The 144,179-nt window shown below is 38.9% G+C and overlaps 2 protein-coding genes across 6 annotated transcripts; both read right to left on the reverse strand.

Moving 5' to 3' along the window:
- Positions 1–38,055: 38,055 nt before the first annotated feature.
- nsg2 (neuronal vesicle trafficking associated 2) lies at positions 38,056–74,122 on the reverse strand. Its single transcript, XM_036588808.1, has 5 exons — positions 73,900–74,122; positions 73,339–73,497; positions 68,683–68,802; positions 40,479–40,589; positions 38,056–39,194 (listed from the first exon to the last, which is right to left on the reverse strand). The coding sequence occupies exons 2-5, from the start codon at positions 73,465–73,467 to the stop codon at positions 39,003–39,005; spliced, it is 552 nt and encodes a 183-aa protein (XP_036444701.1). The 5' UTR covers positions 73,468–73,497; positions 73,900–74,122; the 3' UTR covers positions 38,056–39,002.
- A 13,471-nt stretch (positions 74,123–87,593) lies between these two features.
- cpeb4b (cytoplasmic polyadenylation element binding protein 4b) lies at positions 87,594–111,469 on the reverse strand. 5 transcript variants are annotated; one of them, XM_036588531.1, is made up of 11 exons: positions 110,989–111,468; positions 108,894–110,042; positions 99,170–99,260; positions 96,642–96,692; positions 95,244–95,267; positions 93,585–93,755; positions 93,392–93,481; positions 92,993–93,111; positions 92,412–92,526; positions 92,023–92,204; positions 87,594–91,716 (listed from the first exon to the last, which is right to left on the reverse strand). In XM_036588531.1, exons 2-11 carry the CDS (start codon positions 110,001–110,003, stop codon positions 91,489–91,491), a joined length of 2,181 nt encoding a protein of 726 aa, XP_036444424.1. In that variant the 5' UTR covers positions 110,004–110,042; positions 110,989–111,468; the 3' UTR covers positions 87,594–91,488. The 5 variants fall into 5 exon arrangements, with proteins under 5 accessions (XP_036444424.1, XP_036444421.1, XP_036444423.1 ...); XM_036588528.1 differs by having other exon boundaries at positions 91,314–91,716; positions 111,001–111,469; XM_036588530.1 differs by lacking the exon at positions 110,989–111,468 and adding an exon at positions 110,682–110,972 and having other exon boundaries at positions 91,314–91,716.
- Between the last annotated feature and the right edge of the window lie 32,710 nt (positions 111,470–144,179).

A 144,179-nucleotide genomic window follows, 5' to 3' on the forward strand; every position in this document is an offset into this window, starting at 1 on the left:
AAGCAGCTCTCAAACAGCTGTGAGAAGGATTGTGATTCCTCTGTAATTATCTGGATTTCTGCATGAACGACTCCTAAAATGTGATCTGACCTTCACAGTCATTATAATCAAGACAACCCTATTAACAATCAGCACACGCAAAGTTCTACATTGCCTTATCTTTGGAGAACAAAACGTTGAAACAGTCAAGGTCATTGACGGACAAGGTATACGAAGGCCTATGTTTTTTTAACTACTGGAATCTGCTATATTCACAATAACTTTAAAGAAGCAACAGGTAAAATTGAAGCTACAGTTACAAGGTCAAGTACAATAACAGTGGAATGGTTTACTCTTACTTCCTAATGACATACTTACAGATACTAAAGGGAAATTCCACTAGTTTTTCAAAATGTTCTGCATTATTTAAACAAATATAAACCCATTTTATTTACTCTCCATAATAATCATTGACCTGACAAGCATCATCTGAGTTTTACTAAGTAATGTTTATGTTAAAATAGTGGTAAATCTTTAAAAATATGCTTTCTTTGGGAGCTGTTTTGCCTTACATGTACTTTTATAATCTGCGTGTACCACCCTCCCCCATGAATAGATTTTAAAAACACATTTTAGGCAAAAATTTTCTCTGAACTATTCATTTAACAACTTGCAAGGTGAGGCAGCTTCTGATCCTCGACTGTCTATTTGCTGAAAATATCATTTATTTATACATACATTTCTTTCATACATTTGAGCCAATCTGTTCATGTTTTGGACTATTGATAAAATGTATAACCCAGCCTCTTTCAACCTTCAGATATATGCTCAAAACATTCTGCAGTAGACTTTCTTTATAAAACTTGAACACTTAATGATCACAAGCCGTCCATGCCCTGAAGCAGTAAAGCCCTGGTGTATTACAGGCCTTGTGGGCTGACAAGTCTATCTTTTCTACCCACAGGAAAAATGCTTACTTCAACCTGCTGCAAATGAATTGTTTACTTTATTTTTAAACAGAAATTATGGTTGTACTGATCCCAGGTCTCTTTTAGGGAGTTGACTACAAGCTGACACCATGTTAAAGTTCAACTAAGAGAAAGGAGTAAGCAATGTACTGCTGTTCTGCAAACGACTCAATGTACAGCATCTGTCACGATCCAACAGAAGTTTGGGCACATTTTTAAACTGCCAACATGGTTTTCTTAACATCACACTATAGTATCAGCAGTGGTGTCGGCCTGAAGTGCGAGATCAGCCAGATACAGAAAAGGCCAACTGTCTATACTATCAGGGCAACTCCAACAGAAATTAATGGACACAGAATGTTTCTGTTTAAAACAGAAATATTGTAATAACATAAATGTAATAATAATAAATATAATAATCATAGTAATAGATTACAAATTCTATAGTCCCAGCCTGGTATAGAATGTGTCAACTGAAGCTGTTCTTGTTCAGTACACTAACAGCATTGTTGTGGTCATTGATCCTGGAGCTGCTCTGCCATATAGTAAAGCCTATACAACACAATAAATCAGTGGGCAACATTAAAACACTGGAGAGAGAATTGTAAAATTACATAGCAAAGTCTAGAGAGCCCCAGTTATCCAGTCTTTCCAGTTTAGCAGTAACAATGAAGGGAATGACACAGTGGAACATCGATTCATTTTCTTTAGATCAATGTGAAGTAATGGGTTGATTAAAGCAACAATAAAAGCAGCAAAATAAATAAATAAATAAACAAACAAACATTTCATTTTTTTTCTTTGTCCTTTCCACCCCATCATCCCAAGGTTAGTGATATGAGTGAAAACATTTATGATGTACTTACCTTGTCAAAATAGCAAGCTTTATGGTCAGTGTTACAGTTTATCCAACTAGTATGTCTGTATGAAAACTGAGAAAATGCTGACTGATGTGTTATTCACCAACTTGGACTGGACTGTTGAAAGTGGGCCGTAATATACAGGACAGGCATTAGGAAGAAGAGGCATCTGCAAGTGAACCTATTATGTATCAAGACATCTACAGTCTTAAAAGGGGAATTCCACTGCTTTTCCAGTAAAACTGACTGATTAAGAAAATCATTAACATGTAAACAAAGTCATTCCAAGTGGTTCGGTGTGAAATTTACTAGAGAAACTTACAATCAGAAATGTTCACATTGGTGGTGATGGGAACCAGATGTCTGCCTCTAAAAACTTACTTATGGAAAGTTATGACACTAAATGTTTCTGAATATGTTGCCTGGGTCCTGAGCCTGATTTACGATAGTTTTGAGAAGGTTTTGGCTGAAAACATATTTAATCCATTCATTGCTGAGAGGTGCATGCAGGGCACTGGAAGACAAAACAGTCTTCAAAACAGTCTTTTCTGAGATACCAAACATCAACATTCCATATAAAGCTCTGAAGACACATGCAGGTTCACTGGTCATTTTGGATTGTAAATGTAATGACTATGTTTGCTTTATGGCTTTATTAGACACCTGGTTCCTATCATCACCACTTACACCAAACCACTCTGAATGATCTGGTTTATGTTTTAATGATTTAACTGTGATTTTAGTCCCATATGAATGCTCCATGTAAGTCACTATGTTATTTAATGTTTATTAATTCAAGGCAAATTGACTTATTGATAAAAATGCTGTTCTGTGGAAAAGGACTTCCTTAAGCATGGAGGCACTAAAAGGAGTGTTTACTTGTGTTCTCTGTGGCTAATCAATGGTTAGCATAAATGAAATAGAGGCAAAATTTAATGTTTTGACATGTTTTCTGAAGTAAAGGCAGTGTGTAAATTAAGTAGCCGCTCCCATCTCTGTCATGTTGTTCCACGCATATCGGTCACAAACATTATAGGCGTCGCGTGGTAAATTGCCATTTCTCCACTTCCGCAAGAAAAATGAATCCCATCCAAATAGTACTTTAGTCTTAACTTATTCATATCAGCGGCCACAATAAAGGTGGGTGCTTTTGTGGGATGTATTAACAACAGCCATGTTCGAAAAGGTGGGCAGCAGTCTAGGCGCACTGCATTTCTAGACTGCTATGAAAGCATTTCCAATCAGAAGAATCATTTCAATACAGGCAAAAAATGCAGCCTACAATCTGACTATTTAAGACACTACCAGAGTATCCTTCACACTGTTTTGTAATCCATAATCTTTGCGCACATGACCCAAAGAAAGTTCAAGAGCAACGGCAGCAGATGGAGCCACCATATCTGTAGAATTCATGTTCAAATGTAAGTCGTCCATAGAAGCTATGTCACAAAAGCGTGTACATGTTGAAATTAGTTTAATTTGTATATCAGCTTTGATGGATTGATGGATTACCTATAATCTGTCTGTCTTTGGAAGATGGCCTAGCTAAACTTAGCCCTTTGGATAGCTCATACCACCAATCTCATCCACAAACGGCCAGTGTGGTGGCAGGTTTTCATTCCAACCAATCAGGAGCACACCTCATATAGAAATCCAATTCCAAAAAAGTTGGTATAGTATGTGTAAGAAAAACAGAGGTTGAAAATCATGGGCATTCATTTGTGGTTTTCAACCTTTTTCTTTATGCACAGAGAATTCTCTGAATCTTTCAATGATATTATGCACTATTCAGGGTGAAATACCTAAAATCCCTGGCTGACAAACGATATTTTCAAACTGATTTTTGCTGATGCATTTTTGGCAAAGTAGCGACCCTCGACCCATCCTTGCTCATAAAGGACTAGGTATTTCCTGGATGCTCCTTTTCTGCACAAGCGTGATTGTGTCACCTGTTTAAGATGTTTTTCAGAATGTATGTAGAAAGTCCTAAACTTCTCCCATCCCAACTATTTTGGAAAATGTTGCAGCCATCAGTTTTAGAAGAAACGTATATGCATATAGAAACAATGAAGTTGATCAGATGAAACATTACACATCTTGTCTTTGTACTGTTTTTCACTTAAATACAGGTCAAAGCAGATTTATATCAATGCTTTCTGTTTTTATTTGCATTTCACCTACTGACCCAACTCTTTTGGAACTGGGTTTGTTTGAAGACAGAGTCAAACTGGGAGAGCAAGTATCAGAATAAGGTGGAATGATCCCTTTGTGGATAAGATGGGTGACCCTTAGTTAATACTAACACTGCACTGGTACACCATTCTGTTTTGCTTTTAGTATTACAAAAAAAGAATCTTCATAGGACAGTCTTGCTTTTAGAACTCGTTCTAGATAAACTTACAAGTCAGAATTGTTCATAGTGATGGTTATAGGAACCAGATGTCTGAAGCGTTTCTACGCCTCTAACAGCTCCCTCACAGAAAGTTTTTACATGAAATGGGTATGCATGCGCTGCCTGATGCCCGAGACATTGGTTCATGATTTCACGTTTCATGATCTTTTGACCTACAATGTATTTTTTAAAACATTACTAATAATAGAAATACATTCAGGGCAATGGAAGGCAAAATAGTGCCCAAAGAAAACCTATATGTTTTTGGGTTTACCTCTATTTTACCATCATCAACATTACATATGAGAACTCAAAGAAAATGTGGGTTGACTGGCGGTTTTAGGTATAGTGGCTATATTTAAAATGGCTATATTTCTGTTATATACCTCGTGACCTCTGGTTCCCATCACCCCTACTGTAAAGAAACGAGTCTGTAAGTTTCTCTACAAAATCCACCTGAAAAACTTAATTATGCATAAAACCTCTTCAGATACCTGGTTCCTATCACCACCACTGTGAACAATTTAGACTCGATAAGTTTCTCTAGAATGACACAGTGGACACAGTGGAGTTCCCCCTTCAAGGCCATCAATGTAGTCTACAGATCCTCATATTGCCGAAGAGATGCTGAAGGAGCAAAAAGTTATAAAATAGGTCACATGCTGAAGAACAAAGTAAATATATCCAGGAATTAATGCAGGACAACAGACAACCAACCAAAAAGACAGTTCAATCAGTGAAACCTAAACATTCATCAATCACCATTCTGGAATGACGAAAGGAAAAAGAAGCTTCAGGAAAAATCAAGCTTTTTACAAGAGAAGGTGAACAAAACACAGTTGATTCAGTAAAAACATAAAAGAATAAGCTGACAAGCTGATTAGGAACTGCTGACTCATGTCTTGATTGAGCACAAGAGCTGCAGACCAGTGGACTGCAAATTCCAGTACAGTACAGACCACCGGGGTCTTCAGAGGGGGTAATTGCCATTTTAGGTCTAATACTAAGCTTAGATGATTCAAAGCATCAAATTAGCAGTCATGGAGAAAAAACCTGACAAATAAAGCTCCAACTATGGCAGACACTGCATAAATGAGTGTATAATCATGAGGAAAGAGCACTGCATATAGAGACACCTCGCTGTGGATGAGTCTAATTCTAATCATACGAAAGTAACTAGTGTTCCCACGAGAAAGTGCGTTTTCTCACCTCTTTCTCTCACCATGAAAATGTTCTGCAGCTGCATCTCACCTCAGTGACACACACTCACACCTAAGGCTTTTTATATCTCTCTCCCTCTGGTGCAGAAGTCTAGATACAACAAAATGTCTGTGATCTTTAGTGTTTGTTTAATACAACTAATACTGCACAGCACTCTTGTAAAACTTGGTTAAAATCAGTATGTTTATAAATTGGTTGGGGAAAGTGCTAGTGCTTGCTTGTGCTCGATGAGCCCTTACTTCATGGCTTCAGCAGTCAGTGAGCCGTAATAAACTTATCAGATTTCCTGAGGTTCTTCTGTACTGAATATTATACAATGGGCAGTTCTGGGTTGAAGCCAGAACAGACTTATGACCAGGGCTGAAAGGGTTATTTTAAAAATGAATGCTGGTTCAGATTACTGATTACCTTTTACAACTGTAAAACTATAACCTAATCAAAAGGATTACTACATTACAGTATTGTGATCTGATTACTTTCCTTTACATTTGGATTACCTGTCTTTTTAAAGTAAAAAAAAAAAAAGGGAAAAACAATTAAGATGGCTTTAACCTTAAACTTTAACTGCACTGTTTTATGAAGCTAAATGATAGGTTACAGGTCTCTTAATTGTTTGTGCTTTATACCAAAGTCAATACCAAAAGGTCAATCTATAGTCAATCTTCTTTTGAGACCCCTCATTAGAAATAACTATAAACAAAGACCATCCTAAAAACTCTAGCTGACCATCATTTGTGTTCCATTTAATAAAAGGCCTGTACTGGCTCAATAGTATCTTTACACGGTGTGTTGTGTTTAGACTTTGACCATCTGCAGCTGCTATGTGATTTATTGACGGTATCTCACAGATTTCAGCGTTTTCAGAAATGTCCTACGAGGCACTCAGTTCACAGAAGAACTAAGTGGGAGCTGATTGTTTTAGTTATCGAAAACAATCAATGAGCCATTTTAACATTTTTGCACCCACCATTCGAAAATTATTGAAGAACAAAATCGTATATGCAAAAACTTCACTATTCACAAGACCCTTTTAACATTTATACATCTGTTCCACATTATTCTTCTTAAAGTTAACATTCACTCACTTCTACAGAAGTCCGTTTCTGCCACTTAGTCCACACTGGCTGTCCATAATAATGAGAAAGTAAAATATACTTATGAGATACTAACTTATTCTTTTGAGTTTGTAAATAATGACAGTCAGTTGTTATTATGAGATACAAAGTCATAACTATGAGATACTACGTCTTAACTGAAATGTTCTAAATAGCAAATTTTTTTCAGTGGCAGAAATGGCCTTCCATACATTCAAATTCAAAATCCATCTATTCAAACTGTAGAATTTGATACTTTTCTACAGATAAAAGACCACAGCCAAATAAAAGACAGTAAACTGTTGATTTTGAGGGAGCTTCTTCAGATTTCTCTGTTGGCAGCATATATATATATTTACATTTACACACACACACACACACACACACACACACACACACACACATATATACACATATATATTTAATTTACTACCCAACCCTGCCTCTGACCACATAAATGCATTGAACTGTCTATTAAAGTGTAATTTTTATATATTTCTGGATGCTGTAACAAAGGAACTTGTCAACTCAGATTTCTTTACAGTGGTGGTGATAGGAACCAGCAGCTGTGATGTCTGTAACACAAATATAGCCATTATTTTTACTATTCAGAACTACCACTAAACCTACATGTGTCTGAGTTTTTACGTAATGTTGATAATGGTAAAATAGTGATCAAATTCTTTGGGCACTATGACACTCTGCATGTACCTCTCTGCTCTCGATGGATTTTTAAAAAATACAATTTAGGCAGGGTGTCTCAAGCATCAGGCAACTTATTTGTAACCATTTTGTGTAAAAACGTTTCTGAAGTAGCTTTTAGAAACACTTTAGACATCTGGTTCGTCAGGGACGCTTTGAAAGTGGCAGCAATACACACTGTAGACACTGTGTGCAGAAAAGCACACGATCAAAAGTGAAAGAGAAAAGCCTGGTTGTTTTTAAGACAAGAGAGGGCCAAGAAGCTAACAGCAATATAAGAGGTTGAGAACAGAAGTAAATCTTTACTTGTCTCTTCTCATCTATCCCACTATCTCACCTGTTCACTGTTGTAAATAAATGCATCTTTGCCAGCAGGGTTCCCTGGAGAGGTTCACTGGCACTGACGCATCCTTTCACCTCACGAAGCTAATCTTGACCCCAAGTTGCCATTTTTGCTAAAAGGGATGCAGAATACTTATCCTCTAAAATATTTTTACTAGTTTGTACTCTTTTGGTATGAACAAAAGACTTCCATATTTAAATGCAAACAGAGACAATACTGCCAATACTGAGTTCATACAGTAAATGCTTTAAGAAGTGCCCTTAACCCTTAAAATGGTCAGAGCCCAACAGGGGGCCAAATTTTATTACTCACTTCTATAGCCTAAGAATAGTTCAGCCAGTTTGCAATGAAGTCCATTCAGTTCCTGATAATAAGCCTTAGTCTGTAATAAGCCTGGGATTTTAAGAGGTTAAGGAACTAAGTTTAGAGGCATCATCTAGGCCCCCTATTCTTAAACTGGAGTATCTGTACCCCTGGGGTTTCTCTCAGAGAGGTTGGGGATGCCATTACACAAGTACTTCCCTGAGATCAGTGATGCATCTCCTTTTCACTACTGCAATACAGACTCCAGTCAACCATTCCAGTAAACATCTCCTTTACCTTTTATATTTTGTGCTTGATTATATTTGTGTTCTCAGCACTCCCCAAAACAAATACTGTTTCTGCAAAATAAACAACATACTTAACATGCAATTTAACGACCACCTGAATAGTGCTTTCAGTATAAAGAGAGTACTCGAGTACCCATGCACAACCATAATAGTTACCAGTGAAATTCCAATGTTGTGGCTAATTAATAGTATAGCTGACAAACACCACAAAATTACAGCCTCAAAAAACTAATGCTTGCAATATAACTTCTTTGTTTCAACAAAAAACAGAAATCATGAGCTTTACCAAGCTGTAATTTATGGCAAAGCTGCCATTTCCATATGGAAAAATATATATTCCAAATGTATTTATCAAATATATTTTGAAATGTATGAAAATGGCCAAAAAAGATAACTGAATATTTATGAACTGAATAAGTACTGACTTCTGTGTTCTGTATTGTACTTTGTATTAACCATATACATATGCAATAAGACATTCACACTAAATGTATTTCAAATAAACAAGAAATCAAATCATAACTGCATATTTACAGTGTATCAATACCTACAACACTTGCTTTTGCCACGTTGAAGGTCCACTGACTAATAATTAAAATTAAGATACTGGAATACAAATTCGTTTCAAAAGGTATTTCAAACAGTGAAGTTCATTAGACAATATTTGGCTATTTTCATACATTTTCAAATGTATTTTATAAATACACTGACATACATTTATTTTTGTATGGTACATTTCTAGGTATAATATTTCCCTACACATTTTAAAATATATTTGGTTAATATGGCATTATATTATACATTTTAATGTTTGGAATGTATTTCAGCATGGATTGCAATGTTTTTGAAATACATTTCATATATATAAAAATATATGTCCATATATTTTTTTTTTCCATATGGGTTCATTACTTCAGTACTTCAATTAGTACAAACTACTTCTATCCAACGCAAACACACAAAGACACATAACCCTGTAAAGAGCACAAATATTGGACCCCTGAGCAATACAAAAAAAGTGATAAAATTATTTGAGGAGCTGTTTTTTCCATCGTTTTTCAAGCCATTTTCAGATTCCCTACTGCAGGAGTACCAGGCCTTGGACTTCGGGCACTTCTACCACATTTACCACACCTGATTCAACTTCTCAGCTAATAACAAACTCCTACCTAATATGAACTGGGTAAATTCACAGAGCACTAATGCATCTCCAAGTGTAGTAAAAAATCCATTTGAACATCCCTCCAACTCATATTTCCCACTCGGAAAGTCAGTTTCTCAAGAGCACCAACTTGTGCAAGTTACTAATCCATGATTTAATTGCAACATAGCACACATAAAACACAGACTAACTGTATTAAGCTTTTTAAACAGACTTTTGAGTGTCTGTTTCTGCATCATATGCTATTTGTGTATAATATCTTTAAATACATACAGATACTTTGATCATTTTGTCATTTTTGGCACTATATTAATGATGAACTGCAGTAGTCTATATTCACTCAATCTAATAAAGCACTACCTAAAAAGCTCCTTAACTCAAATGTAAACTTTCAAAAATATTTTAAAATGCACACAGCAGCCAAACAAGCACACCGTCATGAACACAGCATAATCTCTTATCTTATTGCATGCTGGATCTAAATATTACCCAACCACATACACTGTTTTGTTGTCTTGTCTAGTATGTATTGTCTTGTATATTTACAGATCTGTTAATTCATTGTCTGGTGTATTTATTGTATATTCTGTCCTCGTTTCACACTGTCGTGTATGTGCACTCTATGTAGTCCTGTGTAATGTACTGCTGTTGCGTGTTGCACCATGTGGCCTGAAGAATGACATTTAGTTTCAATGTATACAACTGGGGTGCCCAGTCCTGGTCCTGAAGATCTACCACCCTGGAGAGGTTAGAGCCAACATACCTGACTCTAACATTCAGGTGCCTCTGAAAGCCTTCATTACCTGGATCAGGTGTGCTAGATTAGGGTAGGAACTAAACTCTACAGGGTGGTAGATCTCCAGGACCAGGACTGGGCACCCGTGTTATACAAGTTATGAAGAGTACTGATATCTTCATGAGAAATGGAGCATGGTGTGTAAAGCAGATTTCAACCTTCATCTTTTAAAGCAGAGGTTCTCAGCCACCAGGCAGTTGGCTGGAGTTTGGCAACTGTCATTTTGTACTTGGCCACAACAAAGCAGCAGGGAGGGAGTGTTGATTTCTCTGAGATACTATCTAGATAGTATTTCATCCTCATACTTGTGTGAGGCTGGGTTTTCAGCTTTGACAGTCACCAAAACAAGGCTTTGTAACAGACTGGACACCAATAACATACTGCGCTCATGGACATAACACCACACAATAACCGATTTTTCTCTGGAGGCAGACCCAGGACCAACATTAGTGGTGCTTAACATAATTGATTGGGCTTAATATTGTACTCTTTACATTTTCCAGAGTCTGTGGTATTGACTCTTTGATTACCATCACTTTAAATTAGAAACAAAGTTGACTCTAATGAGTGAACCATCGCTCTGCCTTCACTAGGTCTTGGAGTGGTTTCGAAATTTTACACTCAGTTTGTTCCAACCATAATAAGCCTGCATTCCCACCCACATTTAGCCCTAAATTTCTCATGCCTGTCCCCAGGCGTTCTTGTTATGAGATTACATTTGGCCCTGTGAGACTAATCTTGTATTACATTCCATTTCTATTGCTTCTGCTATTTTCCACTCTTCTTCAAAAGGCCTAAACCTCAATACTCTCTCTGTCTCAGTCCACCAAATCATACATGGATTTTGTCTTGACCTTACTTGCCTCATTTAGCTAAGATGGCTGACCCCCTAACTCTCTCCCTCCAGCTAAGCAACAGCTTTTGCGTGACAGCAGAACAGCGGGCGAGTCTCTCTCTTTCTGTCACACGCACACACAGATGGCAGATATGCATCACAACGCTGTGGTAGCCTCATGAAGAAGCCTGTCAGCTTCTCAAGCCACATGTTCCTCAGTCACTGCCTGTCAAATTATGCTGCTCACCCACACGAAATGGACATTTATCAGTACTTACATGCTTTTAAGGCCCAGTCTGACTGGAAGATTGAGTGAATCAAATCGAATCTGTCACAGTACTCAAGCAAAGTACTCACTGAAGCTTACCACAGGAAAAAAAGTGTTAGTTTACAGACTAGGCAGAATGTCTATATATGACAGCCTGACAGAAATTATTAGAGAATTTCCCTTTTCTATAAATCTACTAAGTATACACAAGCATTACAGTGAAATGATGTTTACATATACTGTTAATAAGTAACTAATCAGGAACTAAGCAGGGATGAATGAGTAGTGCTACATTAACACTAAGTAACTACTATTAACCACGAAGGACTATTACCGAATTACCCAGTAGATAATAGTCAACTAATGATTAGGGTAGTTCACCTTGTAACTAGACAAAAACTACTGAGAGAATTACTTAGTAACTGTGATTTCTTAGAATAACTGCTCATAAGTTACTGATCAATTCAACATTAATTGCTCAATAGCTGAGTCTGACAGGATTCCTTGTGAGCTATTAACTGATGTAGTATGTTCCAACATTTCTAACAGTATTGAAATACACTACACAGTGTCCAGTCTCAGAAACAGGTGTCGCCAGAGAAGGCGGGGGGTCATCACACCACACTGGACTGGTGTCCCTCTTGTGCTTGTTTTGATCATAACCCTTAAAAATATTTGGAAGTGTAACCAATTTGCACCTCAGCCTACAAATGGGAAAACTGTTAAAATACTTCAGTATTCAGTAGACCAGTCTGCTGATGTCTTATGTTTAGAAAAGAAAACATTTTTTTCTGCAGGAGCATGTGTGCCAGTGTTCTAAATATTACCGAGTGATTATGCAATTACTATCTGTTAGAGGAATGAGGAGATGTCTTCGTTTTGAGTTGAAGACCTTTATAAACAACATTATAAAGTGAAACACATTGTAACTCATTACTAATGAACAAGGAGGTAATGATGATGTTTAGCCATATATTTCCATGAGCCCTCTCTTCAGTTGACCCTGCCATCAAGAGGACTTTAAAGGAGAACTACTGCTCAGAAGAAACAACACTGGCACAAATGCTCCTGCAGAAAAAAATGGTGTGAAGAGACTGGTCTTCTGAGCTCTGTGGAGGTTTAGCAGTTGTCTCATTTGTGGGCAGAAGTGCAAATTGGTTCTCCCTGCCAAATATGAAGATGTGCATTAGTCTTTTGGGGTTCTGATCAAAACAAGCACATGAGGGACACCAGTCCATACAGTGTGGTGTGATGCCCCCCGCCTTCCCTGAGGATACCTATGTCTGTGATTAATCCATTATATTGTATAGACCTCACACTGTGTAGTGTATTTAACTACCGTTAGAAGTGCTGGAATACACCATATCTGTTAGCAGTTCACCAGAAGCCTTGTCAGACTCAGCTATTGACCAATTAATGCTGAATTAATCAGTAATTTATGAGTAGTTATTCTAAAAACCCACAGTTACTATGTGTAACTCAATAGTAGTTTTAGTTAATAATGAACTACTCTAATCATTAGTTCACTATTACCTACTGAGTAATTAACTAGTAGGCCTTAGTAGTTAATAGTAGTTACTTAAGTGAATGCAGCACTACTCATTTGTCCTTGCTTAGTTCCTGATTAGTTACTTATTAACTACAAAACAGTATTGTAAAGTGTTGCCCTAGAAAGAAACTGCTGACTCTTCCCTGAAGACACTTCTCCTTTACATCACCCACTCAGTGATACAAGCATGAAATTACCAATTGACATCTTGTATTCACTCAATTTGAAGGAAAACATGAGAACCCTTGAAAAACACAGCTAAGAGTACCAACCTGGTAAACAGACAAAAAAAACTACAAATCCATCTCCATGGGTCAATCTTGAATTAGGTAATGCCTCTAGAATAATCATGCCTGATTAACAAAAAAATATGTATGTGCTCCAGTCCAGGGGTTCCTGGTCATAGTCATGGTGACCTCACACTCTGCCCATTTAGCTGTATCTCCAAGCCAAGGATGCAGCCAAGGAAGGCTGCATTTCTCAATCTCAGGCTGTCTCGTTTTTGTAGAATCTTTTACATGTGGCCAGGAAACGTTATTCCTAAGAAATCAAAGCTGGTGTATATTTTGAGACCTTCAGTCACGCACAGTCCTTCACGGATAGTGCTAATAACAGTCGAGAGTGGTGGGATGCTGTGGCACCAGAGTTTGTAATAAAATGAATAATGAGAAGTCACCATAGCTGCAGTACAGCAGAAATATATAATAATAGTCATTTTCTTAAATAAAAATCATGGTTCTCTTTTCAGTAGTTAGAACCCAGTTTCCTAAGCAAAGCCACAGTGATATATTTAACTTTTCGACTGCACTTATACAACTATATTTGATTATCGCTAATAACTTCATTAGTGAAAAAATATTTTCTTTGAAAGTCAGACGAGTCTTGGACATTGATCTGTATATCTCTCCTGACAAACATTAATTTGGGTGAGTGAGGTAAGTTGGGTACCCCTGCTATTGACCAACTCTAAATGAAACATCGGTAATCTAAGCTGTAAATACATTAAAGCACTTTACTTGCCCAAATGTATGTTTAGGAGAGATAAATGTGTAGATTAATCATTAGACTTTCAAAGAAAATATTATTTACTTTGATGCTAATATCACTTGAATGATGAGCATCCCCCAATTTCAAACACCATTAGTTACTTCAGGTTTTCCATAACTCATTTTCCTGCTTAAAATCACATATTGTGTTTAAGGTTATCCTCTGTGGGCACCGTTTCTCTGTAAACTTTCCACCTCAGATCGAAGAAATCTAACTGGTAAGACTTTTACACAGAGACACCTATTCATCACAAAATGGAAACAGCGTGTTTTTGTGGTTTTGTCTCTCTTTTAATTCATCTCAGTTAAGTCCTGCTGAAAATAACACTTTTATCGTTGCTTCAAAATTATATGCTTCTTTTTCAATTTAGAAACAAGCTATTCTGATCATCTGCAGAGTGATGAAAAAGTTTAGGTTAATCCACAGCAGAGGTGTGAATGAGTAAAGTATATTCGTCTGTGAAATAATGACTCAAGTAGAACTAAATGTACCTTTCAAAGCCACAGCTCGAGTAGAAGTACTAAAGTATCAGGTCAAGAAGGGGCAATCCTGCCAAAGTGAAAAATGTAACTGTCACTAAATCTGTTGTTGACTTGTCTATTTGTCTCTTATTGCTGTGACACAGTAGTCTCTAGAGTGAGATTTTCTGGTTTTCTAACTAGATAATTCAACTCAATCATTTCTTTAACAAAAGACAACCAATTGAGGATCCAATTATTCAAATGGTCATGTAAAGACCATACTCTGATCTAGAAATCTTCTTCTGAGAGTTTATTGGCCGGGTGCAAAGTAGAAATCCGATTACTGCTGGACTCATGCAGACCCAGAGTTTCCCATTATCTGATTACTCAAGAGCATGTAAACGTGTTGATCGGATTACTGACAAAATCTGATTTTCTGCAGTTATCGGATTATTAAGTGCATGGAAAGGCACTCACTGATCCTAGCTAGTACCACAAATGTTTTTACTAACCTCTAACGGCTATCAGTCCTGATTTGTTAATTGCCCTAGAGACTCCCAAAGGCTCTGTAAGGCATTTGTGTAATGTATGCTACAAAATACAAAATCATACAAGATACACAATCATCACTCTCAAAACGATGAGGACAAGGGATACAATGCTGTGCTACAAAATACTACAAAACATAACCAATAACATTAAATGCTAGTTTCAGGCTGAAATACCCCTTTAAATAGTAATTTAAAAACTGCCACAGAACTTCATCATCTGTCAACAAAGATGTTACAGCCCACCTCTGGACCACCAAACTTAAGCATGTTTGCTCCAGGTCGGAAGTGGCAAACTCCAGTCTTGCAGGGCTGAAGTGATTTTTCTACTCAAATACACCCGATTCAAGTGAGCGTTTAATTGCTAGGTTTAATTGGTGTGTTAAGAGCAGGAAAGTCACCAAACTGTGCTGGACATCGGCCCTTCAGGGCCTGCAGATCACCACCCCTACTCTAAGGATTAGCTTATGTAGGTTACTGTATATGCTAACACTTCTTTTAACCCATAGAGAAATCTGGTATGGTGATATATGGATTTTAATTAAATGACATGTGGATTTCCCTTATATCCAACTTATATTTATCTATATTGACAAGAGTGTTTCCAGACACATTTAAATATGAATTTAAATCAAACAGATAGCACCGTAACAATTACAACTGTACTGGAATGCACTGAACCTTGTATCAGACATATATGTTCGATTCCTATATTATGCATGTTTGTATTCACCCATTTCATCAGAGATTTATGCATGAATATAAACCATATAATACACTGATCCTGTGGGCAGCATCCTGTGACCGCTGATGAAGGACTAGAGGACGACCAACACAAACTGTGCAGCAGCAGATGAGCTATCGTCTCTGACTTTACATCTACAAGGTGGACTGACAAGGTAGGAGTGTCTAATAGAGTGGACAGTGAGTGGACACCGTGTTTAAAAAACTCCAGCAGCACTGCTGCGTTTGATCCACTCGCACCAGCACAACACACACTAACACACCACCACCACGTCAGTGTTACTGCAGGTGGTCATAATGTTATGGCTGATCGATGTATGCATATCGCTGCTGTCAGAGCAAAACCTCATATCTCCATTTTTGTCATTTTTCAGTTTTTGATGTAATTTGAAAATGCCTGTTATCCTTTATATTGTGTGAAGAAATGTCTCAAAATTACTTGGAAAAAAGTCTGGTTACATTGACTTACATTAAAAGTTTTCTTTCTTTTTTTCCTTCTTTTCATTGAGATATGATATTTTGTTCAGATAGCAGAGATATATGCCCATTATTTGATACTTCGATATCTGTACAGAACATATATTTTAAAAAAAATATGCCTGATCATATCTGTCTATATGTTGCCATATATCAGCTTTTTGTATAGGGAATGTGATGTCTAACGATAATGAACATTGCAGAATAAGGTTCAAATCAGTTAGCTAGCTATAGATATTAGATAGCTGATTAAAATATTTTGTGCAAAGATAAATATTATGCACTCACTTACAAGCAGTTTGTTTCATTCGTGTGTCTCAAAGCTCCTGAATCAACACGACACTTTAATGTCCAGTGACTAAAGATTTCCCTGGCTTCGTTATTGTTTATCAAGTTTTCACAATTCCTTTTCTAATGCGCACTGTGGTACACTACAATCACACTCTGATTCTGTTGTAGCTGTTTAGAGCAGAAGTGATTACACTCAACTAGCATTTATTCAAATGTTTGCAGAGGTCAGAGTGAAAAAGGCATATTGAATATTCTGTTCTATAGCCTGCAGGCCTTCAGCATTTGCCTTTCAAAGCGTGTCAGAATTGGACTTCTCAGACATGAGAGGACCATTTGTGACAGTGGTGTCAAATTCAGTTGTTGGTAGGCTCCAACTCTTCTGTTTTCCCATGAAGGCCTTTCTAAATTTGCATGATAACAGTTTTATTTTTGTTTTTTTACCAAAAAATTATGCACCCACCATTACATTCTTCTTTTTAGAATAAACTAATTAAATAAAAGTCACATACTAAGCAACAGTAAACAGTACAACTTCTTTGGGTAATAAACTATTCTGCTTAGCACCTTTGAAATTAGAGCAACATATATGTGCATTTGTGAGATCCTGCTGCTGTGAGGTTCATGTCTTTCAGTGATACACATTAAAGTGATTTGAGTGCTTTGTAGAGGATTTTCAGCTTGCTAAACACAATTGAGTGAGTTACAAAGCTAAGTGCACTTTTTGTGTGCAAAATGCATTTTCCTTCAGTATAGGTGCTCTGGAATTCATATGTGACCAGTTATTCCAGGATAAAAGGGATCAGGTGCATCTGATTGTCATGTATCTGTGGCTACCCCATTTGTGTCCCTGTCCTGATTCGCACTGCATAAGTGCATCATTGTCTTTTATGTACATTGTTGTTTATGCACATGACATCACTGAGTGCTTTTTCTAGCAAATGAGCTGAGCAGATTACCAACCAATTTGCTCTTGGTAGCCGTAATGCTAGTATCCTACTGCTAAACGGACAGAAGATACTTGAAAATTTTCAGAAATTAAGGAAAATTAGCTCCATTCTTTCCCATTCACTGAGGTTTTGCTCATGGGTGCCCTCTATCATTTTGACATCATGTTTTTGATATGGTGGGAGGGATAGGAAGCAGTCATGGTCACCTTAAAGCAGTGGTCTTAAATTACCCAGGGGCTACTGGTCTTCTCAGAGGGGAACTGAAAAAACGCACAAGCAAAAAAAACAGTGTTGCATAATTTTTTTCATGTATAAAATTTTAACTGCATAAAATACAAACTCACTTAAGCGTTGATGTTTACTGACAATTCTTATCACAAAACACAGCAACAACAACAACAACAACTACTACTGCTTCCAATACAACCACGACTACTACTAATAATATGTTTAATAATTGTTTGAGTGATCAACTGAGTTAACTTACATTTAACAGTAGGATTATAAGGGACTCCTATCATGATAGCACTGGCATTCCTGCTGATTGCGAGTGAAATTACTGCATGTGAAGTGTTAAGTTCATTCTGCATTTTTTTAGTGGATTAATTTATTATTTTAATTCATTTTTTATTTCTGGCATGGTTTATCTACCACTATGTCATGAATGAATCCATGAAGGCAGATTTAACTAACAACTGGTCTAAATTACAATAATAGCTAGGTTAGTTATAGCTGAATTACAGTCATGCCTGTTCGATGTGCAGCATTAGGATGAAACTAGCAGGCTAAGGTTTTCTTCTTGGCATTCATTATTAATGTGGTGTGTGCTCATTTTTTGGGCAAAGTAAAATCCTCAATCTATTTTCAAATGTAAAGATGCACTAAATTCAGGCTTAAGTCCCTGCCCTTTTGTCCTGAGACTGTACAAATGCTCTCTTGGGCAGCATGCATAATAATTGTCTTTAATATGAATATTCATCAAGATCTGTTTCAGCAAGACTACGCTAAGCGTCGCTCCAAGAATACAACTCATGGGTCAGCTTGGGTTCCATTAGCTTCACTGTTTATGGGTGCTACCTCTGGTGCTTCACCAGCCACTTCAGTAACTCTGATGTGTCACCAAAGCAGTGGAAATCCAGCTGATAAAACAGCAATAATCTAGCTCCACATTGCATAATGTGGTTATTTAAAGAAAACCAAACCACAAGGGACACCACTAACTTGCTAAACCAAGTTTAAGTTTGTGAGTTCAAACCATGCCTTCAACATGTGGTGGTAGTGTGAAGGAAGACTGATTGAGGGAAGGGAAAGAACTTTGAGAACTTGGGCAGGAGTTGTGGGTGGCTCCTGCCTGTCATTAGAAGGCACTATAACTCATAACTAAGTCAGGATGTGCTTTTATGATTGGTGAAGCAGACGGACATGGGTTGAAAAACACTTGAACCTCTCTAATGTAATCATCATTGTTTTTTTTTGTGCAGACTTGAAAAGCTGGCTTAAGTTGAGGCAACAATCTTTTCTTTGTGGTTTCTGGCAAATCTATGAGAAGCCCAGAGCTGCTCAAAACTGGACACTGCTATCTACAGGCAAAAAAGAGGCACCTATCACTTTTGGCCAGTCCAAGCAACATTAAATGGGTCTCTGATGTGCAAGTTTTTGCATACCAAGACAAAGGTATGGCAGCAGGCACTACATCTTGACATAGCCGCCTGGAGCTATTGAAAATACTGCAAATGCCTGAGCAATCCACATCGTCTATCATGCACACTGCTTAGAGAAGGACAAGTACATCTAAAAAATAGGATCTGTCACACTGATAATGAACAGAAAACACTTAAGTGCAGTACTTGAAAACAGGGCAGGATAAAATGTTTCACAGAGGATAATGAAGCTAACAAGTGTACAAAAGACTTTCATACTGAAATATAACACCAAAAACTTTATAGCCTAGCCAAATTTTTCAAATTTATAATTTATTCTTTATAATTTTTTAACTTCCAATTGATTTGTTAATTCTACACAATTAAAAAAAAACAACACCTTAATGTACTTTAAGATTTTAATTAATTATACTACTATATACTGTTTTTGTTAGTAATTAGGCTCACATGTATATTGAATGAGATTTTTTTACATAACTGGACACGTTCTGTGCCAGTACCAGAAGGCCATCATCGTCTCAGAGATGAACTCACTTTACAATTGGATAAAGGTTTTAAAGTTTTTTTTTTGTTTTTTTCCAGTAGGTGTAGTGCAATAGATCAGTGGTACTGCACTGTCCTGCACAGTTTTAACTATTCCCTTCCCCAGTACACCTGATCCAGCTCATCAGGTAATTATCAAGTCCTTCATGAGCTGGGTCAGGTGAGCTGGAGGCAGAGCTGTGCCGGGGGTCCCCAGGAATGGTATTGAAAACCACTGCAATAGATGACAGTAAAGGGTTAGGCAGAGGTAGTAGGCCTGTCAGAATGTGTGAAGGATCATCAGGTAGCTCTGCTTGTGGGAAAAAAACTGTTCACGAGTCTGGAGGACTTTACTCTGTATCCTTCTTCCAGATGAGAAGGGTGTGGAAAGTTCATGTAAGGGAGAAAGAATGATCCTTCCTGATACCCCAACGTCTTTCTTATCTCTGCTCAGTGTAGATGTCTGTGATGGCAGCGCTTTCAAGCAGCTGTTGGGGGTTGCAAAATATAATGAATTTTGTCTATCGATTATTGTTAACATTGACAAACAATGATTATTGATTAAGCATTGTCAAATGCACGGTTAAACCTGATGAGTTAAGTAAACCCAAATGGTCTGAGGAAACTGATTGCTTTAAACCATTTAAGTTTAAGGAACTAGTGTTACCCACTACACTACACCAACCAAGTTAAACTCAAAGATTGCATTTGAATGTCCAAAATCATCAAATAAGTTGCAAAAATGAATAAATTTGCCTTATAAACATGCAAACAAAAGATCTTACTCAAAATGACCGAGATACTATCTCAACAAATCATTCTGGAGTAAGTTTAAAATGTTCAGTTTTTTTCAGTCCAAATTTCTGTAGTATTTAACATTTTCTCATTAAGATGTGATGTTTAGGCTTTACAGTGTACTAAACATGCAAAGCCTACACCATGTAATACAAAACACATTTTTTCCATCAAATGTTCAGGGGTGTCATGTATACAGTCTGTTTACAGTAAGACCAGCTGCTAAAAAAATTCCCCTTACAAAGAAGCAGACATTGCAGAAATACATGCATTTCAGTGTGCTAACATTGTCAACCTTGGGAATCTTCCTAGTGTTACCTTCCACTAATCAGTGGGCTTGGTATCTGCGGTGGTTTACCACAAGTCTACTTCTGTGTCTACATCATTTGGGGTAGCTGTTGCATCATATCTTTTACAGAAATGCATCTACCAGACAGAGGCATCGCTTCCTGAGCTCATTTTGCTTGTTGCCATATCCACAGCTGTAGCTAATTCAAACAAATTAGCCTTCGCAGCTTGTAGTATCCTCACTGGGGTTAGAAGGTGCTTGTGACAAAGACAAAGGAGAGTTTATACCACTATATGCACAGTCTTTCAATATTTAATATTAAACTGTAGCTTCACTAGCTGGCTAGCATATAATACCTAAACTGGATTGATTTTAGTAACTAATGTATTTGAAATATGTGTTTGTACTGTGCGAAAATACAAAATATAGTATCAACAGCAGCTGAGACTCGACATGAAATGATTCAGATCCCTACCGTCAGTTGCCTCAAGTCTCTTCTAGTCACAAGTCTAAACGAAAATTCCACATGTTTAAGGAATGGAACAAAATTTAATGAAAATCAATCATTAATTGATGCATGTATAAAGCAATCTATGTATTAAGTAATTGCTACATACATTCACTAGGCACTTTATCAGGTTCATTTACTATGTTGGTACACTTTGTAGTTCTACAGTTACAGATCTGTTTCTCTACATAATTTGTTAGCCCCCCAGTCAGGACCCTCAGAGGACCACCACTGAGCAGGTAATGATAGTGATGTGCTGTAGGTCCCAAGGACCAGGAAGAAGAAACACTGCCTTTGAGGGTGCCTGCAAGAGTGTTCTCAATAAATTAGTGAATTCAGCTAAACCAATCCTGCCAATCCCACAAAATCCTGATATTATTGCTCTGCTTTTTGGCCTTCATATTCCAACAAAGGGTTAAAAACAGCATCATGATTCACAAATCAGATCACTCATCAGAATCTGCCCTCACAATCCAGAGTGATTTCATCCACCTGTGACCATCCATCAGCCAGCAATCCAGCTCCAAAATCACCCAAAACCCACTGGCTACTGTTTCTACATCTCTGCTTTTAGCCTTCATATTATAAACAAAGGGTTAAAAATAGCGACATGATTCACTCACCAGAACACAGAGGAACCTGCCATCACTAGCCAGAGTAAGAGAAACCATCCCACAACCCAGAAATACAACACAAACACACAGCCAGATCACTGTAAAACCTGCTATTAGCTCTCTGCTTTAGATTTCATGTGGCAACAGAAGAGTTAAAGTCTAAAAAGAGCTTCCCATTTCGTCCTTAATCTTTTTATCTTAATGATTGCTATCGATTACTAATAAACACACCACACAATATTACAGTTACACCTACACCTGGGCATTGGCTCAGCCATTCTTATGGACTCCTGGCCTGGACTTCTCTACCTCCAACCCATTCCAATCATTTCATTAACTTTATTTAACTTCATTTACACTGAGCCAGGTACAATGATAAGGACACAAGTCATTACAATGTTTTATGCCTAAATCTTTGTTTTTTAAAGCATAAGCCTTTGTGTTGCAAAGTCTCACACTGTCTAATTTTAGCTTTGCTTAATAGTTAGATTGGTGGGAACAGAGGTTACCTTGCCTTTGTTCTTCAGTATTGTCCAATCTAAATCTCCAGGGTTCTCCGATGTGCACATTACCAAGAACATCCACAGGGCTGTCTAATTCTACAACTGATCGAGACTGTGAGGGCAAACTTCTGCAAACTTCAAGGAAATCTGCTTGGGATACACTTTGCTCATGGAGATGCTTAAAATTCACAGTGAAACTCACATGATGACTATGAAGACAAATGAAGTAGGAGAGGTTCCAAAATTAATAAATATAAAGTGAATATTTTAGACAAACAAATAAAGAATATCTTTCAAAGTAAATAATATACAATTAATGATTTTGGTGGCACCATGCCATCAACCATGGACGTGGCTCAAGCTAAAGTTTCCTCTTAATAGTTCTTTTTACTCGCTTGAGGCTTAGTGAATCCGTGATGACACTGAGCTTCAGTGAACATCAAAGTCCGTGAGCCCAGAGGCCACAGGGCTAAAGTCCAGACTTGGAGCACTAATGGTTGCTGTTTGTTTGTCTCCAGCTGAAACTGTATTGAGATGCCATAATTCCTCATTCCTTCCCTGTGACTTCCAGTTATTGGTGCATCTTTGATTACGTAAGTTTTGGGATTTGTTTGTTTTTTTTTTTATTTGAAGTTTTGTACTCCATCCTCGTTTAGTAAAAGGCCTTCTTTAAACTGTTGCCACACACAATGCATTAAAATGTTATCATATGCTGTAACATTAAGATTTTGCTTCCTTTGGCGTCCACCAAACCCAGATTTGTCTGTCAGACTGGCAGATGGTGAAGTTTGATTCATCACTCCAGAGAACATGCTTCCACCTTTCCAGAGTTCAGTGACAGTGTGCTTTACACCACTCCAGCTGAGGCAAGTATGCTGGTGCTCGGCTACAGCACCTAATCCATGAAGTTCCTGAAAAAAGTTCTTGTGCTGATGTTGCTTCCAGAGGCAATTTTGACCTTGGTAGCGAGTGTCAACTTCAGCACTGAATGAACGTTCTGTGAGTTTGAGTAACCTACCATTTTGCGGCTGAGCTGTCGGTGCTCCTAGACATTTGCTCTGCAAAATAACAGCACTTACAGAAGCACACTACCACAATATCTGACAAAATGACTCTTTGGAAAGCTGGCATCCTCTGACAGCACCACGTTTAAAGTCACTGAGCTCCTCAGTATGATCTATTCTACAGCCAACGTTTGTCTATGTGGACTGCATGGCTGTATAATTGTAGTGTTAATGTGTGGTATTGTACATTACTGTTTTATACTGTCCTTGGCTCCTGCCCTGTGTCATATATATGTAGTGTCGTTCTCAAAGGGTGTTTGTTTTGTTATATTTTTGCAATAATTCATATGGTCCCTAGCAAAGCACAGCAGGGTGGTCTTGTGGTGGTAAGCGGACATGAAAGCATTTTCTGTTTGTGTAATTATGCATATTCTTTGCTGTCTTTGACTGATTATGAAGGTACAGAAATGCTTTTTAATGGTTTATTGGGCATTAAAATAATATAATTCTGACGGTCAAAGTCAACAATGAAGGTAAATTGTAAACATTTTTTATACTGTTAATGCATTTTCCTAGATTGACCCTTCAATTCATCTGTAGTAGTCCAGACTGAAGCCCAGCTGCTCACTTGCTCTGTGTTGGTATGATATAAAATGTGCAAGTTCATGCAACGCGCAGGAGAACATTTTGTACTGTGGGTTGTGCTTTGGTCTTCCAAGGATGTAAACGAATGACTGTTGTCATATCATCAGTACATCGAGCCGTACCTTCTGTTCGAGCTTGTGCATGCGACATTAACGTGTAAAAATGTATGACGGTTTGAAAAGCTCCTGTGAAATCTGACCCAACATGTCTGACTTTTAAAATATTATTTCAGGCTTTACAGTGTGAGCTGTAACAGCACAAACATCATACTTTAACATTTTTTCTTCTGACTTGGGGGTTGGGATAGCTACGGAACAATTATTAGTTAACTACTTTGTAGCTACTTTCCCAAAATTTATAGCTACTTACAATTTAGCTACTTTCCCAGAAAAAGTAGTGCACTACTTTTTAGCTACTTTTAAAGCGCAATTGTCAGAATGTTTGTGAATCTCCACCTGACACACCAAACAAGCCCAACTGATGTGTGAATAAGACACTGCTTTTGCATGCATGTGCCAGAAAGAAACATACAATTGAAAAGCTGCAAATATACAAAAAGATCACTAAAATGTAAGTTTAGGTGTAACCAACAATCAACTCACACAACCAAAGGCATGATATCCAACAAAAAATTGGACTAAGTAAAGGCAAAGTCAGTCATTCCAGATTTTTCCTAACAAAAATCAACGAAAATAACCAAATACAAACCAAACACTTTTTCTGCAATTTAAACATTTCAGCAAGATATATACAGACATGACATTCAGAGTCCTTTGTTAAACTTCAGCAACACTTTAGTCCTAAAATTCTCATCAGTGACCCTGGCTCTGCGCAGTACTATTAGTAATAGTCTATTACAAAAATGTTTTTTTCCGCTTTAGCTAAGCCAGGAGTCAGCGACACGCAGCTCTTTTACTGCTCTGTTGCGGCTACCAGGCACCATTTCAGGCACCATTCAAGGTGGTACGGGACAATTCAAACAAGAAGCTGCTGAATGAGAAGCTGACTTCAGCCTTGCAAAAAGTCGACCGTTGAGAGACATTTTACAAGAAACTCTACGTTCGCAGAAAAGTTTCCTGACTGAGGTGCGAGAAAAGCGGCTATAGCTGAGGGTAAAGCAGAGCGAAGTATGTCTGCGTTTGCGTTTATATTATATTTTTAGCCTGTACTAGTACATCAGCACATACTGAGACATGTTTACAGCCATGATGGTAAATAAATAAAAATGTTGTGGCTCCCAAGGAGCTTCTATTTTTGTTGAAAGGACAAAATGGCTTAACATTTCTTAACATTTCGGTTGCCGACCCCTGAGCTAAGCCTACTAGTAAGGGGTGATCAGTGCGTGGGGCCAGCGCGTGACCGTTTGCTCGAACTGTAGTGTTACCAGTAGCCCAGTTAACGACTGCATTCTATGGTTAAAATTTTGCGCGGATTGTTTGAAGCCTGTAGCGAAATTGTAGCATCACTATTGCTACACAAAAATTTGTAGGCACTAAAGCTATTAGCTACATAAATAAAACTGTAGCAGCTACAGCTATAGCTACAAAAAAAATTAGTTAGCTACAAAAAGTAGCGCGCTACTTAGCTACTCCCCCATCCCTGTGAATAGGTAACGCTACTTGCTTCAGTTTAATAAAAAAAAATCATACAAAGCGCTACTTTAATTGTTTATTATTTAGCATTATTTGAATGGTTTAAATTATACCCTTAAGGTCATTAGAGTGGTGGGGTGGGGGTCATAGAGATGATGGGGTGTCCTGCTCCTCATCTGCTCTTTTTCTTCGTCTCAGCCAGTAGAATTACCTTATCAACGAATTAACTCCTCAACATTGGGCAGTCTCTACCACCTGATCTATAACTTTCTTTTTCATTAATTACTGATGTTTTGGACATCCTAACCAAAAATGAAGCTGTCTTACCTCAAAATGTACAAAGCTGGAGATACGGCAAGTGGGTGGGAGCCCTAAAGTGCTTTCAAAGAGATTTCAAAAGAGTTGTTTTGATGTCACAAACTGGAACGTGTTTAGAAATATGTCCACAGACTAGATGAATACACACAGTGTGAAATCATATGTTGGTTTTTGACATTTGTATTCCCAAAAAGACTGTGGTTAGATACAACAGTAATATCATCTGATTTACAGGTGAGCTCAGGCAGTTTTGCTGAGTCAACAATGCAGCCTGGGAATAAAAATGTCTTTAAATACAGACTAGATAAGAGATCTGGGGAACTCTGAGAGGCTGAATAATCACTTCTCCACTGATGACTCTTTCTTAGTTCAGACTATTACCAACTACAAAATTCCATCAACTGTCTCATAGAATTAACAACTTCTACTGTAGTTCTCAAAAGGTAGAATCTAACCTGCATTCTCTCCCTGTCCAGGCCCCACACTGCAGTTTACACTTAACCAGGGTCAATGTACTTACACAGCTTTCCCCCACCCTTCTCCAACGGTCAACACTCCCAACACTGCGCTGACCAACCTTCACCTATCTTCAGAGGCATCTTAAACTAGTTACTGGAGTACTGCTTTGCTCCTGGCTGCTTCAAAACTCATAAGTGTTTCCAAAAAATATACTATATCAGTCCTTAACATCTACAGGTAGGACATTACAGGTTTCAAGCCCTCCTTTCTGGAAAACAGTTTAGGCCATTAGGACCATAAGAGAACAACCTTGAATATGAGTGTGTATATATTAAGTAGACCCCTAAATAGACGTCTTGAAATTGGTGAATGCTGTGTAATGAAAGAACTGCACACATGCACTTTACACATCCATTATTATGCACATATTTTATGCTTGGTACAACTGCTAATTAACTATCCTGCTGTCTGTTCTACCTGAACCCATGAGCGTTTCCTGTGACACAGGCAACATAGGCAGTTGCCAAGGGCGGCAACTTGCAGGGTAGGCACTACCGCTCCTGAGATCATGCAGTGTGTGTGCCTGCTGCAGCCCCTCACATTAAACCGCACGGCTTACTGGTTGCCGCCCCCGCTTCCCAACAGCACACTGTCCTTACAATTGGGAAAGTGCAAGCCATCATCAAAGTTGTGAAAAACACAGTATTAACTAATGGCAATCAAATCCGCCCCCTTCTTGACTCTCTTCCAAATCAACTCACAACAAAACAGAAAAGATGTGGGGTAATTTGAAAATTGCCAGTGTTGTACTCAAAACCATGGTTTGCAACTGACATTATGAATGTCATAAAAAGTGGGATTATCAATCAATTTGACTACCCATGTGAGCCCCTCCACACCTTTACCCTGGTCACTGCAGCTTAGGCCTATTTTTAGAATTAAATAAAGAAATCAAAATTACATATTAAATATTAATTAATATCATTAAATAATGCACAATAACCTGTTTCACTTCATCAAATTTGTGAGTGCCAAAAATAATTTGTGAGATCTTTCTGATGTGGCACATCTGTTATGCACAGTTTGTGTTAGCTACCCTCCTAGCCCTTCATCAATAGTAACAATGGTCAATTTCTAACCACAGAGCTGCTCTTAGTTGTATAGTTTTGTGTCAAAACATGCTCTACTTAGAAGTGACACTGAAGTGTGTAAAAAACACAAACCACAAAATAAGTGTGATACACTTGTTCCAGCAACAAACACACTACCATGCCAGTGCCACACATCTTTGTGAAAGCTACAGTTTCTGCTGCTGTGCAGTGCTAATTCATGCTGCAGACAACTTCAGCACTCCCAATTTAAAACACCATCTGGTGTCCTTGGTCATACCACTTTCAGTCAGAACTTTCACAGTTTTAGGGTGATAGGAAACTTATTAGAGAAAAATAACTCGAACATGTACAGAGAAAGTAATAAATAAACTTAGTAAATCTTGCTCTTGTGGGCACACAATATATAAGTACAAAGCTATATATATGTACGTTTTCATATTTATATATAAATATGTACATTCACAGTATGTATGTGAATATCTTTCTAATGTCCAATAAATGGCTGATATATTTTGTCAACATTCTTCTCTCCGGATGTAAAGAGTAGTCTTTGGGTCACCTGTACATAAGCAGTCCCCTCAGTAATCACAAGGCTGAAGTGGGTTGTCCCACCCAGACAACTTTAACAAAACTGTCTAGTTGCTTGACCTTCACTCATTCTCCACACAGGCTGCAAATAAGCGTTTCACAAGTCAGTCTGTATCTATATAATACACTGTTGTAAATTGGTGTCCTCAGGCTTAACTGATTGCTAACCTTCAAATCTGCTAAACCAAGCCTAATCGTTAACACAGTACAGACAGACAGCCTTATACCAACTGCTCTGCTTAACTGACTTTCTTGCTCTGCCTTAAGTGGGGTGGCCAGAATCTAGCTTCACAGGGTGGCACAGGCCACCAACTGGTTCTGCCTTTGTCCTCACCATGCTGAACCTGGATGCAACTAATACCATATTTAAAGCTTTGATTAAAAAGGAAGAAGTGTCATAAACGCATATTAAACCCTGACTAACTTATGAGTAGCAATGGACTAAATATGAGGCACATATGGTAGACTGAGAGAGGATGAGTGATTAGGATAAAGGGGTTAAGGAGCTGCAAGAACGCAGGAACACTAAGGCCTATAATTCAGGGCTGGGGAGCCAAATGATGTGAGTCTAGCCCCAATTTTTCATAAATTGCCCAGGTCTAGCTGGGAATTCAGTTCTTAATGGTGACAGTTAAGTACAACAATGGTTAGAAAAAAGCAAGAGTTTGAGCAGAGTTGCTCTTACAAAGTAGTTGCAAAGTCCCCAAAAGGTGAGTCAAAAAGTCTTTTAATCGGCCAATTTATAAAAAGGGTTGTTTTTCCTTACAAAGCAATTTAAATCCTTTGTTAGGAAGCTAACACGACCTCTGAAATCTTGGTTAATGTTACTGTATCATTTCTGATAAGGACAGGTCATGCATTATGTCTTTCTCTCTCTACACATAGACTTCCTTAACACATTTAGAAGCTGGAAGTCTTACTACTATTTACCAGCAGGGATAAATCATAACATGATGAAAGAGAAAAGGACAGAAAAGACATGTGACAACAACAGGAAATGAGAGCTGATCAGATAAAGAAGTCGACTCAGACAAGACACTAGTGCATGTTATGCCTCAACCCTCACACACTAACCTTAAGATAGCACCCCGTTGTAACACTGGGATATCCACGGAGACAGAGCCCAGGGGTGTTCAGGACAAGTACTGGTCCTACTTTGGTGATTTCTCTGCTCTAACCTATCAAAACTTGGCAACTGACAGATGAGCTAAATCTAACTGAGCAGAGAAATCAACACACTGTGCTAGACGCTGGCCTTGTAGGACCAGAATTTAATACCTTTGACCCTGACCTAGGCCCTCATCTAATTTAGCTAGAATCTATTGCCTAATTTTAATGCATTCGATTAGTCAGCGATTTTCTTCTAGCATTTTCTTCTGTCACTGGGCGTGACTTACTGCTTTCTTCCTTGGTGATATGACCAACCAATTAGTCTCACTCCATACAATTCCACAGTGAGGCTGCAGCAAACCAAGATATGTCTGCGAAATTCATGACAGCTTGGTCTATCAAAATGAGAAGCTAGGAGACACCAGCTTGAGCACCAGTCCCTGCCCCCTTCATTGCATCAAACAAATGTGCTTTCAAACAACAGAATATCACATATGAAAAGTACTACATGTTTAAAATATAAACAACAAAAAAGGAATTTAAAAGGTCTGGCTATTTTTTCAGATTCTACACCACAGGGATCATCAGTTCTCCTTGAACTGAGGCGTGTTAGAGCAGGGAAAACACAAAACTACAGCACAGGTGGACTACAGAAATGTTAGAAAAACACTGATGTAGGCAAATATTGTGCGAGTTGGGAAAAAATCAGAATGAAAAATAGGAATAAGAAGTGTAATCAAGTCATCATTTCACAAGTATAAGCAAGTCTTTTGGCTTCAAGTATCACAGTAGTCTCAAGTATCACATATTAAGTCCTGAGTCAATGAGGCAAAGTCAAGTCCTAAATCTCAGTTTTTGGGCTTCAAGTCCTTTTTTCCATATGAGCAGCAAGTACAAATACACCAATGTAAATACTTTGCCATTATGGTACTGTCAAAATGCATCACAAGTAAAAGAATAAAGAACATACCATTACTGCATTACTGCTCTTTTTTATAATTTATTGTTTAAATATTGCTAATGACAAAGAAAGAATTTTACTGAAGAAAGGTTGCTGCCTTTTTCTAAGCCACAGAGGTCATCAGTTTCTCTTTTACTGATCTGTAGTATACCTTAAGGTGTCATTGTCAGATTTACTGAGTTGTGCTTTTTTCCAATTTTCTCTCCAATTTTATCATATCCAGCTCCTCCCACTAGTTAGGACTCCCTCAGTCACACAATACCATCAGTGCTAGGAGGGCAAAAGCAAACACAAGCTTCCTCTGAGTCATGTGAAACACCGCCGCATCATTGCGAAATGCTGCTAACGTAACGTTATTGGACAGCTGAACGTGCTTGGAGGACAACGCTAATCGCCAGTTATGCTAGCTAGCACTATGCTAAGTGATGGGGGAGAGAAGGCCATCCTACCCTCCCAGAGAGAGCGAGGCCAATTGTGCTCTTTGAATCATGGCCATGGATGGCTGTAGTGAAACTGCATTTTTAATTAGAAAACTGTACATTGGCTCAATCCTTTGTGAAATAGTACAGCTACTTTGCAGACCTTGGTATTAGTAGAAATATGTTTGACAGATTACCCAAAATACGGGAGAAAATATGTTGCAATAACGAGGATTATGACTACAGATTTGACTACAGCCAATAGCATTAACTAACTAAATCATTTGTGCAAGCCTATGAGCAATGTTAGCTTACCAATGCCTAATTTCAATATGCAAGCAAATAAGCCTATGTTGGCTAAGCAGATGAGATGTGATTGCTGGCTGGACAGCATTAGGCAGTTAGTGCCTTATTACCATCAAAACATTAAGTGTCTTTGCTCTACATAGGCCCTCTGAGTTGGCATTTGTTTGACATGTGATTAAAAACTCAAATACAAATACAACTATAATACAAACATTTCCATATACATTTCGATAGCTAGTTTAGTTCATACTTCTGTATGAACATAGCAACCAAAATCACCTCCTCCAGTAAAAGGAATGCAAGAAGCTCTTTCTCTGATGGGATTCTCAATCCTGGAGCCCTGCCCTGCATGTTTTAGTGTTTTCCTGCTCAAACATACCCATTTTTTTCTCAAAATTAGCTGATTACTTGGAATAGTTAGGATTAGGAAATCAGAAAAACACCAAAATAAGTAGGGCCCACTGCTCTATTCAGGATCAGAGGTGGGAATCTCTGGCCAAGGGAACAGGCTGACCACCATAAAGACACAATGTGCCATTAAGTTGGCAGATCTAAACTGAAATAAAAATGAATATATTTGAAACTGAAGATGTTTGAAAATGTTACCTTGTCATCAGTGGTACCATAAATACCTCATATTTGGCCTCGCAGGAGGCTAAATCTCTTACTGTTCAATGACAAAGTGAACATCTACAGTAGGACGCCATGCTGTTAGCTTATTAAGAGCATTTGCAAAATTTACTAGAATTATGTGACCATTAGCCTAGCTGTCATCACTTAGGCTTTACTGTTCACCTGATAAGAGAAAGGAAAAAGGCCAGTGTTATTACCTATTACTTGGCTAAATCTTAGGCTTAGCTTACAATGAATATAATACAGGAATATCCACGAATCTATGAGCCTAACAAATAACAGAATCTCTGCTATCACAACTATGTGCAAATGTCATCTTCTGTGCTATCTTAGTTTTGAGGAAAGATTTGTCTTGTTCTGGCCTGTCTTACTTGAAATGAATTTCCAGCTAAGCCTTTCTCAGTTTTATTTATTTATTTATTTTTACTAACTTGTTTCACTTACTTGCATCTGTTTGTACTACATGCATCACAGCTTTTGCAGGCCTTTGAACCTCAAAGTACCTCATACTGGTTCTGGTGCAGAAAGGATTTTATTTATATTTTTAGAAGAAATGATGAATTCTTGCTATATTGCAAGGGGCCCCTTCTCCCCAGGTGGCAAAAAAGGTATATATGTTTTCCTGTCACCTTCCCGTGCCTAACTGGGAATGTGTCTTAAGGTAACTGGGTTAGACCAAGTTTACAACAGGTTTTGCCGATGCATGAATAATCATTCTCTTATGAAATGATTTATAATATGTAATTGTCATTGCCCTCATTGCACTTTGCAATGAGACCATTATATAAGGCTGCATTTATCACATAAAACAGATGCATCCAAATTAGTTTCAACAGTGCTGCTCAGCAAATGATCACTCTAATCACAGACATTTCCTGATGAGTGTACTCAGTGTGCCAACAAACCAAGGACGCCTGCACATGGTCCAGTAAATGTTTGGCTATTTAACGACATTAATGGAAATACCAAACATTTATCTACATGTTTTGTCGCAACACAAAAACAGTGAAACTTAATTGTGATATTTATTTATATAGTTTTCAGCTGTAATAGCAACAGTGAATGTTCTTGTAAAACCTTTTCACCTGCAGAAAATTCTTCCTTAAAACTTTTAAGCACACAGCAGACATTGTAAAGCATAGGTTCCAAACCTGGCCCTCAGGAAAAATGTGGTGGCCTTGAGGACCAGGTTGGGAACCATTGGTGTAAAGTCTTCTTCACAGTTCCAATTTGTTCTTCCCATCAAGGATATTATAAATCGTAGACAGTTTTGAAAAGATTTATATGATTAGTCTGCATAGGTCATCATTACATGCAAGACTGTCAATAAGACCAGATTAACACAACATGATTATGTTCTCAGATCACCTTTACTCTCATTACACTGTATCTTCATGCAGCACTTTAGTCTTAGAGAATCCACTCAAATCTACTCCAATTCATTTAGTTCTGCAAATGTCCTCTGATACCACCACCCAATCAAGCAGATTAGTGTTAATCCTGGATCAAAGAAAGCTTTCAACACTAAAACAGAGGTCTTTGGGTTCAGCTCAAGTACGTCTCCACAACTCTTTCAATCCATGTGGACCAATATGTACTCTGCCATCGGGATTGACGATACAGACCAATTTAAATTGAGTCTATCAGCTGAAGCAAGCCTGGTCAAATTTTTTAATGCTTTATTAAAGCTATTTCACCCCATATTGTGGACAACTGATGCATTTAATTCCACGTAAATCTTGAAAATGAGGTTGCAAAGCCTTATCTTACCAAGCAGTAAACAATAAATTACATTATAGTTCATCATGATTTCATATGCACGTTTATATGGGTAACGTAAATGGTCACACGACCCGAACCATTTACATGCAAAAATGATGCCAAGCTCTACTACAGTAAGCCAGTAAAACATGTTACAATACAGCTACAAATACCATATTTGGTACATCTAATCTTTGAAGGGTCTGCCATTGATATTTTAACATGATTGTACCATCACATTTCTATCATGCTCTCAGGAGATGTAAACATCTGGTGTGACTGGTTGGATACTACAGTGGTTTACATTTGCTGTTTAATCCTCACCACCAATTGCTTTCTTATATATAGTTTGACACCAGGTGATGTTTTGAACATACTAGAACATCCAAAATGACTCATTAAAGTCTAATGTGTAACTATTCCAGAACATTTTCTGAAAAGGCACTGAATGTGTTTATAGGATTATATGGGTTAAAACTGCCCAACAGCCACTTGTAGTGACAATGTTTAGACTGATTAAGCTACTATTTCGATACCTGTTTTAACAAGCCCTCATCCACTTGGCCTTGTCATTTCTCCTTGGGGGGATTCCCTGTGCATCTTTTGGGCCGTTTCTTTACTATATTAGTTCAAGTGAAGGCTGTTAAATGAGCCCTCAGAGGACCAAGGGATCGAGTGAACAAAAGGTTACAAACTAAAGGGTACACAGCTACAACAATAAGAAAAACAAAACACCATGATACTGCAGGTTTATCGCCAGCAACTTTCCACAAATATTATGGAGGTTATGTTCAAACTTCTCAAAAAAAAAAAAAAATGTTTTGCATTGAAAAGTTTGCATGGCTAGCTGATTAGCTCACTGAAGCTAAACTGCTGAGGGGGAGAGTGCTCCATTTGAATAATCCACTCCTCATCGTCCCCTCCTTTCATTCTGCCGCAAATGGCCACTGGTGTATATGTGACACACATCCGAGTAGCGAGTCGAAGTGAGCGCGGGCGAGTTAAAAGAGAACTGAAACAGGACCCTACTCTCCTTTCATTAAACATGTTTATATAGACATTTTCACATTTCTGCAGTTTTTCAGCTGGAAGTACTCGTTTCAGGGTTATGCTGTTTTGTTTAAACAACAACAACAACAGATGCCAGAGTAGAGCTAACCCAATTGTTAGCTGGTGTTCTCTAGACATTCTAGACACATCCTCGAATTTTATCTTGGCAACTACGACAAAAATGAAGTGACATATTTTTCCATGGAGAGCTGAAGTAATACACCAGTACATCTGAGGTGAATAATAGTCCATAAGGCAATAGTGGAATTTTGTGCAAAGGGCCCATTAGCCAGACGCACAATCTGACACACATGTAGCAGTAAGAGTAACAGCACGTTAAAAGCCGAGAGACAACACTGCTTTGCGAATGTTAGAGCAACTTGAGATACAAAAGTAGTGTAATCAAGACAAAAATTGCCATGTAAAAAAAAGTTCACAAAAAACAAAACATACATTTCAGAGTATCACACTACGCACATACTAAAACTGAAGTGATTTCTCTGTGCACAACGTCAGGCTGCGTGATGTGCGAAAATACAAATGTCAGACTGTATCAGCAGACACTCTGATCAGGATAAACAAAACTTCATATCAGTGCTAAGCAAAGACAACTTGAGTCTTTAGTCAAAATATTAGTTTGCGCCGCATTCGTTAGCTCCTCAGTGTCACATTGTCCTCATTTCATTTTTTCAATTTTGCCATGTCTCCGTGTTCCTAGCTCTGCAGCTGTTGTTTCGATCTCAATCTTGACATTCAAAATGTAGCACCGGCTTCCCGGTGTGAGTGCGCGGAGGGAGGAAAGCTCCGAACAGACAAGACGAACAGGGCTGCTAATTAGCCAAGCAGAAATAAACCACCTGTCAATCAGCACTTCTACTGCTGTGCCTCACTCATTTGATGCAGACTCTACCACCTTGGAAAGGCAGGCTTCATATGCATCTGGGGTCAATAAGGAACAGCACAATTTGTGGAACTGTCATATACATTCATATTTTGTGAATACAAGATGATATGCCATGTTTGGTATGCAGTCAACAATTTATATACTTGCCCATTTTTGCACGTCTGACCAAATAAATATAAAATGTCAATAAAAGCATCACAATGCTGCACTGTAAACAAACATATACACTAAGACAGTCAAGGCCCAGTTTCAGGCAAAAAAAATCAGACATGTTCTGTCTGTGTGCTATGGACAATAGTGCACAAGCCAAATTTGATGTGCTCTCTGTAGAGGATGTTTTAACTGATTTTAACTTGCTTTGTGAAGATGGGCTCTGACTGCATCTTTACTAATGCACAAAGTTCACCACAGAACAACTGGTTTATTATCCAGACATGTCTTTTCTACTTTTGCCTATGATTTAGTAAGCATCTGACAACGGTTACTTTGGCCTATTTGGCTTAATTTATTTAAATCCGCTCGTGTCACAACACCACCAATGGCATCTTTACAGCCTTTTAATGAAATAAAAGTAGCTCATGCAACTGATACTGCTGATATGGCTCCTCTTCTATTACAGTGCTGCATGGAGGTTTGTGAGCCCTTCATCATTTTATGACGTTCTACATAAATGTGAACTAAAAATATGGTCAGATCTTCTTTATGTCAAAACAATCGATAAAGAGAACCCAATAAAACAAAAAACAAACAATAACAGTTTATCATCCATTTACTGAATCCAAAGTGATCCAACATTAAATATCTTTGTTGACAAAAGTATGTGAACCTGTAGAATTATCATTTTGGTAGAGGTCATAATTAGGGTTAGGAGGTCTATTTAAAACATATCAACCTGAGCCTTCACCATCAAAGTCTGGTCTGTACCACACACATTTGTCTCAGTCAAATGGGATTTCTGAGGACCTCAGTAAAGTATTTGCCAGTGCTCATTAGCCTGGAAAAGGTTCCAAAACTATTTCTAATGAGTGTGGACTTCACTGATCCACTGTCAAGCAGTGAGTGTACAAATGGAGAAAAATTCAATACCATTGTTCACTTTCCTGGAGTGTGATTCAGCTATATTACTTCAAGAGTAAGGCATATAATATTCTGGGCTGATCACAAAGCAGCCCAGGGTAACATCTAAAGACCTTTAGGCCTCTCTAACATGGGCTAATGTCAGTGTTTATGAATCTATTATCAGGCAAACACTGAATAAGAACAATAAGAATGGAATGATAGCATGGAGAAATCCACTATTGTCCAGGAGGAACATTTCTAACTGTTTAAAGTTTCCTGAAGACCACCTAGGTGAGTCAGAAGACTACTGAAATAATGTTTTGTGGATGGAGGCAAAAATGGATCTGTATGGCTTTCATGAGAGATGTTAAGGAGATGTTTGTCAAAACCAAACACTGCATTTCAGCATAAGAAAGTTCACAGAAAGGTTCACATACTTGTACATTAAAGACAGTTAATGTTAGATTGCTTAGTTCAATAAATGAACGAAAAACTATATACTTGTGTTGTTTAATTGGGTTCTCTTTATTTATTGTTAAAGGTTAAATGATGATTTGATCATATTTCAGGTCACATTTATGCAGCAATTCACTAAATGAGAAAGGGCACACAAACTTACAAGCAGCACTGTAAAACTGACCCAGCCAGATTACAGAGCTTTACTGCATCTCAGTAGATTAAAAGTCATTTTATAAACCTTAGCAGTTCGCTTACCCTGGGCGGTCTTACGTGTCCATCTCCTGGGAAAAAAGCACATTTTGCTGCCTGAAGCACCCACACTCTGTCAGTGAGCTGAACAAAAAGAGTAACGGAATTAGTGTGTAAATCTTTTATTCTGGTTGGCATATGTGCCTTTTCACCTCTCCTTTCTACAGAAGCAGTAAAGTTAAAAGTTAATCAGCTGAAAAAATCTCGTCTCCTGCACTTTCTATCACCTCCCTTGGCCACTCAGTGAACATATTACAACAGCTCCTCTCTCCTTTTTGTTGTGAAAAACCTTGCATTTTCATTTCTGTTGTGTTTTACTTTTTGACGTAATTTTAAACTTTGGCTTGTGTTAAACTTTGATGATGACCAAACCAACTGAAATAGTCCAAAATTACTTGGAAAAAAGCTTAGCTTCCATTATAAGAGCTTTTTTCCCTTTTATTACCAGTATGGAGATAAAGTGTGTTGTTGAGCGACTCACCTTAACAATGGCAGCAGCCCCTGTGGCTCAACAGAAGCACGAACTGGAACAATATTTACTCGTGTGCTGGAAAAATGTTTACTAAATGGCTAAAAACAAAAAGTTAAAATAGTTTGTCCAGGTAACTTAACTGCGTATTTGCTTTTTTCTACAGCAGTAAGACGCTATTAAGTGCTAATAAGATGGCATTACCCCTACTGAGTGCCAATTTGCCGCTATTGAGTGCTGATTGGTTGGCCAACTGATCAGTTCATTGAGCGAATCAGCTCCCGCTCACTGACGTCATGAACTTACTAGGCGCCGTTATGAAGTCCTATAAATGGAGTTCAAATATTACAGCGTGTTAAAATGTTTTATGCTGTTCTGTGTTGAGAAAATTGATGGATCTTCCTTTATAAAAAGGTTTAAACATTTGATTTTGCTCAAATTCTCCATATTAAGCCCTTCAATTTGTCTCCAGCATTAGACAAACCCGAAAGACGTTAGTGAGTGCCAATTACCTTCGCTACACTTTCTCTTTTTATTGTATGTTTTTTCAGTAAGCTTGTTGGCGGCTTCATTATGTAACTGCCAATTTTTAACACTGCACATCGAAAAAGTGCAGTTAGTAGTCAGGGCTCTGTGCAGTTTACGCAAAGCTGCACTAAAGGTTAATTTCGGGCTCATTGTTTTGCACTGCGCCTGCACTCATATGTACATCTGGCCTTCACTCTAGTTCGAAATCACATTTTAAGGAAGGAGCAGCCTGATCACAAATATACTGAACATTTTGTATATCTTTATTGTTTTAAACCTAAAGGATACACAATCAAAAATACTCAGTGCTTTGCTACATATCAACTAACAACAGCACAAGATTTCAAAATGTTTTTCTGACAACAGATATAAAAATGATAGTGGCGCAGATCTGTGACTGAAGCAGAAGATCGAGCTTTGGCAAGGATTCTGCTGATATCATCCCAGAGTCCAAGGTTTTCGTCCCTGGATCATCCTCCAGTGATTGAGCATAGACTGCTGGCTAAAGCGAAACGCAAAGCTCCAAAGGCCGCTGATCATCCGCTGAGAAACAGTGAGAATTTTACAATGTGTCTCATGGCAGTACACACAATAGGTCTATTCTTTCTCATGGGCTATTTACAGTTAGGCTCAAAGGAGGAACCATAACATACATTTACCATGTGTTCTGTCGCCAGTCTATGGTAATATCATATTTATATTATTGTTGTCATTAATATATCCCACATAAAAATGAGTCTTACAGATATCTTGACAGAAAACCACAGAAACTGTATGTTTGGAAATAAACCACAAAAAAAAGCTTCCCTTATTTGTATCATGCCTTTCACAATGAATTGAACGGTCACCTAACTACAGGGGTAGGGTACAGAACTTTTGTTTTTGAGATGGATCATTGACACTCACAGACAGTGCAAGGAAAAAACATTTCAGACAGGTTCGCCAAGTCATGCCTTTGTACAAACAATTATCAGATATTAAATACAAAAAAAACAGGAATTATACAATAAAAAATAAATAACAAATAGTCATAAATAAATAAATACATAAATAAACAGTCATACATATCAAGAACTATGCAGGTAAAAAAAGAAAAAAAAACAGAAGGGGAGAAATGGAGAGTAGCAGGTAATCAGGTGAAAAGTAAGCAGGCAAGGCAACGCCTGTTTAATAAGCAGCGTGGGCAGCCTCATTGGCTGTCTGTGTTAGGGGGCTTGGCGTCGTGCTGGGCGCCACCAGCCGGCAGCCAGGGGGAAACAGAGCGTGAGGTGGTCTGCTTGGCCATGCTGTAGTGGCTGATGACCGTGTAGAAGCGGCCACGGGAGTTGGCGTCCTGGGCAGTGTAGTAGGCCTCCAGGGAGGCTGGGATGCATCGCTTGTGCTGTTGAAACGAAGGTGGCAGCATGTCACATTGCATTAAAAGTTAAGAGTGTCCATTTTGATTTCTTTCATTTTTTAAAACCATATTTCTTTTTGCCACGTATTCAAACTAAATGGGTCTGAAGCATCATTCATGCTGAAATATGCCTAGTGAACATTATACAACAATTCAAAATCGCTATACTACTGTTCTGTCAACATAGCAGGGTTCCTACTATTTGTCGAAGAGGTGCTTACACTACAAGTTTAATCAGAGAGAATTTCACACAAACCTAAAAATATTGGAAAACAGCTTGCAGACTGAGAAAATGGGTGCTGAACCATTCACACTACATGAGCAGTCATCGCAGGCTCACACACTTATTCGTTGCTGAACTGGGCCATTTGTCACAGATCCTAAAAACTGGTTTGCAACATGAAGATCAGGGGTAAAACCACGTAGTGCGCACTTGCCGTTAGTTTAGTTCTGTTATGTAATCTGTATTTGACTTGTCCATTCGTACAGTATACAGTAGCTTTGTCATTTTCCCCAAAGACAGTGCAAACAAAAAAAGGTCATAACCCCGATGTTCACATCAGCATTATATGGCAGGTGGTACTTTCAGTAACACTCACAACATGGCATACGGCCATGTCTACAAGTAGTATTTAGTTATTCCAGTAGCATGAGGCTGCAGCCGATAGAGCTTTAAGCTGCAGATGGTAATGTACTTCGGAATTATTACTACTAGACTTGTTAAAACTGTGGACATTACAGATTTAGACTGGATTAAAATCATGTATCTTGTCAGTAATCATGTAAATTACAGCTTCAAATCCAGCTTGAATATGGCTTAAACTTTTCTCAACATTTACAAGAATATGCATCACAGCCCACACTTCCAATACCAAGACAAGGTTATGCTCTTTCATATTTAATGGGCCCATTAGCAGAGCACCCAAAAGTTTGGCTCAGAGAACCTAACTGACAGAAACTGCTTAAATTTCTACAAACTTGTTACAATATTGCACTTCTAAGGCGGATTCATTTCAGGAAGATTTTTAATAGCATGAGATACTGAGCCAAAATCTGATCAAGTGCCTATTAACACTGAATCCAGAATGTGCACAAAGAGAGATGTGTGAAAATGCTGATTTTACTGATGTAAGAAAGTGTTTGGCAAGAACAGTGTGCCACATGGACTTTTTTCAGGCAAATGTGAAATGCTATTTTTATATGGATTGATATAGGTCCAAGAAAGTATAGGCCTAGATAGATTTAGTCTAATAAAATATATACACTCACCTTGTACACAAAGCCATCTGGGCAGGTGTGGTCATAAGTGAAGGCCTTGTACACCACCAGGAACACTATGCAGGCAAGAAAGGCCAAAGCCAGGACAATAAGGATGGTGACCTATGGATGAAAAAATGACAGAACCTTAGTGGGACAGTGACTGATGTAGGGCTGTAACGACCATGAAATTTCAGCTGACAATCAACTGTCATATGAATAATTGTGATTAACTGTTGTTTGTAACTAATAAAATACAAGCGTAAAGTAGCCAAGTTGGTAGATTAGCCACTTTACATGCTAGCTATGTTTGCTTAGTAGCTAATGCTAATTGTACTGTCAAATCAACACTGCACACACTCACACAAATGTCTACAGTTACACAGAATTAGGTGTAGAGTTAAGCAAAGCCAAAAAAATGCTAAAAAACATACATTACCTGGCGCTGCCTTCTAAGCCTGTTAAAGCACCAAGTTAAATGTTTTTGAAGATTTTTTTTGTATATAATTCTTATGATGTGTCAAGCAATACATTTACTGCTTTCTTTTATTTACATTTTTTGTCTCAAGCCAATGCACCCAAATCACATTTTATAGCACACTGTGAAATGGAACAACTGTAGAAAATGATTGCAGTCAGCGTAAATAATTAAGATCATCTCAAAAAGATAATCTGAAATAACTGCAGGCTATTATCTAATAATTGTGACAAGCATAGATGGATAGATGTTGCTGCACTTTTACCAACTTTATTACCTACTATAAACTATTGTGTTGTGTATCTAAATTTCTGCATAATTCAGTTGTTGAACATTCAGAGTGGTCTGATGGACTGATTACTTTACAGTGATGGCGATCAGAACCAGAGGTTGCAATGCCTACAAAACAAATGTGTGCTGTTATTTTTTTTTATCCTACAAGAGAAATTTGTCATTTTGGCAGCATATCTACGCCTAGTGTGGCAGCTGCACAGCATCACCAGCAGAGCAGCACAACCTAGGGCAGTGCTGGGTTAAGTGCTTTGCCCAAGGACACAACTAGGAATAACCAGTCAGTCCTTGGTGTTGAACCGCCAGGAGCCTTTTAGTTGCTGACTCACCTCTACTCCCACCGAGCTACCAGCCATCCCAAAATATTTGCTGTCCAAAATGACCAATGAACTTCTGAGGTTTATATGTAAACATTAAAAATGGTAAAATAATGGTAAATATGCAAAATACATTTTCTTTAGGTACTATACTGCTTTACAACACCCATGTAATGGAGCAAACACAGATTTTTTTATTTATATTTGTTTTAGACCAAAAACTAGCATCAGTCAGTGTGTTCGCAAACATTTTACGTTCTGTTATGTGGCTTTCAAAGGCAATAAACTCTGTTTGGTTCCTATCACCACTGCTGTGAAAAATTGTCAGACCACCCTATTTGAAACCTTTTAATTATGCAGACATTCTGAAGTGGAATTCCCTTTTAATAACGCAAAAGGGGGAATTAATTGCTTATATATGCACTTTTAATGTCCGAATTTTATGTTAACCTGTGACGCAGCTTGGTTATAAACAACTCGCCAACCATTGCTAATTCAGTAGAGAGAGCATAGAAAATAGCTTAGCCAAGAAATTAGCTTGATAGGAGGTTTGACAGTTTTTTTTTCTTCCCCACAACGCTAATTTATTCCCATCACTGTCAACATCAAGCGCAGTCTCCTCACGAAATGCTTCCCAATCTGTCAGAGTACATTTGTTACAACCAAGTGACGCAAACAAGGAAGCTTCATACTCTTCAGAAATCTGCGGCTTGACGGAGGCAATTCTCGGCCAGACCCGACTACTTTGTCAAGGGGGATTAGAGCAGAAAAGGGAGGCCATTTTCTGCATTTTAGCTTCAGTATCAGTAATTGGATGTTTTTGAGCACCAGCTAATTAGAATTATGCAAATGGAGTATAACATGAATGAGAGATAGCCAGTTGACTATTTGAAGACTTTCATACTATAAGGAGCTGGTGGGCCAGCTCTGGTAGTTTACTCCTTTTGTTCCCTGTACCGCATTAAGCAATTCATCTTTACAATGGATTAAATCTCTAAAACTACTGCATGTTTCCAGTGTGACAGGAGAAGACAGAGCTATTGAAGACTTTTAGGGTGAGACTGAGGGAGCTCAGGACAAGACGTTCAGGATAAACCTTGCAAAATTTGAACAACTGGGGACAGTTTTAAATTTGCCAAAATTATGGACTTGAATCTATCTTATGAAGAACATACACTATTATGTTAACAATGAAGGTTTCTTCTGTTTCCATGTAGTAGTTTTTCGTGCTGTAATTTTCCATAAGTTCATGCATGTCTACTGGTTTCATTCTGAAGAATTTTAAAAAGACTCAGTGACATCAGTCAAAACATAATGTATACTTTCAGTACACAGTTCTGGGGTAGAGCAGGGTAATACATCATCTATACTGGTATATCAGTGTAGATATCAACAATATTGATTTTTAGTTGCAGCAGCAGAACTGAATGAAAAAAACATTAACTGCTGGGGTGGAAAATATGTCTTTGTATTTTGTTTCTATTCTTTAATTATTGTTTTGGAAGATTTATACTCTGCTGAAGTATTATTGAACTTGAATATTTGAATTCTTATTCAGTTTCATCTGGGAGAGAAAAAATATACTTTTTTAGACCTTCAATGTACTCATCACAAGTCCAAGTGATTTTGTTTTTCTTTTGTCAAGTTCCAGCACATTTTAATTTGTTCATTTTAATTTCAAATTGCTGTAAAATGAAACTATGCAAATCTATTTTTGTCCAAGGACTATTAAAAGTTTAGTAAAAGGGGTTAAGAGGAAGTCTGGATTACACAGATTGTGGCAGCCTGCCCTGATGTTTAATACTATATTAAAACACTTTTTTGTACTTGAATGTGTTGAAATGTTGCTATTTCGTGACTCACTCAAGTATATATTTTGCTGCATACAGTACAGTGCAAAAAGACCATCTTTCAATTATTTATTATAATTTATATTAATTTTTCATTGTCAGGAAAAACAAGAAGAAAATATATTTAACACAAAATGACTGAAATGCCTCAACAAAAGTACATTTCATTTTTTTTAGTCAAATTTATCAAATCAGTATTCAGTGTATCCACATTTTGCCTTTATTACAGCTTCCATTCTGTTCAAGTACATTTTTGTTAGAAATCAGCAGTGATATTTTTCCACATCTCCAGAGTTCAGTCTTAGTTGGTTACATATTTGTGCTTCTCATGATCCAAGTATTCCCAAACACATTCAGTGATGTTGAGGTCTGGACTCTGGGGAGGTCAGTCCATTGTTCTGTTAATTCACATGTAATACTGTGACATTCATTTCATACATGTCCATCAACTGAAAAAACTTGAGGCCTGTTCTGAATGGAAATTTAAAAAAAATCAAGCATACTCCCTTACTTTTGCACAGTACTGTATTTTCACTTTTAATTGAGGGACATTTTGACACAATAAGGTTATCTGTGATTTTTCTACCTCTAGTTAACTGCAGTGTAGGTCATTTGCTAGATGTTTCCCTTACAGAAAATGCCATGAAAGAGCCCAATCTACATCCCCATTTCCAAAAAGGTTTAGCACCCAGACTCTTTTAATATGGAGCAATGCTGTTGTAATACATGCAGAATGTGATTTGACATTGTCTTGCTTAAATAATCAAGGCCTTCCCTGAAAAAGGCGTCGTCTGGATGGCAGCATATGTTGCCAAAACATGTATATATCGTTCAGCATTAATGGCGCCTTCACAGATGTGCACGTCACCCATGCCATGTGCGCTAATGTTCCCCTCTATACCATCATGAATACTGGCTTTTGAACTGTGCACTGATAACTAGCTGAGTGGTCTTTAGCCCAGAGGACACAGTGTCCATGATTTCCAAAAATAATTTCAAACACTGATTCGTCAGACCACAGGACACTTTTCCACTTTCCCTCAGTTCATTTTAAATCAGCTCAGGCCCAGAGAAGGTGGCAGCATTTTTGGATACTGTTTATATACGGTTTCTTCTTTGTGTTTAAGAGTTTTAATTAGCATTTGTGGATGCAGCTCCAAACTGTTTCAGAAGTTTCTGAGCCCATGCAGTGATTTCCACTAAAGAATCATCTCTGTTTTTAATGCAGTGCCGTCTAAAGGCCCAAAGATCTAAGACTGACCTTTTCCCTTGCATACAGAGATTTCTCCAAATTCTCTGAATCTTTTGATGTTATTATGTACTGTAGATGATGAAAAGCAAAAGTTCTTTGCTATTTTATGTTGAGAAACTTTATTCTTGAATTGTTGGACTATTTGATCATGCAGTCTTTCACAGAGTTGTGAACCCCTCCTCATCTTTACTTCTGAAAGACTTAGCCTCTCTGGGATGCTCATTTTATACTGTATCATGTTATTGACCTGTTGACAATTAACTACCAGATGTTTTTTGAGCATTACACAACTGTGCCAGCCTTTTGTTGCCCAATTTCTCAGTTTCAACATTTGATATGTTGTCTTTGAAGTATTTTTAATGAAATATAGCGTTTAGATGATTTGCACATCATTGCATTTTGTTTTTATTTTCATTTTTCAAGTGTCCCAACTTTTTTGGAAATGGGGTTGTGAACAAGTTCTGTCAGATTTGTAATACATTTTTGTAGAGTATCAGTAATGTAAGCTTAAATACTGTGAAACATTCAGGAATAAAAAAAAGAAAATGAACTGTATCAATACCAACTGTTCTTGTTCCCTGTTTAAGCAACGGGGGAATAAAATAGCACCAAATCTTAATGGGCCTTAATGACCTTAAATTTGCTTTTAATATTGTGACATTCATTTCATACATGTCCTCATGTAAAGCTCTTGACTATCCGGTAAATCTGCAGTAGTCTCTATCTTGGGTCTTATTTTATTTATTTTTTTTTCGATGCAATTTTTTTAAGCACCGCAGCTCAGCAGTTCTGCAGCTTTGAGGAAAGGAGCTGGATTATGAACTAGTTCCATCCAAGCACTAGTATATTGCCCATGTCCAGGGGAGATGGACTAGCCAAGGGAATCAATCAAAATCTGCTCCATGTTCCATATCTTTATCTGCAGATTTATGTATAGTGCCAAAACTGGGTTAGTTGAGAATCAGTTTTTCCCCCATCCCTCTCACTCCATCCATTCATCCATCCATCCTCTAACTGCAGATTAAACGAGGCTATGACCTTGGCCCAAATTGGCCTCATTTGTGGCATTCTGCTCTCTGGCTGATAACAGAAAGTGCCTTTCATGATTTCTTTGGGAAAGCTGTTTTTGGAATTGCAGACAACCCTCAACATTTAATCTACACATAAAAGTTCATCAGTGGCTCTCAGCTATGATGTACGATTCCAGGAAAAATCCTGAATTGGTGTAGAACCATTACGTGGAGGTTCTGTAAACTTTAAAACAGTTCTTCACATTCACACATCTCATTTACAAAAACAATTCTTGAAAGAACCATTCACTGAAAGGCTCTTCAGGGAACCAAAAGTGTTTCAGACATGGCATAGCTCGAAAGAACCCTTTATTTTTAAGAGTGTAATGTGACAACTTGTGAATTCTATACAAGCCTCTGAGTCCAGCAGCACACACCGTGACAGCTTCCAGGTGTTGACTGGTGATTTTTAACCTGCTGCGATATTTAAGGAATAAACCTGAAGCATAAAAAATATCTCCTCTACCTGGATTCTCTCAGCACCGAACCAGGCATTCACTCTCTGCGAATTATTCACGCTCAGCTTACTTTGTAGACATCAAAAGCCTTTTCACACCAGTGAAAGAAGATACAAAATGCAATTCCGAACAGCCACATCCAGCTGGGCGAAATTCTCTTTGATTCCAGGTCGAGGCCTGAGCCAGTACTAAATGAGGTCATTTCAGCCCAAACATCATTGTGTTTGTAACAGACCAGACACATCACCATCTGTTTTGACTGCCATCTGTATTTGTTTTTTTATCATCCCTTTTCCCCCTCGTTTCTCCCCCTCTGGTCATCATTACAGTACCCTGTTGATCAACTCCAAGGTTGTTTTTGTTGTTGTTGTTGTTTTTTTTTCTTCTCGTTGCTGCGTCTCTGAGCATTTGACGTCAGTTTAATCCATAGGTGGAAAACGATAATCCCTGGGCCGGATTTATTCCATGGCTCAACTTCCCTGGAGTACTTCAGGGTATTAATGCATTACACTCATTTGCTGTGGACCACAGCAATACAGATTAAAACACAGTCCAGAGTGTAGTCTGAAAGATGGAACTGAATGACAAATCAAGCGTGTGCCACTTCACTATTTCTGCACTACAATCACTAGTTGCAAGTATTTATATGTTCACACTGACATTTCTGTTTATAGCAGCCTGTTATTATTAAGTGTTATCATAATTTACTTTTGTGGTATTATATGAATACCTTCATCAAAATACCACAGAAACACTCTGGAGCTAAGATACTCACAGTGAAAAACACTGATTGATTAGCGGCTCATTTGCAATATCAGTACTGTAAGGCCAACATCATGATCATGGTTAGCAAACGATATATTGCGCAGTAATACTTCATAGTATACATTGTAAGGACTTCTTAGGGTATTACAAGTGCTTTCACACATGCAGCCTTTTCCACAAATATAATTACACCATCCTTCCAAAGTGAGAAGCTGATGAGTGCAACTTTTTCAACGTTAAGAAGCCGCTGTCACGAGGCGTCAAACTTTTGAAAGTGTAACAACAGAAATGAAGAAGCGCTACAGAGGTCACAAAAATGAAACAAAAAGACAGGTGCTCCTGGGCATGGGTGCAGAAAAAAGAAATGGTTCCATGCTGGGAGAGGCAAAAAACCCTGATACGTACTGCAATACGTTTGAAGCCATGCGCTTGTTTAAAACTACATTTGCACTTCTTTGTAACTTTGTGCTGCTTCCATTACTCAGTAACATTTTTATCAGCACAACACTTTGTAGTCCATTTAGCAGAAATGCTCATAAAAAATGTATTTCTGTCTTTTACTGTCAGTTAATCATATTGAATATTATAATTATAATATAATATTGTAATGTGTAACATGCATCATCTTCAGTCCTTTTTTACATCAGCAGGGGGCAGACTGATCACTTTCCTTATAGCATGTAGCTTAACTGTGAGAATTTATTTCATTTGTTTACATTCTTTACAACCTTTTCAACGGCTACATCTTTTGTCTCTTGGAGATCTTATTTTTATAGCCAAATATGCAGGAAACCACCATTTTAGTAAAAGTGTTTTGTATGATTTCAAATGGCTTATGCACATGCAAAGAAACAGAATGAAAACATTAGCAATTTGCCTCCAAATAAGAGATTATGTAGGTAATAATATTGATTAAAATAGAATAAAATTCAGAACCATTGGCTAACTGTGCTTGCACACAGTGGAATTAGACCTCTGCATTTAACCAATCCCTGCAGTGAAACACCCATGCACACTAGTGAACACACATGAGGGGGCAGTGAGCACACCTGCCCGGAGCAGGTGCCTTGCTCAAGGGCACTTCAGTCATGTCCTGTCAGCTCAGGGGATTGAACCGGTGACCTAAAGAGAGATTTCTCTTTAATTATGTTTAATAACAACAAACTCTTAATCTTACATTAGCATTATCTCTCTCACCCAGCTGTGTAACTAGTTAGCTAGCTAGCTGGGTTGTACTGTGAGAGGCAATTGTTAGCATTCATTGGAAAATGTGAAAATGTTCTAAGAGCAGTTTTAATATTTCTGCCTGTTTTAGAAAAAAAACAAGTCTAAACAAAACAGAGAAGTGAATTTGAGTGACCAATGTAAGAAACATCCATTAAGTCAGCTAGAATCTAAAATTAACCTATATTGTGATGTGTGGAGCTAGCAGGCTAGCCAGCTAGCTAGGTAAGCTGTATTAGCCAGTGCAAGCACTAACGTTAGTTAACTCTCTTTTTTATTTGCTTTTTTGTAGTGTCGGATTTTACTATTTTTCCTTAAAAAGCCTTTGTAAAATCCACAGTAACACAACCAATAGCTAAAGAAATGGTAACGTTACTTTGAATTATTTTTTTCTTGAAACTGCTGAAATAACATATACTGGTAACAGAATCCTCTTATTTGGTTAAAGTGTGGAAAATAACCCTCAGAAACAGTCAAAACGGGTTTTCCTTCGCTTAATCTTTTATTTGACGAAGCTTCAACCCGCACACTGCTGCTCCCGTGGCCGCTTCGGACCCAGGGTCTGTCTCAAAAAACTTACGAAAAGAGAGTGTTTCTGCTTTCATTATTAGCATTATTATTATTGTCTCTGTATGTACACCTGCTGATATGTTCAGAAGCATCAGCGGAGGTATTTACAGAGATACTAACTCTGAAGCAGACGCGGGCAAGCACTGTGATAGCGTGAGTTGAACCTTCTGTCAAAAATAAAAGAATAGAAAAAAGAACAAGAAAAGAATGGCACACCTCAGTAAAAACGGGGTTTGTTGTTGTGCTTATCTTTAATTTGGCGAAAATTAAAAACTTACAATTACACAATTACACGAAAGTGTAATTAATCTAATAAGACAGAACTTAATTGCAAATGTCACACGAACTTTACAGTCCGATGTGGTGTGTGTAGCCTGATTGTGTGAAAGCTGAGATATGGCTGTGTTTCGGCCCGAAACTCGACTCAACTGACGCGGTGGTCTGAGGTGGTCCTAAAACGTACACAGTAACGCAGCCGGTTTTTTGAACATGCATGCAGCAGCCTGCAGCACCGAGCGCGTTTAACTATCGCAGCTCAGTCATGTTCACTTGTCGGAATACTATTTCACGCAATGGTTTGCATTAAATAAATCCATAAACAAACGTGTTTTACCGTCATTATGGACTGTTTCTGTGGTAACTTGGTAACTCTTACCGGGCACAAGCCAAGGCCCGATATATAAAACGGACATGCGTAATTTAAAAAAATTCTCCTTTCCGATTTTAGTTCTGTTAAAACAAATTACCGTCTGCGTCTTATTATCGATTATCGATTATATGCGATTATCTTTAAGTTCAAACAAATTTTGCCTCTCCGCTAGGGCCAGCCTCCTATACCTCTCCGCCAGGGCCAGTCTCCTTTCACCTATCCGCAAGGGCCAGTCTCCTTCACCTATACGCAAGGGCCAGCCTCCTACACCTCTCCGCCAGGGCCAGTCTCCTTCACCTATCCGCAAGGGCCGGTCTCCCACACCTCTCCGCAAGGGCCGGTCTCCCACACCTCTCCATCAGGGCCAGTCTCCCACACCTCTCCGCCAGGGCCAGTCTCCCACACCTCTCCGCCAGGGCCAGTCTCCCACACCTCTCCGTCAGGGCCAGTCTCCCACACCTCTCCGCCAGGGCCAGTCTCCTTCACCTCGCCGCCAGTGCCAGCCTCCTACACCCCCTTTTTTTAGCCACTTTATCTAGACTGGCCTCTGTTGTTTTCTTCTGGATCCAACCTCTTTCACCACTTATTTAAATCCAACTTCCTCCGTGTCTGCTAAAGGGTGAACATTCTTCTTCTAAGGTTTCACCCAACATTTGAGAGGTCATGACCCCAATAAAACTGTGGGCTGCAATTATTGGCTGATTTGGGACAACCAATGAATTGGTCAGACTCTTAATTGGACAGTAGTGCCAGTATTCCTCTGGCAACAGACTCATTCTTATCATGTATTTTCAGTGTTATAATTGTAATGGCTATTACAATTTCAGTGTACATCAAAAAGTCAAAATAATCACTAGATTATTCAATGACTACAATAATCGATAGTGACAGTAAAGTTATTAATATGTGACAGTAAAGTTATTAATATGTTGGATAGAGAAATACAGTTAAGAACATAGGTTTGGTTCCTGTTTTACTGGATGGTAACTCTAAATAATGGGCTTCTTCAATGAGAGCTTGAAAAAAGGTTGTAAAGATTGTTACCATTCAGTTCACTGTTCAGCTGTCGACCACAGCAGTGATGAACTGTAAGAACTGTAAGAATTTTTAGTGATTTGAATTCCAGAACATGGATTAGAGCCCAACCAATATGAAAACTGTGACTGATACCAGTAATGATTGTTAAGAGGCTAGAAATTGTGTTAACACTTAACAATATTGGCTGGTATTATTTTATATTGTAGTATTTTATATTGTATTGTTTGATACTCCAATTCATTTTAGTTGAACTGTGCTTCACTGATACGACTGTCACTTCTCAATGGTCACACTTATTAATTTCACATGTTTTTGTAAAACTGAGTATGGTAGTATTTTGTGGTCAAATTGCCAGTTAACCTGTATTATTGGGATGACATGGGCAGATGAGTTTAGCAGTCACTACCAGTGTTGAAAAGTCAGTTTTTTTTGAGTGTCAGTTTATTACAATTGAAAGCAAAGCAGCTAATTATCACTTCTTTAATGGCAGGATTTTTTGCTGATAAGTCAACACCTCAGTAAAAATGCTGTGTTGAAAATATAATGACATTCAATAAACCTTTTTTGAGGTATTTGGTTTTACGTTTCCCTTTTTGAATTTACCTTTTTTTTTTTGCAAACATTCATTATTAATGATTTGTGAATAATTATGTGGGATTTGGAGCTGTTGCTGACTATGGAACTGATCCGGTGCAGATGCAACAAGTCAGGGCCGGATTCGTTCCAGAGACGGCTGCTTATATCAGCTTGAGCTTAAACCTCTACTGAACTGGGTCCGTGCCACATTTGGGCCAGATATGGAGATAATATTTAGACCTGCACCAATTCAGGGCCAGACGTAATGCTGTTCTTTGCTCATCTGGGCCGGTTTTTAATCTGTTTCAGCACAGATCCGTAAAACGGATCAGTTCCAGTATTGGGCCATTGTGCAAAAAGACACTGGGCCAGCTCTGCTTTGTGGATCCGGACTGGATGCAGCGCTACATTTGGCCCTAATCAGCCGCAGTGTACATTTGTTGTCTGGGAATACTGTCCCATTTAATCCTATCCTGTGACCCTCAAATGATCAGCAACTGAGATTACAGTATGACATCCACAAGCATTACACATGGGAAGGATTTTCTCTGCCAACATCATTCCTAAGGCACATTACGCCCAATATTACCCACGACCAAAATTTAAAGCATGTTTGTTACTACCGTTCAAAATATATCCAGTAAGCAGCAACAATGAATGACTAGTAAAGCTTAAGTCCATATGCTCATGAGCTGTAGGTTGCCATGATAGAATTCATGATTGTAGCCCTCTTGTTCAAAGCTCATTTCTATCACTTGAATAGCGTTTATAAATCACGTATCTAGATGTTAAGGATGTAACAAATTAAAATTATTATTGTATTTATGAACACAAATTTAGTTTTAGATGTAGCTTCTATTTCTTTTTATCTAGTTAATTTATTTGGCTACTTCACAGTGTTTTTAACATAGAAAACATGTTCCAAGAAAGTTACATTACCTTTCTTTTTAACAATGCTCAGTTATCGTTTGGAAACAGAGGACATCAATTCTAGTTGTAACAGTGGAATTTTTTCCTATTCTGGCTTGATGTAACACTTCAACTGCTTAATAGTCTGGGGATTCTGCTATCATATAATGTACTTCATAATGCACTACATGTTTTCAATGAGAGAGAGGTATGAACTCCAGGCAGTCTAGCACCTGCATGGTTCTTATGATGAAGCCATGCTATTGTAACACATGCAGAATGTGGCTTGGCATTGTCTTGCTGATACAAGCAGGGACATCCCTGAAAAAGACATCATCTTGATGGCAGCATATGCTACCTTATGCGTATAGACCCATCAGCACTAATGGTGCCTTCACAAAAACCACTGACATTGGCATTAACACCCTCCTTTACCATGACAGATGGTGTTTCTTTTTTTTAAGCCCATTTGGTTTGCGCAAGCCATCCTCACTCATGAAGAACTCGGCCTATTTATGACATTTTTTGGAACATTTTACAATGTTTCAAGTCTTACATTTTCCCTGTGCCAAATTTTTTGGAACGTGTTAGAGACATCAGTTTCAGAATCAAAAACTAAAATGTAATTATCTTGTCTTTTGCTATTTTTATTTAAATAAAAGTCAAAGCAAATTTACAAATCACTGCTTTCTATTTTTATTTGCATTTCAAATACTGTCCAAACTTTTTTTGAATTGGGTTTGCGGATAGGGAACCTAATACTAACATAATAAATGAATGCTTGAGTATTCAAATTATTCAGGCTCTACTCTTATGCACTGTATTATTCATGTTACATTAATACATTCATTCAAATCAATCATTGACTCAAATTATCTAATTTTCTCCCTTTCTATGCAATTACAAATACCACCCCCACCTGAACTCCCATACAAACCCAGCCAGAGCACTTTCCATATGTATTTGTGAGCCATCCATCACACTCTCCTCAGGGGGTCTGAATGGAACCGTGAATCATATCTAAATCTGCCTTCCCCCTGTCCAGTTGGTCCCCACACAACAATAGTCAATGAGTCAATAAATAAATCAGTGGATCCCTGCACTGGAGGGAGGAAAGATCTGTTTTCCATGAATTATTTTACTATAAGCCAAGCCTGGTGACAGAGCTCAAGAATTCTAGGTTTTGTCATTATTCATTCAATAACTAGAGACATCCGCTTTCATTCCTTCTTATTCCTACCTTGCATATATATGCACCGAGGATTAACTGAAAATGGAAGGCAAATTAGGAAATCCCTACACTTCACCTGTCTCTTAAAAGAATGCTCCAGTATTTTTAAACTTTATCTCCATCTGCCACTTCTGTAGTGTACGCACAATTACCATAGACAAAATCAATGTTTCCCCGTATTAATAAAAGAATGGAAAACCTGTTCACTCAAAACTCACTTATAGTAGAAGTCAATGAGCAGCTGAACTCGACATGTAATTGCTTACTCAATTTTTTGGAAAACAGTTTTAAGAATCCTTCAGTCAAATGCATTTGTAAATTAAGTTGTAAATTTGTGTAATTCAGAGATAAGACTAGTTTTCTGGAGGGAGGAATTTCTAACATGCTACCAGTGTAGTGGTGTGGCTGGAGTTTCAGGCTCCTATCTGATTGCATTTTAATACCAGAAAACCTATTATTGCACTGGAAAGCTGGACAAAACATCCTAAGAACAGTTTTGGTAACATGTTCCCTCATGTACACTACTGTTCAAAAGTTCACAGCTTTCATCCATATAAAACCATATGTTTGTTGCTGGCTAAATTATCATGTTAAGATGCTACTACTCTACAACTTCACAGATTTCCACTAAATATTTATAAAGCTGTAAAAAAATGAAGACAAATTTCATGTGTTTAAAATGGTGAACAGAGATGATTCCATAACTGAGAATGCAGTATATAACAGAGAATGAAGTTAACATAAAATTCATCCATATAATGTCTTGTCTTTGGTAAGTAGTGGTCAAACAAGGCAGATGACAACAAAAAGTGACCATAAATAGATAATTACAGTACTGAAGGGATAAAGATTATCTCTCGTAATTAAATTTGCATATTTTTAATATAGAACAACAGTATATTATTTATGATTTAATAACTTCTTGCTAAGTTTGAATAGTTCAAATGCTCAACAGTCCAGGGTTTCCATTGTCATATATTGCACTTCATAATGCAGCAGACATTTTCAATGGGAGTCAGGTCTGGACTGCAGGCAGGCCAGTCTAGCACCTGCACTCTCTAACTACGAAACCACTCTGCTGGAACATGTGCAGAATGTGGCTTGGCATTGTTTTGATAAAACAAGCAGGGATGTTGCTGAAAAAGACATTGTCTGGATGGCAGCATATGTTGCTCTGAAATTTGTATGTACCCCTCAGTATTAATGGTTTTGAACTTTGCCATAGTCCATCTCAGATGAGCTTTAGCCCAAACGTTGTTGATGCATGGCTATACGGCCTTGCCCTTTAGCTCAGAGATTTCTGCGAACTCTATGGATGTTTTGATAATGTCATGGACCGTTTGATCATTTTCTAAACTTTTCACTCTTACACTGCCCCCTTCCAACATTGTTTGTATCAGGGCGAGGGTTTGAAATTATTGTCTGTGGTGATCAACTGTATGACACATATTCGGCTGAAAAATGCTGTAGTATTCCTTTAAGTGTTTTCTAAAGGCAGCTCAGCAACAGTGTGAGGAGATGTTCAGGGAATGTGGCTTGGCTCACTCTTGGTGATGAGAGGAGAGTCATGGGAGTCACCAGCCTTCTTTCCTCCCATGAGGAGTTCAACCACAAAACCAGTGTGCTCTGTAGAATCTACACAACATCTGAGACCATATGAGAACATCTGGGGTCATATTCATCTTAGAGTCAGTTGATCTGTGAGTATCATAAATACTTAGTATTTATACAGAGAAGCTGAAAAAGTCACTTGATAAGTATGTGTCCTGCTGGACAGGTTTTAGTTTTGCCATATTCTGAGAAACATTTTTAAAAGAACTAATCAGCTTGCATGATAAATAATACTAAACAAGCAAAACTGGTCAACCATTCACACTGAAAAATGCATCTGCGTTGAACATAAGGAAAGCAATAGCATGACTGAAATGTTTCTTTAGGCGAGGGAACGGACTCCATATTCTCTGCGAAATCAGTTCTAATTACTGTATGCTAATATGAGCCAATTAGGCTAGGCCTCTATGGAAATATAGAAGGTGCACAAGAGAAAAATAACAAAAAATCCATAAACTCTCACATCTAACGGTGGGTCTCTTCTGATGATCCATGACAGTGCTTTAGCCAAAAAAGGAACATGCCTACTGAGAGTGTTTTAGATTCACATTAAATGTATGAAGGAGTTCTGGTGCACAGACAAAACATGAAGCAAGGCTGTCTGCTATCTCCAGAAGAAAATCTGATACCTCGGAATAAGTCTGATGGTATTTGTTCTGAGCCAGGGTGAATTAGATGTCAAGCACTCTACCAGTTCTTAGTGCTGTAGTCTCTTAACAGGACTCAGAGGATATGTAAACAAGAATGATCTACATTGCTAATGAGCCGACTTGTGGCTCCATATTAAACAGGGTAAAGTGTTGTTTGTGTGAAAACGAGGCACAAAAACATCCCAGAAATCTCATAAACAAAAAAAAATGTCTTATTTAGACGTCAAACTGCGATGTGTTCAGGGGTTTTGGAGTTTCAAGGTCTTCAGTAACAAAAACAAATTGTTATTTTCTGGAGGAATTCAGGAGAAACACCTCATAATCTGCTACAATATCGCCACTCTTTACTGGTGAACCTGAGCTGTCAATGATTGGTCACCACCTCTGATGTGATGCTTTGTTAAAAAAAAATCTTTAAAAATCTAATTTACACAGCTTTTTCCAGTGGTGAAACTATTAAAGTTAGGCCTTCAGTTTAGGCCATAAATGCCATACATGGTTAAAAAGTAATGAGAATAATTTCTTCTAATACCCTTGTAGGATTTTTAAGAGTTTGTTAGTGTTAAGATGCTTGTCTACAAACTTTTTTTGGCCATTCCAGATTAAACTCAGACAACATATTTTACTTTGCATAGAGCAGCTTTACTGAGATTAGAGCCTGACACAGGATGTCTAACCGGCTGGAACCTGGTTTAGACTGCTGCTCCTGTTTGCTTTTGTTCTAAGATTTCCAGAAGGCCTACAGTAATCTTTTTCTTTCTAAGTTGGTACCACCCACTGTTAATCAAAATTGTGATTGATTAATTTCACTGTCAGTTCCTAATTATGTTGGTGGTTAATCTAACATGTTAGGCCTTTTGTCTAGCCCCTGAAGGCCTAACCAATGGGAAAGCTTGCTTGACTGTACTTACCTAGATAAGGAAGGAAAATCCTGATTAGATCATTGTCCACTGGCCAATTTAAGATTAACTTAACAACGATGTAAGATTATTACTACAATTAAAAAAAGAAATCAAAATAACAAGTATGATTATGATTATTTATTTCATTTTCCCAGAAATCATTGGGGCTTCTCTGAAGGGCTGGAAGGCTCTGAGAGTTCTCAGCTGGTTTTTCCCTTAACCCTAAATATTGTCAATCAGCTAAGACATGTTCGGTATCTGAAGTTTGCTTCTTTAGTTTTGTGCTGGCGCTACAACACTAATGTAGCTAATATATAGTAGAGGTTTATAGCCACCAGCCAGAGTGGGCGATAAGGCAAAAATAGCATTTCATGATACTTAAAGACATTTTCACAAAATTGGACACATATATTTTGACAGACAGACACAATGGACTAGCAGTGCTTCATTTAAAAACTGCCATCAAAAGCTATGAATCCAATGATTTTTACATTATACGTTAACATTGTCAATGTTTCCTATACATTTTCAAAGTAAAACTTAGAGTTAAAGACTTGTAGAGGGTTAATTAGAAGTATTTTGCGCTCATCGTGGGAACCTATTCGCACTTAGCTTAAGTGAACTAGCAAGTTAAAATGCAGCCTGAAGAGCTAGAACATTAATCTACATGACTATTATTATTATTATACCACTTACCGCTTATTACTTATTGCAGTTTAAAATTATGGGCAGACTTCAACAAAGTGTGGTAGTAATTTAGCTCTTGATGCACAGTACTTCAGGTTGTCAGAACGTTGCCCAATGTTATCGTTACAGCTCTGATTAATCAAATTTTAGTTATTTATTCACACGAATAACTGACTATCAAAATATTTGTTTTTGCAGCCCTAAACATAACTAATTATGCTCTCTTTGAAATAAATATGCAGTTATTCATTATTCTTTCAATACTGACGATATAAAAAGTATGCTTAGAAAGCGTATTATTTATTGCAATAACAAAAATGATCATGATAACGATAAAATATCATTCTACCACTCACCTCTGGCCACCAGTAAGCACTGTACAAACTGCATGTCTAAATGATCACATTTTTGCCTCAAGTTGTTGAGAAACCTCAAACTTGCTTATGAATGAATAGACATTGCAAAGCAAAAAAAACAACAGTAGTAACTATCTTGAAGCCTGACTTTTGTACCTGTTATGGATAAAGAAGCAGACTTCAGGTACCAGACATGTCTTGGCTGATCCGTTTGGCAGCTCTGTTAATATAAAGGCAAGGCTGACTTCAGAACAGACAGTAAAAATGCTCATAGAGCATAAAATGAATCTTGCTCTGATACTTTAATCTTTCAATATTCAGCCTCTGAGGCAGGTATGCATTAGAGCTCTATACGGCCAAATGCAACACTTCCTGAGTGCAGGTGAACCACAGATCCATTCTGTACCTCCTCTAAGCAATCCTTTTGCTGCAGAACTGAACTGTTGGATAGCTACAAGGCTTCTGTGGGGGGGTAATCCACAGTATGGCAGAATAACAAGACCAGCTCTCCAGGGCAGTCTCTCCCACTCCGGCAAGCCACTGGGCATTCTCACCATTAGCCCTGCCAACAGTGTACACTCAGAGAGGGAGAGAGAGACAGAGAGAGAAACTGCTGCAGGGAAACTGCTCTACAGCACTAATTGCTCCCTAGGCTCCCTGATAGGGACTTAGGTAAGAAGGCCTAACACAGGAGAAACAGTAGTGGTAGAGACCATATGTGATAACCGTGAACTGTCTTTTCTTCTACTTCTGCAGCATGGCAAAAAGGCAACCCTTGCCATTTTGTCTAAATCAGCCTCATGTTAGCAGTTTGGCTGACCCAAACCAGCCATTTCAGATCAGCTGTCATGTCAAGGAACAGAGCATGATCCTGAACTGCGGGCCAATTACATTTCCAAATTTAGTCACACAGCTTGGAACCAAACCGGCAGAGTCAGAAACTGTCTCTTAGGAATTAAATACCATGTTTAGCGTTTTACTGACTACTAGCAATCACAGGATTCCTTAAAAGCAGCTCATAATTCTTGAAACCAGTGTCCAGATTATTGCGCACTGGCAGGCCAAAGCTTGTGTATTTGCAGGAACAGCACTGAAACAGACCAACAGCCTGGAACAATATGAGAACGAAGAGACACAATTATCACTTAGCTTCATGGGCATTGAGAAAAAAAACAAAGCCCGGTTACAATGTGCTCTTTCAGTGCCAATAAGTGGGTGATATTTCTTTCTGGAAGGCAGAAAGCAAAAAAGGATGCAGTAGTTCTCCACTGGCAGTGAGAAGGTGAGATTAATCAGCGTTTGAACAGAGGAAAAGCCATCTGGTGTCATTAATCATCTCCGACATGGGACGCTGAAAGTACCCCCCGCTCCCCTGTGGCAGTTGAAATACGCTGTCCTTTTTTAACGTGACAAATGATTCCAGCAAATTGTTCAAACCTTTGACACAAACATAATGATTTCTTGGAGTCATGGTAACCTTAGAGTACGGCTATAACATATAATATTAGGCTTAATCTCTGTTAGATGTCTCTTGCCCTGTACTAGCTGATAAAAGCATGGCTAAGTCAAGCATTAGGCTGTCATAATTACTCAGCTCAATTAAGTAATTTTTAGAAAACTAATAAAAAATGCAATATACCTTCTCAATATATTAGCAGTGCTTAGTTGGTATGATGACAATGCATTTTTAAGTTCTCCTACAGATCTCTTAAAGAAAGCAAGTTTTTTTTTTAAAGAAGTCATATTAAAAAGCATCTTCCTCCAATAAGTATTTTGAAATATTTGAATTCAGTAAAGTCTATTTTTACTGTAGGGCCTGATTACTCAACTAGCCGTGAAAATAAATGGATGTACCCATATGGGAATTTGGGGTGACGTAGTTTTTGATGTACATTCACTGGCCAAAAGTGTGTGGACACCTGATTATCACACCCATATAAGATTGCTGGACATCCCATTCCAAAAACACAGGCATTAATATGAATTTGCTCCACCCCACATCTCCCTGTGTGGTTATAACAGCCTCCACTCTTCTGGGAAGGGTTTCCACAACATTTCTGAGTGTGTATTCAGGAATTTGTGCCCATTCAGTCAAAAGAGCATTTGTGAGGTCAGGCTCTGATGTTGGCTTGGCTCGCAAATAATGTTCCAATTCATCCCAAAGGTGTTCAGTGGGGTTTTGGTCAGGGCTCTGTGTCAGTCAGGGCAGATCTAGCAGGACAGAAATTTCACAAACTGACTTGTGGCAAAGATGGCATCCTATGACGGAGCCATGTTTAAAGTCACTGAGCTCTTCAGTATGACCAATGTTTATCTATGGAGATTGCAAAACTAAGTGCTTGATTTTGTGCATGTTAGCAATAGGTGTGGCTGAAACACCTGAACTTAATAATTAGAAGCAGTGTCCACATACTTTTGGCCATATAATGTATCTGCTAATGCCGACATATACGCATGTATAAAATGTGTAACTTTGGACTAAAATTAGCGTGACAGATAAATACAATGTATATTTCTATAGGGTTATAAATGCAGTTAAATTAATAAAATAGCAACATTTTGGCACAATTTGCCTATGCCACTAACCCTTTCTGCTGTTCTGGAGAACAATAAATACATCATCAAATATCAAATTTGAAACATTGGTCAAATGCATCAGATGTCAATAATGTTTTTTTATATATTTGCTGATACAGATATAATCCCTAATTATAATCCCTACTGTATTACTAACATAACTGACAGTGACAACCCTAGTCAGGTTTACTATTTAAAATTACTATTTACTATTTACAATTACCACAATGACCTGAGCAGTGAAACTAGCCTGAGAGCAGCAGATAAGAGTGTAATCAGTCTCTACACCTTGCACTAGCAGTGGGGGTGGTGTTAGAACTTGTAGGACAGGGAGTGTAGGAGGGTCAGAGCTTATTATTCCAAAATACCAGTTCATCCAAAAATCTATATTCTACTCATGAATTTCCACCTCACATCCTGTCGCCTTTGTGTACTGAAAGAATCACCAAACGCTACCATCTTGTGCCTTTTCAGGGTTCAATTTTCAGCATAAGTACAAATCAGGTTTTCATGGTTGTATGGCTCGAACACCGTGCACCATCTGCAGTTATTGAGCTCCACTGACAAGGTGCATGCAATTTGCTTATGTAGGCTACAATCACAATCATTTGACGAGATCAGTCTTTCTCACAGAGACAGCCACCACCCCCTGAGCTCCTGGGGTCAGTGCTTGACAACATACAGTTTTCCCTCCGAACCAACGATTTGTCAAAACCAATCAATGGCCAGTATTTGAAAAGGGCGGCACCCACAATCGAGCAGGACTATAACTGTAGCACAGCTGACCAGCTTCAAGGGAGAAGGCAAGAAGTGTCTGCATCTTGCTGGCATAACAAAAAATGATTGTTTACTCTCATAGGGTTGGTCGAATGCCCAGTCGCAAATTGCTGCCATGACTGAGGAGAAGGGATTGACAGAGCAAAACGAAAGTGGATTGCGTCCTCAATTCGGTTAGTTCATTTCAAAGCATCGTCCTCAACGTCAGTCTCCTTTATGTTAATGACAGGCTGAGTTATAGTACACTCAAGAGTCTCTATGAACATAAGGTGTTTGCAGACTACAGAGTAACACCTTGTTTAGGATTGGAAACACTTATTTAGGAATGGACTTTTTTACCTGCATTTTTTTTCTCCACTTTTAGCGAAATTACACAGAAAGCTGGAGCTTTCCGTCATCATAATGGGTGAAATTAACTTGCTAACGCTATTCTAATCACTTAATGGTGCCTTTTATAAAACTGTACAGTAACATCATCAATTTTATTGCTGGCAATTATAGATTCATAGTACAAGATAAACCATTTGATTTCGAAACAAAACAAATTCTGACCCCCCAAAAAACATCCTTACACTAAATGTAGTGAATCAGTAGTGAATTACATGCCACAAATTAGCATCATGCAAACTGCATGCAAAAATCATCGCACCCACAAAGGTTCCTAAATGGTTCTTGGCTTGGACTTGCAGGTTCTTTAAATTATAAAAAAAGTTCTTGACACTCTCACATCTCATTTGCAAAAGTAATTCTTGAAAGACCTATTAATTTAAAGGTTCTTTAGAGAACCAAATTTGGTTCCTTGATGACATTGCTCACCAACCCTCCTCATGGAGATCTATGTTCTTTCAAGTTTCACCTTCAACCCAATTCCAACACACCTCATTCAGCTACTCAAGGACTTCTAAAGGCAATAATTAGATAGATCATGCGGGGTCAGTCAGGGTTGGAGTTGAATCAGCAGGAGGGTAAAACTCCAGGAGCAGGGTTGGTGACTACGCTCTATGGCACTGCTCCAAAGAACCCTTTTTGACACCTTTTTTTTATAGTGCTCTTGCCTCAAACCATGTAAAGTTGTTAAGTAATCTCAAAGAGACTTGCTTGTGATTTAAAAAATGAACAGCAGTGATTGTGAAGCCTGATTTTTTCTGTACTTTTGTGTAATTTTCAATTTTCTGCATAATTGTTGTTACGACGTAAACAAAATCATTCAGAGTGATCCTGATATGAAATGCTTCATTCTAGAGAAACTTACTGAGTCAAGTGTTTACAGTGGTGGTGATAAGGACCAGATGTCTGAAGTTTGTAATGCTTCTAAGAGCTCCCTCAAAGAAGTTTATTACTTGAAATAGTTATAAAAGACTAATGACTGAGGCATTAACTTTTCAATAGATTTGAGACAAGGTTTGGCCTAAACAGTAAAATGGTAGCAAAAGGTAGGTTTACCACTATTTTACCAATATCAACATTACATATTGAACTTAAAAGGCACATCTAGTTGTTTTAAATAGTAAATGGCTCTATTTATGTTGCAAACTCCTGTGGTCACATGTATAACACATCTTAAGTGAATTTTGGCCTTAAATTTTCCCTGAAAAGAGCTGAAAAGAAATGCTTAAGCAGGAACTAAAAAAAATCCACAATTCTAAACTGAATTTTGGACCCTAAGTTTAAGTTTCAGCATTGACAACTTTAGCAGTTGCAGATCTAAATCAGCCCTAAAGCATTTAACTTAATAGGTTTTATGCAAGTGCTCACTGGTTCCTATTACCACTATTGTAGAGTTAGTAAACCATTTCATACCAAACCACTCTCAATGACTTTACATCTCAACCATTAAATTATTCAGAAATTTTGAAAAGCTCAAAAAAAAAACCCCTCAAATAAATTTCCAGAAACATACAATACATGACAGTTGTGGCTGTGTTTGTAATGCAGCATACGGCACATAGAAGACACAGAGGCTGCAAAAATATAGTAATTCTCTAATAGTAACCTCACAAAGCCTCGCTGCAAGTTGAGTGACTTTTTCACCATTTGATTGGTTCAAGCTCTGTCATCTTCTTGCTCTGTCATCTTCTCTCTCTCTCTCTCTCTCTCTCTCTCTCTCTCTCGGGCCAATAAAATGGGAGACTAAATAAGAGCCTTGGGATCCAGGCGGAGTGTCAGTACCCCCACCTTCCCCCCCTCTACTGAGCTGGTCCTCCTCCCACCCAGCTCCTTCCCTTCATTCTCATTCTGTTGTGCTCTCAGAGAGACTGCAACTGACAGAGAATCGTCCCGCCTCAGTGCCCTCTCTCACTCTCTCTTTCGCACTCTTTTTCGCCCTCTCACTCTTTCTTTCTTTTTTCTTTCTTTCTTCCTCTCTCATTCGCTCACTATCTCCTTCCCACTCACTCACTATCTGTCTCTCTCCCTCCTTCATGTTTGCTGTCTGCACAACACTCATCCATTCAGCCAGGAGATGCGTGTCTGAGCCGAGGATTGTGAGGCTATGTATTAGGATTAACCAGTTATCCATTTTGCATTGCACATGAGAGTCTGTGTGTGTGTGTGTGTGTGTGTGTGTGTGTGTGTGTGTGTGTGTGTGTGTGTGTGAATATATAGGAGAGGGAGAGAGAGAGAGAGAGAGAGAGAGAGAGAGAGAGATATCATATGCCTTAAAGCTATCTATTAGCTGCTTTTATTATTTTCATGCTGGATTATTTATTGGTTTGCAGCACTTCAGCTTGCCTGAAGGTTTTAAGGTGCACCTTGCCACAATATACTACAGTAGACAAGTCATCCACACTAAGATACATATAAATACAGTTTGGTGTCTGTGTGCATGTTTTAAAGGTCTGTACGTACAACCTCCAGCACACACATACACACAGTAGAGGTCTACTCCCCAACCTAAGTCCAACAACACCTGACAAAATATCAGATTTTGAGACGATTTTTATGTACATCGGGTTCGTTGTCTTATGATTAATTTTTGATGTGATAGGTTTGCTTTTATTTGAAGGAACTCTCTACATAAATTTTGCACCCTCTTTCGCACTTTTTCTCTTATGCACTCTCTCTCCCCCTCTCTCTTTGTCTACAGTACGTATACAACAAAGCTGTTCTTACTAACTGTTCATAACTAAAAAAAAGTCTTGCTAAATGAGTCAGGGACATCTTCATTGAAGAAACATTATGGCCTGATAGTTAAACTACACTGGTCACGTACAATGCAGAGCTAACAATAATATACTATATGGACATAAGTGATGGGACACCTACACAAGCTTTTATGACATACCATTCTAAATCCATAGGCATGAATATGGAGTTGGTCCCCCTTTGCAGCTATAACAGCTTTCACTCTTGTGGGAAGCTTTCTACAAGATTTTGGAGTCTGTCTGGGAATCTTTGCCCATTCATCCAGAAGAGCATTTGTGATGTCAGACACTGATGTTGGATGGGAGGGCCTGGCTCGTCAGGTCAGGGCTCTGTGTGGGCCAGTCAAGTTCTTCTACACCAAACTAACCCAACCATGCCTTTATGTAACTTGCTTTGTGTGCTAGGGCACAATCTCTGTGAAACAGAAAAGGGCCTTCCTAAAACTGTTCCCAAATGTTGGAAGCATGCAATTGTCCAAACTGTCTTGGTATGCTAAAGCATTAAGATTTCTTCCATGGAACTAAGGGGCCTAAATATACACAATTACACATCAGTCCATCCATAAATACATCAGAATTATATGCATCAAAGCCATTACTTCATTGTAAAAAGGCTGAAATTCAAAAGGAAAATATCCATTGTAGCAGGGACAAGGCCTCAAAAGCACCTAATTTCCCACTTACCGTAAGACACGGGTATTTTAATTAAATTCAAGTAAGGGCTTGACCATGGTCCAGGGAACAAAACCAAATTGAAGTTTTTCATATGCACACCATGACAGAGATGACTGTAATAAAGGGTTATTTATTGATAGAGGTATATAAACATAAAGCAATCGATTACAAAGGTATATAGGTACTAAATATTGGATTACTAGTTATGGAAAGAAACCAGAGATATTGAATATACTGAACAAAAGTACTAAGATTAGCTGATTTTCCAAATTATGTGGCGTTTGAGCAGCAAGCAGAACAACTCTGACACTAGTGTAAAGCTGGCCTAAGTGTCAATAAAGAAAAGCAAAATCACAGTGAGACTGAGACCACAAAAGGGCAGTGCGAGTGAATCTACGACCTGGATGCCTCAGAGCTGCGGGGATGGCGTGTCGCGTTGAGGGGAAGAGAGGCCGCTGCTGGCATGGGCTGGAGCAGGGTCCGCAGGTCAAAGGTCAAAGCTGCTGGATGCCTCAGTGCCGTGTTGATGCACGTGCCACGTTGAGGAAGAGAAGCCGCTGCTCACACAGGCTAGGAAGGGTCTGCAGGTCAAAGGCAAGGCCGCTTGAGATGCAAGCCCTTGGTCAACGCTTTGGACCGGACCCCACTGGCAAGGCAGGCTTCCGGCGACGCTTGGCGGCCTCTCCGGTGAGGAACTCAGATCTTCTTCTTGGCGATGGAGGCAGGCGGTGGTCGGAGCAGGCTCTTGATGTGGATTTCAGTCAGCACTGTTTTGCTTCTGCTTCTGTTCTAAAACTAGGTTCTGAGCGGCCTATCGTTGGCAAGTAGACTTTCAAAATAGATTGACAAAACTTGAAAAACAAACGCAGCTAGATGCAGCTCTTCAATAGTCTAACCTTACAGTTACAACACTTTAAGATTACTGAGTAAATGAAACAAAACAATTAAGACACAAGACCAACAACTAACATTTAAGATCTGCAGAACTTAGCTAAAGTGCAAAACGAGGAGAACGGGCTTCTCTACTTGGAGTTTCGTTAAGGTTACATGTTGGCTGTCTTGCTCCCTTCAGGGCCAACTTTCCCTGTCTTTCTGTTTCTTCTTCTCGTTCTCCCCACTGTTTCTCTTTCTTGCTGGCTTTAAAGAAAGAACTTTGAGGGGCGGAGCTAAGGCAGAGCTAAGGCGGGGAAAAGGTTTTGGTTGGTTTGTTAGGTTACCTATAATGAATATGCAATTTCTTTGAATGCTGCTCAAGTGTCACATAATCCTTTGGAGATTCTGGGTGTGGTTACACTTAAGTAAAAGAAACATGCAATTTCACATATAAAACGTTATTGTTTCCATAGTGACTATTGCAAATGACTATAGAGCTTACAGATCATTATCCCTTAACGTAAACCATGATATGGTTACATACAATAAGTTGAATCCTTAACCATTCTAGTCATATAAGAAGTAGGAACTACTTAGTCAAAAGAATCAAATTGTTAAGACAATTCCGAGGTTATACGTCACATTACTATTTCTAAACAATGCTTACATGAACGGTTGCATAATAACTCAGAGTAAAATAAGTGAGTACGTAATCATCAATAATTCTGTAAATATATTGGGAGAAACTCTATGATTAAAGTGTACATAGTCACACAAGCTACAAACTTTAGAATCCTACTTCTAATAACACTACAAGAAGACTTGCAAGAAAAGCAGATATATAAGATTAGCAGTGATCACGAAATACATGGGTTGTTTCTCAAACAAAATAAAAAGAAAAATTATATAATGGGTGAAATGAACATAGTTGTGAATGATCAAAGATCAATATAATAACCTAGATCAGTGAGGAAGGGTTACAATCCAAGAATCAAAATAACTACTAGAATATAAAAGAACATAGTGTAGAAAATTAGGTATTAATCCCCTTTGGCAGGGATTAATCAATTCACGCCTGACAAGGCAACAAGTTAACAGTAACAGAGGGGTTCTTCACAGTTTGATAAAGGAAAGGCATTTGATTGATACTTGATTAAAGATCACATTGTGAATAATTTGCCAGAAAGCAAGGCTCTCAGGAGCCTAGCCTCTGCACAGACCCCAAATTTAAACTCTTAAACTGTTAGTCAAAAGAAAAAGAAAGTCTTCAGACCTCTGGGTCAAAGTAGGTCTGTTCTGAGGTGAGCCACCCCCCTCCCCACTTCTGCACCAGGTTGCAAAAGGGGGGGGGGCAGCCAATGGGGGCTGTGAGACGTGTCTTTAGCAGTCAGCCATAAATTTACTATTGGCCCTTCTAAACATCCTGCCACATGCAGATGCAGATCTCACTTTGCTCAAAAAGTTCTGATCCGTTTATGAATTAAAACAGCAAAGCACGCTACACCATTATGGCACATGAAGGTTTGGTTTGCCAGTTAGGGACAGTTGGATATACTTGGATATAAAGTTCAAATAAAAGAAACTATGTGTCAACTGAGATAAAGTGTGGGAAAAAGCCAAGAAAATAGCACCAGAGCATCTATTTGTAGAGCAACATCATAACATCACCACAATTTTAGGAAAAGTGTTTTAGATTAACGGTTTTATGATGTGATTTTAACAACAGCTATGGGCCCATTTTCTCACCAATATGTTGTTATCTGGTTATTCTCTAGGCTTAGGGTTAGGGCTAACTATTCCCTGCACCCTCCACAAACTTTACACATAGCACAGGCCTAAAACTGAGACCAACAGGCCTTAAAATGTGACAAAAGGGGGTGTGGCACTGGAATGGACGCATCTCACCCTTTAGCAAAATGTTCAAACACCTGCCTCCACAGTACTCACAAAGCCGCGTCTGTGCACTGAAGCTGAGAGAAAGACACAAGGCCCTCCCTTCTCAATTAAGTTATCTTAATTCCCCACTTATTTTAACATGATGTGTTAATATGTTCCGCTCAGCTGCATAAGATACCAAGAGACCCCTGCTTTTCTTTGTTTTGAACGTTTAATGAAGGGGAACATTCTTTCTTCGACTGCTGGTGGAGCAACAGTAGGGAATATGGCTGAGCCCCACTGGGAGGCATCAGGCAACAGAGCTGGAGCGATTAGCAGCGAGCTTTTCCTATTCTAAACCGGTTCTTCCATCACCCCAATCTATACAGCACTCAGCCCATGAGAAGAGTTCCTCAGAGCAAGTCTAGCCCTGCAGCTCAGTTGCCATTTGACTCATTTGATGCTACAGAAAGTAATGAGCTAAGGTGTGGAAAAAAGGCAACAGTCTGAATAGGAGTGCTTCCCAGTATGTACGAGCTCTAGAGAGAATATGCTGGGGATTTTGAGGTCATGCGGTTCTTGTTTTTGCAATCTGCAGTGAGTGAGAGAGTCAGTGAAGCCTCACAAGCTTGCTGGCGAAAGGTTCGTTCCGCCTCTCAGTCACAGCCCCTCGTAGACAGGCTGGAGCTTTGCGTTTGCGTTGAATGTATAATTTGTCTTTGCTTCCATCAGCTCCTCCAGTGACCTTCACTGCTAAGAAGAAACTTACCACTAAACTCCTCTTGTCATGAACTCTGAATTCATTAAACCTGCAAGATCAATGCTACCAATGTCTTTCCAGCATGTACAGCCTTCCCAAAACAGCCTCAAATATCTCAATCCAGAGTGTTTAAAGATCAAAAATAGATCAAAAAATTGAATATAAATGTTAGGCAAAATTGCTATCATTAGAAACATATGACCAACCAGAGGGTTCAACGGAACATGGAGAGTAAGATTAATGTGGTACACGTTATAATTTAAATAATCTGTGAGAAGGTCACCATGATTGCAAACATTTGGATTCCAGTTTCCAAGAACGCTTGGAGTGTCAATCAATGAAGACATCGATAACTTCGGGTGAGTAACTGCATACCTCCATGATAATGATCTGTATGTTCTTGACTTCAGAGCTCAGGACCCTGAAAAATCGTGCTACCATGACAACAGTTACCTAACTTAACTAGGCGCAAAAGTGTTTCTGCTAGAAAACAGTCAGGGGTCATGGAATGCTAGACATTTGCATTCAGTCACACAAAGAAAAATAATTTCATTTGACAAGCAGCAATAATCTTCATTAATCTGTAAAGCACACTAAATTTATGTTATTCGTTTTGTGTATCTGATTTGATCATGAGAAGACCCAGCCATACCTTCAGTCTCTCTGACACGCCATCAGTGAAGCTGATGGTGAACTCCTCCACTTTGGGCACCTTCAGCTTGGCCTTGTTCTTCTGCTCCGTTTGGTATTCAGTTCGTGTTTTCACCACCACCTGCGTAAAGAGTAGGTCAATAGAGTACATGTACAAAGTACACAAAAATTAAACAGACATTATATTTTCCCAACATTTTTCTTTAGTGGACATCATTCAGAGGTTTGGATATCTGTGCAATCGAGTAGGCAAGTGCACCTGTCAATTTCACTGATGGCCTCTTTCAGTAAATTCTGAGGCCAATCACATTTATCTGTCCCCAAAGGCAAACTGTACTGAGATATCCATGCCTATATCAAAAGCTAATTTTCCTGGTAACACTTTATTTTTATGGTCCACTGCAGATGCTTTGTAGACACTTTACTTGACAGATGCTAGACATTCATTCTGTAACCTTTTGAACCTTTTGAACATCTTTTTTTTGTTATAAATCTTAAGGCTTGCTATTTAATGACTGCTGTGAATTATTTGGAAAATACTACGAATCTATAAGTTATTTAGTTGTGAGAGTGAGGAATTAAAGCGTGGAACATCAGCAGGTGCTCAAGGTTTAAAAAGCTAAAGTTCAGCATAACTTTTCCCTAACCCTAAACCTAACACTTACTCTGATCCTAACCTTCAAAAGGTAATTGTTTTGATTTTTCAAACAAAAAATCTGACATTATTCTGACACTGCAAGTTTCTCTATACACTCTAACAATTTAAATACACAGAAATTTTGAAAAATGTCCTTTAGCCTCAACTCAAAATCTAAACCTAACCTGAACCCTAAAACTGTTGCTGCTGCCTACTTGGACCATGCCTTCAACATGTGCTTGTAGAATGAGAAGACGCTGTATGACTGTAAGAGGGGAGACTTTAACAACTTGGCCTGAAGTTCTACATGACTTACGTTTTAAGCTAGAAGGCCAGACAGCCCCTTTGGAAGAACAGAGGTATGACCGACAGATAGGACTGAAGAACAGCGTGAAGATGTAGAGATGATTGTTGGATGGGTTGTTAAAACGTAAGGTAAAGATGGGAAATTAATAGGACGTTAGATTGGAAGGAGGAGAAACTTCTGGCATGGTCCTCTCCACAAACTTCAGTTACTACGTTTAGATAAGTTATAGCTGAAATTGTGATCATTTCACAAAATGTCCAAGGCAACCTTTCATAACCTTTCCACACGGCCCCTTCACAATCACACATCTGCTCCTTTTAAAGACCCGTGGCCCTGTAAAATCACTCTGAAGAAGCTGAGCCTCTGAAAATCGATGGACGAATAATACCTTTAGATGATTACACCTCGCTGTAGACCTCCAGCTCAGCACCTAACTTCCAAGCAAGTCCTGGAATTAATGGCATTTAATGTCACGGTGACTGCAGGAAGAGCCTCAACCACTTGTCATGAACTCTGCAATTACCACTTATCCAACCCCTTTCCAATCACTCTGACATTTCATTTTCCTCCTGAATTACCATCTTGTCTGCCTCTATTTTTCTGCCTGTGCTCCTGTGCTATTTGAGGTGCCCTGTTATCATTAGTATTGCTCTCCCATTTTTTCCACTTCCACAGAATCCATGCCTTTAGGCAAGGTTATGCTGTGTCGTTTTTGCTGCTGATTCTAGGTGTTGATAATGCCAGTGCTGGGACTGCTGGTGGTCAGACTGGATTGAGCTTCTCAATTATGAATACGGTATCGACATGACGTATGAATCAAAACAGCCTTCTTGGATGATTAGAAGACGGGTCAGAATGAAAATGAGATGGTGACTGGTGCTCAACTTGTGATTTGCATGCAATTTGCAGTTGATGAATGTGGTTGTCGGAAGATAATTTAGGGGTTTTAAACTGAAACTTGAATGAGGCCTTGTATGATGAAAAGCCTATCTTGAGAGTCAACAGAGATATGTGTACAATGAGTCATTCTGACAGCTGGAAACAACTACCGTGTAGAAATTTTGTGAACCATAAAGCAAAAATCTGCTGTCTTCACAGGATCGCATATAAAAACATCAGCACTACAGGTCACGGTTGCTTGCTTGGTTCCTTGATTACAATTTTAATGACAGAACTAGTTCATGATGAACACATGCCATTTATTGACTTGACAGTTATAGTATTGGGCAAATCTTCCAAAATCAAGATGCTACAGTTCCAGGTTTTTGATGTTTTTTTTTTTCCCCATTGTTTGCCAAGGTTGTTTTTGTAGACACTGCCACGGCAACACTGACATCATTTAGTATCATGAATCATGACTCATGACTGTCTGATTACTATCTGCAGGCCTCTACAGTCCCATAGACTAATGATTTCCTACAGGACTGATCATTATCATGGCTGGAGATGGGGAGATCGTCCACAATGAAAAAAAGAGAATGAACTGTGACTGATTAAAGCTAGGCCTTCAAATATTCTATTTGAAGCCTGCTACAGACAATAAAAAGATTTTCCCTTTTATGGTACAGTTTTACAGCGACTCTTTCAGTAAAGAGCCCTGGCACAGAGTCACCCTTTCCATATCTAATAGCTGACTGAAACTTGGTTTAGATTACAGCTCAAAGTCACAGTCAGTGATGTATCTAGGACTTCCAGAAGGTCAACAGTGATATTTTTCCCACTAAATTGGCCCATTCATTGCTTTAACATTCTTATTTATGTTAATCTAAAGTGCAATGCCTTCGGGTCGTTTCCTTAACTACATATGAGAGAGCTCACTTGGCTGCTCTCTGCCTAGATACCATGTGGAAAAAATCCTGATTGGATATTGTTCTATTGGGCATTTCAAGATCTTAACCCATTTGTTGTTCTATTCAATAAAAATTACAGATAGTATTGTTTTTTAATCCCTAAAACCCAGAGATTTCACCACTGCTTACATAATATATCTGGATTTCATTATTTTGAACTACAGTGTTTTTGTTCCATGAAAGTATCGTTTTAGTAAATAGCAATGTCCTGTACCGGACAGGGTTAATCTCATCCTTGATGATACATTCTTGAGTCTATTTGCATTGCCAGGCCATACCAGGTCCCTCATGTACAATGATTTCCCAAGACGACCGTAGAACTACAAATCATCCGTATATCATTTGCAGTAATGTTTCCAATAAGCATGACTATGAACACTCTTTGTACCATCTAATGATAATTGTTGTGCTACAATGGGTTCGGGAAACAAGGCCCTGGTCAGCGGTGTCCTGGAAAATAATCTAGTTTCCTTGGCAAATAATGTCCTAATACATTTTCTCTGAATTGCCTTTAGTCACGCATATAAAAAACAATCATGACTCTGATGCTGCCTACTAAATACTTCCACTATATTAACTGCAGTCAGAGTGTTTGCACTTATGTTCGCACTTAATCGTGCCTCTACACGCAAAAAAAAACAGAAATGTTCCTTTACTCTGTATATTCATCTTTACAGAGGCATGAAAAGGCTAACTGCAACTGACAGTACATACACACTCCTTACACTGCAGATTTGACAACTCTACTGCGCATCATAAGGAGGTATTACTTGCCAAAACAGCTTTGAGATAGCTACCAAGGCATGGAAGAAGACATTACCTGGAAACTGATCTCCTTGGGGACTCAGCATGTGGTACAGAAATCCCACCAGATATTCGCTGCCTTTCTCTTGCTAGCTGGGAACAGTTCCCAATTGTTTATTTATTTATTTTCTTTTTTATTGCTTAAATTGAGGTCAAACACTCAATATCATGCAAATGTTTCACTCTCACAGTGCATCCTGCATTTTGTCAAACCAGAAACCTAAACAGCCACTCCAATGCAGGCATACACAGACAAAACCGAACATGTAATTGGAGAAATAGCTCAAATGGTAGACCTCCTTTCTTTATTCCTATTCTGTGACAAGTGCTGCTCAACAGCTTTCAAAATATGAGAGCAGAGAGCCTCACCAGCTCAAAGAGATGCGTTAATAATCCAACATATCCTCTTTGCCTCTGAGCTGGCACAAAACAGAGGCTGCAGCCTCCATATGACGAATGAGATAAAATGGCTTTCTGTCTTTGTCATGCAGGCCAATAAAGCATCAGATTCCCAAAGGATTCTGATCATCTCATGGGAGATGGTGGGTGGGGGTTTGGTGAAGGGGGCTGCGGTTGGGCAGAGGGTGGGGGGGATTGCTCATTGTGCCCAATAAGACGTGACAGAATGCTCTTTTATGACTGCACAAGCTCGGAGAGAGTGACAAGCCACTTCAGTTAGCAGGTGCACGCCATGATTGTGCTTCCCTAAGCAGAATCCCTAATGAGGACCGAGGCGCCACTTGGCAAAAGTGTCACAGTCGCCTTCTGTATGTTTTAACGCAATCTGACTGCTTTAAAACTTGACACTGCTGGCTGACCTGGCGGTTCCTGTAAAGCAGCAGGGTGGGCATTTTTGCTGTAGTGAAGGAAAACAACCAAGCCGTGATCTTAAAGGGTTAACCTAATTACACCTTTGAGCAATAAGAACTGACTCGGGCAGATCTCTGTATCATTCCTCTTGGAGACACATGGTGAAGGGATTGAAGGCTGTTTTAGTCTGAGCTGATGTAGGGCTGATGACAGGTTATGTAAGGCTTGACGGACGGAGGTGCAGCTCACCTTGTCTGGCGCTTGGTACTGAAGATGACTAACATCCAAGGGCGTGATGAGGGGGACGTTCTGAAATCCATCCTCAACGCTCACTGCTTTCGCCCCTTTGTCCTGTAGGTTACTCCCAAGTTTCACCATCTTTATCGAATTCTCTTACTTTTCAGCAACCTGAGAGAGCAGATAACAGTTTTATTGTCTACCTCCATAAACATAAAACAAACCAAGCGGGTCTAAATGTAGCTTTATTTCAACTTATTCTGTTAATAAAATCAAACGTGATTTCATAAATTCAACCCAAAGAGATCGAAATCGAACAAGAGTTCAAAAGAAAGAGGCCGAACGCTTCTTCTTAGGCGATTCTTTTCCAAAACAAGCAGAAACAAAACCATCCGCGCCGCTGTCGATTCATTTCTTTTCTTCCAGGCAGCATATAAGCTACAACAGGCGCGACAGACACAATAAAACAGTCATCCGCGCCCCTGTCGTGGCTTGTATGGCTGATTCCCAGTCAAAGCAATTCATCTCCCACCCAAACAGACCTCGCTGGCCAATAAATGTGCACATACTCACCAAAACAACCGTCGGCTGTGGCTGTTCGCACTGTTACAACTCCTGTTTTTGGCTCGGAGGGTCGTCGTTGTAGACGCAGCCGGGCGGAGACCACCGTGCTGCTGGAGGTGGAGAGAGAGAAACTGAGTGATGAAGAAGCGGAGAAGCTGCAGAAAGTGATGGGCGCTGCAATCCGAGCAGTGCCTGCTTAACCCCCGCGCGCCGTGGAGGGATCTAAAGGAGAGCAAGCATTTGTTCTACTCGACCGTCAGGACCGTGAGGAGATGAGCACCTATTAGGTGAGTCTCGAGCGCCATCTCGTGGGAGATTAAGGAAAGCGCAGGCTAGTTTTTGTTCATTATTGAAGAGGAAATCCACCGATTTTTCAAAATGTCTGCATAATGAAATTGTTAAGATGTAAATAAAGTCGTTCAGAGTGGTTTGGTGTGAAATGTTCCGTTCTAGAGAAACTTGCCGAGTCAGAATTGTTTACAGTGGTGGTGATAGGAACCAGACGTCCACCTCTAAAACCTCCCTCATAGAAGGTTATTATATGAAATGGTTGTGACTGTTCAGCCTGATGTCAGAGACATTGTTTTACATTAGTTTTGTGACAAAGTTTTGGACTGAAACGTATTTTAATCAACTAATTTTAATCTGTTCATGGTGGACGGATACATGAAGGGCGTTGTAAGGCAAAATAGTCCCCAAACATCATTCTCCTTTCAGGTTTACCACTATTTTACCATCAGGAGAATTACAATTAAAAACTCAGTTTTGGATGGTAAATAAAATGGGTACATTTATGATGTACACATCAGGAATGCTTGTTCCTATTACTGTGAAGAGTCTAAGTTTCTCTACAAATGAACCATTTCACATCAAACCCCTCTGAATGACTTTGTTTACATCTCAATCACTGAATTATGCAGACATTTTGAAAAATTCTCGTTTAATATTTTATTGCAGGAGTTAGCAAGTTGCAAAAGTATGACAAATGGCGTAACAGAAGAATAGAGTGCTTATTTGTAAAGGCATTAAGTATGATGAGGAGATCAAATTTGCACATATTTATATTGCAATATGCAAAAATGTAAATATTCAAGTCAAGTCAAGTGTTTTTCCCGTTCTGTACGACAATACTTTATACTAACGCTGTTTGCTATCCAGTGTCGACCAGAGGAGGATGGGTTCCCCTTTTGAGTCTTGGTTCCTCTCAAGGTTTCTTCCTCTTGCTCTTAGGGAGTTTTTCCTTGCCACTGTCGCCGCTGGCTTGCTCATGGGGGCTTGGACCTGGATTTTTTCTGTAAAGCTGCTTTGTAACAACACCTGCGCTATATAAATAAACTTTGAGCGCTATATAAATAAACTTTGACTTGACATGTAAATATTCCTGGCCAAATGGCATTTTGTTGATTTTCTAAGTGAAAGTACAGAGAACACACTTCTGCACATTGATACACAATTACTGTTTATTTGCTGAGTTTCAAATATTGGGGAAAACATCAAATGCACTTAGTATTCAGATCTTCATAAGATCACACAACTTTATTTTATTAGTCCAAATTAGCACTTGATTTCCTTGCAAAGAAAGGAAGTCTAACCAAGAAGGTAGAAACAAAAGGACAAGAAGAGATGACTCCAGAGATGGCATGATATTGAAACCTCACTGGCCGATAACGATCCGATATTTGTTCTTTAACACATTCTTAGTTTTTTAAATGAGCTTTAAAAAAAAAAACACTTAATTAACTTAGGCTACCATATTCCAACTACTCAAACACTCTACTACTCCAAAGGAAGAATTACACAGCCAACAACATCGCATCACACAATGTGATCATCCAGTATTGCAAGCTAGATTTGTTACAGGATAGGATCAGATTCATTCTCTTTTCCCTGATCCAACATCAAATCAAAAATAGCCAGTGAAATGTAACTCACTCATCATAAATAATTAGCAGAAGGGTGCTTGTAATTCAGCATCTGTTTTCATTTCATTGTGTGTGGGATCATAATCTCGTAACCTGAAATCGGTTGGTTTCCCCCAAACAAAATAAATAAAAGCAAATAAATAAATAAACAGAGAAAAATGGATTTTGTACTGTCAGCACATGTAAAAGTCAGCATTGTCAAAGAATAACAGAAATATTATATGTCAGTCTGGGCAGCTTTCCAATAAGCTAAGGTTGTGGGCACATTATCTTGAAACAGTTTTGACATGAAAGCCTCTTGTGCCTCCCAGTAGAGAGTATTTTCTTGGCATGCTAGCATTTATTTTTGCGAAAATTTTGCACTGCTCTACTCCATTCATCATTGGTCAGTTTATGACCACAGGTTGTTGTTAACCAGACATTATTTGAGTGGTGGACCATTCTTAACACAGCAGTGATGCTAAGTCATTGCTGAGGGTTTTGCACGTTTCACATTCAGTTTTCATCTGTGTGTTAATTTTCCATGTTTTCAGTTTATAAATGCTTAATGCTTATAAATACATTATAATGTTCACTTGCAAGTTTATAATAGGGATCCAGTTCATGTTTATTAATACTGAAAAAGGTATTTATTAACCATTTAATAACTAATTAACTAAGCATTAAGAAAAGTGTATTAACAAGATAAAATGTAAAATAATCATTTAAACCAGGATACAGACAATTATGAAATTGTCATTAATAATAAGAACGGGTTAAAACTATTTTTAAAATGCTTAATCATTTAAAACAGGATACAGACAATTATGGAATTGTTATTGACAGAGGTGGTGACAAGGAACCAGAGGTGGAGATAGGAACCAGGGATCACGATGTTTACAGTGTAAATATAGCTATTTTATTTACTGTACAATGAACCTATGCTTCTCAGTCCCAAAACTGGACACTTAATATTTTGTTATGAAACATGTTCTCTGCTACATACTAAATAACATAAAAAAATTAATAATATATACCTGTCCAGGAGTGTTTCCTGCCTTTCGCCCAGTGACTGCTGGGATAGGCTTCAGCAGCCCCCCTTGCAACTCAGAAGGAGAAACGGTTTAGAAAATGTGTATGTGCATGTGTAAAACATATAATATTCAGTGTCCAGCATACTAGACAGTTGGAATTAGGCGCATAAAATGTGAAAGTTTTTGAAAAGTGAACATATTTATTAACATCAACGTGACAAGACACAAAGCAAGCACTGAACTTTTCCTGTGTTTGCTGTATGTACAGCTGCATGAAAACATTTCTGAACTCTTGCAACTATCTGAAGTCCTATGTCCTAATACTTCTGTCATAATCATTTTTATATCACAATAATAAACAAAGAGCTTTGAAACACAAATCATATACACTGGTTTACATTACAATATCTAAAATGAATGACTAATACAAATTGTGCATCAGCAGTTGGGCTTCAGTTTGTAACTGTAAACCAGCAAGGTGGGGGTAGGTATTTCTAACAAAATGGCCAGTGCATATAGATTTAAAGCCAGTGCTGATGCACATGTTATACTCTTCAGTGTTATTATGTTATTGTTTAGCAACTGGTCAGGCATCTATGTTTTTAGGATATTATCCCAACCCTAGTCCCAGAGGATCTCTGCTCTGTACATGTGAATGTTGTTCATGCTCCCAACACACCTGTTCCAACTAAGTTACTCATTAATAGACCCGTAAATGGGTTAAAGTGGGTGTGCTGAAGTAGGAAATTCACTAAAATGTGCAGGGCAGTGGGTGTCCAGGACCAGGGTTGGGAAAGATGATGCAAGATGGAGACAGTGACCAGAAATGTTTGTCATATAGCTATACAGTATACAGTATAGTACAGTGCAAAAGTCTTCTGAGCATCTGAGAAAATTATATCTAAAGCTATTTATATGGGAAGTAACCATTTATCTGTTTGAAAACCAATAACAAATATAAATACCAATAATATTAAATTTAATATTAAATATTAAAAATACACTGAGATTGAATTTGTCAGTCGGATAACCATTTCCAAAGCTCTCCTCGAGAAAGTCTACATATATAGTTACTATCCAATGCCTTCATCAACTAATTAATCCATCATTAAATTGAATCGGTTACTGCTGAATCCACACAATGGCAGGGGTGCAGTGAGAAGCCAGGAACAAAACTATGTTCTTGTAACTGTATTCTTTTAACATTTTTTTTTTTAAACAAAAGAGTTCTTGTTATATTTTACCATATTTACAGCAAGAGGAAACAAGTATTCAGACACTTCTGTTTTTCTTATTTAATATATTTCCAGTGCATAGATCTGCTTCAAGTTTATTATCACGCCCCCATCTCCACTTCCACCTGTTCTGCAGCGCTCGGCATCACCGGCCTATTGATCACTGGCACCACCCCTTGCTCTGCAGCTCTCATTATTTCAGCCTTTTATTAACTTCTTCAGTTCACACCACATTTTTGCGAAATCTCTTCTTGTTGTTCTGAGCATGTGTTCTCTGTTTTGTTAGTTCCTCTGGTTTTTGGCTTACCCCATCCTTGAGCCTGCATTCCCTGTCTTCTGTTTTGTTGTTGTTGTTGTTGTTACTGCTGCTGTTGTTGTTGTTATTTTGTTTTGTTTTGGTTTTTTTGCTTAGGACAGACCGCAATTTTTGTGTGTGAATTCATTAAACTGTGTTTTGAATCCAGTCCTCTCACATTTGTGACATTTATCACATCATGTCTTTTCAGTTTGTACTTATAAATATGAACAAAGGTATTCATAACAAAGATATGTTTAAACATTTAAATTAGGGAAAAACATATTTAGACAGTATTAAAATATACATGTATGTAAAGGATAAAAATAAAAATAACTAAAAGTAATATATATCAATGCTGCAAAAATAAATCTTTTTGTGCAAATTGCACCTGGTGTCAGTTGAAGAGAAGATTTCATGCAACAGTGTTGCAACCATGGTGGAAGTGAAGGAGCTTCTTAAGTTTTTAGGGACAACATCATTATAAATATTTTTTTGTAATAATTCAAATGTTATGTAGTGTTTATTTTTTTACAGGCAAAAACACACTACTTGCAGAGATAAATAGTTCTTAAAAGTTTCCTTGGCTGCCTAAGAATTTTGCAGAGTATATACTGCAGAGAGCACGACCATAAATGAACGGATCTTCTTCCCTGCATGTACTACATTCCCAGCCGATTTCCTGGCCATGACTCTCGGGGGAGCAAGCATCAGACATCGACCTATTTATGTTTAACACAATCTTTGTTTCCTGAGACAGATAGCAGCATGATGTCATCAGGTCATGTCATCTCACTGCCCTCTCTATTATTTTATATCCTTCCTGTAGTAGGATGGTCACACAATGCCACACAGGAACAAGAGAGCATGATAGGAAGTAGGGTTTGCACTACTCTTTGTGTGTTAATATAGGTTTTTGATGTCTTTTAACAAATATTTCATTGAGCAATGCAACTGTAAAACGATATTACAGTGTTGTGACAAGATGCCATTGTTGATGCTACTATATTGGCCTTCTGCAGTTGATAAAACAATAATTATGGCATTAAATTAATATCTTATTTTAGGCCTATTGATAATCTCCTAATGCTCGTAATGGTTGCTTTTATAATAATATTTAATAGTTTGTTCTTGCCTATTGTGACTTGACCTGTTTCTTGACCTCTCTTGAATATACCTCAGGGCTGAAGAAAGAGAAAAGGGAAAAGAGAAAAGGGAAAAGAGAAGTTTATAAGAAGTTAGGCAACCTCCGGGTGCTTCCGGGGGAAATTGAATCTCCTTGCCAAACACAATAAGGTGTGGTCTGCTGAAACAGAAGGGAATATAGGATGGCAACAGCTATCTGAAGGAGGATGAATACAAGCAAGCTTTGTTGTTGTGGTTTTAGTCAGACAATTGTTTCATATCATATATTGTTTTTTATTATTAACACTGCAATATCCCACACACTTCAAACAGATAAAAAATTATTATTTTTTTAAATGTATCAGAGTGTTGTGTGAGAGTTTTGGTAATTTCTCCAACATCTTCTTAAACTTCACCTTGAAATATGCACCACCTTTATGAGGCAACAAATTTTACCTTCTCTTTGACAAAGGTACTTCAACTTTGTAGAAAAATACAAGAAAGGGGAATTATGCATAATTCATTAACAAACAAAATAAGAAACAAAAATAAATAAATAATTCAGCCAAAGTCATGTAGAGTGTTTTAATTTGAAATGGTGACGATAGGAACCAAGGGTTGCAATGTCTGCAGTGCAAATATAACCATTTTATTCAGTATCCAAAACAACCAGTGAACCTGGTTGTTTTCATATGTAATGATAATGGAAAAATAATGATAAATGTGGAAAAAAATTACTTGGGAACTATTTTGCCTTACAACGCCCTGTATGTACCTCTCTGCCAGAAATGGATTTTAAAAAAATGTTTTAGGCCATTTTTCAAAACTATCATTAAACAAGATCACTCAGGCATCAGGCATTATATTTTTCATATACCTTCATATATCTGGTTACTATCACCATCGCTGTGAATAATTTGGAATGGTAGGTTCTCTAGATTATAGTATTTGACATCAAACTACTTAATTTGACTGTATTTATATTTTAACGATTTAATTCTGCAGAAATGTGTAAAATATATATTACCAGTCACAGAGAAACTAAAAATTGCAAGTTATATTAAAAGTTTCATTATAAGGAGACCACTTTCAACATCAGGTTCGTTAGGTCAAGTATCATGCTGAAGTCTGTGGTATATAAGAGTATTTACATCTATGTTGGGTCATTCATATAGAGCTCCCTTTTTATACTGAGTGCCCCCATTTCAGTGGACAATAAATACAGTAACTTACATTTGTCTGCTCATTCGTTTCTTGGTCATGTGCACGTGCACTCTCTGCCACAAGAGCAGAAACAGCCCAACGGCATGGTGACTTCTGGCTGCTGCTGCTTAGCGACTTATTCCTTTTTTCGTCCATAACACAGCCAGAGAGATACATTTAATGTACCTCCCTGTTGAAAAAAAAAAAATCATAGAACCCATTAAAAGTGTCTGTTGGTTCCTGGTGGTTTTCAGTAGTCGCTAGTGGTATTCTGTGTTTACCTGATGGGTTGATATCACAGTAAAGGATTCTGGTCGTTTAATCAGGTATTTTGGCACTGATTCCAGATCAATTTGATCGTTTCCTAATGGCCTCTAACGGCAACCATCAAGCCAATTCCCGTTAGGAAGCAAAACCATCAGGTTTTATTCCTAACGGCCCTTCAAACACAGTTACGTTGGCACAACGTACTGTTTTGGTGCCCACAGTGTTGTCTGCGTGGTGCTTTTCTACATTGGCACAACATTGAAATGTAATTCCTCAGAAAGTTAAGACAACGTTGTCTGACAACTTTCTAGGAGGCTGTGACAACGTTGACGAGACGGCAAAGTAATCAGTTGACTGTACGTTGTCACAACCTCCTAGAATCCTTAATGAGTTCTATTTTATCAATATTACAGTTTTAATAACCGGTTCTAATTATCCTCAGCCTGGCTTTCATGAGTTTCAGTAGCCTTTTTGTTTTTTTTCTGCGAATAAACCCAACATTCATGTCTTATCGTCGTGGTAGGTTTTATTTTGAAAGTTTCCATATATAATTACATTATCAGTATGGCAGCGTTAATATACATTCAGTGTAACTCCTGTTGCCCAGCAGTTCGAGGTTCACTGTTTTCCCTCATAAAACCGACAAAAACACTGTCGTGGCAGAGCGTGCACTGACGTCAGACCCTTCTCGTTGTTTTTGCACAAGACAGATCTCCAAAGTCCAATGCTGGAGTGAGTTGGGAGAATTCCCGGTGGACCGGAAGTGTTTTGGGCGGGTTAGTGTGAACTAATATATACACTCATGCATGTAAACACCAGAACGCTCAGACAAACTATAAATGTTACATCCAAGTGTGTTTTGGTGGTAATTTAGGGGTTAAACCAGTGGTCCACACCTCAAGTTGCACAGCCCTGGTTTGCTGATTGTAACTTGTACAGTAGATAGAGATCAGATGAAGCTGAAGTTAGCTTCTTATTTCCCATTCCACCTTAAATGATGTAACCTAGCAGTTGCATTCAGACACCTGTTTGGGTGGAAGTGTGTAACTGCTGCACTATTCAAGGTGGAATAGCAATCCCAATAAGCAGCCTTGAGGGATTAGCATATCAAATTCAGCGAGACAGTAGTACTGGCTAACACAACAGACAGTGCTCTACAGAGCTTATTGCTCTTTCCACAAGTTTCGTATGTGAAGATGGACATCAGTTACAAGAACTGCAGAAAACCAAGCTATGAAAAAGCTAACTAGTTAAAGGGGGATGAGGAGATATCCAAGCAGATGGGCAGTGAGAAATGTTAACAGGACATTAACTTAGGTTACATAGCTAACATTAGTATTTGTTTGTAGCATATTGACTGCCATGATTGTCACATTTAATACAAACATTTGTCAGATTTCATTTTGTCCTGCCACCTTTTTTATTTCAGTATAGCATATCGTAGCGATCCACTACTTGCTTGCGCCTGCTCCGATGAGCTCGGGAGGCATGGTCACATGAGAGGCAATGCAAAGGCTCATGGTAGAAGTGCGCCCTCCTGAGAAGGACTAAATGTTGTTTATTTTTGTTGTTTGTTAGTTTACATTGTGTATATGTGTTTATTATGTTGTTCTGTGTCAGGAAGTGGGGTTATTGTGTGGGTGTTTTGTGTAGGGGGGGTCACTGTCAGGGAGAAGTGTGAGCTAAATGCAACCTCCCCTGTGAGTTCAGTGTTCTGTATGTGCCTTTCTGCTGGTGTGTTCAAAAAAAGAGCACTTTTTGCAGCAGATCATGGCCATCCCTGTGTCTTACTCTCTGTTGACGTCACCGTAAAAATAATAAGTAAGAGATAAGAGTAAGAAAAGGAGAAGATGAAAATCCCCAGATTTTAGAAAACGTTACGTTGCACGATGTTGTATTGTTAGAGTTTAAGGTGGTCTGTACTGCATCATGTAACCTCTGGTCTGAAAACAAGTTCAACTCCAGTCCTGCCAAAGTCTACAGCTGATTCTAAATGTGGTATTTGTGTATGGCCACTTTCTATTGTGCCTCAATATTAGAACCAAAAAATGTGAATGGCAGTAAAGCATGGCATTATAGGCTACAAAAACTGTGGTAAAAAGAAAAGATATGCTAGTGGAGTTAGCAGTAGCAAATGGCCTGACTGATCACATGCAACCATAGTAGTGGATAACCAAGGAATACTTTCAAAAATAAAGAAAAATGTTTGAACACATTAAGAACAGTATGGTGGATGTAGATGTGTTCAAGACTAACTTATTTAAAGAATACATTATCCTGACAAAAAGTATGTGGACAACTGAACATCACATCGATCTGTGCTTGTTGGACATCCCCTACCAAAATCATGAGCATTAACATGGAGTTGGTCCCCCCTTTGTGGGTATAACAGCATACACTTTTCTGGAAATGCTTTCCACAACATTTTGGAATGTGTCTGCGGAAATTTGTGCCCATTCAGTCAAGAGAAGGCCTGGTTTGCGACCACTGTTTCCAATTCACACCAAATTTGTCAAACTATGTCCTCAAGGACCTTGCTTTGTGCACAGGTGGCACAGTCATGCTGGAAGCATATAACTGTCTAAAATGTCCTTGTTTGCTTTAGCATTAACATTACCCCTCACTGGAACTAAGGGGGCCTAGCCCAAACCTTGAAAAACAGTTTCAGACCATTAACCCTCCTCCAAGAAACTTTACTGTTGGGACTATGCATTCTTGTAGCTAGCATTCTCTTGGCATATCCCAAACCCAGATTTGTCCATTAGACTGCCATTGAAGTGTTGTTAATAGAACACATTTCCACTGCTCCAGAGTCCATAGGCAGCATGCTTTACATCACTCCAGCCAGCGAATGGCATGGCACATAGTGATCCTTGGCTTGTGTGCAGCTGCTTGGCCATGGAAACCCATTTAATGAAGCTCTCGACTGACGGTTCCTGGTTGATATTGCTTCCAAAGGAAGCATAGGTACTTTTTTAAACACTACGCACTTCAGCATTTGGTGAGTTTGCGTGATCTACTGCTTCATGGTTGAGTTGTTGTTGCACCTAGATTTCACAATAATAGCACAACTGACTGGTGGCAAATCTAGCAGAACAGATATTGCACAACTCACTCTTGGCAAAGGTAGCATCCTATGACAGCGCCACGTTTAAAGTCACTGAGCTCTTCAGTACAATCCATTCTACTGCTAATATTTGTCTATTGCATGGCAATGTGATTGATTTTATATACCTATTAGCAATGGGTTTGGCTTAAACACCTGAATTCAATAATTAGCAGGGCTGTCCACATTCTTTTGGCCATATAGTGTACCTCTGTCTCTGACCTCAGGATGCAAACCAGTACAGAAAGGACAGGTTTCAATTTGCTAGAACAGGACAGGTGAATTCAGAATTAACCTCTACCCCTGCTGATCCAAAGCATGAAACCTCATCCAAACTTGCAGGCAGGGGCATGTATGCTTGCCACTGGAGCTGCTTCACTTGTCTTCATTGATGACATGACAGCCAACAACAACAGCAGAACTCTACAGAAGCATTCTTACTGTGGTGATCCAACCAAATGCCTCAAAACTTTGATGGTCTGTCACCTTGCAGAAGGGAAAGAAGTGCTTACACATACAGTCAAAGGACCAAAATGGGACTATCCTTGACTGTCACGTGATCTGAACCCCAATCAGTTCACTTACTCGATGAGACTGAAAGCAAAAAGGTCCCTAAAACAATTTAAAACTGAAAATATTGGCATGAGAGACAAGGTGGAGCAGCAAATTTGATTTTATCTATGGGTTCATGCAATCATTGACTGCAAATAGTTTGCAATCAAGCCCTAAATATGAGCAATTTATTTTGGATTACATGATTTGTCCACTTGCAACTATGTATAAAAATCGACTGTGATTCCTAAATGGTCCACCAAATATAGATGCAAATGCCTTTAAAGTATAGCAAGCAGTTAAACATGGTTTCATTTCAAATCCAAGGGGCTGGACTAAAGAGCCAAAGCAACCAAATTTGTCACTCACAGTTACAGAAAGCATTAGATAGAAGTTTTATTATTCAAGTCTTCAAGCAATTTAACTACAAAATGATAGATGATCCCCAGATGATATTAGGTTTTAAGAGTGTATATGGTTACATTTTTTATGTAGGTAATGCTATATCAGACAATACAGACATGGTGATGGATCTTTAGTGCAAGCCACTTGATGTCCAAATAGAAAAAATATTGATACCTCTGTTAAATCAGAAGCATTGACAGAAAAAGAAATACCCAAGAAGTACCCAGAATCTCTTGATAAGACAAGAGTCTTACCATAGCTTTATCTAGTTCAATAAATACAAGTGTAGACCTCAAGAACAAATAATGCAGCTGTTTCTGGAAGTAGGTAAACAACAAACACAAATGTTAACGATTGTTGAAAAAACATGAAAAAATGATTCATTTCACTACTGAAGAACTCTGAAGCAGCGAGACCTTACAAGTATGTTCTCAGGGAAGCTGTAAGAACCAGAGATTTGTATCCGATTCTTGCTGCTACAGGGAGCTAGTTAAGTGATTTAAGTAGAGGAGTCACTTGAGAGAACTTCAGGAGGTTATGGTCCAGACAAGCTTTGTAGAAGAGAAACTGCAGGAGAAAGGAAGGCCTGCAAGGAGAACACTACAGTAATCAAATCTGGAAAAGTCTTGAACAAGAAGCTGACCAGCCTTTGCGGTCAGGAATTGTCATATTGATGTTATGAAGTAGGTCCTGGTCCTGAAGATCTACTTTCCTGCAATCTAGTTCTAACTACCTTTTGCCACAGCTGCTTCAGCTAATTAGCTTCTTTATAAGTCCTTGGCTGGATCAGATACGTTAGTGCTAGGTAAGGGGGAAGGCAGCATGTAAGAGGCACGTTGGGACGGAACTCCAGAAGGAGCGGTGGTGGCCACCGTCGTATGTGACGAATGGATGGAGCAAGAGTCAATTGTGATGGAGAGCTACGGTGTTACAGCATGCTTAGCAAGCAGGTAGATTAGTTCCATCTTCCTCAAAAATCAGTTCTAAATGATGGGTCTATATCCAGAAAGAGAAATCAGAAAGGCAGCCAGATATGTCTGGTGAAATGTGGGAGGCAGAACACTAGCCGTCACAGAGCAAAACAGAGGCCACATGAGCTTAACACTGAATTGGAAAGATGTGGACCTAGAACTGACCCCTGGCCCCAGGACACTCTGGTATTAGGATGTCGGGACCTGAGACAGAACCTTTCCAGGGTAATTGGTAGGATCAGTCTCCAATATAACAGCAATGCTGTTGATACCCACGTCAGAAAGTGTTAAAATAAGTACCAGTGGTTCACATTGTCAAAGGCAGCCAACAGGACAAGGAGAATGATGACTAAGGATATAGAGCTCCTTATGGCTGTAAGAAAAGCTTCAGTAATTGACAGGAGGGCAGTTTCTGTTGAAGTGTACATTCAGCTTGGTTTGCATTTTAGATATCTGCATGTCTCACATGATCAGTACGGTGTGGATTATGATTTTGTCTTTCCCTGATTTACAACTGAAGTCTGTCTAGAATGCATTTTGTGGATAGAAACTTTTGCTGACTCAGTTTGGCCTAGAGCGTACTCTGTCAGCAGTATAAAAGTGTACTTTTCCATCATTAACTAATAAGCCAATAAAAATTTATATACTCTGGTCAAAAACTTTATCTTGCAGGAAAAACTGGGCCTCGAGATACTAACACCATCGCCAAAAGGCTCTTCAGAGAAGTGTTTTTTACAAATTAAGATGAAATGTTTATTCTCGCCTCTTTTTTAGAACAGCACTTTCTTCAATGAAAAGTTTGTGTTCATGTTGTAGCAAGAAAGCTTGCATACCAAAAGAAGTAATTTCAGGAAAGGTAACCCGTCCAGGTTTTTAATTTTGATCAGCCACTACAGCCTAGAGCAGTGGTCACCAACTCTGCTCCTGGAGAGCTACCTCCCTGCAGACCTTAGCTCCAATCTTCATCAACCCCACATGACCTAAATATTTCCTCGAGAAGTCCTTGATTAGCTGAATGAGGTGTGTTAGCTTCAGGTTAAAGGTGAAACGTGTAGATCTCCACTGGCCTAGAGGCTATAAAAGGGCTCTATATAAAATCATTCAGTTTCACATATGGAGACATTAGGCTATGACACTGGACCTAATGTACATAATGTGGAGAACTACTAGCTAACAGCATCAAAACAAACTGGAAAAGGCATCCAGCAACATTACTTTGGTAGATAGCAGTGAATGTGTGCTGCTCAGAATAATAAAGCAGTTCTTCATGGGAACATTACTAAACACCAGATGGTGCTACTGAGCATTCGTGCTGTACATAACATTCATCTACATTCCAAAGAGTCTCCATTAGCATCAGTAGAGATTGCTTCCATGTTAGAAATGTTATTTTCTGTCACTTGAACACAACCATAATCAGTACAATTAAGGTAGATACACAAGCATAATCATACACATACACAATAGCAATTCCTTTGTGTCATTGGCTTCTAAAGCCACTGAGACATTCAGTAATGCCTGGGGCTCCAACTGACGAGATCATGCAATCGGAGGGCACACCAGGAATAAGCAAGAACACAAATTTTACGAAAAAATAACCAACATTAACTTGTCTTGTCACAGTTAAGATTTATTCATTCAACATTTCACATTACAAATATTTAAAAATTATGCATATTGTTATAAATAGTTGGCTGCAAACAATTAAATAACATTAGATTTTTCTTTTTGTTTCACTAGCACTTACAGACCAACTCCTAGAATATGGACATTTGTATAACATAACTTAATTAGAAAGAAAAATACAAAAATAGGAACTTATAAAGTGAAATGACAATAAAAATTAAGGTGATATCTTAAGTAAAAAAATGCTATTAATAAATACAACAACCTTCCCATACACAGTTAAAAACTATTGAAATTTTGCCATTAAGTAACATCATTAACAGACAGATATTTAAATATTTATTTTCCTTCAGAAAATGTGAACCATATATTGTGGAGCACAATATAGCAATTAGTAAAAACTAGACACTTTAACATATTAAAAGCTTCACCTCAAAAATATAACAAAAATCTGATCAAAATTATAAAAATTAATTATACATTCCAATTAAAAATATACCAATAAACAGCTAAATACATTGTTGACCTAATAATTACAATGCAATCAATCACAGTAGCTTGAAATAAACAAAATAAGCAAATGAGCACAAAACCTTTAATGTTTTAAAAATAACTTCAATTATTTATATTAGTACAAATAGTCTGATTTCTTTTCTTTTTTACAAACACCAGCATGAAAAGGATTACAATAACAGTAGAAAATGACTGTGAAAAACATATTAACATCTTCTTTAAATGTCAGCAATTAAAAATGGCATTAAAGAATTACATTGCAAAGAGTCTTTATCTGGAAAAAGTTCAAAAAAAGTATTGCACATAACAACTCGAAGTTAACTTGCAACATTTACCACATTCAAGTCTTAAAGTTCCCCTTCCTCCAAATAGTTTGTGATTTTACTTCAAACAGACAGTAGGGATGAAGTTCTCAAGTCTTTTCAACAGCGTCCAATAAGATGCTCTCGTCCTGCACTGCTAATTGGATTTTTAGAGTTCTCTCTTCGCTTTAATGTTTGCTTTATCTGTGCATCCTGAAGATACTGGATAATGGGGAAGGCATAGAGAATAACATACAGGAGGGTGCAGGGTGTGGGGTGTCCTTAACAAATTAAATGTTTAGAAACATCTGGTGCACAACCACAACAATTAATTTTAATAGCTAATTCATGTACTTATTTTTTTTTTCTCATCATGCATGCTAAGGATTACAATAGGAGCTAGTTGGCAGTTCAAGAATATATATTTTCAAATGTTAAAATATCTAAACATCAAACATCCATTCTTGTGATACGAGAGTCAGCCTAAACATGAACCAAATTTTGCATTCTCCTTATATTATAGTTTATATTCCAGCTATGGAGAGGAAACTAAAATGACAAGTTTACCTTTTTTTCCAACTAGGATAACCATTTTTAATATTAACATTAATTTAATGACAACTTGTTCTTGCCATGCTGTTGTTTAGGTTTTTTTTAACCCATATATATGTGTGTGTGTGTCATTAAAATCTAGTGTACAAGATCCAAGACCTTAAGCGGTATACTTTGATCTTTCCTCTGCAGATTTGAAGTCGCATCAACGCAAGTGTGCGCTTAGTTGTAAAGATTCCTCAGCACTGAAATGTATAAAAAGCATAATTGAAAATAATATATATTAAAATCACTCAACTTTTTTTTCTCTTAAATGAAAATTTCCATATATGCAGATCTCTCAGTAACAAAAGTACAAAAGCTACCTTTCACAATGTGAAAAATTGAGGTATTGCAAAAAGGAGTTTTCCCATTTGTGAAAAATGTGCCTAAAATGACTGTTGAAAAAAAAAAAAAGTATTTAGAAAAGTAGTGCATAATAAATGTTTATATGTGCATGACAAAATAATTTAGCTAGAAAACACTGTACCAAAAATCAGCAGGCCATGTATAAAATAATCTTTATCTCATCTCATTAACAGCAAATTCTTCAAAAAGTGTTTAACTTCTAAAATGTTCAACCACCACACCCACAAGCCTAAGTGATGGTGCAGAATGGGTGCACTAGAACACCATCAAGCCAACACGAGGATAAGTTTCTCACTAGTGTATCAAGTTATAATTCTTCACTATCTCCCTGACGTTTACGCTAGCAGAATCAGATAATGAAAGCTTGTAATCGTCAACCAAATCGGATGCTATGTTCATAGCTTTACGTTTCACCTCCCAAAATCTGACGGCTAGCATAAATTTCCTCAAGACGATACCCGACTGCTGAACAACATATGTCTCCTTTTTTGACCTTTGGAAAAGAAGCGGGTGGACTTGCGGAAAGGCCAGTGTACACTGGGCTCAGTGGTTTTCACTAGTGTTACTGTGGATTTTGACTGCATGCTTATCAATTCAAGGCCAATCTTTGGTTTGCTGGAGTTCATCTGGTCATAAATATTGAATGGAATGAGGTGTGTGTGTGTGTGTTGGGGTCATAGCATAAATAAACTGAACGGAAACCTGTTTGGAGGAGGGAAAAGAAAAAAGTGAGCTATGGTCTTGCTCACTACTATACAGCCATCTTTGGTTCCCTAATGTCTGAAAGTAAAACCTGTATGTTGCAGGTCAAAGTGAGAGACCTGCGTGCGTAGGGGGTGGGGTGTGAGGATTGAGGAGCGATGCGTGGACTACCTTCAGTTATGCTTCTAACTCAGGCTGAGTCGGCACAGATGCTGCAGAACAGGAGGTATTTGGTTCTGTCTTTCTTTTCTCTTAAAATCTTCAGCACTTTTTTTGCTATTATGTTTACGTCTTTTCGGGTCAAAAATGTTGTCGGCTGGGGTAAAGGCTTGGAAATCTGCACACATTGCGAGACGAAGTAAAAGTTCCTTGCTGCCGACAGCCTTAGAGAATCTAAAGCTGGTTTTGGCGCAGCTGGGCCACAAATGGATTAGGATTCCTTGCTGCTGAACCAGCCCATAGGCAAATTACTGCTCTTTTAACGCCATACATTCCCCATTTAGATGCTATGTTTCCCAACCACTGTTGAAATCAATTTGTGTATTTCTTTTGTTTTTTTTACTTAGGAAGTGACAGCGCAGATATCTTACTGTGCCTTTTGCAGATGTCATTTCCCTTTTCTGTGTTCAGCATGGAAAGGGGGGAGACCAGCTTGGTTTCTACATCTTACTCAACAAACTAGCAGCTAAGCTTGAGGTATAAGTTTCTTGCATTTCATAATAGAAATCAAACCCAGAAATCTGATGCGGCATCAATAGTTGTCAAAAAACATTAGATATTAGCATTGGTCGTAAATTGATAAAATGTTGAAATATTTGATCTATTGAGAGGATCCGCTTTTGGAAGCTTTTTTTGTTTTGTTTTGTTTTGCTTTGCTGTTCTTACAAACCAATTGTGATTAAGCTTTGGTTAAAACACTGGGGTCTTACACTGCATTTGCACTCTATTCAACAAAGAAATAAGTGCACTCTTCATCAGCAACACCTTCTCGCCATGTCTGCTCTGTAGCCTTTTGAATCAAATATAAAACAAAATGTAATACTTGTAATTCAATGTTAACAAACAGCCAATTATAGTCATACAGATAGTCATACTCAATGACAAATTATACTAATACTCAATATTTTCATATCTCTGTGCTCTAAGAAAAAGAAATCGAATGGGATTACAAAAAAAAACAAAAAAAAACAAAAAAAACAGAGATGCATTACATATTGTACTTTTTTCCTGAATATTTTTGGATACATATCCATTTTTTTAAACTTTATATTAAATGACAAATTAAAATGTGTGTTTTTAATTAAATTAAAAAGGAACCAGCAACAGAAAAGTGCATTTATTCAGACGATGATTTTGCGACTCCTAGCCTTCTCTCCCCTGTCTATCTCCCTGCCTGTCACCTTAGTTCCAGCGGAAGGAGATGTGGCGAGGTCGGTCGCCACCCTCTTTCACCAGGGGTTTGTGAAACTCTCGGCCAGCACGTGAGTGGATAGCCGCCCAGCAGTATTCACAGTAATACTGGAGACAGGTGACGTTAGCGCAGAAGAAAGGAGCGAACTTGCCTCCACACCGCGTCCCCTGACACTCATCACACAGCTGGTCGTCCAAGACGTATGGCTTCACTTCCACCTGCAGAGAGAGTGTGAGAGCTCAAACTGGGCATCTAATATGGATGCAGCTGATGGAATGTTATTTAATATCACAAACACAACCCAATAAATAAAGGTCATTGTCTTGGTCATTGTTTGCTCTTGTAGCTCACACCATTTGTTTGATTTGCAGCCTAACACAAAACCCAAAGTGATTAAACAAGTGAAAACAAAATATAAGATCAATATTTTGTTATACTAGTGAACATGTTGTCTTTTGTTCTGTGCTATATGGATGGTTCAAGGGGAGTGTCTCAGTTTAGTTGCAGTGGGAGCCTGCACTGACCCGTTTATCGATTTCTCCATGCTGCAGTTGTACAAAACGAGCGCTGATAGCAGCAATGTAGCTCTGCTGATTAGAGAACGCGACCCGCCCTGCTCCCTTAGGGTACTTCAGCTCTGGGTCTGTGTCGATGCCTGCATAGCACACGCCACCATACAGCCTGTCCATGATCATAGCCAGCTCCACTGTGGTCAAAAATAACAAGCACAAGCATACACACACACACACACACACACACACACACACACAGGGCAGCTTGAGTGGATCATCAGCAAGATTATCATTATCTGAATTAACCTTAAATCCAGGGTTTATCACAATAACACACTACAAAGCACTATGGTAACTGCTGGTAGAGTAACTGGGAAAATGTCCCTAGCTCCACAGCATACCTGCACGAAGAGGGCGTGGTACTCCACCCACAAAAATGGTCTTCCTGGGATCCAGGGGCTGAGATCCATCCATCACAAAGTCACTATCATTCAAATTCCAAGGGCGAATCTGGACCTGTTTTAATAGAGAATGTCAGCTCTAAACTTACAGCTGTGTAAAATCCAAAAGCTCAGTCAGCCCATGAGCTTAATAAGAAAAGGGAAAGCAAACTCAGCAGCCTTTAACAGATATAAGAGAAAATGCGTTTTGCACTGCTATATGCTTGTAAGGACACTGCATACTTTTGGTTTTCATTGATTTTCAAAATTTAACAACACATTATATGGCTTATCTAAAAAATTAAAAAAGATCTTTAGGACAGGAAGTAAGCTTTTCAGTGTCTGTCCTAATTAAAAATGAAGGGTACATATAAAAGCATGCAATTTCTAACACTACATCTTGCTAATTCTATTTTTATTCACTTCTACCTCTACTTGAAGACTCCGATCGTCTACAAAAATGTCATGATACTAATGTGGAACACAAATTGGCTTTGATATGGCATGAACCAAAATGTTTCATGTAGAAAAGTCACTCTTACAGGTTTGTCTTTAATGGTGGGGCTGGAAACACACAGGTAAAGCTTGCCATCTTCTTCAATGCAAGCGTCAATCAGAGCCTGAACAGAGCTCTCATCTTGGAACAGGAGAAATGCATAACCTTTTGGGGAAATCAACAAAACTCCATCAGCATGTTAGTGAGTACCTTTGTCCACATTGATGTGAGTGACTAAACTCTCTCAGAGCAATATACAAATCAGGAAGCTTCTTTTACATTGTGTGTTTGTAAAACAGAATCTGGGAAGCAAAACTTGGTCCATTGTAATCACATGTACTAGTACAGTGAGATAAATCTATACTCTGCCTGGGGAGTCTTTGAAAATTCACAAGAATGGTTTGGCAAAGCCCAAACTCCTGCTGTGTTACAGATCTTCACCCACCTTTTGGTGGAAAGTAAGATTTGCTTTCAGCCTTGTGGGGCCAGTCCACAAACAGGTGCCCGAAGCGTCGGAAACTAGCAGTAATCTCATCTGGAAAAGACAATAAAACATAAATTAACTGATTCTACAACAAGTTTCAATAGTATGTTCAACATGAACAACAGCGTAACAATCTCACTCTATGGGGTAATACCTTCATCTATGTCAGGGGGAAGGCCACCCACAAAGACCTTGCGGGAGTAGCGCTCAACCCTCTCTCCATTCTGGTGTGGGAAGCAGTGGGGGGAGCTCAGGCCAGGCAGGCTCTGCTCAGCCCTCTCCTCGTCTGGGAAGCCATCCTCCATGGGGAACAAAGAAGAGTGGCCTGGAAGAGGTCCATGAAGAGATCAGTACCTGTGCTTGGCAATTCTAATTGATGGCTACATCAAAGCCCATTACCAGTCAAACAAATGTGAAAGGCAAATTACCTCAAGCCTAAAAGGAGCCCTCAAGAAGCAAACAATGTTATGTAAAATGAATTTTTCATTTGAGCGTAATGATTTCATAAGCATTTACATAAATTACTCAGCTCATTGTAAATGAATTCACCTTTTGAGTAAATAAACCACAGCCTGTTCTGTTTGTATTCTGAATGAAAGCAGAGCAGTTTCTTTGTTTAAAGTAGCTTTGACCAGTGTAGTTAATGTTCTGGCTGAGTTCCTGCTTCTCTTTTATTGGTCCCTTTCTCTTTATGCTGTTTGGGCTAGCTGGGACCCATCCTACGTTACAGCTGTGTAGATCTGTTCCTGAGCTTCAGCAGTGTTATTCCATGCCGTATGTTTCTAGGCTTAAGCTACAGCAGATCTTTTCCTACTGACATGACAGAAAGCAGGCCTGAGCTGCTTTATAAGAGAGTTTATGTAAGGGAGTGAGTCCCAACTGTCACCCACATGCAAGTGTCTGTGTGTCTATGGCTGAGATGTGTGGCATGTATTAGTTGTGGGCAGAATACAGGTTCATCCAGTATACCAGTTTAAATTCTTCTAAAGATAGGAGATTTGCCAAAAACTCTATAGTGGTATGCCACAAACAAGCACAGATAATGCATCACACATACAATGCAAAACACACTAACATTATCCTATTAAGCTGAATGATGGAGTCGGGGATGTTTTTGTCACGTTTCAGTACATACATACACATACATACATACATAAATAATTAAGTTCTAAGTAATTAAGTAAATCTTGCACCATTTTTTTGTCCAGAAACATGTAAAGAAGGCCTGGTCTCCTAGGCTTAGCCTTTCGCCCACTTGCCATGCTTCTGCTCCCAGCTTATGTTAACAGCTGCTGCTATTAGTGAGAATAACAGTAGTTGATAACAGTAGTCGTAGATGTAAGCTCAATATACAACGTTTAGCATTGTTTTTGCCTATGAAAAGCTGCTGTATGATTACATGTATGCTCCATAAATTTATCTATATGACCTTCGGAGCTTTTACCATTTTTCACGATAAAATATTTCAAAAATATACTTCATTCACACAATATGCCTCATATATGTGTATGTGTGTGTGTGTGTGTGTGTGTGTGTGTGCACAGCTGCACAAAGCACGAAAAAAGCCCCAATTAAAATTAGTTTTCCACCCAAAATTAGGGAAATACGGTAGGAAAGATGCAAATAGGCACACAATCAAAACACAAATGAAGATGGAGGCCGCACATGTACATGCACACAATTTAACAATGCTCCCCACAACATTTCATGCAGACATTGGCACTGGCATAATTTTCTAAATTGTTCATGTGGAGAAATTTTCTAAAATTATTATTTCTGCTCATTCTGAATCGGTCAAAAGTTCATTCTTTACCTCGTCGCCTCCCATAATTCCTTGCTGCATGTAAAATAAGATCACATGTGAGGGAACACGTTTTCTCTACATCATCTTTCTGTTAAAATGCCCCTAACCAACCCACCTAATATAGTTTGAAACATTCTTTTTTTTAATTATCAGTGAAACATATACTTGTACGCTTTAATGTGTATGGCATCACAAAGGATCTTTCTATTATGGTGCAGTTTACATACCAAACAGAGGTTGGACTATATCAACACTTCTTCATTCCTTCCTTTATTACCTCCTGTTCAGCAGGGCCAAGAGGAGCTCAAACACTGTGAGGAAATTGTCTAGATTCTCCTGGCTTGATGCCTAAGGTTATCCAAAAGCCTTTGAAAGAATGCCCATCCGCTGCTGCTTCATCATGAGCAAGATTCAGTATATACACCCCCACGTGTCTCAGAGCCCAAACGGCAGCAACTGAAATGTATACATTTCCAAAGGAGATGTTCTAGACAGTGCCCTGGTGCTAGAGGATTGAGCACATAGCTAGCCAATGAACAGCATTTCCAAAACAGCAAAACTCGAAAGTTCTCAAACTTGCAAAATTGATACTGTTTAACTAGAGCAGTCCCCTAAAGCAGAGGCTGCCAATCCCGGTCCTCATGACCTCACATTTTGCACATTTTTGTTTTTTCTCTCATCACAAACACATTATTCAAATCATTAACAAATTTGTACATATAGTAGGGAAAATGCAAAAATGTGCAGAGCACACGGTCATCATAACTGGGATTGGGAATACCTTGGTGTGAAGAGAACCAATTTTCAACATGCAGTATCCACTTTAGTTTTACCAGTGCTGGAAGTGCAGTGCTCTTGCAATGAACAGGCTAACTGTGAAAAAGATAAGCTCAAAAAGCTAATGCCTTTGGTCAAAATGTATTTTATTTACTGAGCTTAGTCTATATCCTAAATAAGGACACAAATTATTAAAACGTACAAGACACTGTTTAAGCAAACCAAATTTTTAATCCTGAAAGGAAAACACACTGGAAAACAAGAAAAGTTCAGCTGTGCCTCTGCACCTTTCATGTTTCATTTGTGTGATTTGGGGCATGGTTGGGAAATTATAAATATCTGCATTAGCACATGTCAAATCTATGCAAATAGACTAGACTGTTGCAGTTGAGTGAGCATGGGCTAATGGTGAAGCAAACGACTGGATAACGAACCGGTGAGACTGAGTTTACCCCCCTCCACAAAGCAACAAAGGCTAGCGCTAAGGCACATGGGTAGTGCTTCCTAGGCACAAACACGCTGCTAATCTTGCTGACTGTGTCAACACACAGCTCACTGGGCCTGTCTGTCCATCTGCTTGTACGGGGTTAAGCCACTAGTGCAATAAAGCAATAAAATCCATCTACGCACCATTTATAGGCAAAGGGCTGTCTCCTCCTGGATGGGCGAATCCAAGGCGACCTTTGGGAGAGGAGGGTATAAATCATTTAGTACAAGGCTGAAAAGAAGTATAAGAACATCTGTGTCCACTGGCCACTCATGGTTTGTGGCAGTACTTTGTGGAGATATTTCACTTTTGTTACTGTAAATTTAACTGACAAAAACTAGGTAGGTAGTTTCCGTTTGAAAAACATTCTTTTCTGCCTTATTTCGTTTTCCTTATTTGTTTATCTCAATTTACTAACTGATGACAGAACTGATTTTAAACTAGAGGCCAGCACAATTAAATAATCAATGAGTAGCTTACAAGATTCAATAATACATCAAGTTAAGCCAATTCAAATAAGTAAACTTTAACTAACTGCTAAACAAGTCTACCTTTCAAGGCCATAACAATAAGAACTTCAAAGTAAAATGCCATTTTAATTGTTTTCACATGTAAATTGACCATTTAAAATTCTACATTCCCACTGCTCCTCTGCTTTTCTTTTGCTACAACTGTCCATCAAAGAAGACAATAATTTTACAACGACCTTTCAAATGCCAGCGCTCTACATGTTCCATGTACAGCATATTTCTTTGGGTTCCCAGCTGTCATCCATCATCCAAGTCAAAATATGTCACATTCAGATAACCATCTCCAGTAAAAGAATGAAAGGAACATGGTTGGAGCAAAACCAGTTAGTTTGCATGAAGTGTTCCACTGTTGGGGAGCACCACTGACAACCAAAGTCCTTTCCAGTTAGGCACTAGGGGAGCCATCTAGTAGCCAGGCCAGCAGCAATGCTGGAGCCAGCACAATGTTTTGTTGCTCCAGAGAGAACAGAAAGCCCTTTCTACTGGCGGAGCACAATGCTGGAAGTCTTTCAAAGCTCTTTCACACACGTTTTTCAATCTTTCTCTTTCCATGACTTGTTTAGCCAAGCCTTTCCAAGCTTAACTGGTACGTATCAGAGGGGTCAAGCTCAAAGGTGTCAGAGTGAAGGTGCATGAATCAGAGCTGATACTACAACGTTAACTGTTAAGTTTGCACAGCATGTTGGCCAGGCTTGGAAACGGAGATGGAATGTACTCTACGTGGAGATAATTATCTTTTAATTACTGGAGCTTCCATTATAAAGACAATTTCATCGTGAACCCTCTCACAGAAGGTTCACTGTTCGAAACAAATCAAAAGATAAGTAGAGCAAATGAAAGGAAGCCTGATGAAAGTGGACACCAGAACAGTTGACGTACAAGGCAAGAAAATGAAATTTTAATTTTCTGCAATACCTGGACTACCACACAGTAAGCTAGCTGCATGATGAGCTACATCAAAGCACAGAGGAAACCTGAGCATTACCAAATACAGAAACTCAATGCACCAGGTACAGTGCTTCAATTTAAGAGTGATGAGCTAAAGAACTCTCCTTTGATCTTCTGTCTTTTGATATATTGGAAAGTTTGACAAAACCTTTGCAGAAGCAAACCAACCTTCAGGACACAAAAAAACCTAGACAGGTTTGTATTCTTACCTGACACTTTGCAAACTAAAAACACTCAAATGTCACAAATGATGCTCCTTTAACAATTTATACCTCATACATTGTTGCACTTTTGCACTTTTAAAACCATCACAACCCTGGCAATTTAATATTGAAGTTGGTACATCCCCCTTTTCCCTAAGAAACATGTGATTAGCTTGTAGAGACCTCAGAGCTAGAAGTGTGGACAAAGTCCTTGCTAAGTTCTGCTACAAAACTAAGCAAAACAGCCATTTGTAGGTCAGCATAGTGCTTCCTCTCTCTGACCAGAGGCTCAGTACTAATGGAGAGCTTTTGGCAGCTGCCTGCTCCCTCACACACACACACACACGCACAGACACACACACATAAAGAAAATTTCAGACCATGTCTGATGTCAAGGAAATCTCCACATCTCCAAAACCGCTAACACTATCTGCAATGGACAAGGGTCTGCTGTTCTTAGAGACTGGGGAACATGAGATGGGGGGAAAAAAAAAATCAGGGGAAGGGTTGGGTTTCTTTCACACATTCACTTCCATTTTTGAGAGTCATACAGGCAGCAGTGGGCATAAAAGATGTAATCTAGTTTCTTTACAGGCTGGCTAAAATAACCAAATGGGTTCATTAACTGCCACTACCCCTAACATCTTCAAAGGTGGGTCTGGTAGGAAAGTGCCTTGTGACTTGCAGTCAGTGGAGAAAGGGGAACATGAGTCTAATTGAGTAATAACGAACCAGCTTTCATGGAAACGGAGATGGCACACAGCAAAACCTCACACAAAAGAGGAGCTCCTTCTACTGCATATTAGAAAGACTGACAGCTTTAAAGAATAACTAAAGACTGCCACACATTTCACTCACACAGAAAGCACCATACTTGTATCACGTGTCAGTGCCTGCATCAAGCAGACAGCTGAAGGAGAGGACAAAGGTTTTTTGGCCATCGATAAAGGGCTTTCACACGTGAGCTCATTCTTTTGACTCTTATCTTACCTTTCAGGGTGTCCTGCTCAGCTCGCATGATGTCGATGAGCGAGTTCTCCAGGGAGTGCATGTTGAAGCCGTCGAATGATCGAGTGCGCTCCTGTGCAGTAGGGAAAGGAGGGGGAGACGAGCATTAGAGGACAAGAATAAAACTATGATGACATTTCTCATATCCCACAGCTCTGTGGGAATATCGCTTTCATCTGCAAAGGATTTCGAGCCAGTGGGCTTTTGTTCAATCGAACTGTTCGTGGTGCTTGTTCACATTTGCGAGAGGCTGAAGCAGCGAACAAGCTCAAGTCTTAATTATTCCCTTCTATTCTGCACTGTGTGACATGTCCAATGATTAACTCGAACTTTAAACATGGTCACAAAAATGGCTGGGAAATGTAGAAGCATTGAAATTGTCATAAAAGCTGGTCCAAAGTGGCAACCTGATAAAGAACGGAACTTAGCAGCAATAAATTATTCTACATGACTCTTCGCTTATTTTTAAACCTAATACATTGAGTCATAAACCATGAACAATTAATTAACAAATAAATCACTTGAACGCAAAAAAGAGAAACAGCCAAAACAGTGAGCAAATACATGAAGATTTGGGAGAATCATAAGCAAACCACATGCAAAAGCAACATAACAAAACAAATTTAAAATTTGTGCATAATTTAAAATGTAACCATTAAATAAAATTTGTGCATCATTTCCAATCTATAGATTTATTTTAATTACACTTCATTTATCCATTTAATATCAGTAAAGAAAGCCAAACTCTAGTAGGCTATTCCATAAATGTATGGGTCCATTGCTTGTGACTGACTAAAGCAATTCAGTTCTGACAGCTACCAATTCCTTAAATTGTCCACTGCACATCATCCACTTGGAAGTCCTTTATACTTGTTAGGACTGGGCGCGTTCTAGCGAAAGCCCTGGTGGCGTTTTCTACTGCAAGGAAAGCGACACTACTCTGCTGTCGCCAGGAGAGGGTGCACTTCCGAGTTTTTAGACTTGATTAGAGAGGGACGAGGCCACAAGTTTTAAAAGGGTTGTCAAATATACTTCAGCAACATCTGAAACGTGGAGTTATACATTCCCTGTTTGAGTGGAGGGACCGGTGATCTGTTCTCCTGTGACCAAGTGACGAGATAACTGACGTAACTGTACAGTCCTACGGTGAACTCACCTCTTTCCGTGCATCCTAACAACTTTAGTGGTGTTAAATCACGTCTGCAGCGCCGCATTACAGCGCCAAACCGTCATATGTTAGTATTAGTGCATTCTCGAGCAATGAAAGTGAAAGAAAGAAGTGGGTTAATGTTAGTTACAGCCCTGTTTTAAACGAAAGTAAACTGAGGAAGCTGTGAGGCATTGGAGAGCAGGAGAGCGCTGTCTTTCCAGGTTAGCTGTTTTTAGCTGCTGGCTAATTGAAGCAGCGCTCCGGCGCTCCGGCACAACACGGAGACACAAAATCACCGCTTTCAGTTTAAACATACCTAAAAGGAGGACTCTGTTTGACTGGTGCGAGAGATTCACACTGCAGATAATGTTTTTACACAGCGAACGTCAGATATACTGCGGTTCACCCCTTAAACTACTACGATAGTATAGAGAAATCCAGCCGTCGCTAGCTGCTGTCTGAATACTGTGATCTGCTCTGACATGGATGTGGTAGGAGTGACAGCAGTGACCTACCGAACCGAGATGACAATGTTGAGAAACTAAAGAGTTTAGCACTGTTGTTGGCCACTTGTTTAGTATTTGTAACGGGATAGCCGAGCACTCGTCACCAGACAGCTAAAAATAATCTGTTTTCTTTCTTAAATAATGACTATTACAAAAATTGCAGCTGTGCTTTTCCAGCTGATAAGAACAGCTCAGAAACTTTCTCCCACTGTCCCAAGACAGATTTGTGAAATGTTCCACTGTTTGCCGAGTGTTTGTCATGATCCGACCATAAGTGATAGTTTAAAACCACAATTAACCACCCAGGAGCAAAATCAGCCTTCAAACGTGAAAGAAATGATGACATTTATCGCGATATGTATTGATATCGAACAATATGAGTTTTGTTTAGCGTGATAACGTTTTTGGCCATATCGCCCAGATCTAATACTTGTTATATCATTGGTGTTTTTCCACAAGATGGTACAGCATGGTACAATTACTAAACTGAACTCACAACTATTCATATCCTGTTCAAGTTCCTGCGTCCATTTCCCATCACACAACAGCAGGAGGTGTTCCCTGGGAACTGTGTGAAGCTCATATGATTTCTCACACAACATTAGCATTAACAACACACACCAACAACAGTAGCAACAGTGGAAAAGACCTCGAGTTGCTTATGATAATTAAAATGTTTAATGGCTATTAACTCCAGCATATCATCAACGTTAGAGCCCATCCATAGTATCCACTCACAGCTCAGATGGTGGATCATTTTCTTATACATTTCATACACTCTGGTGTTTTTAAATCCAGATTAAAATCATATGTATTTAGGCTAGGATTGTGGCTCAATTTCATGTATGGTCTGTAACTGTCCTGTTATTTTTCATTTAGATAGTAGTGTTTTCATCTTTCAAAATTTTTTACTTATTTTCCTATATAAAACACTTTGTGATTTGAGTAACTAGAGTGTAAAGTGCCAGACATATTTTATATATTTTATAATTTTCTGCAATACCTGTATATATATAAATATATACAGATTCAGCACAGTACTAGGGTACAGAATGGCTCAAAAAGAAATACAATCGAAATATCCTTTAATATACATTATCACTGCTCTTAAAGAAAAAAAAAATCGTCACTACATAACACTATTTTGGACCCGAGTTGGTTTGAAGGTCAGATGGTCAGTCAATTTGATCATGGACCTATGCTGAATTACAGTGGTGCTGATATTTGAGAGCGTCTGGTGCTCTGAAAGCGAAGGCTGTCACTATGGAAGCACTGAAACAGGTGCTCTCACATAGACTGGTTGCTATGGAATTGTACATGAATCACAGATCAGTACTGTGTTAAAAAAAATAAAAATAAAAAATTCACTGCAGATTCAGCTTGACATTATCCAACAAAGGCCACTAAAGAGCAAGCTAGAAGGAAAATATGTGAAATATGAAACATTTTACTTAAAACAGTGACTTTGAGAAGATTAGTCTGGATCTGAAGTCATTACTCATTATGAACTTCTGACCTCTTTATTACCCCTCAAAGGTGAAAAAGGTTTTGTAGTCTGTTTACAGACCATTTGTCTTATATATTGCTGCTCCAAGCTGGATGAATATACACAAAAGGAGCCTAAGTTTTTTGGGTTTTCAAATGAGCTGATGGTCTTTTTGGAAGGCATGCCATGCTAGTCCAGAACATATAAATGACTATAAATATGCTCACTTTGTAATTAAGCATGCAGCTGGGAAGTGTTTTAAGCACTACTGACATCCACAATATGCTTAGAAAAGCATACTGTAATTTAAAGATAATGAGATATATATATATACACACACACACACACACACACACACACACACATATATATACACAAACACATATATATATACACACACACACACACACACACACATACACACACACACACACACACTTATTTATTTATTTATAAACATACTGCTCAGCCCTAATGAGAAGTGAGGGCCATTTCTGATAAAACTAAAATTTCAATTAAAATGATGGTGGGCATAAATGTTTTCATGTGTACATTATTTTCTGGTGCAAGTCAAATACAAAACAAATGCCATGCAGTACTTAAAATGAGTGAAAGGAGGTGAATAATGATTACTAAAATAACATCAGATATATTACGTGCATTCCAGTGCAATTCCTTTGGGCAAACACCTGAATTGGACATTTTAGTACAGTCCAGAAAAACATTTTTACCAAGGATTCACTTAATTAGTCTGTGGAATGCAGGGACTGGGCATAAAACAAAAGAATAATGACAGTACTGTCCACAAATATAACTAGACTCAATGGGTATTTTTAAATCCTGGCAAATGCTAAACTTTGATCATCTTTTTTTTCAAGCAATAACTTGATGTGATCTTGTGCAGGAACACCTGTATATATACAGGTCTATATTTTATTAGGTATGCTTTTAAATATTATTGGTACACTTGGAAAGTACAGTAAATTAATCTGATTTGATACATCAAATTATTCAAACACACTAGGTAAAGACTTTCCTCACACGTATACTGAAATTTGATTGTAGGTGGTAAATTAGGCTCTTTGTCTTCCCAGAAAAGAACCAAAAAAGATCAAAATTTTCTAGTCCCTGTCTGTTGCAAGTTGAGTCATTCAACATGTAATTCAGCCATTGTTCTCAAAGAGAAAGACAAAGGAAATCTGGTCTCTCCGGTAAAGAAAGGGGGTGGGACAAATTCCAGGTCTCTATGCCTAGCATAGCTTCTGTTGTCAAGTACCTTAGTATGTGATTCACCATAGACTCTGCCCATTTTCAGTCACGATTCAGCATCTGCTCGGACCTCCTAAGCACCACTTATGTCCATCAGCTTAGAGAGACTCCTCACATGCTGCACTTATTCTAGTGAAGAGTGCTAGCACAATGATTCAGAATATCAGAATAGGCCAAAGGCCATCTTCAGAATTATTGCCCACTACACTTTCCTGAGAGGGCTATGATGAAGTACTCAAATGTGCATGAAGCGGACATTAGCAAAACAGGGCAAATTCTGTCATGTCAAGCACCTTTGTTTTAAAAAGGTGCTAATAGGTGTTTCTTCATTGTTCTACTGGGAGTTACTTTGGTTCATCTGTTGAGTCTGCAAGGTGAATCTATAATTAGACTGTGAATGGGCCCCACCGTTACCAGACAAAGCTAGCTCGAAGGCTCCCACCCACAGCCACTAAAAGCCTGTTTTCAGATCACTATGGTTGAAGTGATATGCAAAAGTCTACTGAGTGTTTTTCAGAAATGAGCCTTGATGAAATACTGTGGTGAGAATGATCAAGTGTGGCATGTTACGTGTGTTTCAAGAATGACATTAATCCACAATGTTCTAGCCAAACTAATAAAAGAGGGAATGGGAACAGAGGGAGGCAGGGACTTGACATTGTTTTTTGTGGGTAAAGGTATTTCAAAGCCTTCAACATTAAATCACTCTAAAGCCTATTAATCCAGCCTATGCGCATGGTTGCAAAGGCAGGGGGTGAGAAATCTTTTCACAGGGGAACATGATTGACTTTTGTGATAAAGTAATTAAAATTGAGCACAACCTCTCAGTCAGTGAGACGGAGTTAAAAAGCCGTAACCATCACAGTCACATGGCTTCTTCCAATTACAACACCAATGTCACTTTCCTTAAAAGAGTTGCTTATTGAACATGAAGCTATTTTGGGAAACATACAGATTGTGGGAGTACTGGGTTACTTCTGACACTCACTTGTCTGTTCCAATAGCCACTTTTCAAAAGTCATTACAAAATCATGGAAGATTACGGGAAAACAATCAATCTGTCTTTAAAATAGTATGTTACGATATACTGTTTCCACTATATATATTTTGCAGCAGTGGCCCGCCACTGCAAAATTCTTCCCGGCGTTGCTTCAGAATTTTATGAAATGTCATGAAGTCGCAATTACAGACTTCTGCAGAGGGCTTTTAATTTGAAACGATGGATACATGAAGAGCAGACACGTGGCAACACTCAACCTGGTCTTCTTATGTCTATGCAACCGACAAGAGGAAAAGAAATCGAGTAGTATCTGAGAGGCCCAGAAGGTGGATTTTTTTTTCCACCCAGGTCCTTGCATTATCAAGCAGTGTATACTGGTCATCAACTCATTCTAAAAGGACTCCTCTAATAGCCAATGAAAACAGAGCATGAAAGAAGTAAATACAGCAAGTAAAACAAAAAAAATAAATAAAAAAATGACAAAACGTAGCAGCAACATGCTACTCCAAGTTTGTTTATTTGCATCACCTAGTAACGGAAGAATGCGTGAGTTTGCAAGCATTTGGTGACAAGGTTCAACAATAGTGAATGCCGAATGCATGGGGCAAGTAAAATGCGACATTGTGATAGCAGCGCAAAAAAAATCACTTGCCCGGTTGGGCAATTTCACGTTCGTTGTGGGGAGGGGCAACAGAACAACGTGAGGCCAAACTCAGCTCCCTAAAAATTTATATCTTACTCATTCTTGTGAAACAAATCATTAGTATTATATGTTGACAAATGACATCAGAGCGAGACGCGCAGGAAAATGTATGCGAAGCGCGAATAAGCAAAAAAAGCCAATAGCACATCTGGACTGCTAGACATACGACAGATGAACAGTGAAGCCGGTTCCAAGTTGACCAAGTTAGTCACAACAGCATATCACACGGGTAAAAGAGAAAAACCTTTCACAGACTATCCACATGAGATATACCTTCAAATTAAAAATGGGCTGGAACTTGGTAGCCAGAACTGTAGAGGAACTTGAAGAAGGTAAGATAATATTTACTAAGCAATAACTCATGCATGCAAATGCTAACAATGAGATTATTGATAACTTTAAACTGATTAATAGTATTTATAATAAAATAGAAATACGATTCAACGGTAGGAATCTGAACAGCTTTGTTAAAAACGATGTTTCAGTCATTAGACTTACCATGTTGATCTTATTTATATAAGCATGGTGTGCTTATTTATCTTTAAATAACACTGTAAAATACAAAGATTTCAGGAAGCTTTCAGGAATCTTGCCCGATTGGGCAACTTAGGAAAACGTTGAACCCTAAGTGATTTGTTTCAGCAACAACTTACAAGTTGAGTAGTGTGTGATCCCCAGTATTTGGAGTGTGGGCCTGCCACCTCTGCTGAAAAAACATTCTAGAGGAAACACTTATAAATCGTGCTTTATATAACCAAGGACAATTAACATGGCAAAAAAATGTCAATTTGTATAGCAGTTTCATTTTACTGATTTGCTGATTTTACAGACTTATTGGCGATTGGTATATTAGCATATATACTGAGGTTTACTCTATTTAAATGTATGATCATAATTTTGTATGCACTGTAAGACTGATCAAGGCACAGACTGTAATCTTCAAATTTTGAGAGGTCATTTTGCAAATCTAATAAATTTATGCCCTTCAGACAGCCTGTTCATGTTTAAAGATCCTAATATAAATCAACATAATCATTCCAGTTATCTCACCAAGGTTTTCCATATTGGTGCCCATCACCAGCATGTGCCGAACAAATTATATGCAATCAACACCATAACTCTTGTGTAAAATAAGTGAAAACCCTGGGCTCTGATATGTAAGCTAATTTATTCATATGTAATAAATGAAAGCAGACCAACTGACCAAGTGAATTCACTAAGACAGGGCTATAACACCAAGCACCTATGCATCCATCTGAGCAGAGTTATTATTATGAGGCTGGATGCACAAATGAATCCAAATCTGTTAAAAGCCCACAGAACCACACAAAAGCATGCTAACCTTCTAACCTTAGATGGAATAATTCAAGTTGAACAGTCTCACAACACCTTTTCCTTTATCAAAGAGCACTGAGACCATTAATGGGTAGAAAGCCTGCGGACCTGTCCTGGAGTTATGTGCCCAAACCAGAACTGGGTACATGCCCAGCTCGGGGCCTAGCCCATGCAATCACGGAAGGCTTTAGCACAGCTTACGGAGAGCTAAGAGGATGCCTGGGGTTTAGAAAGTAAAAGACCTGGCTGGCCCAAGCGCACAGAGCTTGGACTCAAATGCAGCCTTAAAACAGCATAGGAAAAGTGGAAACAGCCTCTCCCATTAAGGGAATAGAAGATGAGCTTTCATGGAGAGAAAGTGCCTTACATTCATAGGAGGCATGCCTCAGGTTAAAAAGGACTTCTTTCCTTAGTGACAAGGGGCATTTTCAAAGTCGTAGTGTGGATATAGAGAGTGTGTTAAATTTGTATGTCTTACAAATAGCACAACTTTATGTTTAATTGTTCACATCCTCAGTCATGACTTTGCAGAAAAGCCTACACCTAACCTTTGGGGGCTCTATGAGATGAGCTGTGCAACAACTTATTTGCTTCAGCATATGAACTCTGTTACAATAAGCACACAAAAGGCTGGCCTGTCCACAAAATAAACCTCTTTAAATGGTCTCACTGTCAGTCTGATCGCTAATTGAGCCTCGAGCATGGAGCAAACGCTGGTGTGAATAACAAGGAAGAGACGCCTCCCATCAGCCATATTTGTTTTTTTGTTTTCCTTTACAGTGTCTTCGCTCGACTAGCCTACTGTCAAGAGAACCATCTCCGCCGCCATGAATGATCGCATCTCCCATTTCTCATTTTCTCTCCGAGCAACTGCTTAATTACACATTTCGCCAGCGCCAGGGTGTGTGTGTTGTGTATGCAAGTGCATACGTATGTGTGTGCACCCTCCCCTCAAGAGACAGCCTTTGCTTTCACACCAAACACCAGATAGTCTTGGCCAAGACACACAGAGTCTGTGGAAACTTCCAGCGTCATTATGCAGTGCTGGGAATCACATCACGTATTCAACCAGCTGGAGCAGATAGCTGCGAACAAGAGCTGCCTGTTCTCCGCAGTGAAGCCGCAGGTTCCAGCCTCTATCAAATAGTCCCTGTCCGTAGCTTTTCACAAGCCAGTATGCTAGAGACCAGAACCCAGAGCAACAACTACAATGGTCAGCATGTAAAAACGACTCAATAAGAAGATCTAGGCACCTGTTCACTGTAATGAAATGGAAACTATGTGGCACTGGCACAGGCTTAAAGGGACAGAGCAGCACGTGACGTGAGGCCAGTGACCCACAGAAATGTGATTGTAGCAATACTAAATTTAGAGCAGACAGCTTGCCGATAGGATAGCAATCTCAACAGACACAAAAAAAAACCTTTTTGGGACTTCAATGTTAGGATAAAAAGAGGGCAGTGAACAACACTAAATCAATCGCTGAGTTAGGAATGTGAGGCCATCAAAAGAGAAAGCATTCAAAGAGAAACTTATTATGCAACTGGCAAGGTCAATGCAATTTCAACAAAACCATGAAATGCCAAATTAGGCCCACATAATGTTCCTGTGATCTCTTTTACCCCTAATTTTTCCACTGTTGCCAATTTGGCTTAAGAAGGCTTAGTTCAGAATGTAACCTGGCACCCAGAAAGGAATACTTAATTTAATATGTTGCCTGTCTAACAAGCTCATTTTGCCATCTCACTCTCTCACCACAAACACCCTGCCCCCAGCATACACAGTCAAATCCTGCTTTGGTTGAACTAGAGAGGACAGGCTCTAAACAAATAGGAGCAGGGCACGTGACCAGCTGAGCTCACAAGTGCCACATTCAGGGTGAAGTTGCAGCACTACAGCCCCAGAATCATGATTTATATTTATGTCCTTTTAATTAAATCGTTCAATGTATTCTATATTGTTATACTTCAAGCACTCAAATCATGTGTGCACTTATTTCATGCTCACAGACGCTATCAAACCCTGATATGCTTTTTGGGGTGACGTCAGCCATAAATATCTCTCAAAGAGCTATCTTCAGAAATAGAGAGGCAGTGCTACATTAGTCATCAAGGCCTCCAGCACTTACAGCATCAGGCTTCTATTCTAGAGCAGTTAAACGTTTGTCACGATGTGCTACAGGCAAATTAGCACTGTACATAAAAGAACAACAAAATGGAGAGGTTCTCATTTGACTTACTATTTTTACTACAAATACCTGAAAGGGGAAGATGTTCTCGCTCCTGCTAATGCTTTCATCCATCCAGGACTTGGGGTTGAAGCCAGGGCTGGTCCGCGAGTACTTCTGCGAGGGCACGTGATTGTTGGGGAAGGTCTTCTTCAGGGGTGAGATGGAGTTGAGCGGGGTCATGCCGCCATTCAGGCCCCGACGGAACTCACCACCCCGAGAGCCTCCCCAGCCACCATAGCCGCCACCTGGGCTCCAGGAGGTGGAGGAAGGAGAAGGTGAAGGGCTCTGGTAGCTGCCCCAGGGCGAGGGCGGCTTGCTCAGGTTGTTGGAAAGATGGGGGAGCTGGCCAAAGGCTGCATTGCGATGAGGGAAGGGAGGTGGGTGCGGGCTGGCAGGCGAGCGACGGTGCTGCTGGTGCTGGTTGTGAGGGTGCTGGAAGTGGGGGTGAGGGGGATGGTGCTGGGAGATGGGGCCAATCTGAGGTGAGAAGTTCCCCCCGAAGCCTGGGCTGACGTGGTGCGAAAAATTCTGGAACAGCAGCGGGCCATTGTTGGCGGATGCAGCCGGGTTGAAGAAGCTGATGTCCTCGTTGATGATAGTGGAAGGGGTTGGGGGGATAGCAGCCGACCAGTTGTTGAAGCTGGTCAGGGAGGAGGAGGTGCTAGACTGGACAGCTGTGCCCAGGCCAGAGGGTTCCTGATAGTCAAAGGGTGTCAACACAGGGGACTCAAGGCGGAGCTTCTCTTTGCCATTCGTGCCCTCAGAGGGGCTGCTCTCCACTTTGCTCTCCTCTGAGCGGGCCTTCTCCAGCTCAGAGATGATCCCACCCTCCTGGTGCCCAGGGGAGAGTTGCTGCTTTTCTTGTGTCTCTTGGAGCTCCTGCTGCTGGGCTTTGGGCTTCTCCGAGCCAAGGATTTCGTCTTGCATGTTACTGTGGGCAGTGGCCGCAGGGAACAGCCAGGGAGAGCCACCGTTGCTGCCATTCCCAGCTGTGGTGCTGTTTATGAAAGCAGCAGGACTGGGTGTTGCATTCTGGTGGTGATGCGGAGGTTGCAAGTGGGGGTGAATTCGTACCGGGAAAGCGGACTTGTTGCCAGTGTTGTTTTGCACTAAGACTCCAAACCCGTAATCCCCCATTTATGTTCTCCAGTTAAGACTGCCACACGGTACTCTATCCTAAAAGAGATAAAAATGGATTAGTTAATCTCTGTATGTACTTTTAGGTGGCATCTCATTCACATCTTTTAATTTCACACAAAATTGTTAAGGGGTTATCTGTGAAGATTTTCTGTCATCCAGGGGGTCTTCAATCAATCAATAACTGAACTGATGAATTCCCTTGGATGAGTGGCTAAACACTTGACTTACTACTAGGAGACAATTCGATGAACCGTGAATATCGTTCTTGAGGTCTCAATATTAGTGCACACTGGAGCACAACCGGTTAGGCTACTGCATTTGGACAACTAAACGATATGGTAAACCATTCTTAGTGTTTCGACAGCAGTGTACATATTACACGTATTTCAACACCAGTCTACTCCACATCACACGACGAAAAGATATCGAATGGTCAGCCACCGCTGACATTTTCTTACGTTCTCACTCAAGGTTGCTACGAGCGACCAGCAGTTAAAGCCGCTGAGCCAACACGCCGCTTTCTCATTGGCTCTCCCTAATTACTGTCTCGTGACGTCTCACTGCTAGCACTGAGCTAACCGGCACTTGCTAACAGGCTAGCTAACAGACTCTGAATTGAAAAGGCCAGCTGAGAGAAACGGAGCCAGAAAACACGAAGGTGACACGACGACATACCTTTTCACGACGACGTTTCCAACTCAAAGTTCATAAAGACACCCCCCTGATAGCGAGCTAAGCCAGCAGCGTTTGCACGTTATAACAGCCCTGGGAATTTCCTTCCCTTTTTCGACGAAGCAGCTAGCTTTTCAGCTAGCCCACAAAAAATGATGACGTCTTCTAATTTGTCGGGCTTTTCGCAGCGCGAGTCTTATCTTTACCGAATAAAAGAATGCGTAAAATACTCGTTTGACGATGAATAAAAATGACACACGAAACACGTACACAGCGACACTCCAAATAAATAAATAAAATCACTTTTCACCTTACTGCCTACCCTTGGTCCAGGCGACGGCTGGGAGAAGGATCCGATCCGATGCGACGAGAACCGCAAAGCTATTCGATGCCAGTTAAGTGACGAGCTGATTTGTGTAACAAGATGAAAAGCTTTTTATATATATATATATATCCCACAGGAACACCGAGTGTGGCTAGCGATAGCCTGGCAGCCTTTTTCTGCCTCGTCTTGACGTGTCCTGCCTTCTCAATGACACACAGCCCTCTCTCTCTCTCTCTCTCTCCGCTAGCAAGCAGCTAAGCTTCAGGCTTTAACTGAGCAACGTCACGTCATTGAAGAGAACACGACGTTGATTTACTGGCGAGCTGCAAACCGTTCATCGACGGTTTCATTGTTTTAAAAACGCTTTCTCTCTTTCTGTTTTTTTGAGCCAGCGGTCTCCTGTTGGCCGTCGCGCTGCGCCGCTGCTGTCCGTCTCTCTCCACACAAAATCTGCCGGAGCTCAATGACAAGGAGACGAAAGAGAGACGCTTCCGGCTGGAGCCCCGCCCCTACCGAACATGACCGTGCCCACTGAGGCTTGTTTCTCCCACGCTCGTTGAAGTCTCATCTTCTCATTGGTCAGACACCACATGGTCACGCCTATTTGTCCTTATTAAGCCGCAACGTGCAACACCTACTAAGGTAATTTGACAATCGAGGCCCCGCCTTTCCCCTTAAAACTCCTCCTGGTAAGGTCTTAATAACGTTTTACAGCTAGACGTTAGTGTGGGAGAAAGCTTTCTTTTAAAGAAATAATACTGACGCTGTTCTGTAGATCCTGTAGTGCATGTATTTTTTTATGGCTGCAGCATTAGAGCATTAGTAAGCATTTAGCAGTGTCTGATAAACTGGTTAAAAATCATTAAAATGGTTTAGAAAGGCTTTTAAGTATGCTTCATAAATGCTTAGAAAAGTATCATGTCCGTCTGAAAAAGAATTTCGTTTTCCAGTTCATACCACTGTGTGAACTCATCTCACACATCTGTGAATATGGTGTGAGACCTCCAGGGAAGGCCTTCACTACATATTTATGCAGCTTGAGCTGTTTCCAATATGGTGGGCGTTGAAGTGACTTTGCAAATGACCCCTCTGCAGCTTCCCCAAATCTCCTCCTGTGACAGATTTGGTGAGAATCGTGGTTGAGAATGTGTGTGTCATGTCTTGAGCAGTTGCGAATGACTGTAAGTGGCAGGGGTCGGTTCCTCTGAGCTGTGTTGGCACCTGCTTGAGCTCTTCTCCCGTGTTTTAGGCAAACAGGATCAATCTCATTACCAACCCTGCAGCAAATTGATGGGTCAGAGAGCATGGAGAACAGGGGCTCCATGCACAACAGCTGTGCCCGCAGACAGAGATCTCATTAGGGCCTGCCACTGCCGCCACCGCTGCTATTTTCATCCCATAATGGCGTGTTTGAACCACCATACTAGGGACTTAAAATAGTGTGCGAGTTGCATTTTTCTTTTTTGGTCCACAGACAATACATGTGAAATGACCTTCAGGAGATGAGTTTTTGAAGCTGGGCCTTTGTAAGCATAAAGGAGTAGGAACAGAAAATGGGGAAATGCAAGGTTAATTGATGTGGTTTGTGGAAAGCAATAGCATATTAGAATATTCTTTAATTTAGGCACAGACCATATACATTTATACATGTTTAAATTTCCATAAATGACAAAGGGAATTCATTCAAAGTGTGCTCATCCTTTAGCTCACTTCACTTTGCTATCTCATCACGTTTGCCCAAGACACACTACTTCACTTTCAGCAAGCTATCAGCAGCTTAAGTGTTTTGATTACCATCTAATTAATAAAGCCCTGGATATTGCTCTGTTTGTTCAATGCCTTCATTAACTACACATAACATGTATTAGGTGAGTTTAATAGTCACCTCATTAAAACTGACTTTTAATTAATAGGCTAACCTCCATTGCTTGTCTATATCTCAAAACCTCAGTTTCCAATTTCCTCCACAATTCTGCCAAGCCTGAGCCAGCCACGATTAATCATTCATCGTAATGACTGAAGGGAGGCTATCTGTAATCCATATTTCTTGCTCTCTGCAGGGTGGGAAGGCATGTATGTTAGTAAATGGACTGCATGGTGTAGACTAAACCAATTGGATCAGCCTCACTGGAAGCAGACAAAACTGGAATAACTTCCATGCAAAAATATGCAGATGATAAAGCACATTTACATGTATCAGGATTATTTGAATAAGGAGGCTTGGTGATATGGGCTCGGAGTGTTTGTAAAAAGCAGATGTGTGTTGTTCTTCCACAGTACATAGCCAGTCACTGCAGAGGCAGCCCCGTTTATTTTGCCTCCATTTTTATATGGCTGCCGAGTCGGCACAACTATGAATAAAACATTAAATCCATTAAAAAATTAATCACCCCTACCTAAGGCATAATTATGGCACGATGCGCTCCTTGAGAGGGGAGAGCCGAGTTGTGACAAAGCCACATTGTGTTGTGCGATACCGTTCAGTTTGGGCAGCCTGAAATATTTAGTTAGAGTACACAAGGCGAAACAAAGCGGTGTAAATCGAAACAGGCCACCTGGATCTTTTTCCTACTTCCAGCAGTTACCATGCTCAGCCAAAGGGGGGGAGGGGTGCTGAGCCAAAATGGCCGCCCTGCAGGTAGCATTTTCTGTGCGGTTGTGCCGGAAAGGACCCATCAACGGTAAAACTTCATTAAATCATTACCCAGTGTTCCCAGAAACCCAGAGGTCTGGATGGAGTCTGATGCTTCTTGTCTTTTATTTTCTCCCAGAGTGGTTCGTCTTCAACACTCGAGTCTGTTTTCATCAGAGCAGGGCACTCAAAGGCTGTGTAATTTATCAGCTTTCTCCGTAGTAGGCCTAAGCTTGCGCATATTGTCCTCCCAGTGTTTGTTCTCGTCAGGGTCCCTGAGGGATGGAATCCTAATGAAGTCGAAGAGGCCGGGGCAGTGCGTCAGCCCCGTTTTCGAGAAAAAGGAATGTGGCTCAGCTTGTGCGTACATCAGAGAGGCATTTGTGATTTCATTAGTCCTTTGGGTCCAGTGAGGAATAAATTATAGAGGAGCAGCTGGACATGTGAGTGTGTGCAGGGGAACAAGCTGCATGTTTATGCATTTATGTATGTGTCAAATTATGATGCCAACCATGACATCCAAATCTGGCGCCACGGCAAATCATCGCCAAAGCGCAAGATGCCAGTTATCTCAGGTGATTTTGAAGTATTATAGCCACATCAACCCACCTATCTCAAACATATCGCATCACAACAGCCACGGTGAGCAGCTTGAGATGGAGGAGGCTCTTGAAATTGAGATAGCTCTTTATCAGCATTCTCGCTTATCCACTTGGCTACCACCCCCCAGCTCCCCCAACACCCCCCCTACACCCCATGAAGTGCTGACTAGGCAGAACAGCCCAGGCATTGGATAGTAAAACGCTGAGTCAGGGCAGGCTGCGCCATCCTCCGCCCCAGCAGAGGTGCTCTGAGTGTGGCCTCATCAATAATGGAACATCCGGCACTGGAGAGCACCAGCCAGCCCCCCTCTCTCTGCACCGGGCTAGGGGAGCGTCAAAAGAACACCTTATCAACACCTTCTGCAGTGCTAGGTTTCCACTGAGTGTATGGCTACAAAGTGCGAAATGTTGTGGGCCCAGAGCATTGGGAACGGGATGTCTTGCTATGCTGTTACTTGTTCTGGATTTTGTTCCTGGGACATGTATAGCCTATTTATTGTCAGCTTGTACTTAGCAATGCAGGAAAAGTTCCAAATTGGCCCAGAATGGAATGGGCATTTGAGATATTTGGAGAACCTTGATAATGCCAGGTATTTTTACAGGTATTCTATTACCCCAATTAATTGGCATTCCAGATGTTCCCAAATCTTACTGCTTATTGTCATGTGCTCACTAGTGTTCTTCAAAACTTCCACTGCAAAATGTTAAAGCAAATAAATGTTGGTTTCCCGCAGGCTTCACTCAAGCTTATTTACTTCACTGGCACTTATGTGTTTGTGTATGCTTTTGTTCTATACTGAGTAAACAGTGATAAAAAATCAGAAAGAACCTCTCTGGCAGGTCTCAACAGTGTTTCTCTGGCAGCTGCATAAGCTGAATACCAAAAAATGAGAAACCATCTATCAAGAAGAAAGAAAGACATGGAAATATATTCAAAGCTGAAATGCACTGATGTCTTTAAAGTGTTTTCAAAACAAGTTTGAGATAGGGGTCAAGTTAGTTTGTTGGTGCACGATTCATAGGATGGTTATGGCCTAACAATAGAATGGTAGAATTGTCCAAGATAGAAATCTACTTACGAAGAAGTTTAGGACAAGGGCTGTTAAAATGTACAGAAATTATTTTTAAAGAAACAAAAAAAACATAACTTTCTACTTCATCAAGCTCACAGAGACATTTCAGTTTTTACAGTAGTCCGTAAAACCTCTGCTGTGCTCACATTTATCCTCCGCTTGCGCATAAAAACAAGCGCTTCTGCAAATGTGTGATAAAACCAATAAGAACAATGAACAAAGCTACTGTATATGAATCCATACTTTCATGTTTTCATTGTCCACATTCAAATTAACAGAGTGTAAAATATGACCTTTTTCACTCTCATCTGGACTTAGATGAAGAAATTGAATTTCCATCTTTGTACCAGAGCCTCTATTAAATATATTGACCTTTGCTAGCAATGAGCTCTTCTAGAGTTCAAAACAAGGCTGACCATCAGTCCACTGAACTGACCTTCTGTCAATATGATATTGCAGACAGATCATCAATCTGTTTCAGATGTGAATCCAATATGGCTTTAATGTTCTTTTAATGTAACATAGAGCTGGCAAGGGAATCTAAGAACACCTTCCCTGCATCCATAAATGCACCCATCCCCCATGGTTTTAGTTAACTAGGATCAATGCCCTGAAAATCCATGCAAAACCATTTAGCATATTCTTTGATCATCACTAATTCTGTCATCCAAAGAACCTTTTTTTTATTGATGGCTTTTTGCTCTTATTACTCATTTAGCATTGTGGGAATAAAGAAAAGAGCCTCCTTCTCTCGTTCCTGTTGCCATGAAAACAGACTTTTTTTTTTCCTTTTGCAATGTTACCTTAGAGGGGAACGCTTATGTCATTTATTGATTCCCAGTGTGGACATAAAATAGAAGTTTTTTTTAGCTTTGAGCTTCCAAAAGCACCATCAATTCATGCATGGTTTAAATTGTTCTCCGGCTTGGGCAGCTCCGAAAGATCGTCTGTAACTACTGGAGGACTTGGATTGATGCTCATCGATGCACAAGAATCATCATTACCTTAGCACAATGCAATATGTCACCAGGCTCTTTTTTCCCTTTCTCCTCCTGCCGCCATCTTTCTCTCTTTCTAATACAGAGGCTCTGGCTGGAGACAGATGGCGTGATGTAGCATATCAGAGCTGCAATCTGCAGCCGCATCAAACATTTACACACTTCCACCCCCCACCCCCACCCCCGCTTTTTTGCAGAACATAGACGCATAGGCTACAGATTGCGCTGGGAGTATAAGACTTGTTGTCACACATAACAGATCATGCTCTTGAAAACGATGAATGAGAATGTATTAGAGTGAAATGGGCCTCCTGCGTAGTATGAGTTATAAAGAACCTTACAACAAACCTCCCACCACACACTCAAGACTATAAGACTATGTGCCTGTTACACTGTTTGTGAACATACCCAATTTTTCAGACGCACACACATTTCTTAACTTCCATTATCAGTAACAGCCTATGGATCTCCATGGGGCCTCCCCTCCCCCTCACAAGCTTTCATGCCCATTTTCATCTCCCCTTCTTAGGGAAGTATGGCACATTGAGCTCCTCAGGGCACTCCCCTTTTTTTGGGCTGTCACCTTAGATGGGTCATTCAATGGCCAGTCTCTTTGGGCAATTATCTGAACTTATCAAATTTATCATCAGAGGTGCTTGTCAGTGGATCTAATTGGACCTGTCTGACTGGTCACAGTCAACTTTCTATGAAGTAAGATAGAAAATTCATAACAGAGATAGGAGAACTAATAATGCAGCAACAGGTATTGCTATATGAAATATCATTTACCTGTAGGTCAGTTGAATTAACCTACAATTTCCTATGGTGAACGTCTTATAGACAGATTAACTGTAGCTACGCTACAAATGGTAAAAATATCAGAATATTTCTTATAGTCCTATATTTATCCTGGTTAGTGCAGTTTTGTCAAGAATTGTCTATGAAGTCACAAGTGCCAATGTAACTGCATTCTTGGTATATAATAATGACCAGAAAATTCATCCAGTATTCATAATTGTTAATTCATGTGTATTGATATATATATACATACACACATACACACACACACACACACACACACACACACACACACATATATATATATATATATATATATATATATATATATATATATATATATATATTTATATATATATATATATATATATATATACATATATATATATATAAGGCTAATGTAGTCAATGCTCATTAAACAGTCATGGTACGGTAAACTGTTTGCACATATACATACATACATACATATATATATATATATATATATATATATATATATATATATATATATATATATATATATTTGTGCAAATAGTTTACTGTACCATGACAGTTTAATGAGTCTAGTATTGAAATATCAAAGGTATTAAAGCATTTCAGTATCAAGAATTGTTTTATTTTACAGTCATTTCAAATGATCTCTTCCACCAAAACTGAAAAGCAGATCTATTTCTATTCTTTGTTTTCTGTTTTTTGGAAAATATTAGAAAGAAAAAAATGTAATTTATTTATACCTGTCCAATATATAGCATTATTTCCTCACTAAAATAATAGAGGAAAATGAAGAAAAAAATAACACTTAACCCAGTGTACAAATCACATCATCAGCTCAAATGAACAGCATGAATAAAGTAACATTGCTCTTCTCATATTTTCAGTGACAAATTTGCTCTGTGTGCTTGGTTGAGTAAGCTGACCTCCCCCACTGCAGAGGGACTGGATTGTGGGCTACAGCGAGGCATGGACTGCAAGCAAGCCTCGTGTCCTTGCGTTCAGCACTGAGTGAGCGGCCTCTGATGCTACTGGAGTGCCAAGGGGAGGGTGAACATCACTGTGACAGGCAGTGCTCTGCACAATATTTTTACAATGAGAAAAACCCAACCTCCTCCTTCTCTGGTAAGCAAAGGGCTGTCTTAAATCACCAGTCATCTAATATTTTTATCTTTTATTCAAAATGTTTAATGATTGTAGTTTGCCATTTACAGGCATTATCATTGCACATAGTGTTTTTTTTAACATACATTGTTTAAATGTATATGTATGTATAAATATATGTATGTAAATCAAATGTTGCAAATCGGCTACAATATTTTTGGGATCTGAAGTTTGCTACAAGGCTAATGTAGCCAATGCTGCATTTGAGTGACTATTGGAAGGCAGACGGTTAACCAGTAAATACAGCTTTACTCCTTGAATGCCCACTACATGTAAAAAGAAAGCACGGAGATCCAGAGAATATATAACCTGCTTTTTCTTTGCTATAAGCTCATCAGTTCACATAGAAGCACATCAGGTTTTTTCCACATTTACCAACAAGTTTACATTTTTTACCGGAAGACAAGGTGAGAGGTTGCATTATACATCTCGTATCATCTAGAATCTTGAGCTTCCCATTTAGAAATAGGACTTAGTCAGCTCTTCGAGTGCAATTTACAAGTGAACGCAGCCTAAGTAACAGGTGCTTATGCATCATCCAAACTGCATACCTAAATCATCACACATTTGACTCAATCCACATCAAGTAATCATGCATATGTGGTTTCTGACACTGTATGACATATTGTTATCTAAAAATAGCTGACTGCCTAGCTACAAACATTAGCAGCCATCTTGAAGCCTTAATTTATTTGATACTTAGAAGAAAGCTGCTAAATAAAATCTCTGAATTCTGGCTGGCCTGCAAGCATGTTGCTCTTTTTTAGCACTATCACCTATAAGTTACCTAACTAGGCTATTTCAGCCACTATTTTCTAGCTATGCTAATGCTTTAGGGACATGCTTCAAGGACACCGTGCTCACAGGGGTGTTACCTTGTCATGATTTTCATTCAATAGTTTGCTTTAATTTTTGGAAAATGTAGCTTACATGAACTTATTGAATTCATTTTGTTTTCTAGCTAATGCTTTAGTCTTGAAGCTCTGAAGAATGTCACGCATCAAGGAGCATGTTACCTTGTCATAGGAAATTAACTTGTTTTCATTTTTATACAAATGCAATTAAAATAAAATCAATAAATTATTTTTTGCACGTACTTGGGGCTAGAAGCATTGAATGACTCAAATAGATCTATTTGTTTCCATTTCCATACGTCATAAAGTCTCAACCAGGATTAGTCGCATTTGCCATTTCTCTCACCCTCCAAAATGGAGAAAGATCTCAGTTTCAGTGTCCATATTTTTGGACATGGTTCAACCTCCTGCTCCCCTACATATGGCTAAACCCACTAACCTCATTCAGGGCTGCATGCATGACAGTGATATGAATTAAAATGGCATTTGGTAATAAAAGGATGACATCCTCCTTATACGTAGGTTTGTACCATTCATAGGTACAAACAATGTTCCATTGCATTTCACGACACGGTTTAGACCGTGTACTGGAGTACCGCTTTGTGTGTTAAAGAATCACTCCCACTGGCATCGAAAGCAGAAAGGACATGAGACATGTGAGCTGTGAGGATCTATTTCTATGACAAAAGACTTGTGTTACCAAGGGTGACCAGCTTCATAGTTCACATGCAGCCCTTGTAGCGTCAAACGGATGCCCTGCAAATGCACCGTAATCAAATTCCTGATGGAGCGTAATTAGTTCAGCTCCTGTGCTCCAAGCAGAGGCGACAGGCACCACGCCAGTTTAACTAGGGTAACCAACAGAGCCCCCACATTGTTCTCATGTGCCCCACCAATGTCGCAGACCTCACGCATAAAGAGACAGCAAAATGGTCATAGCGTACAATGGGTAAAAAGTGCAAGATGACTGAACAACCAGGAAGGGCAGCCAATTAAAAACTGCAGTTTCAGAAGCAAAACAAGAAGTAACAGCCTATTCATATTATAGAAGAACTTGGAATATCAGACAATTAGATATTTGCTGTAAACTGCATTTCAAACACGATCACCCAAAGTCCATATTCTTGTGTCAAATTCTACACATGACAGTTCATTCAAATGCACAGGGTGGTGCATGTACTCTGCTGCCAAGTATGTAGCTGACTCTGAAGCGCTCTTTTCAAAGACTTGACTAAGTCAGGCCACCTGTTCATGTTTCATATCATAAAATCAGCATAGATGAGCTTCGAAGGCCTCTGTATGACACTGGAATGCTGAAGGGTTTGAAATGCAAGTTGTTTTTCTACAAAAATCCAGTTCACAAATGTGCAGTAGATACTGTGATTGTGTTGCCTGAATGTTTGATTTGCAAATTTGTTCTTGAGTGCATATGGATCATTCTATTGAATTTGTTCAAAGACACTCATTTTCTGGACTTCTTTTTGCTTCAAATGATCCTTTACCTTAATTATGCTTTCAAATCTACCAAGTGTGTCAATTGTGACTGTTTCGGTAGTGAAATTTTAGCAAATTTCAGGCATAAAAAACACTGACCATTCTTAACGTTACATACTGATCTCCAGGCTTTGAGACACATTTACTTCAAAACAATGGAATCTAATTGCTCACCATGTGGCTATGAGGGGCAGCGATGCAGTCTTACTTCCTGCTCTTAAATGCAGGGGCAGGGCTAAAATAATAGGCCCCACCCATGGAATAAATATCTTTGAGTTTCGGTAGTGACATAAAAATATGGGTTTTTGAATAAAGATCACTTTATTGAATAAAGATTTTTTGAATAAAGTTTTACATTTAAGATAAATCTAAGATCCTTTGGTCGTTATGCATTTATTTGGGAATCCCAGCTGCCAGTTAGACTGTGTGAACATTTCTTGACAAAACAAATTACTTGAAAGAAAATAACACTATAAAACTTAAGAACATTTTTCCTATGAAGTTACTGTTTTGGGAGTAAGAGATTCTGCTATGACTGCAATGGCATAAATATTTTAATAATGCATACTGGATCAAGGAATCTGACAGTTGACTGTCTTTGACCCTGCCATTGAGTTCATGTGTATTAGCTTTTAAGAATGACCTTTTTTCATTAGTGTGGCCATTCCCCTAAATAAGTAGACAGTGTGTCTCTGCTCCTCCCCTGTCCAAACCCGGTGTCCCAGGGGATTTACAAAGGTCAGCTTGAAAAACTGAGGAACAGACTAGCAGATGATGTTATGATGCTATCAAAGTTAGCCCAGCACTGGTAAGACTAGCATTCCTCAAATATGCTTAATTCCACTTCAGGAGATGAAAGAAAAACAACATTGTGGTTGTGCACTCTGTGGCATTGCCAAGACGCTTCAGCAGTGTTTGCTGAAATAAGAAAGCAAGAGCAGTATAGCTAGATAGTGTTGATGTTAGAGGCTTGCAGCAAAGGTGAGGGGGAGGAGCAGGGCTTTCCCCAGTTTCATGGAGTGCTTTTATTTCATCATGCTGCTCTGCTATGCTATTTGACAGAATCTCATAAAATCAGGCAAAGGAATGGTTTATTTTGCAACACTGTGGAGCTCTGGAGGGAAATGCAATACATTCACCACATCTGAAATCATTAGCTTAGCACTCTATTTTGGAAGGTGGGGACAGGGGGAGACAACACCATATCCCACTACATGTCACAGGGACCTGCCCCAGATAGCAATCCAACAGGAACATGTCAAAGTCCTTTGGCCATATACTACAAAAGTAATCATCCTCAAAGTCCTGTCCCTAATTCTATTCCTGAACTTAAGAGAGCTCTTTGTTCCAAAGCAGGTTTTAAGTGTAACTTATTTATTTTAACAGGTTGGCATGTTTTTCCGTTGTAGACCCTCCACAGAACCTAAACACAGGTCCTAATGCAGTACCAACCGTCATAACAAAGCTTTCAACTGAGCTCTATGCTGTCACTAGCGATCGACCACTGCAAGGCCACCTGAAGCCCAGCAACACTGTGGCCAAGAAACTGCACAGTCATCCTCAACAACAGGGCCGTTTTGTCTCCGGAGCTGGATTTTGCTGGTGTAATGTGTCAAGCTCAGGGCTAAATTACTCCTCCAGGAGGATGTGTGGGCTTTTTTTTTCTCAGCCAGCATTAGCTGGCAGCCTAAAAGGCATTTTATAAACTCTTTTGGCTGGAAAAAAGTGTTAAGCATGGCAGAGCAAGGTCATTTCTGAAGGTCAGCTGCTTTGTAAAAGCAAGGCCAGATTTGTAGAGGTGGCAAATTCTCGCAGGTGCTTGAGCATGCACGCACATCACAAGGCCACTTTAGCAGCCCTTGAAAAAACACACAAAAAATGCCGCCCTGCCTTGGTGCCTCGAAAAAGGCATCAATGTGCGGCACGTCGCATCTCCGTCCTTCATCGCGCCATATCAACAATGCATTAGGAGCCCAGCAGGCGGTTGGGAAAGCAGTAATTACCATGACAACGGTGTTGGTACGCCATGCATGGCGAGGGTGTATTTATGGCCACGGCCTCAGCGTGAGTCATCGGTGTAACCGGCTCTGCCTCCGGAAAAGTCGCTCCACCGCCACTGAGTTCCTCCATCGTGAGGTCACGCCAGTATGAGTGTGGTCGGCCATCACTGCCACCGTCCCTGGCTCATTCTCCATGGCAACTGGAGCGCTAGCATGGCAGCCAGCATGCAGCAGTCTCTGAGGGTAGCGGGGATAAACAGAGGGGTGGAGAGAGGGAGTGAAGATGGCGACACATCTGCCTATGACCCAGTGCACTGGGGGGTGGGGGGCTGAAGAGGGGCAATGCATCCTCAGTAAGAATGATGTGACCCCTCAGTTTTGCATAACTAATTTGTGTCACAGGGTAGCGCACCCCCAGAGATGTAGGTTAGTTCACGAGAGTCATACTACCTTTTTACGTGACATTTGGCTGGTGGTTTGCAGCATCAGGGGGCAACAAAGAACCATAAGTTCCACCTTAATATCTAAGTTTAGCAGAAAACTTCCACAGCAATGACAAAACAGAGTGTGGCACTCATATGTCTTTATGAGTTAACGTTAGCTACCATAGCAATTCAAACTAGCCTTGTAGGTAGCAACTAATTTTGCATCATGAGTATTAATTGAAAATCAAGTAAAAATATTAACGCTACATGAAAAGGATTTAGAGTTACATTTGAAGTGAAATGTTAATGGGTGTTCAGTCTTTATGTAACTAGCTAAGTGCTTTAGTTGCATTGTGCTAGCTAGGCTAGTAGCAGGACTAGTAACAAGATAGAATTCCCACTATATCAGTGCCATGATTTTAAACTGCATTCATGGGAATAACATGTATTCAACATAGATTTCCTAGGTGAGCACAATTTTGTTTTCGTAAGTTTTGGTGGTACATAGCTGTTTGGTTAACAGTTGGAACTCTTTTAGTTTGTGATATAGATAGTGGCTATAGCCACTTCGTAATTTCTTTCGTGTCTAATTAAAGAAATAGCTTAACCTAAAGGATATTATTGTAGTGACCATTTAGCTTGGTGTAATTTGCATAATGCTAATCAATGGCTATTTGCTTTCATTAATTATAAGCAATGTTAGCATTTTGACTGAACTGCTCTTTTAATCCTACTATTAATCCTGTTTCAAGTCAGCTTTGACACAGTCTAGATCTGTTGAATTTTCAACACATCACTGATGAGTGACAGACTCATACAGCAAATGGCCAACAGTAATCAAGAAACACCCCCACCCGTGCCATTCCTTACCAAATGATTATCTTTGTTTCACGTAAAACTAGACATGATCCAGCACAGACCAAACAATGCCTCAGATTACTATGGCTGTGAGAGCGGAAACAGGACATCAAAGAAAAGGACCGTGTTTTTGGCTTTCAGTGGCAAGGAGAGATAGTGAGAAGATACAAAAGAAGATTGAATGCATTCATTCTTGACCTTGACAAAGCTCATGAGGATGATTAATGAGCACACTTATAATATGCAACACCAGAAAGAAGTATAACACAAGAAAATGTGTCTCAGGTAACAGAGATGTTCTTTAAAGATGAATTCTACCTGTTTTTCTATTTTTTATGTAATTGAGTCATTAAGATACAAAAAAGTCTGTTGGTAGTGGTAGTAATAAGAACCAGACGTCTGAAAAATGAAGCTAAAAGCTACTTTACAGAAAGTTATTCTAGCAGAGCGGTACATGCAGGGCATTGGAACACAAAGTAGTTCCAAAAGAAACCGTGTTCTAGTTCAGATTTACCTTTATTTTACCATCATCAACATTACACACTGTATAAAGAAGACATGTGTAGGTTCACTGGTTGTTTTGGATAGTAAATAAAATGGCTATATTTGTGCAATATAGACATCACAACCCCTGGTTCCTATCACCTCCATTTTAAAGAAATCTGGGTCAGTAAGTGACTCTAAAATGGAGCATTTCACATCAAACCACTCTGAATGACTTTGTTTACGTCTCAAAGATCTAATTATGCAGAGATTTTGAAAAAAATGAGGAATTCCCCTTTAACATTTGACAGCATTACTCTCAGAAAACCACCTCCTTTCGGTGTGTGTTTCTCTAAAGTATGGTGAGGCCTATGCTGCAAAGAGCTGCAGAAATGGCATCTATGGTGCAGTGAGATGTGCTGGACAGATGGGGCATGTGATAGGTCACATCTGGCAGAGGGGGAGGAGAGAGAGAGAAAGAGGGAGAGAGGGAGGCTTTCTAGCAAAACTGCAGAATGAGCAGGATCTGAAGAGGCACTTTTTTGTGTAATACTTTATTGTGTTTTCATAAATAATTACTGGTCATAAAATTTAGTGGAATGAGTAATGTAAGTCATAGAGCAAATATAAGATTATGCACTGAAGTTTAAGAAAATTTATATGAGAGTTGTGCACCAAGTACATAAATCATAGATGTAGTACAAATTAGGTCCCAACAGAGTTTCAAAATGGCACATCTGCGTATACCTTAGAGAACGGGATGTGTTCCTGTCAGTGTCCTCCATGGAGCTCAGTGAAAGTGTGTGTGTGTCTGAGAGAATCCTGCCGCTTCATGTGATCTGGCAGCTCTCATGACCAGATTAGAAACAATGAACTCCATACAGACTCCTCACTCTGCCCTGAGGAATGTGTTTCAGCACCATCTCACTCTCTCTCTCTCTCTCTCTCTCTCACACACACACACACACACACACACGTATCACTATCTTTATAGTTGTTTCTCATTGGTCCATGCATTTTTTTTCGCTAAACACTGCAATGCCAATATTGAAACACTCAAGCTTTACCTTATCCTCAACAGTGTTGGGTGTAGCACAGTACAAAGTAAGACATTGCAGTAATGTGATACTTTTTCCTGTAACAAAGTGGCATAACAAAATACAGCAGAAATTCTCACAACCATACTGCAGTTACTGACTTAATACGAATTTCATTGCTTGCATTACTCATATCTCAAAATGATTTATATGTGATGCATTTAAAGCATAAATTTCCTCTATATGGAACAGTCTACAGAATTATTTCAAGCTGCGGTACCACAAAAAAATGTAAAGACCTTAGATATTTACAAGGATTATGTTAAGATTTATTTAAACCCCAAGACATTAATTGAGATATTAATAAGCTAAATATATACCAAGTCATCATTTATAGAGTACTTGCCATTGGGAGGTGGCTGTCCCAAACCCTAACCCCTAAATTTCAACTAATACTTAAACTTTTTCTTTTGCATTTTTTTTAATGTTGCTTTTTAAAATGTTTTTGATTTCTTTCGAAGTGAACTTGTTTAAAATAAAAAAAACTAAAATACGGAAGGATTCATATAGATTATCTGTTCCTGTCCTTGTAATTAAGGATTGTGTGACTTTGTGAATATGAGCAGAATATGAGGTTTTTATTAATGCCAGTGCGGGAACCCCTATAAACTCAGTTTGCTGAGTTTATAGGGGATCCCACACTAGGAACTGAATCTGTCAGAGCATCTAATCATACTAATATAAAACTGATAGATAAAAATCCCCTTTGTGCAGCAGTCTGGGGTTCAGTTCCCCGTCCGGACAGGCACACCACATAGAGGGTCCTTGGCCAAGACTCCTAATGCTACATCTATAATATGACTAAAACTGGAAGTCACTCTAGATAACATCAGCTGCCACTCTAGATAGCTCTGTCAGCTGGAGAGATCTACATATGATGTACATATGATGTACATCATTTAATGACAGCTTTGAGTGCCGCAACCATTTAAGCATGGTCTCTATCATCAAAAAAATTGCAAGATCGGCCGGGAGCTCACGAGACCATAATTGGATTACCTGTACCCCCATCACAGCATTATGCCATAAGACATTTGTTAGCTGACATATTAGAATTGGGCAGTCAGAATTCTCCTCCAAGCACATTTAGCTGTCCACATTGTGTTAGCAGAAGATGTGCTGGTGGCTAAATTCATGTGACTCAGATAAAGCAAGCACTAGCCTTCGTCTTCTCAGCTTGGTAGCGTCGTGTGATGGGGGGGGCCTAGTTAGTAAATTGAGAGAATTGTACAAAATCCCACCCACCCAACAAATTGACATTGCATTTCTTCATGCTTTAGCCATTACTGGTGATAACTGAAACTTCTAAGAGTTAGAAGAGCATTTTGTGTATAAAAAGCATTTTTCCTCAAGGGGAGCAGAAATAAATCTCCCCCAGTGTCAGAATGTCCATCTTTTCCCATCACTGAGGTGACAATTGGGATGTTTGGTCCCCACAAAGTAGGTAAAATAAGCACAGGCACAATACACACACTGTGTTTGTCAGGGATCCTGTTTCTGGCCCCTCTTCTTTTCCCCCTGCATTCTGTCTATCTTCACAGCAGTCCTCTTTCACTTATTTCTTTCAAAATTCTATGATTTGCCCTTGTTCGCCTCTTCACACACACATGCACACAACCACACACACACAACCACACGTACACACACATACACACACACACCAACTCCTCTCCTCCTATATACCACAGGATGTTTGCCTCCTCCAACAGAAAATGCACTTAACCTCATTGAGATGTAGGGCGCTTAATCTAGTCTAGTCCTTTAATGGCTCCCCTCTTTGCTGCTCTCACTATTGAGAGCACCCACAATGGAGCACAGATAGAGTTACTATTTACCAGACAGCCGCTGTTAGAAGAGACATGCAGAACAAACCGTAAGCCCAATGAGAGGGCAGGGTGTGGGGGGGGCTGTCATAACACCTGAAGCACGGTCAGCGCCTGAGGCCTCTCATCTGCTTATGTAATACTATGAGCTATGAGCTATGAGACAAAGGGTTGAAGAGATGGATACAACTGAGGGTAATAAACCTGTATGTTCTTGTACTGACTGCAGCTAGAGCTGCACGATATATCTTTTGTTAAGTGGTATTGTGATATTTCACTTGATAGTACTGATATCACCAAAGGCTAAGATATTCAAATGAGCATCTGACACACACTTATTTTATTTTATCACGTGCAGTGGTCGTAATGACCAATCTGAGATCTTCCAGATGAATTTTTGTGATTGTTTAGTTGAATCAAGGCTATGGACATAAATCATTTTGGTCAAAGAAGAGTGCAGGGCAATCATCTTTAATCATGTAACATTAAGCGTTCACCAGTATGTTGCAAATTCTTATCAATAACTTAAATATGGCATATTTTAATGCACAGTGGAGACAAGAATGAGACCAGATTAGGAATTTTTCAGAATGTAAGAATAAAAAGAACAAAGAGGAAAAACCTGAAATTTATGTGTAGTTCATTGTATGTTCATTATCATTAATTATACAAAATATATAAAGAACAATGGTATATTGCATAATATAATTTGTAAAACTTAACAATAAATAGTTTTCTAGTCTAAAGTATTATCAATTATGATTAGATTACAGTCTTAGTCCAACTTTGCATTGTAAAATTTGGAAGCAAATGATGGTGAAGTTATTCTCTGTCCCTTCATCTCTAAAACTATTCAGAATCACCACGTAAAGTCAGCGGATCGAAAACCAAACAACATACATACATTTTTATTATTAAATGAAAACAGTAATGATACAATTCTGATCTGCCACTGATGTTTGAATTTTGGAAGCAATGAACATCAACAAACAAATAAAACACAGTAAAGCCATCATGGAAAGACCAAATAATCCTCAACTGGCAACAAACAGATTTTATTTCAACATGTAGAGAAAGAACTGTTTGATTCTGTTTGAAAGTGTAATTGGTATTCAATAATGATGAAGCTCAGCTTTCAGTTATCTCAGATGGAGGCATTGTGCTCGGCTGGTGTCAAGAGCAATTTCCAAGACTGCTTTACCCTGAGATCAAGTAAAGAGCGTCTCCAAAGGATGTCAAGACTGAGACAAGGCCGAGTCCAAATAATGTCAAGGTCAAGACTAATTTTGTCATCTTGAGACTAGGCTTAAGTACTACAACACACTACAACATCTCACTGTCCACTTTATTAGAAACACCTACCTTGTACCTGTTCTAACTGGCTAATTTTAAGAGCTTATAGGTCACTAAATTGGTGTACAATTACAGACTCTAGCAGGTATACTGTTGAGCACATTTTGACAGCCGCACTCTACCCTGTTCAACCTTTGTCAGTTTTGGACCGAATGACCGCTGAAGGTCAGATATTAGTTGTGCAATGGACCATTCTCAACACAGAAATGCCCCTGAGACTGTGGTGGAATGGTAGTGTGTGTGGTGCTGGAATGAGTGTATCAGACATAGAGGTGTTGTTGGAGTTTTTACACACATCAGTGTCACTGCTAGGTTGTGAGTGGCCCACCATGCTCAGATTGAAGTGTGAAGCAGTGAATCACACAGAAACAACCTCTCCTCATCTTCTTTTCCTGTGAAGAACAAAGCTAATGATGTGTTCCACCACCCACCGAGTACACAGTTAATGGATCAATTCATGTTTGGTGTGGGCCTGAGTACGGGTGGAGTGTTCACATCTGTCAAAACGGACCGAAATAAGGAAATAAGAAAAAGATTAAGTCTGATTGGTCCACAGCATCCTAACACAGCAATTGCACCAGTCGAACCAAACCTGCCGAGAGGGAATATGAATTCTTCCCTTTCCATCTCATTGACAACAGGGAAAAACACATACACAAAGCCCAGCTCTCTAGAACAGAGCATCCTTATATTTAATATTTTTTTTCCCTTATGTATAATAAAAGAAGCTGCCAGTTTAAGGGACTGCACTACCGTGTTTAACGTTTTGCACCTTGAGCAAGGCCTACTGACAGCTGCTGTTTACAATCTGCCTTGTGGTTTATTTTCCCTTCCTTTGCGTCAGCCTTACACACACACACACACACACATACACACACACACATATCAGCAGCTGGGAGGGCCAGCATGCACTTCTTAGAAATAAGACAAAGATTGATTCCTATAACCTTGTCCTCTTCTGTCCTCTAATCCCTCTGTGTCTCTCTCTTGCTCTCTCTCTCTCTCTCTCTCTCTCGCTCTCTCCCTCTCGCTCTAACATGATACCATCATCAAGTCCATCATTGCTTATTATCATCTTATTCATTTTAAAATGTGCACTTTTAAACCATTTTCTGCATAATTTAATCATTCACTCACGTGTCTCAGAATTTTTATATGTATTGTTGATAATGGTGAAATGATAATTTAACATTTTTTGTGGGGACTCTATTTACCTCACAACATAAGATGTGCATGTAAAAGTCCACCATGAATGAATAAATATACAATTTAGGCCAAATGCTTATATCAAAACTATCATAAAACAATGTCTCAGGCATCAAGCAGCATATTCTTGAGCATTTCATGTGAGGGAGCTTTTAGATGCATTAAACTGTTCAGACGTCTGGTTCCTATCACCACCACTGTTTCTGTCAATTCTGACTTGGTAAGTTTCTCTAGAATGGAATATTTCACATCAAAGCACTCTGAATTACTTTATTTACATCTTAATTATGTAATAAAGCAGAATTTTAAAAAATCCACTTTAATTTCCACTGAATTCCATTTCTAGGACTAGTATAATGCTACTGATCACTAAGCTTGCATTTATTATTAGCAACATTAACACATTTTTGGTTAAATATTGCTAAGTGACCCCTGCTAGCATTTGTTGGTTAAATATTACTGACTGAGCCGTCCAGCTTGTGGTCATTTTTAGCAACATTAGCGTTCACTGGTTACATATTCTCTGGTTAAATGTCTATGGGCCTCTGCACTTAGAAAATGGTGAAAATAGAACATGGGCCAGGCTATGAGGCTATCAACCTTTGCTTTGGATTGTTTTTTTTTGTTTTTTTTTCGTGTGTGTACACAAAAGTCTGATCCGGGTGGTTTGTTTATCATGTGACTGCTGAGAAACTAAAGGGAGCCACCTTGACCAGCAGCACAGAGGAAAAAAACAGTACTTATCCTGACAGCCTTACTACTTCATGAAAGTTTCAGGCTCAAACAATATATTGTTTGGCAGGATAAATTGTTTGATATCAACTAGGGATGCACAATCACATCATTACTGGTAGATAACATGTTTTAAAAAAATCAGCATCAGACAGATATTTAGATTTGATCAAAATTTAAACTGATGATTTATTGTATACTTTAAGAACAGAATGTTTAGGTGATGCTGGGTTGCTCCAACATGCTAATCCAGAAAGATAGGTAGCCCAAGTTTCTTTTTTAATAAATCTTGTATTGGCATTGACAGATCTTTTCATGAAAAATATTAGATAACAGCCCACAATTCCCATTTGGTTTCATCTTTAATATTAAGGTTCCATATATTTATCAGCATCAGCTGATATCCTGCACATAAAGCAACAATAATGTCTCTTTAACTGCTACATTTTAAGAATAACTCAATACAATAAACAGAAGAGACAATTAAATAGCAACATGTTTTTGGGGGGATTTTACCCAATTTTCTCCCCAATTTAGTTATTGTTGGTTCCACCCTCTAGCTAGGTCTCCCCATCACATGAGGCTACCAAGCTGGGAGGGTGAAGGCAAACATGTGCTTCCACCAAGACATGTGAAGCCAGCCACAGCATCTTTTCAAACTGTCATTAATGCAACATTGGACAGCTCAACATGCTTGGAGGAGAACACTAACTGGTAATGCTATCACATCAGCTAACAGACACCCATGTTGGCGAACATCACACTAAGTGACAGGGGGGATGGAGGAACATCCTACCCACCCTATTATGCTCTCTTGTGACCCCCGACCCACAGGTGGCTGTGGTACCACTGGGGAGCGAACTCGCGATCTCCCAATGATAGGGCCAGGAAATAGACATAAGCACAATTATTTATATGATAATTAATAATCAGCTATAATTTGATGATTGTGACATCCCTGTATAAAGTGTACCACTTTGGCTGAATTCTCCCGTTGGAAGAATTTTTAAAATGTTTGCATTCATTTACTTTTTTTAAACATTTCTGGCCATTTTTTCTGTTGTGATAATGTTAGTTTACCTGGACATGTTTAAAAATTTTTTCATAAAACAGAGAAAATTGTCAGCTGTCTTTCTACTCACAATGCATTCAGGATTTACTTGCAAAATAAAGTTTAAATAAACTTAAAAATTACTGATTTTATCTGGATGAAGTCACATCCAAATAAAATCAGTATTTGATAAGAACGATTCATGAGAACATAGTGATGGAAAACAGTACAGCACACAGATGAAAAAGGTAAGTTCCAACTATGCTGGTGGCAGATTTTAATGTGTTAATGCAGACCAAGTTATTGGTTGATATTATCAGCAAAATTCAATTTTAGTTGCTTAGTACCAGTATTGGTATCAGTGACAAAACTTTTATATCTGTTAGACCGTAGACTACAGTAGCTGTGTTAGACTATAGTCTGATTGTCTCCTGGAGCTAAAGATTTGATTGCCCTCAAGGCCACAGAATGTGAGGCACTGTATCAGTGACCATCTCCTGGCAGAGGTCAGCACATAGGATGCAACAGTACACACTGATAACGTCATCAAATTGTTGACATAATACAGCCGATGTTTTGGGGTTTGCGCTGTGGCTGAATGTGCTGACGTGAGCAGATCAGCACAATAAAAGGGTTAATGCTGTGTGAGGCAAGTGTCAGTTAGGTCTTTGACCTCAGCCCACTACTTCCATGAAAACTGTCTTGTCTGACTCTTTCCTACACGTACAAACGAGTGTTTGTTTCATACCTTGTGAAGACATGTGGTCATGCTACGTATGTCCTATAAGCATTATACATATGTAAGTAACTACAGTACTGTGCAAAAGTCAGAGACCACCCTTCCTTTGTTTAATTTCCAGTCAAATCAGCCAATAAAAAGAAGTTACTCATTTTTCAGCAAAAGGAAAAAAATACAAACACATATTTAACAGAAAATTACACAGAAGGTTCAATAACAAAATATAATAATAGTAATTAGTGTACTCACCTTTCACCTTTATTACAGCCTTCATGCTTTTCAGGAGACTCCTCCAACATTCTTGATTGATTTTAGTAGACGTTGCAAGAGTCTTTCAATGCTTTAGTTTCACTGCTTCCAAAGACTGCAATTTTAAAAGTCCTTTATAACTTATTCTACATCTGAGATTCCTGAATAATGAAAGTTTTAATTACTGTTTATCTGATAGTGACAGGTTTGCTGGTCTACTAGGTCTTGCTAGGTCATTTTCCTACTTACTTTCCTTTGACCTTCCCTTTCCTTATACAAGTTTAAGGCAGCTAAGTTGTGTTTGGGTAGTTGCTTGTGTACATGTTAGTGTCTCTGAATGGTAGCATTAATGTCAGTGACACTGTTGGAAACAGCTTTTGTTGGGAGGATACAGCTGCAATTCGCTGATTTTAACACTGGAAGGAATGAAAAGTGGCATTAGGGTGTATGAAAGTAAAGAGTGAACAAGTTAAATACTGAAAGATTTGATATTACACGCCACTCCTGGTTTCCTGGTTGTTGTTTTTGTTGATATTGTGTTATTGTTAGTGTAGTTGGTTTGTTTCTTGTGAATTGTGTCTGACGAGAGTGGGTTTTGTAGTGTGTGTTAGTACATGCATTGTTGTCCACATCTTCTTTTTCACCAATGTTACATATATATAAATAAATATATATATATATATATATATATATATATATATATTATATATATATATATATATACACCAATCAGGCATAACATTATTGTTATACATTGTTTCTATGCTCATTGTCCATTTTATCAGCTCCACTTACTATATAGGTGCACTTTGTAGTTCTACAATTACAGACTGTAGCCCATCTGTTTGTGGTCAGGACCCCCATGGACCCTCACAGAGCAGGTACTATTCGGGTGGTGGGTCATTCTCAGCACTGCAGTAACATAACTGATGTGGTGGTGGTGTGTTCTGCTGTTATGAGTGGATCAGACACAGCAGTGCTGCTGTCCACTCACTGTCCACTCTATTAGACACTCCTGCCTTGTCAGTCCACCTTGTAGATGTGAAGTCGGAGACGATAGCTCATCTGCTGCTGCACAGTTTGTGTTGGTCATCCTCTAATCCTTCATCAGTGGTCACAGGACGCTGCCCACAGGACGCTGTTGGTTGGATATCTTTGGTTGGTGGACTATTCTCAGTCCAGCAGTGACACTGAGGTGTTTAAAAACTCCAGCAGCACTGCTGTGTCTGATCCAGTCAGACCAGCACAACACACACTAACACACCATCACCATGTCAATGTTACTGCAGTGCTGAGAATGATCCACCACTTAAATAGTACCTGCTCTGTGAGGGTCCATGGGGGTCCTGACCACTGAAGAACAGGGTAACAGGGTAAGCGGGCTAACAAAGTATGCAGAGAGACAGATGGACTACAGTCTGTAACTGTAGAACTACAAAGTGCACCTATATAGTAAGTGGAGCTACATATAATATATGTGTGCATTGTAGCATTAGAATTTTATAACTCCGACCCTGAACAAGAAGAAATGCTTTTGCTTGTTCAGTTTTATAAATAACACTTTACAAAGACAGGATCATTTTGTTGGTTCTGACATTGTAGGTTATTCCTGTTTTCTCTGGTTTTACTACAAAGTCAGAACATTTTTGTCCTGAAAATCTAAGAAAACAAACACGCACACAGAGCAACTATAGCCCAGTGCTCCAAAACAGCCAGCAGCTGCACATGGGAAGCCCATGTGACCATGCTCTAAGGCCATGTGAGTTCTACTCTATCTATCTCTAGGTCTCTCTCTCCCTCTCTCTCTCTCTCTCTCTCTTCTGTCTCTCTCTCTTTTCCTGCAGTATGACAAGCACAAGGGATTCCATACAAAGACACACACACACACACTCTGGGGTCAGACATGCACAGTGCTGCTTCCTTCCTGGTAAGGTTGCAAAAATGCACTGATCTGAAAACTGCATTAATGTTCGAATGTTAGAATGCATTATCTGTTATAATAATATTTCATAAAGTTTGTGCTCTTTTTCTCAAATTTGAGTTGACGTGCTGAGAATGTAAAGGTTGATGTATTTATTTTATTGTTTAAATATTGAGTATTGTTTATGTTTATGTGTACATAGTTCCAACAGCCCCATTTATGCATTCAATGTGCTTTAAAAAAATATGAATCATACAAAGAAAAAAAGAATCTTGGGAAAATATAAGACTTCATGGTTCATTCAATCATTTGAATGATCAGTCAAACCAATCAGTCACTTTCTGTTTTATTCAGTTGGCTTGAAAAGCACCCGGAAAACCCTAGCAGCACCATAGCAGCCACTTAGGATATCAAAGCAATGGCCTAGTAAAACCTTAGTAACCACCTGGGATAACACAGCAACAGCCTAACAACATCTTAACAACCCCTGGATATCATAACAATAGCTTAGCAACACATTAGTGACCACCTGGGATATCATAGCTATAGCTCAGCAACACCTTAAGCCCTGGATACTGTAGCAACAGCCTAGCAGCACCTTAACAACCACCTAGGACACCATAGCAATGGTCCAGCAACACCTTAGCAACCACCTAGGATTTCATAGCAATGCTGTGCTAAACATAAAGTTTGTTCATAAACTTACCCCTTCTAGTTAGACTTAAAAAGTAATCAGATTATGGGTGGCTGGGTGGGAGTGTAGGAATCTGGGTATGTAGATGGTTTGGCATGAGTGCTATAATGATTGAAGCTAATTTTTGCTATGTACTCTAGTTGGCTGTCATGACATCAAACATTATGACCTCTGTCATGATAATTTAATGGTAACATAGCACTGTTATATTACAGAACGAAATCTGTCATGACAACTCATGACAGCACATGATACCTGCCATGGCATGTTTATTAGTACGGTTATGTCAATGTATTGTAGGAAGGTTAAAGTAAAGTGATATCAAAGTTATGCTGCAATGATCAGATCATCGCTTGGGGGAGTTTAGTAAGTTGCAGAGTCTGTAATTATTAGTCTGATTACCAGGTTAATATATCACAGGTCAAGAAAATCAAAACTGAATAAACTGCTGTTGCTGATAACGATTTTAATGTTATATTTTCTATACTGGTACCAGTGAATTTATACTTTTTAGAAACTGTGAATACAAGGTTTATAGTCTCTAAACATCGACACCTACGTAGCCTTATTCACAGCAGGCAGAGGGGAAAGCCCTTGTTCTTTCACCGCTGCTGACCTCTATGAGCACTATGTTCTAAGCCAGTGTGCCTAATTGGAAATTTGAAGAGAAGATTGCTGTTGCATAACAGAAACCAAAGTACCTCAGGCCTTGCTTAAAATGACACAGATAACCTTGGGTTTGTCAGGGTTTAGAGAAAACACTCCACAAACAGTGAGAGAGTGATAGATGTGTGTGTAGAAATATGGAAATATGTTGATGCATGCGGGTGTGCTTTCACACACTGCAGCCTTCCCTAATATTGCACTGCATATTCATAGATGTATAATAAATCATAAGACTGTTTACGCTTCATGCCTGCTGCTTTCCAAATCCTGTAAACACATAAATAAATATACACCGTGCATAGTGCTCACACGAAAATGTGATCATATGCACAAGCAAACCCGGCAGCAGAATTAATGGGAAGGAAAGGCCACAAATATTTCTAGGGCGGCTACATTGTATTGATCAGTATAATAACAGCTCTGTGCAAGGATTTTTTTTAGAAACACAGCCTAGTAGGGTACATGTATCTAGGCCTTCAGAATTAGCAGAGAAATGACAAAGAAAACAAAGACATGCTTTGTAGAAAATACTTCTAAACACTAAGTAAGTAAGTAAGTAAGTAAGTAACATAATGTACAGTCCTCAATCCACAGTTTCACAGCTGCTGTAAGATATTCGTTAAAGATGTGTTTTAAGCTTGTTTTTAAAAACAGTCACAGATGGGGCATGCCTTATGTCACTTGGGAGACCATTCCAAACTCTTCTTGTAGCGACAGCAAAAGCACGATCCCCTTTTTGTTTAAGACAAGACTGCGTAACAGTCCAAAGTAATTGGGACACAGACCTTAAAGATCTTGAGGGTGCATACATACCAAGCATGTCCACAATATACATACATACAACATACAACATACATACACACAAAGTATGTCCACAACATATGCAGGTGCATGACCATTCAAGGTTTTAAATACCACCAGTGCCATTATATTGAATTTTGTAAAGCACTGGGAGCCAGTGTAAGGGTGCTAAAACTGGAATAATGTGCTCTCTTTAATTCATACAGTCAACATTCTGGCTGCAACATTTTGAACTAGTTGTAAACAAGCAAGAAATGATTTGTTTATTCCAAAATACAGTGTATTACAGTAATCCAAACTAGGTGTCACAAAGGTATGGATGAGTTTTTCCAGATCTGAAGCATTAAAAAAATGATTTTAATCTAGAGATTGGTCTAAGATGGAAGAAACCGGCCTTGACCACCAGATGCAGAGGAGTATTTCCCAATGTTAACTGAAAAGGTTCTATGTTTAATATAAAAAATAAACCATTTCTGAGCCAAACTCTTGATCCCAATACAGTGTTCCAAACTATCATTGAGTATATCATGGTCAATGGTGTCAAATGCAGCACTCAAATCCAGCAAGACCAGCACAGAACAATCACCTGAATCAGCATGAAGTAAAAGATTGTTAGTCACTTTTAAAAGAGCAGACTCAGTATTGTGAAAGGCCCTTAAATTAGATTGGAAAGTCTCATAATTTTTGTTGTTGGCAAGGATGATTCAAGTTGAGTAAAAACAACTTCTTCTAGAACTTTAGCCAAAAATGATGTTTTGATAAAGGCCAGTATTTACTGAGAACCCCTACATCCAGGTTATGCATCTTTAAGGAGAGCTGAACAACTGCATGTTTAAAACAGGCAGGAACTGTACCAGATGCTAAACTTGCATTTATAATTGACAAAACATCAGATCCTATTGTGTCAAAAACTCTTTCCTAGCAGCCCTGACAAAATCATTCAGCCAAGGTTGAAATTTAAAGCTAGGATGTCTCACTCTCTGAGGGGCAACCGAATCCAGCACAGTTATATAGTGAGATTGAAGCAGTTGGGACCCAATACCCAAGTGAGAATCAGTAAAAGTAAGGTAATTTGTATAAGCAAGTGCAAACAAGGGGCCTGGCTTTCTAGAGGATGTGAAGCTAGCAGTGAGCGTAATAGGCCTATGGTCTGAAAATGAAGCTTCAACAATTTTCACATCATCAACATCCAAAAGTTGCAATTCATCCAATTCACAGCCAAAGCAATGACTAAGCACTCCTTAAATTTAGCATTTATGAAGCAGATAACTTTGGTTCTACAATTGGTTGCGCCGTGTTATAAAACAGATTGTTGAAGTCCTATAATTTGATTGGTTGAGCTGCATTCTAAGCTTTTATAATATTAAGCAAGCATCAGAGTGTGTAATAAAGCAAGTGGCTTCCTTTAAGCCTACTTCAAGTCCCAGTTAAAAGAAACCACTGTTTCTACAAGTGATTTGATGTGACTTTGCCTTATTTTAGCAAAATCTGCATTATGCACTTTGTAGACAGTCCATTAATGACCAAATGGATGGGATCAGTGATCAGCACTTTCATTATGTTCCTTGAAATTTGACGATTGACATTTTTTAAAAACATTTGGTCGTAGTTTGTTCTCTGTCTTTTATGGAGAGTGAAAATGGTTTGATCTTTGGGGCTGTGGTTCATGAGAAATTGAAGAGAGAAAGTCAAAAATCCAAAAAATGTCCAATATAAAACCAACTTTATTGCGCTGTCATAGAGTCATAAAACTTTCAGACCATCAGGATCAGCTCAGCTTTTTCAATACTGCAGTATTTGCCAGAATAGCCTGAATGTTCCTTTGTTCCAGACAGTCTGTAAAGCATTATACAGCCTACCTTGTTTGCTAAATTGTATTGTGTTTGTTTCTGGCTCACATTCTTCTTCAGAATCTGACCAAACAGGCTGCCAGTCAAATATTATCTTATATAAGCTATCTAATGTATTCATTTTCTACTTTTGTATGTGCTAAAGTACAAACATACTAACGGTTATCTGCACTGCAAAACGAGTCGTTGCTTACTAAGTTGCTCAGCAGAATGATACAGTCATTGTGAAAAATCATGCTTTTATCACAAATAGCAGCACAGCTAGAACACTTCTCAACCATCAGAACTAACTGTTGTGTAATACTAACATATGTATTGTTTAGCTCATTTATACATTCTCAGAAAAAATAAGACATAAAATGTAAAATGTGCCCTAACTTTTACACAGGACATATATATATATATATATATATATATATATATATATATATATATATATTTTCCCCATGTGTTAATTTGAGGAAATAAACAGTGATTGTGCTTTTAAATATGTAGAAGTGTGTTCTCTGTTGAGGATGTGTGCTTATTTTCCCTTAGAAAATGTACATGTTTTAGCAGAAACTTTTGCATAAAACTGCATCTAAACATCTCCATTAACTAGTCCATCCATTACAAAACACACAGTCTATCATTCAACACAAATGTGTTTGAAAGCAATGCATATTTTAGCTTATTTGAAGTATTTAATATCCTCCTCTTTTTTGATGGTACTGTTTAAATGGGATAAATTAAACTGGGGTTGGAATCTCTCCCTCTGTGATGGTGATGAGCACTAGTGCAAGATGTGTTCACGCACTGTCTCTGAATTCAGCACCTATGAAGTCACATTATTAGAACGCCTTATACGTAATTCCACATGTACATAATTCCTCAGGCATTCCCTATGACACAGACATGTGAGGAGTGACCACTGGAACAAAGATGTGTGACAGAAGGGGGAGGGGATGAAGGAGTGGTAGGTGATTGGTCCATAGCCTGATGGTGGCAACTAATAGATTATCTATTAACAAAACTGCTAATAGCAAATCTACGGCAATTTCTGGTGACAGGAGGCAGTATGAACATTGGCAACACAAAGTGGGTGGAATCAGTGACACAACAAAGTTGTACAAAGTTTTAAGGTGCATTCCAATTGCCCTAGTTGTCCCCTGCAAAGTAGACTGCACAAGATATTCAAACATTTTAAGGGTTCCAAACCATTGGGAGTGAAAATGTTCCATTGGAAGGGAGCTTCAAACTAGAACTCTGCTTTTCTGCGGCACCGACCGCACCACGTCTCACAGCGTAGGTCTAATTTTCAGTGTCCCAAATGGGAGCAGGCGGTTAACCAGCCCAGTGTGGGTGGGAGCGGGACATCACATACGTGTAGCCAAAACAAAATGATAACAATCACTTAATAATGGGCATATATAAATAATACCTAACAGCAAAATAACAAAAAGTATAAAACTCATTCTAAATAGATGTTCTGGACAGGTTCTAAATAGAAGCAACCAATCACATGATCAATCATGTGAATCATGTGAATAACTTTCTTGTAGGCTACAGAAATAGCACAGCCTCTAGACCTGGGGTTGGCAACTCAGATGTTAAGAAGAGCCATTTTGTCCTTTCAACAAAAATCAAACCACCTTGGGAGCCACAACATTTCATATCCATTTTATTGAATTAACATTTTACCATCCTGGCTGTAAATATGTCTCAGTATGTGCTAATATCCTAGCATAGAAAAAAATATAACACAAACAAAAACACAGACTTACTTTGCTCTGCTTTAAGCTTTAGCTAAGCATTACATCTCCAGCAAGAAATGTTTCCTCAAAAGTAGAACAGTTTCTTGTAAAATGTCTCTCAACGTTGGATTTTTTACAAGACTGAAGTCAGCTTCTCATTTACCAGCTTCTTGTTTTAATTTTTCCATTCTACTTTAAATGAATGCAAATGCTGCACCATTTAAAGTGAAATGGGAGAATCTGAACAAGAAGTTGGAGTGCTTATAAATGCAAAGTCTATTCATCTTAAATCTTTCTCTTTGGCTTGTCGTTAGCTACTAGCTAGGCAAGATTGTTGTCTGTGTTGCTATGTGACCAGCAGTCTGCGCACCAACTTTCAGAGGTAAAGGGTGAATTAGCAGTTGTACATTAACTACAGCGTTTCAGACCATTTATTGTTAAAACTATGTTAGAAAAAAACAGATTTTCTGCGGGAGCGGAATCAAATCTTACAGGAGCAGGACTAAAAAGAAATCGGTCCTGTGCAGACTTCTACTTTAAACTGCCTGGGAAGTAGTGAAGAACAGTTTATCACTTCACAGGAAGTTGCAAAAAATTGTACTTGTCAGTAACTGCATGTCTCTTGAAGGTGTGTTTTGCTTTGTGTTTGATTATGACTCTGCAGAACCAACATCCCAGGCTCAAGCGTAGGGAATATAACGGGACTGTTTAGAAACCCTGTGGAAGTATGACGATTACCAATAGGGATTGGGTAGTCCATGGAACGCTTCTGATTTGTTGTAAGAATCGTGCACAAGGAATCTGGTTCAAGACCAAACTGGTTTTGTATCCACCAGTCAGTAAAGTAGCTACTGTCAGGGTATTTGCTTGACATCAGTGTAATCAAGGCAACCAAAGGTCAACTTAAGTACAGAAATGCCAACAGGCGATGAGTAACCAACGACTTGGGCACTGAGAGACGAAAAGTTGCTTCCAATGTAAATGCAGTTTCAGACCAAATGTATTCAGATGGTTTTGTATGTGCTCCCCATACCTTACCAGATGATCTTTGACTAAATGTACAGTGTTTTCTGTATTTTATTAGTATACATCAATACACTTAGTATCGTACACATTCCATGTGCCTTCATTTTTGTCTTTAATAAGCATGCTCATTGGGGTTGAGGTCAGGTGACTGACTTAAGCATGGAAGAATATTCCATTTCTTTGCCTTAAGAAGCTTTGGGGCTACTTTTGTGGTATGTTTTGGGTCTTTATCCATCTGTATTGTCAAACACCATCCTATTAGTTTTGCAGCATTTGACTGAATCTGAGCAGAAAGCATACCTCTATACACTTCAGAATTCATCCTGCCACTTCTATAAGCAGTCACATCATCAATAAACACCAGTGACCCAGTTCAATTACCATAAATGCCCATGTCGTGACACTACCTCCACCATGTTTGACAGATAATGTGATATGCTTGGATCATGAGCCCTCGCTTTCCTCTTCCATACACTACTATTCCCATCATTCTGGTATGAGTTAATCATTGTTTTGTCTGTCCAAAGAATCTTGTTCCAGAACTGGGCAGACTTTTTAAGATGTATTCTAGCAAAGTCTAATCTGGCCTTTCTGTTCTTGAGTGTTACCAGTGGTTTGCACTTTAAGGTAAGGCTTCTGTATTTACATGTGTGTCCAAATACTCATGGACCTGACTGTAAATGGTAAGTGGGTCAAAGAATGTGTTTATGTTTGTGTGTGTTATCATGCTGCCTCACCTCGGTCACATGAGCCGTGGGTGTGTGTGTGTCTGTGTGATAGCCAAAGCTGATAAGTGTGCTCTCTCTCTCTCACACACTGTTGTGGAATGAGGAGTTGGAGGGTCACACCCTGTTGTGGTGCACGCAGATGACTTCTACTCGCTAATGTACACGTGCCTTAACCCTACAGCCCACCTTTAAGTTGCCCTCCTACCATGCAATAATATAGCAAACAGCCTGGGAAAGTCTCATATTCTCTCATATGGACAAAGGGTGCGGCAAGTTACTTGGTTGTGTGCACATTGCTGGAGTACAAATACAAGGAACAAGAAAAGTAGAAAAGTACAAGGAATGTACAGTGGAAAAGTCCAGCAAAGTCTATAGTACAAGTCAGTACCATTTAACCCTTAGAAGTCACAGTTATCACTGGCAGTAAAGAAAAGCATGGTGTAATTCGACATTACTTCTGGTTTACAGCTCCATAGAACAGGTATTTCAATCAATACCACATCTGTGTTTAAAAGCAGAAGAGGAGAGATTTTATTATGATTTGAATGTCATGTAAAATTTGCGCCACAGTCATGTTTACAGCTATTTTACAGAAATAACGTCCATTGTTTTTATTTTTGCCATGTTTTGTCATTTCTTAACATTAAAACAAACAAATCATATGTGCAAAAGTTCGTAGTTTTTAATCTATTTTCTAAGTCAAAATGAAATTTAAAGAGAACACACTTCTGCACATTTTATGTACAATTACTGTTTGTTTGCTGAATTTAACATATTGAAAAAAGTAAAACATAAAACGTGGCATGTGCAAAAGTTATGGCGCACGTTTTTTATTTTCCAGTATGTCAAACTCACTAAATAAATAGAAATTGCGCACTTAAAACAGTAGACAAGTGGCATATTTAAAGGTTCCCTGTAGAAGATGTGTCACAACAAAACATGTAATTTGACTGGGGCTATTTAGACCTTTGCATTCAAGTGGAAATGTACTTCATTACATAACTTACTATTAATATTATGTAAACTTCTACATACTAAGAGCCTTAAAAGTTTCAGGGGTTAACCCTATATATATATATATATATATGACCAAAAATCAATAGAGGCCTAGGGTGTATATGAGCACCTGACAGTTGAAAACAGAAGCAAGAAAACAGTTTTGCATTTTGAGGAGGCAAACAACACTGGTGTTCATGATTATTGACAAGGCCCCCACATACCCAGGGTGTCTGATATCTTTTGCACAGCCACACCTATCAGGATTTTGTCAGTTGCGTTTGATCGTCTGTGAACACGCCCATGTGTATGCACAAAATGTTTAATCTGTCTGACAGGAAACAACCTTTTGTGAGCAGCTACCCAGTCTGCAGTCAGGAAAGGTTGCTGGGCTGAAAATAGTTTGTGAATTTTACAGCATCATTTTTTATTTATTCAAGAATTTTATTTGAAGAAATTAGTAGGTAGTAAAAGAGATGTCCTTGTACGTTTTCTGATGCATACCACTTTGTTTCCTGTGGATGTGTTTTTGCTGTAGCACTGTTTTAAAACTTGCCTGCCCCTCTGCTGCTGCTACCTTTCATTCCTAAAACATTTTGTTTTCATCTAGAATTTAACAATGAAACAAGAGTAGTATTGTATTAATAATAAGTAAGATTCTGGTAAATAAAAATGAACTACAAATTACAGACATGCATTGTTAGTTCCCCAAAATCATTAGGCCTTCTCTAAAGGTCTGGTTTGCAAGACTAATGGCATACTGGTAAACAGCAAATCAGCAAGCTACATAATAAATAATGGCTGTTTTGAAGTGAATCTATTGCTGTTAATAAAGCACTATGGACACTGGTCACTGAAATATGATGTTAATTCTATGTTTTTTGTAGCTTTAAAACAGGGCTGCCCAAAGTGTGGCCTGCAGACCAAAGCTGATGCTTGAGGATCTTTTATTCTGCCCAACAGAAAGTTCCCTTAATCCCCCCCTTCTAAAGAGAGAAAACACATTTTTATTCTTATTATTTTCATAAGAAATACATTTACTACTACTAGTAGTAGTACTACTTTACATAGGAGGATGAGCAGAGCACAGAAAAGATAAAACATTACTGTTCAAATGAAAGAACAGCACAAAAAATTAC

Source organism: Colossoma macropomum, unplaced genomic scaffold, assembly GCF_904425465.1.
Source record: "Colossoma macropomum unplaced genomic scaffold, Colossoma_macropomum, whole genome shotgun sequence".
Classification (NCBI taxonomy): Eukaryota; Metazoa; Chordata; class Actinopteri; order Characiformes; family Serrasalmidae; genus Colossoma; species Colossoma macropomum.

Excerpts from the sequence above, each read along its gene's own strand:
- cpeb4b (XM_036588531.1), bottom strand. The coding sequence starts at position 110,003 with ATGGGGGATTACGGGTTTGGAGTCTTAGTGCAAAACAACACTGGCAAC. Across the intron at positions 99,261-108,893 it reads AGAACATCTTCCCCTTTCAG|GAGCGCACTCGATCATTCGA; the intron begins GTATTTGTAGTA and ends CCTACTGCACAG. Across the intron at positions 93,482-93,584 it reads TCCCCCTGACATAGATGAAG|ATGAGATTACTGCTAGTTTC; the intron begins GTATTACCCCAT and ends TGTCTTTTCCAG.
- nsg2 (XM_036588808.1), bottom strand. The coding sequence starts at position 73,467 with ATGGTGAAACTTGGGAGTAACCTACAGGACAAAGGGGCGAAAGCAGTG. Across the intron at positions 40,590-68,682 it reads GCGTGTCAGAGAGACTGAAG|GTCACCATCCTTATTGTCCT; the intron begins GTATGGCTGGGT and ends TTTCATCCATAG. Across the intron at positions 39,195-40,478 it reads CAGATGGCTTTGTGTACAAG|CACAAGCGATGCATCCCAGC; the intron begins GTGAGTGTATAT and ends TCGTTTCAACAG.